Source organism: Megalops cyprinoides, chromosome 19, assembly GCF_013368585.1.
Source record: "Megalops cyprinoides isolate fMegCyp1 chromosome 19, fMegCyp1.pri, whole genome shotgun sequence".
Taxonomy (NCBI): Eukaryota; Metazoa; Chordata; class Actinopteri; order Elopiformes; family Megalopidae; genus Megalops; species Megalops cyprinoides.
In genome coordinates this window covers 21992556-22133491 of record NC_050601.1, presented here as the reverse complement: position 1 = coordinate 22133491, position 140936 = coordinate 21992556, and the positions used below count along the sequence as shown (strand labels likewise).

Here is a 140936-nt window from a genome sequence, read left to right as displayed (position 1 = left end):
GGCTAGGAAATTACTTTCACAGTGGTTTGCTTGCTCCAAAGGATATGTTCTTCAAACAAATCCATGTGTCGAAAGTGGAGTAATAAAAAAGCACAGTTCTTTGAGAAAACAAATCCCAGGGAAAGAGTTTGGTTGGACGTAGGAGGCATCTGCGAATGTAGCCTGTAAGCGGTCCATGATGAGTATTCTGGTCCTCTGTGACGTAAGGTCACATTGTGAAAAGGGTGTTCCAGTCAGTGGGGTTGGAGCATGGTGATGGTTCAGTTGCAGATTCCTTTCACCTCCTCAGGGATGTCTGTCCAGAGATCACACCCAGCTGATGGCCTGGCCTTACAGAGCTGATTATCGCATCTCTCTAATGGTTCTGCACGTATGCCACGAGTCAGAAATGCTCTGCAGTTATACTTTTCACCACCAGGACATGGCTTTGTAGTGATGAATGAAGATAGACATAAATACTGTCTCTAAAAGGGGTTCTTCTCACACGTTTGGTCAAGTGAGAAGCCAGTCAAGAACTCTTTTTTGCTTTGCAAATTAAAATGGCCCTACATAGACAAACATTGTTCCAAAAGTTTAACACAATAATGTATGGACACTGCGGCTAATATGTAAGTTATTTACATTTTTTTTTAATAAAAAAAATAATCATTTAATAATAATAATAAGTATCATTTTAAATAATCATTAATCCAAGGAAAGTGCTTGATGGGATACTTGCACACACCCAATAAATGCCTTGTACAAGACTTATTTATTGCTGCTTGGTATTAACTAAACACTGTCCCTGAGTTTACTTTTTCTGGAGACCAACTGCCAATGGCACTGAAATAGTACAATGATCTAACCATCATATATGACCACGTTCTGTGTTAGATACAAGGGATAGATCCATTTGGGCCCACTTGTACTTCAGATCTTCAAGGAAAGTGGAAGCCATTTTAATTGGATATGAACTGACATTACACACTTTATCTACAGAGTACATAATGCATGAGATATTCTTGACACAACACATTTTATGAATTGTCATTATGCAGGGTTATTATGAACCATTATGAATATGTAAATGCTCATATCAAACATAAAGCATCACAAGTCATTCATGGTAGGTTATGAATACTTTATTAAGAGAGATAATGCCTTGTAATCACAGGGTTTGAGGAAAGTGTACTCAGTATGTGCAGTGGTACAGGAGATAATGTCTGTGTGCGGAGTCCATGTGAAAGGGTTGTTTTGTGGTGGCCACTGTGTGAGAGAATAGGCTGTTCTGGTGCAGTAAGAGCAGTTGGTCACAAATCTCCGGGCGTGTTGGACACTCTGAGTCACAGAATCAGGACCTGAAAGCCAGCGAGACACTAATCTCATCACATCATAGTTCTTATCCCTGTTCCTCGCTGCTCTCATTATCTTGCCTGAGAGGAGGCCCGGCTGGATTGAAGGCTCAGGAAATTGGAGTTCTTTATCGCCAGGGCTTTCCTGTGGGGCCGATGTGGCTGAGGCTAACTCTCTCACACTCTCTGTCTCTCTCACACACACACACAGAAACACACGACTACACAGACACACACAGGGATACAGAAGCAGACACAAACATACATACAGACACACAGAGAAACACACAATTCACATGCAATTTCACACACACACACACACACACTCATGCACACATACGCACAAACACACTCTTAGAGAGGCTCACGCGACAGACTCATACTCTCTCTGTCAGTACTTCGGCCCCCTAGCTGTTTTTTGGTGTTTCTCCCTGTCTGTCAGTGTTGTCCATGTGCTTTTGTTTACAGTTCCCTTGTGCTCCTGCCCTGCCCCACTCTCCGCCCTGTCCCCGCCCACCTGATTTCCTGATCGCCTCCACCTGCCTGCCTGCCCACCTGCATCCCATCTCCTTGTCAGTGCAGCCCTTTATATTCCCTGCTTGTCTCTGTCTTGTTGCCAGTTCATCTCAGCGTTTCCTCTGTTATGTTCCCGCCTTGTTACTTGTGTTGCTGATCCCGTACTGACTTCTGCCTGACTTGCTACCTCGTCTCCGCCTGCCGTCCTGCCTTGGTTTCCTGATCTGCCTGCCTTCCCGGTTCTGACCCTGCCTGCACTGCCACCACGAACATTCCCTGTGATTCGAATAAAGCCGCTTGGAATCTGAATACGCCTGGTCTGCATTTGATTCCGTGCCTGTGCCCTGACACTCTCACGCAGACACACATTCTGATAGACATGCATACAAACACCCACACACGCACACAGAAACACACACACATTATCATGAACACATGCAGGCACACTACATTGCACTACACTTACATCTTTCCCTCTCTCGTTATTAACTTGAAAATTCAAAGGTTCCTAGGGCCACAGGATCAGGAACAATGATAATAGCATTGACCACTGGTGAGTGGAATGCACCGATGTGTACATTTTTGGGTAGAGGAAATTTTCACTATGATTTGTGTAATGTAAATCTTGTGGGCTTCTTTTGTGTCAACAGCTGCCGGACCAGCAACAGGAAGAGCCTCATCCTGACAAGCACCTCCCCCACACTGCCACGCCCACATTCACCCCTCCCTGGCCACATTGGTGGGTATATGGTGATGCCCTTACATTTGTTCCCTTGGTAACTATACGCTCATCTTACTTGTGTATCTGCACCTCTCTGGTTTTGTAGGGAGCAGCCCCCTGGACAGCCCTCGCACCCCAGCGCACTTCTCCTTCGCCTCCTCAAGAAGGTAACACTCTCATTGGTTGGTACAGAAAGACTCCGCCTACTCCATTCACACTGTTCATTCATTCTGCTCTGGTGGCTTACAGTGTTTACTGATTGGCTCCGAGACCAATTCATGCAAATTTCCATCCAATCCATTCCTCCAAGTAAGTAGTTAATGCCTGTACTGGCATGAAAACCAGAAGCTTGTCCTTCTCTGGTGGACACTGTGCCAGTGTGCTACTCTTTTAAACTGTATCTAGCATCTAGTGAACTTGGATGTCTACTACCTGTAATGCTGCTTGTGTCCTGAATAATCCCAGTGCTGAGATTGTTTGAAGTACTTCCTGGTTTCTTACACTGTATTAAGTATATTGGTGAATTTACACTTTGTTATGCTAATCTGAGAAAGATCATTTATGATGCTTCAGTGCTGTATAATTGATCCCTTTCACCAATCTTTGCTATATGCCATATCCAGTTATTCACAAGTGGTTCTTCATTTTCTCTTGGTGCTGTTTTGTGAAGCATCATTATGTTTATAGCCCTATTGTTTTGCAGGGTTTTTGTGTCAGCTTGATAATACAAGAATCGGGAGAACGTCTCTACTGGATGCTGCTGTTGAGGTTGTGAGTGTTCCTCCTGCCCACCGGGGGTGCTGTTTCGGGGTTAACCCTCTGTCATCTCTCCTCTGCAGGGCGGATGGGAGGCGATGGTCTCTGGCCTCACTGCCCTCTTCAGGATATGGAACCAACACTCCCAGCTCAACGGTATGCAGGGGTGAGAGGGTGATTAAGGGCAGCTTTGAAAGGTTTTGAGCGTCTGCTAAATAAATAAATGTAAATGTAAATGTAAATGTAAATGTTTACCAGTCAGAGGGGGGAGCAAAACTAGGAACAACAAAAGAAGGTCTTCTGCAATGAAGAAAAAAAAATCAACAGACAAAAAATAATGTAAAATTCAGGACAGGTAAGAAAAATAAAGGTCAACAGATTCTAGTCAAAAAACAATTGTTAGAGGGGGGTTTGAGGTTTGGAGGGTGAGGGGAGTGTTCGGGGATGCTCCTTCCACTCCCACTTATCCATGGCCTCTGTCTCTGCTTTGCCTCTGCTTTGACTATCCTACCCTAAATATGTGTCCTTCCTCCCCTGTCATGTGGTTCTCCTTCTCCTCCCTCTAACCCTTACCTTTTTCTATCCCTCTGTTGGCCACACCTTCCATTCTTCCTCTCTTCCCTGCCTGTCTGCTTCCCCTTGCCCCCCCCCCCCCCCCCCCTTTCTCTGTTGGCTCCTCCCCCACCACCCTTGAACCCCGCCCCCAGTCTTCTAGCTCCTCCCAGGAGCAGCTGCCCTTCCAGCCCACCATGGATGAGCTGCACTTCCTGTCCAAGCATTTCGGCAGCACAGAGAGCATCACCGACGACGATGGGGGGCGCCGATCCCCCTACGTCCGGCCACGCTCCCGTAGCCTCAGGTTAGTGTGGGACGAGGCTGGATGGGGCGGGGGGGGAGAGGGGGGGTACATGAGTTCAGATATCTCCCCACTGTCCTGCCTGCTCTCCTGCCCACACTGTTAAAAATTATTCTCGTGTGACAGGGCAGTGAGCGCTTGGACATTACAGCAGAACAGCAGGGGGGTTTTAGACAAGATGAAGTGAACGGGTAACTGCAGGGATGTTGGGGCTGAACAAATCATCCCTCAGGTCCTCTAATGCTCTCTCATGCCCCTCAGCCCAGGACGATCACCCTCCTGCTATGACAACGAGATCGTCATGATGAACCATGTGTACAAGGAACGCTTCCCAAAGGTCAGACTCCGGAACTGACCAAATTCTCCTGACACACACAAACATGCACACATACACCCAGTGCACAGTGACGTCTCCTTTGTTGTATCTGACTCTGTTTGTGCAGAGATTGTATGTTGGTGTATAGTGATTGTAACATTTGATTAGTTGTGTCTTTCTGTTTTATGTGATAGTTAGTTGCATAGTTCCATCCGTCTGTGTGTATAGTGACTGTAAGGTTTTATTAACTGTATCCACCTCTATCTCAAAAAGCGGTTATGACATTTGATTAGCTGTGCCTGCCATGATGCGTACAGATTGTGACATTTGAACAGTTGTGTCTGCCATCATGTGCAGGGACTGTGACGTTTGATTAGTTGTGTCTGACATCGTGAGTAGGGATTACGATATTTGATTAGTTGTGTCTGTCATTGTGTGCAGGGATTGTGACGTTTGCCTCTGCTACCTCTTCCCAGGCCACAGCGCAGATGGAGGTGCGGCTGGTGGAGTTCATCGAGCAATACTCCCCGGAGAACGTGCTCCCGCTGGCCGACGGGGTCCTCAGCTTCATCCACCACCAGATCACAGAGCTGTCCCGTGACTGCCTGACCAAAGCCCGCGAGGGGCTCATCACCTCCGTCTACTTCCTGGATCTGCAGCAGAACCTGGAGAGACTCCTGCATGATGTGAGTCTTCGCTTAGTCAGGGCTGATCCCAGACACACTGCACCTCACTGCTCCAAATTGATTGAGCTGGTCTGGGTCAGCTAGACGTCTGTTTCTGTTTTTTGTTTTTTTTTTTTTTTGAGAACTTACCTGACGTAAGTTTCATTTACATGACATCTAGTCCAAAATGTCGGTCTGACTGAGCGTTGCTGGTGTGAATTGATGTGGATATTAATGAGTCTCATTTGACTGCGTCATGTGAGGTGCTGTCATAGACCCAAAAACTGAGCTACAGCAGCTCAATGTGATGAGCATCATAGCGGTATGATTTCAACAGAGATGAAGATTAATGGTGTGAGCGCATGAGAGGAAATTATGCAGATGTGTAAGGGCAGATAATGGCTGTAAAAGAACCAAAGTGTTTTTTTTTTTATTCATGCCCTGGTTTGATTAAGCCTGTCTGATTGAGCGTGCCTGACTTGATTAAGTCTGCCTGATTGTATCTGCTTTGTCCGCATCATTTCTTACCTTCAGGGCCTCCCTTTCCAAAAGCTTCCACACATCTCTCTCTCTCTGATTCTCTTTCTTTCTATAATGGTGCTGGAGTTTTACCCCAGATTCATGTTAACATGCACCTTTCTCTCTATTTTGCAATGTATCTCTGTCTGTCTCAAATTCAAAAATGCTTTATTTGCACTCCAAATTGACCTGTGTTGCAAAAGTAGTCATCTCTCTCAGTTCCTAATATTGTATTTATTGACGCTCCATACAAAAGTTTTGGAGAAGAGTTTTCAGACAATCCCAAACCAAATCTAGATAAACCTGTTTTATCTTCAAGCACAAAAATCCTACTCACCACTTCCTGTCCATATCAGCTATTCACAGCATCTTTCCTCCACCCTGAATGTCAGTGACATTGTCCTAATGGTTGAGTACTATCCCTTCATTGGATTTCATTGGATTTCAAGCCAAAGATCAATATTCCTGATGTCAAACAGCTCAACTCTTTACTCTTCAAGAGATACATTTGCCTTGTCTGGAAATATATCTGCTGTATTGCATGACCTTGTGTCTTAGCACTCCTTCTTTCTTTCTGCCTCTCCCTCTCTGTCAGGCGTTTGAGCGATCCGAGAGCTCGGAAGTGGCCTTCGTCACAGAGCTTGTGAAAAAACTGCTCATCATCATCTCCCGTCCCGCCAGGCTCCTGGAGTGTCTGGTGAGGTGACATACAGCGTGCTCCCATGCCCTCCGTGCGTCTGGTCCACAGCGAACGTGCTTTTCTCCCACATTCCACGACAGAGTCATTATTGTCCAATATCCCAAACTAATTTGCGAGCCTATATAGAAAATTCAGAAAGTTTGAGGCCAAAGTTTTTCTTCCTTTGAAGTGAACGAATAGCAATTTGCCAGTCTGTTGGCTACGTTTGCATTTAGATTGAAGTTTCCTACCATACGGCAAACGTTAACGTTTTTTTCCCTTCATTCATTAGTCATTCCCTCTCCCCCTCAGTCAGTCTGGCAAGCGCTTGCCTTCATGACCGGTTCAGACTTTGGACGTGTCCAAGGCTGACAATGCCCCCCACTCTGAGTGAAAAAGCTGGACCTGTATCGACGTGCCATTTTTGTGACTGACAGCTGGAGTCAGGGTCATACAGAGGCGAATCATAGATACTGTATTTACTGAACAGATACTCAGCTCCGTGTGCTTTGCACTGGCAGTTGTGTCTTGCTGAAAGTTGTTATGATTTGTTGCCTCATTATGAATATTCATGACAGGACTTCAAAGACAGAACATCCATATCTAGCACAGCAACACAGACAGTACTGGATCCTCCTGTTACCAGCCAGAACCTCCTATATGGAGAGCAAAAGGAATGCTGAGCTGTTTCTTGTTATGCTTGAAGCACGCAGAGCCAAATACCTGCTTAGTGAGTATAATGTCATTGTTGTCCCTTCGCTCATGCCTGTGAGTGTGTCATGGTGAATTTGTTCCTCCCGGTAGGAGTTTAACCCAGAGGAGTTCTACCACCTTCTGGAAGAGGCGGAGGACCACGCAAAGGAAGGACACCTGATGAAGACAGACATCCCACGCTACATCATCAACCAGCTGGGTCTCACCCGACAGCCCCTGGAGGGTGAGACACTCCGCTGTCGAAATGTAGTTTATGTGTCAAAGTGGTAAAAGATTTCATCAAAAAATTTTGATTTCATTCTTAATCACAGTCAAAAATAAAGAATACCGGCTGACAATGAAGGCATTGCTGCTTAAATGTGTCCATGATTTTTTACTGCTGTGGCTAAAAACTAAAATAAATCTGTGCATCTCTGAGAGGGAGAGGTACTGTATGTATGTGTGTGTGTGTGTGTGTGTGTGTGTCAGTGTTATCACTATATACCAATTCCTCCACAGTCCAGAATGGGACCTTGATTGCCTGTCTGTGTTTGTGTCTCTCCAGAAATGGTTAATCTTGAGAGTTACGACAGTGAGGGACCCCACACCCCAGAGACAGATGATTCAGCAGAGGTGAGACCTCTCCCCCTTGCCTACCAGGGTGAGCCTGAACCCCCAAGACCAGAGTACCATAACCCTTCAGGTCTCCTCAAGATCTCTGAATCCTTTCTCTAAAACCAACCTGGCACAACTGCCAGCTAATTCACATCCATCAGCCCTGCAGGACAGGAATAGGCCACATTAAAATATTTGTCTGTTCTAACCAAAGTCCAAGTGAATCAATAGAGCAAGAGGAAGAAATGTGCACCGCTAAAAACACCTCAAAATAGCCTTGCCTTGCAATTTATTGCATGGATTTAAAACCCAGTTACCCAATCTAGGCTGTTTGCTCTTTCCTGTTTATTTCATCAGGGCAAAATGAGAGCCATAAAGACGCCTGGGGAAGGTGATTTTCAGACCATCAAGCTGATTAGCAACGGGGCATATGGGTGAGTGCAGACCTGTGGGGTTGATGCAAAAATTACACCCATCTCACCCTTCTGGGGCACACTGAATTCACACTGCAGCATGAAATGCTCGGCATGGGGCTAAAGGGATTTGAAGTCCAGAGCTTGCTCAGCATAATCCACAACCCTAAACTCTGGACTCCATCTCCCATCATGCCCTCACTGAATCACGCTGTGGCCCTCTGGCCTTCACACCACGATCTCCATATATCTCTGCGCCAGCGCGGTGTACCTGGTCCGGCACCTGGAGACCCGGCAGCGCTTCGCAATGAAGAAGATCAACAAGCAGAACCTGATCCTGAGGAACCAGATCCAGCAGGCCTTCGTGGAGCGGGACATCCTCACCTTCGCTGAGAACCCCTTTGTGGTCAGCATGTTCTGCTCCTTCGAGACGCGCCGGCACCTCTGCATGGTCATGGAGTACGTGGAGGGTAAGAGACAGCATGCGGGGGAGTCGCAAACGGTGGAACTCTCCATGGCCTCTGTGAGCACGGAACTGGATCCACTTCACCACGCAAGCTGCAAGCTGCACTGTGTAGTTAATTATATATTAGTTAGTTATATTAGTTAAGACATAAAAATAAACTGGTAGAAATATACAAAGAGATTGAAAAGAAAGATAAAGATGTCCAGATATCCTGAAGCATGTCCACAATGACTATATCCCATGTGTGTTTGTCTTTAGGTGGAGACTGTGCCACTCTGCTGAAGAACATCGGGGCGCTGCCTGTCGAGATGGCGCGCATGTACTTTGCTGAGACTGTGCTGGCCCTGGAGTACATACACAACTATGGCATCGTTCACCGTGACCTCAAGCCTGACAAGTAAGAGCTGTCTCCCCCTGCTGGCTGGAGGTATGCAGTGCAGCAAACACATACTTGACAGAGCTGCCTACTGTAAATGAGTTCAACCCTTGGCAAAAGCACTCAAATGACACAGACTATAGCTGTATAGCACATGAATGTTGCATATTAATATATGGTCATATGACTTATAAATTTGAAATGTAACATCTCTCTCCTGTCCACAGTCTGCTGATCACCTCCATGGGTCACATCAAGCTCACGGACTTCGGCTTGTCCAAGATAGGGCTGATGAGTCTGACCACAAACCTGTATGAGGGGCACATCGAGAAGGACACCCGCGAGTTCCTGGACAAACAGGTACACCTCTTCTGCTGCAGAGCTGGAACCAGGCTGGCTCATTATACCCCTTTCCCACTGTTGAGCTGGAACTAGGCTGGCCCATTATACTCCTTTTCACTAAAGAGCTGGAACCAGTCTGGCTGTCTTAGCTCAGATTTGGGGAGGTTTCCTTTAGCATTTCCAGACCCATTTCAGCCCAGCCCCCTACCATTCCTGGCGCTGGCCCACTTTCACAAAGCTGTTGCTATAGTCAGCATGGTGCACAATTACAGTACATTTCTGCTGTTTATATTGGTGCTGAAGGGAGGACTCAGAAGGAAGACAGGAGTATGTCACAACTGTGTCACAGCAAGACTGTGGTGTGGCATAGTGGGAAGGAGCAGGGCTTGTAACCAAATGGTTGTTAGTTTAATTCCCCACTGGGATACTGTTGTTGTTCCTTTGTAATATAAATATCATGTAATATAAAGGCTATATAGAGTTTAGTTTTTGTTTATTTGTTAATTATAGATGTGTTACTGATAGAATTGTCTGAAGAAGATTAATGGTCACTATACATAATGTGTTGGTGTTATTTTTAATAACACTGTCATTACATACTTAGAGCTGTTGTAATTATGGAGACTAGCTCTCAATGATGGAAATACAGAAAAACCTTGTAGCAAGGTTTCCCCTTGCAATAGTTTTTTAAAGAAGGACTATGCTGTTGTTACTTAGTGAGGCCCTTGCTTTTCAACAGCTTATTGGGAGCTGACTGCTTTGTAGCTTTGTTGTCATCCAACAAAATCATTATTAGGAAATACACAGAGATTAACCGTTATGATTAATGAGCCTCAATCCGGCATCGGTAGCGCTCCGTTTTTGGCATCCCTTGTTGGTTTTTGTGCTATTTATTAAAGTCAAAACTATTTTTGGCCAGTTTACCCCCAGCCTTGCAATGGGCATCCATGGACATAATGACTGCACAGGAAAATAAATTAGGAGCCATGTTTCATTACATAAGGGTAAACTATTTTCCACCTCAGTTATCACAGTGTCACCTAAGTTCAAGTACACAGATCCACGTATAGAAACTGATGTGGATTTGGAGTCACTGTGTCCCATTTATTACAAAAAGCTAATATCCAAACAAATCCAAAATTTTAGGAATATAATACAATTGGAGGCATTCAAAAAGCAAAAATTATTTTGTCTTCAAAAATCTGATGTAAATACTGTGTTCATCAATAAACACCATTTAAATGTTTCTTTACAGGTAACAGGCAACTAATGCCACTCATCTAACCTGTGACTAATGTCACTAATGTCTAAAGTGTATTCTCTGCACAAGTAAATACTGTAAATAACAACACAAGGCCTTGCATTTGGGATGGTAGAACGAAGCTTCACAAACCCCACAAATAGTTGGAGCTGCTGTGTGCTGCCTAGCAATGACCTATACCAACCAATCAAGTTATTGAGCACAGCACTGTGATTGGCTCAGACCACTGAGCCTGTGACGATGGCGCCGCCCACCCCGTGGCTTCACGGGGACCTCGTTCTCCCCTCTCCCAGGTGTGCGGCACTCCGGAGTACATCGCCCCGGAGGTGATCCTGCGCCAGGGCTACGGCAAGCCGGTGGACTGGTGGGCCATGGGCATCATCCTGTTCGAGTTCCTGGTGGGCTGCGTGCCCTTCTTCGGGGACACGCCCGAGGAGCTCTTCGGACAGGTCATCACAGGTGAGGCACGGGGAGGGGAGGAAGAGGAGGAGCATGGCTGTGATGAAGATGAGAAGGGTGATGCGTGGGGACTTGTGCGTGCCTAGCATGGGTCCATGTGCTTGCCTTTGTGTTTCACTGGCTCTCTCTCTTTTTCTCTATTTCTTGCACCACCTGTGTGTCTTTCTGTCCCTGTTTCTTCTTATCTTTTTTCTAACATATGCTTTCGGAACCACTGTTTCCAATATCTGTACATTAGTCCCTTGACAGCTGTGGTTATGTTTTTGAGTTTAGCTGCAATTGATGAATCTGTGCTTTGGCTGGGGTTAGGGGAGTGCTCCTTGAGAAGCAAGTCCAACAACATCCTGTAAGATGCACATCAAGGTTAAAAGTAAACATGACAAACTTACTTACACCATACAGCTGGACTACAAAAGTATAAAGAGGTACCAAACTGCACAGACAGTAAGCAATAGCAATGTTAACCAGAGGTGGGACAAAGTCACTGTTTGGCAAGTAACAAGTAAGTGTCAAGTCCTAATGCATGAAGTCCGAGTCAAGTCCCAAGTCAAGACAGAGAGGTCTCAAGTAAGTCCGAGTCCAAGTCCTTATTTTTTTTCCAAGTCCTAAACAAGTCACAGTTGCATTAATATGCAACAGCATATTAATATGCAACTAATCAACATATAAATTTAATCAATACTTTCAATATAGCCTTCTAATCAATATGTCATATGTTAAAACTGTAGTCTTACAGAGAAAAAATGTTTACTGGTTTTCAATTCAATGAGTACTGATTGGCAATACTATGTCCCAACAGGTACGCCAATAAAGCAACTTTAATTGAGTAAGGGGTGAGGTGCACATGTGAGGTGTGTGTGAGTGAAGTGTGTATGGGTGACTGTGTGGATGGGTGAGTGAGTTGCTTTCACAGTGTGTCACAATGTTTCCATTCATCACATTGACTTTTTATTTCAATAAAAAACAGTGTTTGAATTTGCAATGGCAAACTAGAATACAGTACAAACAACAAAAAATGAGCAGGGATAAGAGTAACAGAGGAGCTGCCATTTTAAATTGCCCATCATGGAGATGAAAAGTGAACAATAATCCTTCCTGCTCTGAACTTATACATAAGACGCTGTCTAAAAATTGAAAACAAACAGTATGTGTGTGCTCTTCAAATCTGTGTGAAATAAACGTGCTTACATTGATACTTACATTTCATATGCAATCACACAATCATATGCAAATACTCTTACACGAGGCCTACAAATATGCAGATGAAGGAAAACAATGTTTAGCCTACATGGAAAATAGAGTTCAAACATTCTAAAAGGTGCCCAAGTCAATTTTATAGAGGGTTAACATTAAAATGGTAAATAAAAATGTAATATTACACGGCTTTAATTTACCCCATTAGGCTGATAACAGGTTCTGAATTTGCCAACCGTTGTCAGCTAAGTATGAGTATGTCTAACACATGCTAAGCAACCTGGGTCCAAAATTAACTTTACTTATACAGAAAGCAGATTTTCAACACGTGTAACAATTTTAAGACTATGCTACCACACAGAATGGGTAAGAGCTCATTGTTTTCAAATTCACAGTCTAAATCTAAAGTTAGGTCTGTGATACACGCTCTTATCTTGCTAGCTAAGCCATGCGTTACCAAGGATTGCTACAGACAATTATACGTAACTTACCTGTCTTTATGCAACCTTAAGTGGTGAACAAAGTTGGAGGTTGTTGATTCTCCATCAGAAATTTTTGCTCCACATGTTTTGCATGTAGCTAGACGTTATCTGTTTTCGACAGTGCAGTCTTTGAAAGCAAATGAAATTATGCGTGGTATCATATCGCTTCTACGCCATCAACTCTGCCATTCCAGTGTAACTCTTTTTCGTTCATTCCACTTGCATACGTTGTGATTTGAAACAAGCACCTCTAGTGGATATATAGGAAAGCAGTTGAACGTGGACCATCGTATTGATTTACATAAACATTCACACTGCGCTTTTAAGGGATTCCAACCTACATGTTACTCATGTCCTACTAGCCTACAGATAGCCTACATGTCATGCAGTGCATTATAGTTATCTACTTCCACTAGATGGATAAACATGCCCCCACAGGAGTTGCAATAGCCTACAGACAAATAACCACGCTGCCATCCTACGCATTCCGACATAGGCTACGTGTTTTATGTCACCAGGGCCTTACTCAACACCAGGAGAATAAACCATTTGATGACCTTGACATTTCTTGCTATTTATTTTGCAAAACACAATGCTGGAGATGATATGGGTGTTAATGCAATGCAATCAGTCACTGATAAAGATTCCGTGATGTGTTCGGGTTGGCTCCCGTGGAGCAAAATTGTTTAGGAACGAACAACATGAAAGATCCCGATCCATTTAGTCAGACAACAGTATGTTGGAGAGACGAATGGGAACATATTCAGTGTGTGATTATCCCATTTCATTTCTCATAGCTAAGAGCATTCCATGCAAAATAATGCTGCGTTGCATGTGTAACGTTAGGTCAGCTTAAGGATGCTGAAGATGTATGGACAGGAAATAACTAGCCTATATTTTGATCAGGTATAAATACATTTAATTTTACCCATGCCATATGTCAAGTCATTACAAGTCAAAGAGGCGAAGTCCGAGTCAAGTCTCGAGTCAATAGCATGAAAGTCCAAGTCGAGCTGCAAGTCATTTATAATTTTGTCAAGTCAAGTCTGAAGTCACCAAAATCATGACTCGAGTCCATGTCATGTGACTTGAGTCCACACCTCTGATGTTAATACTGTCAAAAAAGTTTCATTGTCAAGCAATTAATAATTAGTGTTTAAAACACTTAACATTCCAAGTATGAATTCACATTAAGCGAGTCTTGGCTACCTCAGCAAGAGTTCTCACACTGCCAACAACCCTGTTAGTCAGCCCTCAGCGAACACTGAATGAAACTTGTTGTAGTGTTTCACCAGACATGCTGGAAAGCATCTTGCTCATGACAGCTGCTTCCACACACCAGTAAGTGGGAGCAAACAGTGGACACAAGGTAGATGCGTGCCAAGAACAGGAAATTAGCATGCAGATTTGGACCAGTTAGATGCATGTCAACTGTAGATAATTGAGCTGCAATTAATGCACAAATTGTGTAAAATCAAAACAATAAAAAGGCAGCCTCTAATGAGGGGTTGGCCTTGAGCCCAGGCAAATCAGTCCAAAGCCCTGTTTATTCTGTAAAACACTGTAGCCAGAAACGTCTTATTCCTGGCAGAGTAGAGTCATCATGTTCACGTACCATCCATAGTTAACGGTAAAAAAAAGTCTTTCACCCTTTGTGCTGATGACCACACCTGTATGCAATCAGTATCAGTCCCTGAGATTATTTCACAGTCATCTGTCCAAAACAGGAATAACAAAAGCACAGCTATCAGGATTCCTTCCTCCATCAGACAGTAGCAATCTGGTCCATTTATTCAGAAGGGTGTAAAAAGGTGAACTCTAAAGACCTCACATGATCAGTGACACTTCATCGGTTGCTAAATCTCGATCGGTCGTAGTATCAGCTACGATACTGTGAGTCACAACAGCTCAGGTAAGATGAAGCTGGATCAGTGGAGATACAACGCTTCTCTGCACATCCCATTCTTCTTGTTCTCTCTTTCTGCCATCTTCTCTCTCTCTGTTCTCTATCTATCTGTTTCCATACTTACCCACGAGCCCCTCTGTCTCCACAGATGACATCACCTGGCCCGAGGGTGATGAGATGCTTCCTGCCGATGCCCAGAGCTTAATCTCTGCCCTCCTGCAGACCAATCCTCTGCTGCGATTGGGCACGGGTAAGGCCATTCCAGGGGGAGAGGGGCGGAGCTCCACTGCATGTAATAACAATAATGGCCCTACTCTACGTTAAGGGCCCCTAACACCTGTGTGTTTAAACTGTGCACTCAGGTACTGCTGTAGTCAAACAGTTCTTGTTAAATCTGTTTTTGGCTTGTATAATTACACTTGTAGCACAACCAAAATGTGAGAGTGCAACTTAATTATGTGGGTATAGTGTAACTTGAGTATATTTACAAGCATTTAGCCCACTTAATGTGACTCACCTCCACAAACAGTGCATAGCATCCACATGGTAAAATTTGTGACGGCCATTTTGCAGCAGAACGCTCATCACACATGAGCTGAGGTAGAGTGGGAGGGATTATTAAATGATTAATTATTAAACTGCCAGGCTGAGACAGTAACACTAGTGATTTGGCTAGGATCCCACTAGTATTTGGTAAGTGCAATGGGAATACTACAGTGAGCCAAGACCTCATTTTTATCATCTCGTCCAGAAGATTCCGTCTCCTACAGTGCAGTGTCCCTGCTCGGCGCTCTGCGGTGTTGGTTGGGTGCATTTCCTATCACTCAGGATATAAGGCATATTTACTGAGAGCCGTATTGCCAATCCCACAGACACAAAAATCCTGAATCACACTCAACAGTCTTTTGATTTTGGGTGTGAAACATAACCTAGAATTTGTGACTGTATATGTTTTGACATAAATAATGCTTCTCTTTCATTTACTTCAAGATATATTTTCCCTGCTCCATTTCCAACCTCCTTCTCTGCAGTGTACTTGCATCTGCACATATCGGCGCATATCAGGTGTCTGAGCGTTCATAAGTTTATGTTACGTGCAGCTCGGGGTGAGAGCAGAAAGGGGTGGCCGGTTGTGCTGTCCTTAAGTGCCCAGACAGCCACCGAAACGGACGTATTCACTGGTCAGTCTGACCTCTATCAGATTAGTTAATTTCCTAGGCACTTAGTGCCCGCTTGGGCTGCCAGCTGAATTCGCACAGCACTGTTTTGAGCAGGTCAATGTGAGCGCAGCTGAGCAAAGTTCAGTGGGTTCCTCACGCTGAGCTGCACATTACAGCACATTAAATTCAATTATGCCCAGCGCTTTCGGTGAGCCGCTAATTCTGAGTGCTCACACAGCTCGCCTAACCCATCAACACACACATAATTATGGCAGTTTTTTTTTTTTGGCTGCTGCGCCTCCTCTGTGATTTGCTCCGAGTTCATGCATTTGTAGTACGTGATGAGTTCAGCTAGCTTGAAAAAAGAGGAAGGAAAGCTTCAGAGCGACATTGGTGGACTGTGGGGGGCAACCCTTCCTCAAACTGGCTTTCGTCTTACCTGCCATCAGGTGGCGCCTTTGAGGTGAAGCAGCACCCGTTCTTCACCGAACTGGACTGGAACAGCCTGCTGAGACAGAAGGCCGAGTTCATTCCTCACCTCGAGTCGGAGGAGGACACCAGCTACTTTGACAGTGAGTCTCAAGGAGTGTGACTGCAGCCCCATACGTTTATGTTTTTAGTAATATCACAGATGCTGTATGTCTGATGGTTCTCAGTCTGATATTTGTGCCAGTTAATCCAGATACTGTGCCTGCAATGGCTGCTTCAGGATCAGCATTCCCAACCCTTATCTCAACCACAACTATTCTGTTGAAAAAGATGGAACTGATCCAGGATCAGTTGTACCACAGATTATCTGTGTGCCTGATTTGTCCTATACAAAACACAGTTTTTTCTGATCCTGTTGCCCTCATTTTCACTCGGTCTTGTGTTCTCTCTCTTCTCTCCCTCTCTTTCCTCTCCTACACAGCACGCTCCGAGCGCTACCACCACATCAACTCGTACGATGAGGACGACACTAACGAGGACGAGCCGGTGGAGATCCGAAAGTTCTCCTCCTGCTCCCCGCGCTTCAGCAAGGTCAGCCCACGCAAGGCTCGCTCGGTGCAACCGCAATGCCTGCGAAACCCGCTCAGGGTTTCCACCTCCACGCTTATTAATATCAGACCGATCGATGAAGCTGTGTTCAAGCAGAAATGGTCACAGCAGTCATTTCCTGTCAGAATCCTACATTTGTACATCCTGTCTTAAGACAGTGTGCTGTATTTAGAGATTGTCTGTGTACCCAGGGCACCCATTTCAAAGGCCTTAAGGTGTCTCAGTCTTATCAGGCACTGAAGCTGTCCTCAGAAGTCCAGTACAGCTTCGTGTGTCACACTGTTCCATTGTGCCAGAACATTGTCTTAATCCTTCATTTGATGATGTTGTCAAGGCTGGCTGTGCTGCAGTGAAACTCACTGTGTTCTGAATGAGGTTGAGACTTTAGTGAACGCGACCCCAGTATCTGAACACCACTGTCCTTCAGCTGGGTGTCACGAGTATTCCCTCCATTTTCTTCCCACGTCTGTTCTTAAGTAGAATGTCCCCCAACTCAGTAAAGCACTTTCAAGTTCAACTTCATGCTTGCTGGCTCTGAAATATAAAGCATGAAACAGAATATCTTTATCTAATTTATGACATGGAAGACCAACTCAAAATAGGACGACCCTTTCTGGACAGAGAAGTAACTATCCTAAACTATGCGTCTGTCTGCTGGGCAGGCTCTTTCAGTCATGAACAGTATTTTATTTATTCTTTATTTATTTATTTTTTTTCCACTTTGCAGAGGCTCCTATCCAGGACTGCTCTGACTGTACTCATTGTCCATTTATACCACTGGATTTTTACCAAAACATTTAAGATCAAGTACCTTTCCCTTTCACAAGGGCACAACAGCAGCGTCCTGCCCAGGAATTGACCCTGTAACCTTCTGGTTGATGTTTCGGGGGCCTCCCGTCTCTTCTGCAGGTGTACAGCAGCATGGAGCACCTGTCCCACCTGGAGCAGAAGCCTCCGTCCTTAAGCAGGCGGGATCCCAAGGGCCAGAGGGAGGACAAGGTGACCAAGCGGGAGAGCCTGGGCAGCCTGACGCTGCGTGAGAAGAGCTGGAGGAGCGGCTCTCCTGAGATGTGAGTGCGGGACCCGTCCTTCCACGCTCGCCGCATCCTCCAAAATATTTCCGTCTGTAAAATTAGAGAAAAGCCAAAGTGGAAATTGGCCAGATATCCGTAATACCATTGTCTTTAAAAAAAGAAAAGGGTGGGGTCCAGAGGGGCTCAGTCAGCAAGGCGTTCACTTTGAGCACAGGCTGGGCCCTGCGTCCCCAGGTTTGAAAGCAGCCATGTCATCTGCTGACGGTGACCAGGATCTCACAAGGCCAAAGCAAATTGGCCAATGAGGATAGTGTTGGGTAGGTCAGCCCGGGCTTCCTCCTCTCACCGCCACTCTCAGGCACCCTGCCATTTGTCAGACACCAGCACGTTTTTCAGATGACATGAATGGAGTAGCGCCCATCCTCCAATGAGGGCCTGTTTCACTGTAGTGCACTTGTGTGAAAAAGTGTGAAAAATGGCCATTGGTTGCATATGAGCGTATTGGAGGATTGCATTCTTCTCTCTTCAATGCACAAGGGCAAAGGATATCACAGTGAGAGAAGCCTAAAGTACAAATGGCAAAAAGCAGAGCTGCATAAGGGAACCATGCATAAAAAAGAAAATTATGGAAAATTGCCCACATTACCTAAAATTGGCCAAAAAAGGTATCATTATTCTTTATTTTACAGCAAATGGAAAACATCCATCTTTATAACTAACTTGATACTTTGAGGTCATTTTCTGTCAAATTTAGGAATGTTTGTTGCTTTGATGTTGGTAAATGCCTCTAGTAGCTCACTGTCTGCTATCCACTGCCAAATACATCAAAAGCGTGTCAGGGGACACACAGACCAACAGAAAATGTTTTCAAAATAAGGAATCAAATGTTGATATAAGCTGGAAATAATTATGTCTTTATATTTCATATTATTTTGAAAGGACATAAGTCTGAATGAAATGGTGAAATTCACTGGACACACCAACTGAACACGATGTCACTGCTCTCCCTGGTCTCTGCAGGAAGCGCCTGTCCTGCTCTGAGTCCTTCTACACGGAGAGCGAGTCGAGCCCTCACTTGGGAGCCCGCCGGCGATTCTCCGCTCTGATGGACACGCACCGCTTCGCCTCCCCACTAGAGGGCGAAGCCGAGCCGCCTAGCCGGCAGCCCCTGGCCAAAGCCAGAGGAAGATCAGTGGAGGGCCCAACCGCCGCTCCCATGGGGCAGGTGGAGCAGAGGGCTTCCCCGCAGGAGGGTAACGGAGTGACCACCGGAGGTGAGGGGGGAGCAGGGGAGAGGGGGGAGGGAGAGAGGGAAGGCAAGGGGTGATGAGGAGATGAGGAAGGACAAGGAATATGTACCAGTAGAAATGTGGTAGTGGTAAAGGAAAGGAATGTGTCCTATAGTAAGCACAAGAAGCAAAACACAAAGATTGACTATGTCATTTATTTACATTGATGTGAGTTTTATTTATTTGACAGACACTATTATTCAAAGCAATTTACCAGAAGTGCATTCATCAGGGTCAGGCAATAAGCTGCTCAGACACTGTGCCATTATTCTTACTCTTGAAATGTAATGGAAGTAATTGCTGTCATAGTGCGTACAGCCTTAAGCCTCCAAATATCAACCTCCAGACTTGCGTCGCCATAAGTTTGTGCTGCCACAGATCTGTGCAATTACAATAAGTAGCAAGGCGATTTGGAGAGGGTGGAGTTACATTCTCAAATTGAGAGAATTTGAGGGAGAGAATTTGAAAGAATGAGGGGAGAGAGGAGAGTTTTAGACAAATGTCGGTGGTGTTACTGTAAAAAAATACCTCACTGGACTAGCTAATCAGCTATAATAAGTCCACTTTATTGTAGGACTTACAATTCATCTCATGCTGTATTGACTTCAAAGCTACTCTTACAAGATGGTTGGAGAATTTGTAGATCATTTCTACCATGATCTCAGCATTACATGAATATAATTCTCATCACAGACAAGCTGCATCGACCTGCTGAGATATTAGGGGAAACAACAATGGCCCCTGCTAGTACCGTCACAGGGGCGTCTACAACCACAGGGGCCACCGACCCTGTAGGGCCCCGGGCCACCAATGATCTGGTCCTGCGTCGGGCACGACACCAACAGCTGTCGGGAGACGGAGAGAAGCTGGGGTCACGGCCGGGGACAAAAGTCATCAAGTCCGCCTCTGCAACCGCGCTGTCTGTCATCATCCCTGCAGGTATGGCCTATCACCACAAGAGGGAGACAGAGAGACAGTTCAGTTTTTGCACGTCGTTGTGGGGTTCTCTCCCTCAGTATCTATTGTCCTTTAGAAACAGCTGACTCTACCTCCTTCTGTCTTTTTCTCCCCCTCCCTCTCTCCCTCCTTCTCTCTCTCTCTGTCTCTCCGCAGTGGAGCAGCATGGAAGCTCCCCATTGGCCAGCCCCATGTCCCCCCGCTCTCTCTCCTCTAACCCCTCATCGCGGGACTCCTCCCCCAGCCGTGACTACAGCCCCGCGGTCAGCCAGCTGCGCTCTCCGATCACCATCCACCGCTCGGGCAAGACGTACGGCTTCACTCTGCGTGCCATCCGCGTCTACATGGGCGACAGCGACGTCTACAGCGTGCACCACATCGTCTGGGTGAGCAAGCAAAGAGCACGGCCATTTAATGCACTCAGCTCTCACTGTAAGAGGGACTGCACATATAGACATGCAAAGCCCATTAGAAGGAGGAAGCAATATAGGAAGGGCTGTATCGAATGCCATTTTTTGCCGTTCGAATTTTAGCCAACCTTTTTTGAACGAAGCTTCGAATGTCTGTGACGTGATGTCATCGTTTTGGCCTGTTGTTTCGGCATTTCTAAGTGACCAAATGAATGTAACAAAAAGTTCAACCAGCGTTTGCTTTAGTGTACGGAATTATTCCTGTGCGATTTCGTGACACATAATTCATTCCGTAAACTGCCGACTCACGAAACGTATTGGACCAAAGCCCTTTCGTGCACATCATACCTTCAGTAATATAGCCTATGAACGCAATTAATTTTGTTGTTAAGCAAAACACTGATGTCTACTAAAGTTCAAGCAGCCTTTGCTTTCGTGGACAGAATGCCTTCGGTAACTGCGGAGTCTTGGAATATATTGTGCTAAATCCCTTTCGTGCAGATCATACTTTCAGTAATATAGCAAAACAGTTAAGTGGACAAAATGAACATTCGATGGCACGGAATGATGATAGTATAGCGCATTCTGCATTTCGTGCCACAAAAGCATAAATGCAGGCCCAGGACATCTGTTACGTAGATAGAATTACTTTTTTCTACAAAATTTTTTGTCCTCAAAAAGAAAAGCACAACGGTCAATTCAGTGCACTACAGGAATCATCCATTTTGTTTTCTGTGCACGAAAGTATTATGCTCTCTTCAATATTTCGTGGACACAATGCTAACGCGTTTGTGTTTTTCGTGACGGTGTTACATGGTTCCGTAATGAATGTATGCGTTTTGTAGCAGAGAAGGCATTCTGTCTACGAAAAAAGGTCACACTGTTACACTTGCCGCCCCACATTTTATTGGCTAAATTTCTTGTATTACAGTAGTAATAACATTAAACTGCAACTGAGCACCCATCCTAATAATCGAATGCTTAATTTCACAATCGAATGCCAGTTAAATGAACGAAGCTTCGAATTTTTCAGTACAGCCCTAAATATAGGCCATTGAGCATTTTCATGAACCTCTGTCCAATGGCTGCCATATCTGTGTGTTTGACATTGTCGATGCCCAATGGCAGCACGTGGAGGATGGAGGCCCCGCCCATGAAGCAGGACTCTATGCTGGTGACCTCATCACCCATGTTAATGGGGAGTCTGTCCATGGATTGGTCCACACAGAAGTGGTGGAACTCATTGTGAAGGTGAGGGAAGGGGGGGGGGTACAACTTACCCCCAGAAAACGATGAAACAGACCTTTATGATGTTCTCTACTGCTGTGACCGGCCCTGTGAGTACTGACGAATATCGTTGTGTCCCCAATCAGAGTGGCAATAAGGTGACGGTGACCACCACACCCTTTGAGAACACCTCCATCAAGGTTGGTCCTGCACGCAAATCCAGCTACAAGTCCAAGATGGCTCGACGCAACAAGAAGACAGCCGCAAAAGAGGGACAAGAGAGGTGGACATGCACTTTCTCTCTGGATGTTACAAAGCCGTGTTAGGATATGATAATTACCATATGATATCATGTGATAATGATATGACATGACATCATAAAACAGCTGTTATATGATAATGCTTCAGATACAGACACACACACACACAAAATTCCTATATACCATATAAACATATTGTATATTGTATAGGTAATGATAAAAACAAGGCCACATGGGATTTGTAGTTCTGTGTTGAAGCTTTACAGCACAACATTGACTACTGTCAATACCATACACTGTTTCTCTTGCAATGGTACTGTGCACTGTCCTCACTGTGACCCTCAGAATCTAAATTCACTTGTGATTAGATGGCCCAATGAACACATTTTATGCAACTGACTATTTATGTAGTTCATATAATTAACTTGTCTATCATTTACTGTTACATTTATTTGTTTCTTCTGGTTATACATTAATTGGTTGAAATGTACGTGTGCTATTTAGTTGTCATTTGCATGTTATGTGTGCCTCGGGGGGTGATGTACAGTCCCATACTGAGCCCTGTCTCTGTCCGTCTCTCTCCCCGCAGTAAGAAGCGCAGCTCTCTGTTCCGGAAGATCACCAAGCAGTCCAACCTGCTGCACACCAGCCACAGCCTCTCCTCTCTGACGCGCTCCCTCTCCTCCAGTGACAGCCTCCCCGGCTCCCCCACCCAGAGCTACCGCTCCTCCCCGGACTCCTCCTACCTCGGTGAGCCGGTGCCCCCCGGACGGTCCGCGGCAGCCATTACGAGTCTTACGAGCGTACAGTTTTTACATGTCATCCATTCCTAGAGCTGCACGTTTACCAGGGTTAAGTACCTTGCTAAGGGTTACAACAGCAGTGTCCCAGCTGGAAAGTGAAGCACCCTTTGGGCTACAAGCCCTGCACATTTACCGGCTCAACACAATGCTGCCCAGCAAATCCAATCCTCAAGTCATGCATAAATGCTATATAAAACTTAAAAACTTAAAAACTCATAACTTTATTGAACTTATAAACTTCTTACAATTCTAACCAAAACAGGTGGCCATAAACTGTGTCTTAAACAGTTCCAGTTTAGAATGGGCCATGTGAAGGTAAAATGAAACCCAGCTGCATTGTGGTGGGTCAGTCACACAGAGCAGAGCATAAAGAAAGCAAGGTTATGGCTGTGATTGTTCTATTTATCTTAGCCTGTCCCATTTTTCATCAAAATAATCAATCTCCCCTCAGTAAGCTGGGTGCTCCCAGGAATTACAGTGCAATCTTCTGAAGCACTGCTGTGCTTTGGTGTGGAAGGTATACTAATCAAATTTGCTGTTAGAGAGCTGCTTTTAAACAGGTCATTCACCTTGCGCTGGGGGCACTGAAGGACGATGTTGCTGTTTCTTGTTTTCCCCACCAGGGGCGCTGTCCCAGAGCGGCGCTTTAGCCCCGGGTGGCCCGGACTCCGCCACGGCGCCCCAGCACATGCGCCCCAGCTCCCTGCACGGCCTGTCCCCCAAGCTGCACCGCCAGTACCGCTCCGCCCGCTGCAAGAGTGCTGGAAACATCCCGCTGTCCCCGCTGGCACACACGCCCTCCCCCGTCACCTCATCGTCGTCCCCTCCCCCGCCCCCGGCCCCCTGCGGCCACACGGTGGGCAGCTCCAACACCACGCAGGCCTTCCCCGCCAAGCTGCACCCCTCCCCCCCGGCGGCGCGGCCCCGCCCCAAGAGCGCCGAGCCACCGCGCTCGCCGCTGCTGAAGCGCGTGCAGTCGGCCGAGCGGCTGGCCCCGCCCCTCCCCGCCTCCCAGGACAAGAAGGGGGCGGGGCCGGTGGGGGGAGGGGCCGGGCGCAAGCACAGCGCGGAGGCCCTGCACGGCGAGTACCGCCGGGACTCCTTCCACTGCGACACGGGCCTCCAGAGCCTGGTGGAGATGGAGGGGGAGAACGCCTCCCTGCCCGCCCCCGAGCCCCCCTCCCTCCCCCCCGCGGCCAGTGACGCCGGCGCCCTGAGGCCGGGGAGGAAGCTGGGCCGGCAGGAGTCACCCCTCGGCCGGGATGCGCTGGCGGTGGCAAGCGAGAGACATCCGCAAATGCTAGAAGGGGGCAGCACCAGGGCGGGGCCGCTCCTGGAGACCACGCCCTCCCAGGTGAGGAGCGTGGAAGGAGCTCGGATGGAGCGCGTGGCTTCGAAATCCACCCCTGCGGAGGCCCCGGCAGGGGCACAGCCTCCAACGGCAGCAGATATCCAGATCACTCTGACCTCAGTCACCCTGCCGTCGGGGACGGCTTCTGCTCCCGCGGCTGCATCCCTGGAGCTGCGCATGCCAGCCACAGAGACAGCAAGTGTGGGCTGCGCTCCTAAACCCACAGAGAAGACCCCTGCCCTGGCAGAGGCAAAGGTCCTGACCCCCCAGGACCAGAAGCAGCAGGGCATGCAAACGGAAGCTGGGTCGCCCGGCAGGGCCCAGGAGATAAAGGGGCGGGAGTCAAGCGTGAAGGCAGGGCCACCCAGGGACGTCCCACAGGGGCAGGTGCCAGAGCAGGGGAGTGTGAGCCGAGGCACGGTCACAGCGGAGGCCCCCAAGGCAGGTAAAGGAACAGAGGTGGGCAAGAGAGAGGCGGGGCCAGGCTGGGAGGACCGAACTACTGAAACCAAGGGGAAAAGCAGCACCCCTGCAGCCCCAACCCCAGCCCCAGCCCCAACCCCAGCCCCAGCCCCAACTCCAGCCCTAGCCCCAGCTAAACCCACACCAAGCAAGGACTCAGCCCCGGCACACAGCTGCAGAGTGACAGACAAGGGTCTCCCACAGGTGGCGGAGGAACACACCCCCAGCCCCTCCCCTACCGCTGTCTCCCCCAGCATCGCTAAGCTCCCCGCAGAGAAGGCCAGCTTTGTGACGCAGCTCGCCAGTGTGGCCAAGAATGTGCTGGGGCCTGGCAAAACGGGGCCTCAGGAGGGACCCAAGGGAAAAGACAGCCCCAAGGTAGTGGAGGAGAAGCGGGGTAGCTCGGCAGGAAAGTCTGAGGCTTTGTCCGGGAGTCAGCAGGTCACCCCGGCGACGTCACCATCCATCGCCGGCTCTGCTCAGCCGGATAAGACAAATCTCCAAACTACTTCCAAATCCCACTCATGAACCTGGCGCAGTGAAATGGGCTGGAAAGCCTGGAGCACTTTTTGGGAGTTCCAGAACAATGTACAATTTAAATGGAAAAATCCGTCCATAAAGAAAACACTAAAACACTCCAATTAAAATATAAATAGATATAGATCAAAGTAAGATTAAGAATTATGACTGTAAAGGTGCTTCAAATGCTGTTTTCTGTTTTGCACGTTTATGTGAGTGTGTATGTGTGTATGTAAATATGTATGTATTTACTTGATGCGCGCGTGTGTGTGTGTGAATGCATGCTGGAATATCTGTATATAATCTGTATATAAGAGTTTTAAGAGAATGAAAAAAGGGGGTGGAGTGGCTTTACTGAGATCACAATACTAAATACTCTGGGCATCAAATCGGCACTTTCAGGTTAAAATGCGAAATGTCTATCAGCAGCTGGCTCTCTGTTGCTCCTTTTAGTCACAGCAGAAAGGATATGAGATATTGTAGCATGCCTAAGTCGTACCAAAGCAGTGCTATCTATCCAATACAAATCATGCATAACTTGAGGATTTTGGGGTTCGCTTTTTCACCCCCACAAACTCAGGGGTACCGGGTTTAAGAGGGGAATGCATGGGAGTCTTGAGGGGAACTGTTTTTGGGCGTAGGAGGAGCTTGACATTTTAGACCAAGGCAGGCTGGCATTGGCTTCATACTCAGAGTCAGCGAAAGTATTCAGCATTCATCTGGTTAAAAACTGGTCTGATGCGACTAGGTTGGTATGGCGATATTGTTACTTCCCAATCACACACACACATATATATGAGGAGGAGCCACCAATCACAGCCCTAAAGAGCAGCTGTGGCATCATCTCTCAGAATCCCAGCAGCTGAGGCTTAGGGTAAATATGATAGAAACCTGGTGACACTGCAATGCCTAGTACATTGCGCTTAACTGAACTTGCTCAGAGTGTGAGCCTCACTACACAAAAATAAAGAGAATAGGTGTGCTATAATAATAGTGGTATTGGAGCTGACAGTGGAATCGGAGCCGAAAGGCCTACCTCTGGCTCATGTCACAGTCAAGGTGTCACTGTGAGGCAGAGCTGGCGGTGTCTTTGCTGGGGAACAAACAGCAGCTGTCTGGGCCTCGCACTGTGCCGGGCATGCCACTGCAGGTGGTCCGTCAGTGCACTGTAGTTTCCAGCCCTAGACCCAGCCAGCCAGTCATTCTAACCACATGGTGCCACCGGTGCTATCCGTCAGTGGATACACAATGTAATATATGTCATTGCACAATGGTTGTGGAACAGCCGTGGAATGGCCCGGTTGCACCTTACAGGCAGAAATGGAGCGATGCTTTAGCCACACGCTGGGTGCAGCAGGGTTTTAGAGGGATAACCTTGATGTGGTGAAACATGTCAGGCATTATGGGGACCCTGTGGGCCCAGGGAGAGGGGACATCTCAGGCTTTATGCCAATGAGGACCCATGGATGTCCTGACCAAATGCCCCCGTGTCCCACGTGACAAACTTACCTCTCAAACTCTGCTTGTGCTCTTAGGCTCGAGGTTTAATACTGAAATAGGGAACTATTTCTCAGCCCCCCTTTCCAAAAGCCTGTGAAAGTTTACGGCACGGAAAGCCACAGAACTGTAGGGAGATTAACATGGAACCATGCAATTCGACACTGGTGCTCGCGGTGCCTTTGGAATTACATCCATCTTTTAAACGTGTGTCTTGCGGAAACTTGGGCCGTTTGGGGGGGGTGTGGTTTTAAGTGCAATCTGTGGCTGTGAATACAGGTGGGGTAGTAAACGTTTGTCATTGCATGGAGACCAGGGGTGTTACACAGTCGTCCTGCTTGTGGAAGGTGCGTCACAGCCTCTAACTGTGGCATTACTCTTGCAAAGACCCTTTCAAACATTTTGTCAAGCACAGGGCAGTCAGAGAGTGGGTGCTAGTCGTTTGGATGTTTTGTTGTGTAACACAACACCAACATGTATGGTGAAACAGTATAGCATTTAAAATCACCACGGCACAGTAGCCTTGTTTCCAAAGGAGGAATCTGTATGTATTTGTGTATGTGCAAAAGGATTGGTAACAAATGAATCCACAAGAGGAATTGAACTGGATCCTTGATGATGATTAAAAAAAAATGGGGGGAGGGGGTATGTTTACTTGGACTTTCTCTGTGCACTGTGTTAATCTTGTATTCTGGCAGGATGGGCTTAAACTGTTATTCTTTCTCTCTCTCTCTTGCTCTATCCATTGCTCTCTTTCTAATGTATGCAAAGACAGCTTTGTCAACTGTGATGTCTGAGGGTTAGACGTGTTGGTGACTGAATGTAATTAGGTGTTGTGAACCTTTTGCAGGTGGAAATGCAAATTCTGTCGAATGAGCACCCGTCCGACATGTGTATGTGCATGTTTGTTCGGGAGTTCTGCTGGATCACTGTTGGTCTTTTTCCACTTGCGTTACTATTCAGAATAAAGGGGCCGCATTTTCATTTTCCCACTGATGCCGAAGTCATTTTAGCGTCTTTGCACATGGGCATGTTGGGTGGGCGGTCATGTTCAGTAATCCCACATTTCATAATTTTGCTCTACTGTAAATTTTCAATTTAATGGGGTTCTTCACCTACCTTTTCTACTTCCTACCAGCAGATATCCATTTTAAACAGCTCTTCATTTGTCTTAGTATCTACAAAACCAAGCAAATTTTAAGTCCTTATGTGGTTTTAACCTACTTACGGCTTGCTAACCCTCGTGTAAAGTCCATTATGCACTGTTCCACCTCTTTTTCTGTGTATTGTAGCAAATCACATGTACAAAGCGTGTTGTTGTTACCCATTCTTTAAAAGATGTTTCAAATTACTAACATGCAGCAATACAGACTTCAAGTGATTGCCCAAGGTGTAGATAGTCTGGTCTTTGTACATTGACTTGGTTTGTGTCTTGCTGTACGAATTGTAGCTGTTGTAGCAGTGGGGTTGGTCTCGTGCTAGCAGGCAGAAGGGGCGTGACTAGCATCACAGTGCATTCTGGGGACTGGAGTATTTACGGTTTCAGCTAACATGTTATGACATGTCAACGTTTCAATAAAAAATAAATGGCTTAATCACTGTTTAACGGCATTATTACATTTTTGTCAAATGTGTTTTTGTGACAAAAAAAAAAACGCTTCGTGCACAATTCGGTTATCGGATTCCCCATTCGCAACCCTCTTCCCACATGACGAGAGGCTCTTGTAATTTTTCACCATGTGTGGCGGCGCTTATTAGCCCAACGGGCTTTAGCATGGAGGGCTAATTGAGTCTCACATTGGGCCAAACATAAAGGCCTGCAGTTTTGAAATTGCAGACCTACTTCTCCTACACGTGCAACTCCCAAGATAGGTTATTATACTGCTCACCTCAAAAAAAGCACCCTGAGGCGTCAACCTCAGGTGCTCCATAGGTGGAGATGCGCCGGCTTTTCTGATTCTGTCCTGCGCCACACTGCGCTCTAGTGGTAAAGAAGAAGCAGAAGCATCATCTGCTGTTTGAATGGAGAGAAGTCTACTTTAGAACAACAGCATGCTCTGTAAATGACGGGTCAACATTGTATTCAACATATACTAGTTTCACATAAACCAAACCTCTCGATTCCACAGAAACAAATTAGCGTAATTTCACTTTGTGCATCAGTACACATAATAGTTCAACGTCATTCATCCATATTTTCAAACAAAGTTAACCGAACACAAAATAAATGTCCGGCCGTCTCAATGTTTGACTTGTATCGTCTGAAGTTATATATAATACTGATTCACTGTGAAAATAACGATATTATTATTGTACGTTGTGTTCAACTCGCAGACAAGGTTTGTGACCGGGAAGTTGAAGATATTTCAGATATCAAATAATTTACGGGGCACTGCTTGTGTGGCCTTGAGGCAAATATCCTGCTGTGTAGATTTGTCACACTTTAAACGTAAATCAGACTATGGTGTCGATTATGTAAATTAATCACAATCATGTAATCTTCCTCGCTGCAAGTCCCTCCATCCCTCAGAACGGCAGTGGAATACAGCGATTGAAGTATCGGGGCTAATATGCCTTGAACAGAACGCTAATGCAGATACGAAAAGTTATACCGCATGCAAATTGAAACCCTTCGACACAGCTGAACACAACATTTTAACAGTTAAATTCTGACGCAACCGTGGCCGCGACGGTAAACCGGTCCAGTCAGACGTGTTGAGTAACACGATAAACTCCAATCCCGAGTGCGAGTTGTTCTGTTTGTTCCTGAGCCAAAATACCCATGTGTGTGACACCGACACATGCAAGCACCATTTCAGGTTGCCGTGGCGATGAAAGAAACCAGAGCAGATGTTCGGCTGTTCACCCCATGCTGCTAAGAACTTGGTGTCTCCCAGGACGGCGCAGGAGCTGAGACGGGCCCCTGATCTCAGAAGCAAGCGCCAACAAGGGGCTGGAGCAGCAACCGTACGTTGGTGTACGGCATTGAAACCTATTCACACGGCTAAACACCCCGTTCACACTCGCATGCGTCATGCAGAACAGTATGCCACGGGATTGGCCGGGTGTAGGTGTGATCGCTAATGTAATTAGCATGCCGTCGTATTTCGAAACGGCGGGAAGGTCGTCCCTTGTCCCCGGGGAGGGAACTGCAAATGGTTGTCCTTCGCTGTCCGTTTCCTGACTGTGAAGCGTAGTAAAAATATTACGCATAAAAATACCATCACTGTCCGCACGTTCCCATAAACCTCCAGTTGTCCTTTTTGCCACGGGTTGTAAGCTTACTAGGCTACCTTGGTTGCTACCTAGCAACTTATCAAAGCAGTAACAGATGAACAATTTAGGAAATGAAAAGATGTGGATAAATTTATTTATGATATTTACTTAGTTTCTCAAGATAGATTCAAATTTCAGGTTTCAGTCTCCAGAAACAATGCTTTGTAACACAAATGGAAGTGACTGTGGTTAGTGAGCAAAAGCAATAAACTTCGAGACAAACCACGGATGGCGCTCTGTGGATTTGTTCAAAATTGATGGCAGCAGTATGGGATTAGCTCATCACAACAGGAAGCTGTTAGCTAGCTGTTTAGACATGGATCAGAAACCATACACTGAAAATACTGAGTTTGCGTAGTGGCCATACACAAAAATGGTTGCATCAGATACGGAAAACCAGGCCACAATTCAACTGCATGACCGCAGGATCTGTTTCAGCCGTGACATTACAGATCTGCCGTCGATCAGATGTGCAGCCGATAGGACCTCCGGTAATCTGCAAATCTATGACTGAAGCGTCTCAAATATATCTGTGTCCTAGAATTTTGTAGATATGTATTGTCATGCCCCTGCCTAATAATAGTTTTAAAAAAGAGTACACTGCTGATTCATGCATAATAAATGTCTGTCTTTACCCAGGAGTCAACTGCAAGCGTTGCCTACCAAAAGCTAACAAACCTTCCGTCGTTATTCGAGTCCCGTTGCTAATTCACATAAACCCAGCGAGTTAAACCTGACTAGACAGGGCAGTGTTGCGAGTCATGTGGCAGGATGTCAGGGAGTCGTGAAATATGTGGATGCCTCAGATCATGTGATGTGGATAGCGGCTTCCTGTAGTGAAATTCTTCGCCAGGCACGCCGCTTTAAGCCTTTCAGCGTGTTTTCTGTGGTACTATTCACAAATCCGGCCCCCGGCCAAGGAGGTCCCCTGCAGGATTTTACTATCATGCTGATGTAATAAGTGTGTAGTAAATTGTATGAATGAACAGGCTTAATTCCAGTAACAATACGCCCCTTGGATCTGCAGTGACTGTGTGTTTTCCTCATATTTCATAAATGTAGAAAGTTAACTGACCTTGCCTGCTTATTTATTTTAAAAGGAAGATGCCACATCTATGGCATGAAAATTGACAAGATTTCTAAAATGCGTTTAATATCAGAAGTACAATCTTACATTTAAGAACATTCTTGTGAACTCAAATGGCTTATTTTTTTGCGATATCTGGCCAGAAACATTGCTAAGGGGTGCTTTTTACATCACTTTTATGACTATTATTGTGATTATCTATGCTTTCTCTGATTTGCATTCTGAGTTAGGTGCAGGAGGATTAACCCAACAAGCATCCAAAGGCATCTTCAATGCTGTATATGTCTGGTGCAGTTTAGTCTGTTGGGACAGCCCTCATATCATGCCCATACTGCTGGAAGTACAAGTAGGAGTGGTATTGGAGTTCAGGCAGTACTAGCCGAACACAGATGCCCTGCTCCTCTTCTGTCAGGTTTCCCCACAGTTCATACCCCAGGATAGTAGCTGTGTTGGACTGCAGGGGCCTGATCAGGTCTCCCAGCTCTCTGGGAGCCACGCCCTCCCTGGCCAGACACCGCCTCCTCACGCGCTCCGCCACATCCCTCAGGTGAGCCGCCTCTCTCTGGAGCCGCTCAAGCCCGAAGCGCTCCGCCCTTTCCCAGAACACCTGCAGGAAGAAGTCGTAGAGCAGCACGTCCAGGCTGTTCCAGGCACGGATCCTGGCGCTGGTCTCTTCGTCCAGGGGGGCGACGTCCCCGGCCGCCCGGGTGTTGAGGCGCACGTAGGCCAGGTCCTCCGGCTGCAGGCGCAGCAGCTCCTTCAGGAGGACGAGGGACTCGTCGAAGTGCTCGGCGATCATCACCAGCTGGAAGGCCTCCTCCAGGCGCGCCAGGCTCTCGGGCCAGGAGTCGCTCCACTCCCGGCTGTCCAGGCCCAAGTCGAAGCTCATGGGGTTCCTCGCCAGGCAGTTCCCTGCCTCGCTGGGGTCCCAGAAGGTCTCGGGCGCTTCCAGGAAAACGGAGAGCGCCGACTTCCCTTCTGAAGGGGCGCCCCCTCGAGCGGCTTTTTGGGCGAGGAAGAAGGCGGGCACGTTGGAGGCATAGCAGCCGAAAACAGATTCAAAGGTTCGCACGGGGTCGCGCAGCAGGGTCACGTAGACTGCATTTCGGGGCATCAGCCTCCTCAGCTGGCCCACGTCCAGGCGCAGCTGGCTGCAGAGCACGTCGAACTGTGAGGAACCTGCCGGAAGCTCCTCCACAAACTCAGCCCGGAATCTGGAGCAATCACGAGGGAGAGGAGAAGGAAATGTCACTCTGAGGGCAGGTTAAATGGCTCAGGAGGCCCTCGCCATTTCCCAGCATTTTGCATGAAGGCCTTCCAATTTACAACTCAGTATCACACAAACATGCATAACACCACCTTGGTTATGCAGTCAAATAAACAGATCAATCTCTTGTTTGTTATGTCATTATACTGTTTTCTATATGGAGTTTTTATGTATGCGTCTATTGTACTTGCATTTAAGAGTCTTAAAATACATAGCACGAGTACATGGGACAAGTGATTTCATTCAGTGGCTTTCCGACTACAGATATTTGATGAATACTAACTACTGCTCCAGATCTCTACCAAGTTCCCAGTTTTAGCTTAAAGCTATGCTAAACAAAATGTTTTCCCTCATTATGACTTCAAAGCAGATTTGCTGTAGAGGTTCTAAGAAAGGAAATTGCTTTTATACCCCATCAAAATCTGCCAAAACCCAAGATGCACAGATGCAAAGACTGATCTGAGACTTTTTGTTTATGCCTGCAGCTATAACAACCAGAACAACAGCAATTATGATGTCAACACGAGCAACCCAGCTGAACCTGAAGTGAGGAGATCCAGCTTGCTAACGTGACATTAGATAACTTGTTGAAAAGTTCTGTGTTGTGTCAGGAACTGAAGATGAGAGGTTAAGGCTGAATGAAAGAGGTGTTCAGTAACACTCTTCTGGTTTATTGTCAAACTAAATACAGCTGAGACAGTGAAGCTGCTAATTAGGTAATTGCTAACTATCTAAATGCCATCTAGCGGTAAAATGTTTTCACATACAAACAAAGCTTCGAATGGAGCATCACGTTGCAGTGTAATTTGGTATTTGTGATCAATGCTACATATACCCACACTTTTTATATTAATAATCTATTTTTTGTATAAGGTTCAGAAATTCCCAATTGGTCTACCTCAAATAAACCTCAGCCTTCCCCAAAAATGTGTGAAAACATTTTACTGCTGCAAAAGTTATACCTGCCTGAGCTCTTTTTTTTTTTGCTAGTGAAACACCCTTATCTAGAGAAACTAACAAAATGATTCATGCATTTAGAACTGAGTATGTACTGAATCGGTTTGGGTGAAGTACCTTGCAGCGGTGCCCCACCTGGCACTTACACTGGCAGCCTCTATGTTACGAGACTTCTTCCTTTACCACCACCCTACACAGCGTTACCCCATACCTCTCCGGGTAGCCGAATTGGTAAGTGTAGCGCGGGAAGGCGAAAGTGGCGCTCTCTCTCTCCCCAAGCCGGAACAGAAGGTTCTGCACGGTGCTGCTGCCAGTCTTGTGCGTCTTGAGGAAGACTATGGGTGGAAGGCCCCTCCTCTTCCTCCCTGCAGGACGCCCTTGGCGGATGCTAGGAGATGGTAGCCTGGGTGTGTGCCCCTCTCGGGCCTTGCTAGCTGCAGGGGTGATGGCATGGGATGCACCATGTTCGTTGTGAACTTTAGGGGCTGGCTTCCTCCACCAGCTGTCTGCTACCAGATTTGTACTTCTGTTTCTGTGCCCAAGAGAAAAAAGATGCTTTAGAAGGACTTCAGCTGAACCAACTAACTGCCAGGGTAAACTGAGGAGCCTCTAGGGTAAGGTGGGAAAAGGAAGCTTTAAAAATCAAGTGGGAGATTTGTGTCTGTGGATACTACAGTCTCATGTAGTTGCTTCACGCTGTACATCTGTGCCTACAGTATCCCCAGCTACGATCGAGGAGGCCAAACAATCTGTTCTGCAAGCATTAATCTCTAATAGTAAAGAAAAAATCATCTCTAATTTTTCAAATGTACCATGAAGAATAAAGAGATTCAGAATAAGTTATATTGGTTAGTCTTCGGCACCCACTCATTATCTTTCAAGTGAAGCCATGGACACTGGAAGTGTAGATGCAGAGCAATACCAACAAAATAACACTAAAACTGGTAGTCTAAGCAGAAGACATGATGCAGGATAAAGGGCAAGGAGCATTGATCCAAGAGGGCTGTCTCTTACCGCTGCAGAGAGTGCGTGGCCAATAGCATGAGCAGTAAGGTGATCGCCAGGGCGACCAGCAGCACTGTCACTCTGTGTTTCCAAATTTGAGCGGGCAACCTGTGGAAGGTCATTTCCCTCAGCACCCTCCCGGCGCGCTTCCTCCACCTCAGCCTGCGCTCCTGCCGACTCGGTCGGGATGGGACCTGTGCATTCGGAGTTGAGGGGAGGTCCCAGGCCTTTAAGACCTCAGCAGACCTCAGCTCACCTCCCTAAGCTGGCTCAGTGTGATCCAGGCAGCCCGCAGCCAAGAGGACTGCGAAACACCGCTCCAGAGGAGAGGTTGGGGGTTACGCCTCTCGGCACTCTGGGTAGGGCTTCTCTTGGCATATCATTGGGGTTCATATGAAGCAGGTTTCCTCTCAACACATCTTTATTCATTGAATTCAAAGTTAATATCCAGTGGGTCAAAGGACAGTTTGTGGATGCTGGCCACAGTGTGAGGCTCTTTTGGCAGTTCCTCTTTAAGAGGTTTATACCAGCTTGGAGCAACATGTGTCAGCTGGTGCAATGGTCAAAACTTCTCTGACATTCTCTTTTTCCCATTCGTATGTAATAAAGAGCAGTATGTTCACAAAATAGCCTTTCTGAACCCAAGCTCACTGTGCAGCATATAACATAGCGGGCAAATGAATAAATAAAATTGCAGATGCACAATATTAAACCAAATGATGTGTAAGGAAAAAATATGAAATTAAAAAGCAGTACCTTCACCTATAGAGCTGACAGAAAGGCTGACAGGCTTGGATTCAATAGTGTTAATATTGCTTGATTCTAGAATGTGCTTGGGGAAAGAATTCCAATGTTTTGAAGCAGAAAAACAAAGGCTGATCCCCTGTAGATAGATGTTATTATTCGGGAAATGAAAAGTGGGCAGTATCAGCAGGGCAGAATGTACCAGCCTTCCGAACACTGACCCAGTGGAGGCAGGAGGGTGCATGGCCATTTCATGCCTTTTGAGTCAGCAAGAGAACTTGATGCAAAAGGCTTAGTGTAATGTGTTGTCATGGTGAGAAATGAAAGACCCAATCAAATAAACTCTGAAATTATAGTGGCTTGTACCACTAATACTGGTTCCCCTCATGGCAATAATATTTTCATTGTTTTTTAACACCACTTTTCACCGTAATTCCTGTTTACTGTCATTCACTCTATACTTTATGAATATTATAGTTGTTTTATTTTTTTCTGTATTTGTAGTTAATGATATGTATTTTATGTGTCCTACCTTTCTGTCCTTTGAAGAGGTCCTTTGTCCTGGACCTCACTGTACCTTTTCCATCCTGGGAGGATGAGGTTTTGGCACTAGCATTGGTGGGCCAACAGAAGGCAGCCCTCCATCTGGATGAAGCAGAAAACCAGGCCTCAGTGCAGATACAGGGACATTGTGCTATAGGAGGCATCCTATTTCAGATAAGACTCTAAATCAAGGTGCTGATTCACTGTGGTCTTTAAAGATCACATGGCACCCATGGCAAAAAGTCAGATTTTCTCAGCCTGGCCATCGAGTCATCCTCTAATTTAAGTGTCTAAATAAATCCCTCCCTCTCCACCTAAGCAGATTTCTGGTGAGTGTTCTGGCTCAAAAGGCTGCTATGGTTGAAAGGAGCAAAGTGCTTTCAAATCCATGATACATGAAAGGTGCTATGCAAGTACAATCCATGATTAAAATCAATTGTTATTACTGATATTATAGTTAATATCATATAATTTATTGTTATTATTGTTTTTGTTCATTTGCTGTAATCATTATTACTAAGTAAGACGTATTGAAAATTGGACTTATTGTCTCGTGTATGTCTTTTAAATATTTAATCAGCTCACGCACACTTTATAGCAATGCTTTGGAGACTGCAGAATCATTAATTGATTGCACTGCACCCTGGTGGAGATCTCTTTTACCTCTACAGGTTAGACACTGACATCAGCGATAATCAAAGGAAACGCGTTTAACAAAAGTCTGACACATGTCATTCAACCTCTGTTAGGGGGCTGTATAGAGTGTTGTTGCGCGCAGTCAACAGACGAGTAGGGCTGTTTAACTCGCCGATAAGTCCGTGATCTCTTCACTGATTGGCCCCCGCGCAACACTCTGGATTACTAGTGGCCCAGCGGCGACAGCGTTGAATTATTTGTTGAGTAAACGAACAACCACCCACGAGAGAAAAAAGAGGAAGTGAGGTTAGGAAAATGTGACAAACCCAAGGTCTCTGGCTAGTGACGCAAACCTTTATGTAGTTCTTTGGCCACAACTGTGTCACTTAACTATATTTCGTGACCACTGTTGCATATAATCTAAAATACATTTAATCTTGCAATAATTGTTGAAATAAAAATGGGTGTGATTCCTGTATAATAAATGCAAGTAACTAGCTATCTGCCATTTTTATGGAAACTGAACTGCTATGTAGCCCTGGTTAGCCGGTACAGCAGAAGACAACACGCTACATTTGTGATTTCGAAATATTCTCCGTGTTAAAAGCAAATGTCTCAAAACACACGTTATTAAAGAAGTTGCAACAACTGTGCACACACGACGCGCTCGAAAAAGATTTGCTTTTTTCATAAATCCTGGTTCAAGTGTAACGCTGTGTTTAACTGGCGCACCCATCCCCCACATTAGCACTTCGACCGCATTCCTCCCTGCAGTGGCGCTTCGACTGAGCATGCGCCGTGACTTGCCGGTCGGTCGTTCGAGGGGGGGCCGAAGGTGTTGAAGGGGGGCGCTGGAGCTTTTCTGTTGCTGTAGTCTATGGTGCGTCAAGGCAGCTCCTTAGCGATACAATCAGACGAGAGAAGGGGGGTGAGAGGGAAAAAAACGCGAGCTGGCTGAGTCGCCCTTTGTTTCTAGCTAGCTAGCTGCTGATAGAAAACGAGGGGAAGATACCGGCGAAACCAAAATTTCCTGTCGGTAAGTTACCCGCGATACAGTTGTTTTGCTTCGATTCCATTATCCGAAAATTGGTTATTCAAACATTTATTCGACTGTATTTTTATGGTATTTTATTTATCTTTTTTCTCGTTCGCCGTGCGGCAGCGGATCGAGCCGACATTACAGTCAGTTCTCCCTCTGCGGCGGCGGCTGGGCGCAATGAATGAATTATTCTTTTTGGAAATGTAGCGAGAGCGGGGGACTGAGCCAAGGGTACGGGAGGCGGGTTGGATCAATCAACTTAAAGAAGAAAATGATACTTTTGCTTTTTTACTGTTCACTCCTCGCAGTGAAAACTCAACATGGGTTAGATCTCGCTCTCAGCCATGGTGGAGAACATAGCATGGCCGGCAGGCTACATAAGCTAGTCTTTGTGCGCTTTCTTTTTATGTCTTTGCTTTCAATCAGAGATAACAAATTTCGTTTATCTTTAGTATAAAACTGTATTTTTCCGTAATGGTGAGATGTGTGTTTCTCCCATCATGTTTCCCAAAAATAAAAAACTAGTTATTTTGTTTAAAATGACCTAGCTAGCTCGCTAAATTGAAGGGAAGCTGATTATGGGGTTGTATTGTTTGTTAGCTTAGAAGCGAGCTAGCATAGCCAAAATCAATACTATATGAAATGTTGAAATCGCTGTCAGACTCTGATTTTTCAAGAAATTGTATAATGGCTAGCAGGCTGAGATGGCCTGCTAGAGGAAAACATAGCTAGTTGCATAGCTTACAGTCATCCTTTGCTGTCTATATAATTAGCTAGCGAACGAGCTAATGAAGTTAGCTAGCCAGCTATTGCATCAAGCGTTTTGATGCTAGCCAGCTAGTTAGCTGCTAGTAAGCTACAGTTGTTGCTGGATAATAATGTAAATGCGGTTGTGTTACTTTTATGTAAAACTTGTCTGAATTGTTTCAGGAAAACCCAGACAGTTAAAGAATGTATGTTGGTCTAGTCCCTGTCTAACCCTTTTTGCTATTAGTGCATTTATAGTAGAATTGCCAATCGTTAACAGGCTAGCTATCAAAAGTTACTGCTAGATCGCTCCTAGCCTAGGTTTTGAGCATCTATATAGCATACGGTTCAGTTTACCTGGAGTACTGTTGTGACAATATTTATTATTCTCAGATTGAACCTGGGCAGTTATTTCCATCCTGCGTAGTGCTTCGGTAGATTATTCCATTGTGCGGAATCCCTCTGGCGCTCCGTTAATTGCAGTTTGAGAGGAACTTCATGGGTGAGCTGCAGTTGCACTGCTGTGACCTCTCCTACTTCATCATTTTGGCTATCCAGCTGAATGGGGGGTGTCTGTCTTTTTTTTCCCCTCATAACTCCAGGCAACAGTCTCTGCGTCCTCGCATCAGACTAGAATGGTAGCGATCAGGGTGTTCCCACTCACTCTGATTTCTTTGGATGCTGCCCTGACACTCATAAAACCCCTCTTACAGACCCAGTGGCAGCTGGTCGTCGTATAACGGCGCCTTTCTGTAAAAAGTTGTGATGTAGAAAATATTTCCCCCTTATATTCTCTTAAATTAATTTACTCCTGCATCTTATGAGCTTTGGTGGAACGCCTCCCTCTGCACCGTTACATTGCACTCTGAAAGGGACATAAAGGCAATACCAGGGAATATTTCAGGGAATACCTGAGGGCTTTGGACACCTACCACTAAACAGTAATTTTGTCTAAGGTCTACGAGAATGATCAGACCTCACAGTTTACGTGGGATGCAGATGTCCATCCTTGTATTGAACTGGTGTGGGCTTCTGTCTGGAAACGTAGTGTGATGGAAATTCTGTATGCATTTGGAGAGTACTAAAATCTTTTAAGAATAGCCCAATGACCACATGACACCTAATTACGTTACATTATTGTAATTTAGCAGATGCTCTTATCCAGAGCAACTTACATAGGTTACAGTTTTATCCATTTATACAGCTGTATATTGAGGCAATTGTGGGTTAAGTACCTTGCTCAAGGGTACAGCAGCAGCACCCCAGTGGGGAATTGAACCATCAACCTTTAGGTTACAAGTCCTGCTCCTTAACCACTATGCTATACTGCTGCCCTGGAAGTAAGGAGCAGGACATTTTTAGTTAAAGTCCTGCTCCTTACCATTATGCCACACTGCAACACCTAATATGACCCATCCCGGTTGGGTAAGACGTGTAAGACGTATTGTATTTACATGTTAGCAAGCTGGGTTTGCAACCCAATGGGTTGCAAGTTTGATTCCCAGGCAGCTCAAAGGGGTTTGCACCCTGTAGCAAGGAACTTAACTCGCATGGCTTCCGGAAACATCCACCTGTCTGAATATGCGATATACACAAGCATCACACTGGATAGGGTTGCCTGTTAGGCATACGAATAATGGAAGTAGGAAATGGGACCGCAGCATCGGGTATGTAGGCTAATCCCTGAACGCCCTTTCACGCCAGTGTAGGCTAAACTGGTATAACCTGTAACCGCTGCACCAGCCTTCCCCCTGCATCTGCTGTGTTTACTGTTTGTCTCTGTGCAGGTGAGCTGTTTCTTTCACCTGTGTTTCTGTACACCTACAGCTCAGCTGCTCCAGTAAGAGGCTCTGTCTCTCACTCCCTCTGAGTCTGTGCCCTATCTAATCTCCCCCGGCGCCGATGTTCATCAGGGTTCTCCACTATTGATGGTGAAGTCCCAGTTGACACTTGGGTGAACCGAAGCCCTGTAGCAGATAGCATGAAGCACATATTTTCCCTTTTGTCTTCCCTGCGTCTGCCTGTCACGGCCATGTAGACACTGATGTTTTGCTGACTGCAAGACCTCTGCCTCCATCTTCCTAGGTAGCTTTCAAAAGGCTGGTGCCTTTAGTTTTCTGAATCTGTAATGTCTCTAACTTGGCCGATTAGAGGTGTGAAGTTCTGGTCGTCTGTCCTGGTCGTTTTCTTTCTTCCAGAGCAGCTTGTGTGTTTCGCCATTTGAATTGTAAATGATTCAAATGGTTGACTAGTTATGAACACTGGAGGGTGCAGTCGTGTACACGCACACAGGCGCACCACAACACACACACATCTCAGCTCCCCGGTTTCAGTCTGTACTGGAGGCGGTCAGTGAGGAGTGGAGGTTGTGCCATACTTCGATTTGCGCACTGATTTTGCTGTAGCTGCTGTAATATTGGTTGGCAAATGATAATTGAAATGCTTTTCAAAAGGCTTAGAGCCTTGGAATTCACATTGTGCAAAGTCTCAGAGGAGTCTTTCAAGTTACTTCTGCCAATTTGAGAAGCACTTTTTTATATTTAACAATGCCCCTGGACTAACCTGCAGTTAAAAAGTTATGTCTTAGCTCCCGGGTGGCTCAGCTGACAAATGTTCTCAAACTAAGCACAGGCTGTGTCACTAGGTGACCGTTGCCAGGAATCCACTGTGGCACTACATGATTGGCTGCATCATGCTGGTTTTGGGTAAGTTAATTCGGGCAGGGTTTTTTGGGTTGCCACTGTCTTGGTGACTAACTAGGGGTCTGTAGGTTACTGGGTGTTGTTCACAAGATTTACCATGCCCCCTGTTGGTGCAAGGTCTCATGTAGCGCGCTGTGTGACTTGTAGTGTGAAAGACGCCCACAATGCCAGCAGCTGTCGGCGGAGTGTGTGTTGTGCAGGAGGTGTGCATGAGGTACATCTGAGAATTGCAGGCGACGGGGGCCGGTCATATTCAAAACAAAGGAGATCAAAAACAAGATTATTAAAATAAGTTATGTTTTGGATCTTGGTGAGGCAAGATATATAAAATTAAAAAAAATGCTCACCTTTCAGTGTCTCTCTGTCTGTCTCTCTGCAGGACGGTGATTGCTGGGTTCTCACGTGCAGGATTGGCTGAGACATGTCCACTCCGGACCCCCCTATTGGAGGGACGCCTCGCCCGGGCCCCTCCCCTGGCCCGGGCCCCTCCCCTGGAGCCATGTTGGGACCCTCCCCTGGACCCTCCCCAGGCTCCACCCACAGCATGATGGGACCCAGCCCAGGGCCCCCCTCAGCGGGACACCCCCTGCCCCCCCAGGGGCCCTCCGGGTACCCCCAGGAAAACATGCACCCCATGCACAAAGTAAGGGGCCGTAACAGCCGGACTTCAGTGTGTTTGGTGCTACAAGTGTGGGGCTTGAAATGTTCACTGAGAGCACCCAGCCACAAAATAAAACCTAGGAAAAGTGGTTACACGTGCCCCAAGCATTTTAAAATCTTCTGACTTGGCGCTGGCTTCTCCAACCAACATTTTGCCTGGGGCTTAATTCTGAAATACTTTTAGGCTGTTCCTGGAAAACAAAATAATCTCAAAATTGATTTATTTCATCATCTGTAGTAATGTAATGGGTGAACAGTGATTTTCCGCAGAACATTGTCAGTACCCTTCTGATGCGTATGACGACGCATTCTTTGTTACTTGTACGTAAAATAGGGGAATATTGATGTATAAATGACACATACCATGAATTCCACTTTGTTCCTTTGAGCAGCTTGGAAGATTGGTTGTCTTTATATCCCCGTTTCTTCTTGAGCCTTTGAAATGTTTGCTTTCTGTATGAGATCAATAGGTTTCTTCTTTGAAGTTGAATTTGGAGCAGGCTTCATGCACTCACTGATTTGAATCAGTTGTGCTGTTTTGCTGTTGAGAGCAGAGTCTCTCCTATTGGTTCAGCTAAGTTGATTGACAGTACTTACTAGCTCCACCCATAATGGGGAAGGAAGCCTTACTCTCCCATCACCAAACTGTAATCTTCAGAGGGCGGGCGTACTGTGCACTGAAACAACTAATTGTGTTTTCTGTGTGTGTGTGTGTTTGTGTGTGTGTGTGTTTGTGTGTGTGTGTGTGTGTGTGTGTGTGTGTGTGTGTGTGTGTGCACGTGCTTGGCCTCCTCTCACAGCCCATGGAGGGTATGCATGAGAAGGGCATGGCTGACGACCCCCGCTACGGGCAGATGAAGGGCATGGGCATGAGGCCTGGGGGGCACAGTGGAATGGGACCCCCTCCCAGCCCCATGGACCAGCACTCCCAAGGTACGAAGGAGGGGTTGGGCATCAAAACAGGGCGGGGTTCAGAGCAGCAACTATGTTCTACTGGAGCCGTTTGGTGTTGTTTCTGTGTAGGCTGTTGGTGGAGATGGCACTGACAGCAGCTGAATATCAGAGACTCATGGGAATGCACACTGGCACCACTGATGAATGACTTCAGTTAATTCAGGCCTTTGTCGTAGAAGAATGTGGTAATACCCAAGTTTTTTTATTCTGGCCAGCTTGATTGCAGAAGTTGCATTCTTGTAAATGCCAAGCAGGTTTTGAAGGATTCTCTCTCATTGTATCTGAAGGACATGCCATATTTGTGGTTAGTTCAGGTGAAAGTTCAAATACAAATGTTGTGTTAGGAGTCCTATTGAATACTTCTGTGTGTCGCTTAATGGTATTGAGGTCACTTGCAGTTGTCACAGTGTACTGCCCCTTCAACTGGGGGAAAAAGCCCTATAACACTGCACGTTTTCCACATCAGAGGATTAATAAAAATCATTTGCAACAATTATTTGCAATAATAATTATACTTTGCTCTTGAAATGGCCATCCTGTGCTATGAACCATGGGCCTTTTAACCATAGCTGAAAGTCTTTGTAGGGCAGATGAGACACACAAAGCAGTGAATGGCTTTGCCGCGTGAACTGGCCGGTGTATTCACCGGGTAGGCTGGGACACAGTTTTGAACTGCGCGCGCTCACATACACACAGCTGAAGGAAACGAGTGCAGAGAGCGGACTGGCGAACGGTTTTTCTCACAGCACAGCAACAGTTCCTCTGCTCTCTCTCTCTCTCTCTCTCTCTCTCTCTCTCTCTCTCTCTCTCTCTCTCTCTCTCTCTCTCTCTCCTGCGGATGGAACAGCTGTCCCAGCTTCCTCTTTTGAGAAGCATGAACGAATGCAGGTGTTAGAAGACCCCGCTCTGGGGCGTAGAGGCAGTGGTAGATTGTTGGAGGAGGTCTGAAATTAGGCAGTGGTGGTTGAGGGGTGGGGGTGGGGGTGGGGGGGTGCACTGGTGGCGTGAGTGCGATTCTCCCTTGAGTCATCCTCCATGTTTCTGGTTTGACGAAACGGATCGTACTTATTCCTAAGAGTCCCTACACCAGCGGTGAATGATTTGATTGATCAGATATTGCTTCATTGGGAGCCACATCACCCATCACCCTCTGTCTCTACCTCTGACATTTATATAAAGTGGATCTTGTGTATGTTAGCTGCTGCAGAACGTGTGTGCCTATTCGTTTTTGTGTTTTAGGGTGCTTTTGTTTCTGACCCTGTACCCTACACCCACTTGGTTGCGCTCCACTCACCTGTCCCCTGGCTCCCTCTCCAGGTTACCCCTCTCCATTGGGGGGCTCCGAGCACGCGCCCAGCCCCGTCCCGGCGAACGGCCCCCCCTCTGGTCCCATGATGCCCTCCGGCCCCGGCGGGGTGCCCATGGACGGCGGGGACCCCCAGCAGAACCGGGCCGGGGTCCAGAGCGGAGCCGGGGCTCCCGGGGGCGCTGGCGGGCCCACGCCCTTCAACCAGAACCAGCTGCACCAGCTGAGGGCCCAGATCATGGCCTACAAGATGCTGGCGCGCGGGCAGCCGCTGCCCGACCACCTGCAGATGGCTGTGCAGGGCAAGAGGCCCATGCCCGGCATGCAGCAGCCCATGGCCAACATGCCCCCGTCTACCGGCCCCGGGGCTGGGCCTGGGTCAGGCCCCGGACCTGCACCCTCCAACTACAACAGACCTCATGGTAAGGAGGAGACCCATGTGACAGAGTGCAAGAATGTTCTGCTTAGAGGAGCGCAAGCGCTAGAACGTGATACCTATACAGCCTTATACCTAAAGTAGTAATAGTAATACAGCTTTGAACTTATATCTACAATAGCAGAAGAACATACCTGTATTTAGACATCACTAATGGACAGTGCACAGCAGTTATTTTTTTAATAACAAATGAATCAAATGAGGTCCATTTTTATTCTTTCACGTCACACTTTGTGGTGGAGAGCCTAAGAGCCCTGCACCAAACACCAGATAATTTTGCTTGATGTTTCCCTGCCTAAAAGTGTGTGTGAAGGGTAGTTTTACAGTAGCATGAGTTGCAAACAGCTGCTGTTTCACACAGCAGGGAGGGAGCAGAGCGGGATTAGTGACTACAGGATTGTGGGAGCTGTGGAATATTTCAAAATTCAAAATTAGAGGAAATGCATGCGCCTATTTTAATGCAAGAGCACGCCCAAATGCTGGAGCAGGAGGCTCTGACAGCAGTGTATGTCTTTTGCTTTGATTACACAGAGCCAGGGGGACAAATTGATTCGAACCCACCTGCAGTCTCTTTCTTGAGACTGGGAAATGAAATGAATTTGTTCCGTTAATGAACATCCGATTAGCTCGATGAGGTGATTATAATGACGTGTGGAGCTGTTCGTCTGCCGTGCAATTATCGCGTGCGCAAAGACGTTGTAGCCCCTGACCTCATTATCTTCGCTAGCTGTTTGAAGTGAGCCCCTGCAACGATGTATGGGTTCTTTATATACCGTATACTTTGTTTTTTGGGTTATTACTGTTATGTGGAGATGGATGGTCATCACAGACGCTTCATCACAGATGTTTTGATGTGTACAATGCCGCCATGTCATATTTCTTATTGAACTGAGAAGCAATAGAGTACATGTCTCGATCTTCCTCTGACAGGAATGGTGGGACCAAACATGCCACCTCCCGGACCGTCCGGTGTTCCCCCGGGAATGCCGGGACAGCCCCCCAACGGACCTCCGAAAACATGGCCTGAAGGTGAGAGGGGGACACGACTGGGAACAGGGGAAGCAAGGGGAGTTCTGGGAGTAGCGGAAATTCCTGTGGACGTTCGCTGGGTCTCCTTTATTGATCACCTTGCACGCCAGTCCCTTTAGTGATAAAGCATTATTATTGCAAGAGCCATTTTTATGGACTCCTCTGTAGCGCTTGGAAAGTGAAGCTTCAAAAACTCCACGTTGGGTGAAGCTACCATGTTCTGTCAGCCATTGACTTACATTTACATTTACATTTATTTATTTAGCTGACGCTTTTATCCAAAGCGACTTACAAAAGACTTCTATGAACCAATGAAGACCTTGCTGTCCACTGCAATAGACCATGATTGGTTCAAAGCAGAGTCATTGGTAGTGCATCACAGTCTCACCCTGGTTGTGGTTTTTGAAAGCCTCTGCTTTCACTACCTTTCACCCCTAGTGGTAGTGGTAGTGGTAGCCAGGAGAGGCCATTATTGAGGCAAAGCAGCACACTGCTACCAGCTCTTCCTCTAGTTATAGCCAAAAGTATGTTCCCCTGCCACTGGTCAAAGTGAGTTCAGCTGTATGAGGAAGAGCTGCCAGTTCATTATTGGCTGACTCTGTGCTGAACTTGTGAATGTTGCGAAATGCAGGCATCAGCATTCTCGCTGCAGGAGGAGAACCTCCACTGCTACCATTTCATCCTGGTTTCGATTCTCACCCCCCCCACGTCTGTCTCAAAGGGCCAATGGTGAACGCAGCCGCCCCGTCCAGCACTCCCCAGAAGCTGATCCCCCCGCAGCCGACGGGCCGCCCCTCGCCCGCGCCCCCCTCCGTGCCCCCTGCCGCCTCCCCGGTCATGCCGCCCCAGACCCAGTCGCCGGGGCAACCGTCACAGCCCGCGCCCATGGTGCTGCACCAGAAGCAGAACCGCATCACGCCCATCCAGAAGCCCCGCGGGCTGGACCCGGTCGAGATCCTGCAGGAGCGCGAGTACAGGTGAGGCCGCCGGCGTTCAACTCACTCTACCTGCTCAAAGATACTCTGTCTGCCCACTCAACAAACACTCTACCTGCACAAAGATACTCTGTCTGCCCACTCAACAAACACTCTACCTGCACAAAGATACTCTGTCTGCCCACTCAACAGACACTCTACCTGCACAGGGATAATCTACCTGCTTGCTCAGCAGACACTCTACCTGCACAAAGATACTCTGCCTGCCCACTCAACAAACACTCTACCTGCTCAAAGATACTCTACTTGCTCATTTAACAGACACTGTACCTGCACAGGGATACTCTACCTGCCCGCTCAACAGACACTCGACCTGCACAAAGATACTCTACCTGCTTGCTCAACAGACACTCTACCTGCACAAAGATACTCTACTTGCTCACTCAACAGACACTCTACCTGCACAGGGATACTCTACTTGCTCACTCAACAGACACTCTACCTGCACAAAGATACTCTACTTGCTCACTCAACAGACACTCTACCTGCACAAGGATACTCTACCTGCTTGCTCAGCAGAACCCTCTACCTGCAGAAAAATATTCTCCCTGTTCACTCAGCAGAACCCCCCTATCCTTCCTTTCCCTGGGCTTCTGTGCTGGGGGAGTGACATGGTTCTGATGCTGTCTGCTCTGCTGTGCTATCCTCTTCATGAATATTTGTAATGAGTCAGAATAAGCGGCAATGACAGAGGCTGACGTTTTCACTAACACTGAAGACTTAAGTGTTAACCACATGGGGCTGAATAGCTGTGGTCTGACCTTTGAGAAGCCCCTGCCCTCCACAGATGTTGGCACAGGAAGCTGTGGTTAATACAGGGAGTAGCTATTAGCACAGGAAGTTGGTTTTAGCACAGGGAGTAGCTATTAGTACAGCCAACTGGTCAACACAGGGCGCATATATGATTACATGAGCTACTTAGTGGGGGCACTTATCCAGAGTAATGTATAGCTATGAGTGTTATCCATTCATAAAGCTGGATATTTACTGAGAGAATTTGGGTTACGCACATTTCCCAAGGGATACCATAGCACTGCCTCACCAGTGTCAGACTAGCATCCTTTAGCTACAAGCTTTGTTCCTTATCCCAACGCAGCACTGCTGCTTGTGATGTGAAACCCTCAGAGGGTCGTGAGTTCGAATCCCAGTACACTGAGCAAAACACTTTAGGTCAGTTACTCCGAGATGCGTCAGTCTGAGGCGTGTTGCGGCAGCGTGTAATGATTGCGCCCCGTCTCGGGGGTGTCCCTGTGTGGTGGCCCGTGTCTGACCCTGTCCTCTGTGTCCCCCCCCCCCGCTCTCCGCAGACTGCAGGCGCGCATCGCTCACCGCATCCAGGAGCTGGAGAACCTGCCCGGCTCGCTGGCCGGAGACCTACGGACCAAAGCCAACATTGAGCTCAAAGCGCTGAGGCTGCTCAACTTCCAGAGACAGGTACGGAGGGCCTGGGACCCGCCGCCCCGGGGTGAACCAAAGCCTGACGACATAGTCTCTCACCATCTCTCTTGCGTCCTTTCCCTCTCTGTCTCTCTCACTCTCAGCCTTTCTCACTGTCTCTCTGTCTGGTTCACACTCTTTTTCTCAGTCACACTCAAATTTAGATACAAATGGAGCTTCCATGGCAATGCATTTAGCTAGATGTATGTCAGCATAAATAGCAGCAATTATATATGCATATGCATGTGTTTTTTTTCCTCTTGTTCTCTCTCTCTCTCTCTCTCTCTCTCTCTCTCTCTCTCTCTCTCTCTCTCTGAAAGCTTCTTTTGCTATCTTGTCTGTGGAGGCCTTTGAGTAGGTTGGTTGGTGGAGGAAGGGTTAAAACTGAAAGTCAGGCTGAAGTGTAGTATGCACTGCGCAGTATCGGCTGCGTCCGTCCTGTACTAAATCCTCACATGGCCGCTGTTCACCGCCAAGGCAAAGTCGCACCTAAAGCTGGAGCCCCTCCCCCCCTTCTCCGCAGCTGCGCCAGGAGGTGGTGGTGTGCATGCGGCGCGACACCGCCCTGGAGACGGCGCTCAACGCCAAGGCCTACAAGCGCAGCAAGCGGCAGTCCCTGCGCGAGGCCCGCATCACCGAGAAGCTGGAGAAGCAGCAGAAGATCGAGCAGGAGCGCAAGCGGCGCCAGAAGCACCAGGTACTCCCCTTAGCAGCTGATCCTGGATCAGAATTAAACATCTCGCACTAAATGGCTAGGGTCAGGGTTGGGGGTGGACAAGCTGATCTTGGATCTGTTGTTAAAGGAAGAAGCTCGCTGGAGCATGTATAGAAGGGCCTAATTGTTGGGCAGAGCTGGAAAATGCGCTTCTCAGAAATGATGATGTCGGAGATGGTGTCAGAATTGGCCCTTTTAAAGCGTCACCAGGATTTAGTTCAAGCACTAGCACACAATTGTGTTCTTTGTTTATTTTCCCTTGTTTACTTTTTGTACTTGTTGCTGAAGCCACTATAAAAACGGGAAAACGAGTCTAGCCATTTAGTGTGATTTAGTACCGGCTCTTGCACTTTGACCGTAGCGCGACCTCTGACCCCTTGCTTTTGTTATTCTCCCTTGCGAAGGAGTACCTCAACAGCATCCTCCAGCACGCCAAGGACTTCAAGGAGTACCACCGCTCCGTCACCGGCAAGATCCAGAAGCTGACCAAAGCCGTGGCCACCTACCACACCAACACGGAGCGCGAGCAGAAGAAGGAGAACGAGCGCATCGAGAAGGAGAGAATGAGGAGGCTGATGGTACGGAGAGAGGGAGGCTCCACCCGCACGCGCGTGTACACGCATCTTACACAAACAAGCACGTGTATGCACCCGCATGCGCACGTCGTGCGCAAACACGCACATCCTGCGTGAACGTGCATGTATTCCACACACACACACACACACACTCGCTCACGCCTGCGTGTGTCTCCCCCAGGCCGAGGACGAGGAGGGCTACAGGAAGCTGATCGACCAGAAGAAGGACAAGCGCCTGGCCTACCTGCTGCAGCAGACGGACGAGTACGTGGCCAACCTGACCGAGCTGGTGCGCGCCCACAAAGCTGTCCAGGCCCTCAAGGAGAAGAAGAAGAAGAAGAAAAAGAAGAAGGTAGTGAGAGAGAGAGAGAGAGACACTCCACCTCATCACATTTTACGTCCCTCTACCTTAGCCAGGCACACAAGTCTAGCAGGTCTGTGTGTGTATGCTTTCGGATGGTGAAGGTGTGGATGGGACTGTATTGTTTCACAGGTTTAGTGGGAGAGTTGGGGGTGGGGAGAGTCCAGGGTAAAGTGAAGCTTCGGGGGTTGGGGGGGGTGCAGCAGATCTCTGCCGAGGTGTCACCTGTGCATGACAAGGTCTCTTCTCAGAAGCAGGAGAACGCCGAGGGCCAGAACCCTGCCCTGGGGCCGGATGGAGAGGTGAGCTCCACTCAGCACCCGCCCTCCCGCTGCTGCTGCTACAGAGGCTTTGTGCCATATCCTGCACATGCTAAACCACACACTCGCCGCAAATACAAAACATTTTAACATATTAGCAATTTGTTTGCTACACACAAGAACTGAGGTTGTGTTTCTTCAACATAAGTGATAAAAAAAACTTTCTTCAGAGTTACTTCACTGTATAGGTTTTGCTGTCCCACTAATGACTTCAGTGCAGTTGCCTAGCCAGTTTGCCTTTGTAGCTCTGTTCTGTAATGCACTCTTCAGAAGGGTGTGCTTAATAAGAGACCCGAGACATTAAGTAAAAGGGCACCTAAGGTTGCTCTTCTGCATGAGGAACTAAAGCCCAAAGGAAAGTGGTTGGACATACCAAGCATTTCTAAATCGGCTGCATAAGGGACCTCAGTTGGATATGTTCTTTACATTACATTACAATGTAATGTAATGTATGTTCTTGGTGCATCCAACTAGATCCTTTTATCTGTTTCTTGTCAGATGAACAGTTATTTACTGTAAGATTATCACCATTGCGCTAGGATTCTTTAATCAGTGCTGTTTTTAACACATAGGAGGTTGAAAACTGGAAGCCGTAAGCTCTAGCCAGTAGAGCAGGGAAACAGGGGTGTCATGAACCCTGTAATGGGTGGAGTCATCGCATGCTGTGAATCACAGATGTGTATTAACTGATCAAAAGACTTTTTTTCATTTACTTTAACATCCAAATAAAAAGGTCCTTATTGGTTAAAATCACTGATGGCTCATGGACTGGCCCTGTCCATTATGCTTTTAGTCACTGACTTGCGTGGACCAATCGGAATGCTCTTTTGTTATATTCGCCCGCAGCCCCTGGATGAGACCAGCCAGATGAGTGATCTGCCCGTCAAGCTGATCCACGTGGACAGCGGCAAGATCCTGACTGGGGTCGACGCCCCCAAGGCGGGGCAGCTGGAGGCCTGGCTGGAGATGAACCCAGGGTGAGCGACCGCACTCGTGGTCAAGTGGTCAGGTGTGGTTGGCCGTAACCATTGTCCTCTGGCATAGATCGTAAACCAGCCCTGTGGTTTACAGGACACCCAGTGTGGGTGTCTGACTCACGGTTTAGCTCACATTCATTCCTAAGCAGTGAACAGGACCTTGAAATATATGCATCTTTTAAAAGAAAACAGAATAGAATCCTGGGGAAGGTGTTTTGTTGGTTGTTACAAACACGCCAAGATAGTGGGGTATCACAAAACTGGCGCTTCCAAACCAACACTTTCTCTGGGTTCTGTTCGCTGACCTTTCACGCAAGTAGGCTGTTTTTGACAAACGGTAATGGAAAAAATCCGCTGGGTTCCACCTGGAGGGTCCTTACCGTCTTCATCGCTGTGGCCGCACAGCCTCATCCCGTCTGTGTGGTCGTTGCAGCCTCAGTCTTTTAGCTTGCCGATTCCCACCTTTTCAGATTAAGAGTCCTTTTGGTAGCTTCTCAGACTCGTGTGGGCTGTGAGATTCAGCTAACAAGCATGCAGCCTCGTAGGCGAGCTGTTGTTAGGGCGAGAGTGTGTGTAGAGCTCCTTTTAAAGGGTAAAACTTTACAGGGTAGGTTCTGGCATGTTCATTCTTAAAGCATTCAGCTCCTGAGGCGACGCTGTGGGTTTTGGGTGTCGGTGACACGGCTCTTTGTCGCCCCCCACTCAGGTATGAAGTGGCCCCCCGGTCCGACAGCGAGGACAGTGGGTCTGAGGAGGAGGAGGTATGTGAGTCATTCCATATTGACTCGGTAAGACACCACTGCGCCAGCCCCGCCTCCCTCCACCTCTCCTCTCTCTCCTTTCTCTGTCGTCTTCTCCCCCTCCACCTTTTTCCCTTTCAGTTTATTTTCTCCGTTTCCTTTGCCACCACCATGGGGCGCCACACCCCCCCCCCACCGGGGCAGGTCCTATGAGATCAGCCGTTTTCAAGGACAGCCTGGTGGGAGATTTACAACAAGCAGCGTGCGGCAAACCGTCGCACGTCCAGCGCCGCCCGCCGCTCTGACACCGCCTTGGACGGGGGGAGTGTGTGGGCGGGTGGATGGCTTCTGTTTTGACAATGTGTGTTCAGAGAAGCGTAATGCGCTACCCTTCAGCCATCAGAAAGTAGGCCATTGTTGTATTAAACTGATAGTAACCCCTGCCGTCTCCCATCGGCCGGGAATCTAATTTCTCTATTTTTAATGTCCTCAAATGCGACGCTTCTCAGTGTGGCTTTAGTGCGGAAGTAGGGCAGTCCATCACTTTGCTGTGAAATAAACAGATTTTTGTGCTTGTTCTGAAGGGATGGTCAATCATGTATCACATCCTCAATACCTGGGACACTCAGGTTTAGTAAGGGTCATGAAATGGATAGATTGACCGGCAGTTTATTTATGGTACAGACATGTTAGCGTTTTGGCTGTACCTGCGCAGGGTGTCTTTGAACAGAGATGGCGTTATGTTGGAATGAAATTCTGTGTTGGGGGACTTGCATGTGTCGGGTTTACACTGTGTGTAATGTGGTGGTTAACGCCCCTCCCCCTTCCCCCTCCCAGGATGAGGAGGAGGACCCCCAGCCATCTCAGGCCCCGGTGGAGGACAAGAAGAAGATCCCCGACCCAGACAGCGAGGACGTGTCGGAGGTGGACGCCCGCCACATCATCGAGTGAGTGTCTCTCCCTCGAGCTGGGCGGGGCCTAGGGTGGGGGCGGGGCCAGTGTGCCCTCCCACCTCAGGCTAGCCTGCTCCACCAGCATAACTGATGAGTCTTTTAACTCAGGCTCTGCCTTGTAGGATCTGAGTCACAGACAGGTGCTCTCAAAATTCAGCAGGTTACCTTACAAGGGATCATTATATAATATGTCTTATATTAAGGTTTTATTTCCTGGGGAAAAGTTTACAATCTTTTGAATAAAACTCCGGTAGAAGTGTATTGTAGGGCATAACAGTCATTAATAGGTCCTGCAGAGTTGATTCAGAAGTGCTTGGCACGTCCAGTCTTGCGTATCACCTGGGTTTCACTTTCTTCTAGTGCAAATTCAGGTGGTGCTCGGCGCCTCTCTGGCACCTCTCTCAAACCTGAAAAACATGTAGCAGTGAACACGTTTAATCTCAAAGTGACTTCTGGGTTTGAACTGAAAGCAGTGGCTACCAGGAAAGGCACGGCTGTGCTTTGGCTTGTTTTTGCCCTGTTCAGCTCCTGTTGAGGCAGACGGAAGAGCAGCCAGCACTGATGCCCTCTCTCGCCGTTTCTCACCCCACAGACACGCCAAGCAGGACGTGGATGACGAGTACGGGAGCGCGGCCTTCGCCCGCGGCCTGCAGTCCTACTACGCCGTGGCCCACGCCGTCACCGAGAAGGTGGATCGCCAGTCCTCTCTGCTGGTCAACGGACAGCTCAAACAGTACCAGGTACTGCTGCTGCCACGCGGTGACCCTGCCCACCTGGCAACCACATTGACTCGACCATCGAGTAAACCTTTTGAATCAAATCACGTTACGCTCAGTCTCACTGAATCATCCTCTTGCCCTAGGGATCACTGGCTGGGTTTCTTTTACACTCAGTCTTACTGTATTAAGTATCACTTACAAAGCTCATTCATTTTGAATTCTTTGCATTTTGAACTGATTCAAATTATCTTAGATTTGAAGGCAGACTATATTCAATGCAGACTATATTGATACATCTCCAATATACACATTGGGTATGAAAGATAACCAGAATGCTGACTATATACACTGGTTACACAAGGTGTATGTGTGTGTTGGTTTGTGCCGGTAATGGCAGCCAGGCTGGTTGAACTGGGGGCTGGTTGAGCTGAGGGTAACACTTATGTCTGCAAATGCTGTCCATCAGTGCTGTCCAGAGTCCAGGGTCAGTCATCAGCCTCTTACTGTCTTTCTTTTCCTTTCTTTCTTGCTTTCCCTCCTTTTGTTTGTTCTTTCTCTCTCTCTCGCTCCCCCTGCCTCCCAGATCAAAGGCCTGGAGTGGCTGGTGTCCCTGTACAACAACAACCTCAACGGGATCCTGGCGGACGAGATGGGCCTGGGCAAAACCATCCAGACCATCGCCCTCATCACGTACCTCATGGAGTACAAGCGCATCAACGGCCCCTTCCTCATCATTGTGCCCCTCTCGTGAGTCTGACCTGCCCACCGACACTCCTTGTACCCCACACATGCTCAACTCTGATTCGCTGACTCGTTATGAGTATCCTTGGGGGACGTGGCTAAAGATGGAATAGCTGCTATAGCAGGACGGACAACAGTGGAACTTCCCAGACATGGGAGTATGGAGGACAGATGGAATGCAGAGTTGAACATCTTATATGAATGTATTCTACTGGATAAATAAAATATCTGTGCTCCTTTCTCTTTTCCAGAAATAATGCCATGTGATACAGCTGTAAATATGATTGTGAAGCTGCAGGAAAAATACTGGGGGGGAAACAAAAATCTGTTAATGCACATTAGCACCCTGACCACTGGGGGGCAGTGCAGACCCATCTTGACAAATGTGATCGACACAGCTGAAATTTTTCTTCTCTGTTCCCTGTTTGCAGAACTCTCTCCAACTGGGTGTACGAATTTGACAAGTGGGCTCCATCTGTGGTGAAGGTGTCTTACAAGGTGAGCAGTGAGAATGTTCTGGCGGTCGAGTGTGGTTTTAATCTGTGAGATGACAGCGTTCTGCAGTGTGGTTTTAAGCGGACTGTGTGGGCGTTATGCAAGGCGTTAACCCTCTATGGTTACATTACATTATGTCATTTAGCAGACACTTTCACCCAGAGCGACTTCCAAATACGTGCATCGCTATGGTATGGTTTTAAATATGACTGTCTAGCTGTAATGTAAGATATAAGATCCCTGCAGTGTGGTTATAATCTGACTGTGTGACCACATTGTGAAACGTTAACCCTCTACACTGTGTTTGTAATTGGACTTCTCGACTGTAAATGTTAACACTCTGTGTGGTTATAGTCAGTGTGACTGTAATATAAAGTATGTGCTCTATAACGTGGTTGTCATTGGAGTTTTTGAGCCTAAACATTAACCCTCTATAGCATGGATAGACTCAGGCTGTTTGACTGTATTGTGAACCGTTATCCCTTTTATAGTGCTGTTCTAATTACACTTTTTGACCGTAAACATTAACCCCCTATAGTGTGGTTGAATCAGTTTGACTATAATGCGAGACGTTAACCCTGTTATTGTCCTCTCTCTGCTCAGGGATCCCCTGCTGCTAGACGGGCTTTCGTTCCTCAGCTGCGCAGCGGGAAGTTCAACGTGCTGCTCACCACCTACGAGTACATCATCAAGGATAAGCAAGTGCTGGCCAAGGTAGGGCCACCAGTACCTCACACACTGCCGCCACAAACCCCTGTGCTTAAACACTAAATCACGCCAAATCATACGTACATCATACACTCCAATTCAAGAACAAACACCCAGCCATACATTCACGCCACACACGCATGCCAGACAGGGATACGCATCTGGCTTTTCCACTGCAGAGCTGGAACCAGGCTGGCTTGCTAAGGTTGCATTCCAGGGCCTTTATTTTTGAGCAGGGCAGTAATAATAAAGCGTTTACAAATTATGTTTTAAATCTTTATACAGTCATTTTTTTCTTGTGCTTATGAGTCAAAGAAAGCATATCTCCGCCCCCCATCCTGTTTCAGTGTGAAGCATTACAGCCCTGACCGAACTATAGAAAAACATGGCTTGACTCTGCACAATGTTTTTTCCAATCCCATTTGGGTCATGGAGGGTAGCCGGAATGGGTCTTTTCCACACGAATGCCACCGGTTTAGTGACTACCTGCTGTCTCCTCGCAGATCCGCTGGAAGTACATGATCGTGGACGAGGGCCACCGCATGAAGAACCACCACTGCAAGCTGACGCAGGTGCTGAACACGCACTACCTGGCCCCGCGGAGGCTGCTGCTGACCGGCACGCCGCTGCAGAACAAGCTGCCCGAGCTCTGGGCCCTGCTCAACTTCCTGCTGCCCACCATCTTCAAGAGCTGCAGCACCTTCGAGCAGTGGTTCAACGCCCCCTTCGCCATGACCGGAGAGAAGGTACGGGGGCACCGCGGGAGTGGGGTGGTCGATCGCAGTGTTCGTCTGCTTTTGTGTTAAGGGTTGGTGTATTGAAATTGAACACTTGTCCAACCTCCTCTCTGTCCCTCCCTCCCTCTCCCCCTCCCTCCTCCCTTCCCTCCCTCTAGGTGGATCTGAATGAGGAGGAGACCATCCTAATTATTAGGCGTCTGCATAAGGTTCTGAGGCCCTTCCTGCTGCGGCGACTCAAAAAGGAGGTGGAGGCGCAGCTTCCTGAGAAGGTGTGCCCTCACCCTCACCCCTGCCCTATCACACACACACACACACACACACACACACACTTTCAGACATGCAGGCTCATTCTGACTTGTTCTCTGCTGCCCACTGTCACATGTTCAGGCTAACGCTGGAGAGAGCACTTAAATCACACGGCTCTGTGTTGCACTGCGGCGTGTTTGATGTAGCTAACGAGTTGTTTCTCCCGTTGGCCTGACGCAGGTGGAGTACGTGATCAAGTGCGACATGTCGGCCCTGCAGAGGGTGCTGTACCGACACATGCAGGCCAAGGGCGTCCTGCTGACCGACGGCTCCGAGAAAGACAAGAAGGTGAGGAGGGGAGACTCCTCCACCAGCCAGCGGGACCTGTGTGTGTGTGTGTGTGTGTGTGTGTGTGTGTGTGTGTGTGTGTGTGTGTGTTCGTGTTCCTTTCCCAGGGCTGAGCACTCTGTGTGTGTTGTTGCAGGGTAAGGGCGGTACCAAGACCCTGATGAACACCATCATGCAGCTGAGGAAGATCTGCAACCACCCCTACATGTTCCAGCACATCGAGGTGCCGCAGCCCAGCCTGCACTGAATACACTGTTGTGCTGCTATCCCACTGCACCACACTCTGAACGCCCCAACGCAGCTAAAACTCTGCTGTCCCACTGCACCACACTCTGAACGCCCCAACGCAGCTAAAACTCTGCTGTCCCACTGCACCACACTCTGAACGCACCAACGCAGCTAAAACTCTGCTGTCCCACTGCACCACACTCTGAACGCACCAACGCAGCTAAAACTCTGCTGTCCCACTGCACCACACTCTGAACGCACCAACGCAGCTAAAACTCTGCTGTCCCACTACACTACATACTGAACGCACTAATGCAGCTAAAACACTGCTGTCCCATTGTGAACAGAAAATCTTTATATTTGACCACCACCAGACACTAGACGAATCGCTGTTCTTTTTCTCACACTTCCCTTTTTTCCATTCTCAGGAGTCCTTCTCCGAGCACTTAGGATTCAGTGGCGGGATAGTGCAAGGGTGAGTACGGCTCGAAACCACGCCTTCTGTCCCTCGCCCAGTCCCCTCCCAATCGCCACCCCCCCACCCCCAGCCGCTGCTGCTTTCCACAGGGTTTAAAAAGTAAATAAATAAAAGAACAAAGGCTGCATTCCTTTACAGTTAATGGGGTCTTCCACACTGCCTCCAAATGAGTTGTTCCCTCCAATGGGATGCCCAAGCTTTCTGTGGTCCCTGTCACTTGCTTGTTTGGCTGGGAATCCATTCAGTAGCCTGGTAGACCAACCCATTGACCCAGTCCATAATTGCATGTATGGTGTGGCGTTGGATGCTGTCATAAAGAAGCGGCCTCGTAGACAAGTGATAAATAAGCGGTGTGTCCTCTGCCCCCCTAAGACCCGACCTGTACCGTGCCTCCGGGAAGTTCGAGCTGCTAGACCGCATCCTGCCCAAGCTGCGTGCCACCAACCACAAGGTGCTGCTCTTCTGCCAGATGACCTCGCTCATGACCATCATGGAGGACTACTTCGCCTACCGCAACTTCAAGTACCTGCGTCTGGACGGTGAGACGCGGCGGGGGCGGGGGCGGCCGAAGCCTTTTCATTGGGGGAAGGGGAGGCTCGATGTGAAGCCTCAATCAGTCAGCAGGGATTTAACTCACATGAATCGACTTGGATTCATTTAAAGTTAGTTGACTGGGATTTACTAGATAATTAACCAGATAACTAACAGGGATTCATTTGTATTACAAACCAATTGGTGTGCTTTGTTGTCCCCTCGCATATATTGTTGTCGTGGTGTGTAAATTGTTTCTGAATTGCTTTGTCGTGACATCACATTATTTCAGATGGTTAGTAGAGACCCTTAAATGGGTTGGCTTGCACTAACGTTCTAGACAGCCTGTGCATTCGTGCAGCTAGATACTGAGTGAAAGCAGTTGGAGTTAAGCATATCTTTCTCCTCCAGGCACTACGAAGGCGGAGGACCGCGGCATGCTGCTGAAGACCTTCAACGACCCGGCCTCCCAGTACTTCATCTTCCTCCTGAGCACTAGGGCCGGGGGGCTGGGCCTCAACCTGCAGTCGGCCGACACCGTCATCATCTTCGACAGCGACTGGAACCCCCACCAGGTAAGCCCCGCCCGCTCTGCCCCTCTGCCTGTCCCAGGCACGGTGTAGGGGGGAACGTACTGTGCCCTTAAGTTTAAACACCTAATGCGTCCTAGATGTGTGGGAGCGCTTGGGTGGCTCGGCATTTAGTTATTTACTTGATGTCGCTGTTAGGTAATCTGCCCCACTTCATACGCGATGGATCTGCATTCCCAGTTCCACTCCCGGTCTAACAGACGGTGCAGAGTTGCCTCCCGTTGTCCCCGTTCGATCTCTGTCACCTGCGCCTCTGTTCACTTCCTCTTCACAAATGTGACCGCTGCACCCCACAGTCCTCGCGCTGTCTCCCTGACCGGGGCGCTAACCCCTCAGCGTTAACCGCTAACCCCTCTGCTGACCGCAGGACCTGCAAGCCCAGGACCGCGCCCACCGCATCGGGCAGCAGAACGAGGTGCGTGTGCTGCGCCTCTGCACCGTCAACAGCGTGGAGGAGAAGATCCTGGCCGCCGCCAAGTACAAGCTCAACGTGGACCAGAAGGTCATCCAGGCTGGCATGTTCGACCAGAAGTCGTCCAGCCACGAGCGGCGGGCCTTCCTGCAGGCCATCCTGGAGCACGAGGAGCAGGACGAGGTGAGGGGGTGGGGGGCTGTTCTCCCTGCTCCTCCTCTCTTCTTATTTCTCTTCATATTTATTAGGTTGGCTCTCAGCATCATTAATAAAAATCAGCTCATTTACCATTGGTGTAAATCTCTGAACTAAATCTACATCACAATAGCCTACGTAACTAATCCTGACTACTTAATTCACACCTTTTCCCTTGTGACATCGTGGGCCATTATCAATAGGTGTGTTCAGGTGAGCTCAGAATGTAGTTTAGCATCAGCTGCTTGTCACATTTATGAAACGGCTTATTTTGATCGGTTTGACAGAGTTAACTGCTGTCCTTGCGACTTCACATATACCCAAGTTGAGTTATAACTTGTTTTCTCCAGCCGCTTCTTATCAAGGTTTGTATAAGGCCATTTGCTTATTTTTTGACTTGTGTGGGTTTGTCACGGCAGAAGAGGTTAAAAGTTGTAATATTAATCAGTAGAAAGATGAAAACACTGAAGACTGGGATCAGCCCCTGTGTGTAGCCCTCTGTGCTGAGATCTGTTGAGTGAGGATGCATGATGGCTCTGTCAGGTGCCACTGCTGTGCCCTCATGCTCTGGCCTGACCCTCTCTCGCCCCCCCCCCCCCCCCCCCCCCCATCACTGTCTCTAGGAGGAGGATGAGGTGCCTGACGATGAGACGGTGAACCAGATGATTGCCCGCAGCGAGGAGGAGTTTGACCACTTCATGGTCAGTACCAGTTTCCTGTGCTCACCTGTGACCGCTTGCGGCCATTCGGCTGATCAACGCTGTAATTATGACCACATGCGGGGGTGTGTGTGTGTGTGTATGTGTGTGTGTGTATGTGTGTGTGTGTGTGTGTGTGTGTGTGTGTGTGTCTGTCTGTGCGTGCACTGACAAATGGATCTCCTGTCTCTCCCATTTTCCCTTTTGCTCTCGCTCTGATTTTCCCTCCTGTCCCTTGTTCTCTGCCTTTTGCCATTCCTCTCTCTCTTCCTCTCCTTATTCTGTTATTGTTTTCCCCCTCTGCATTTTCCCCTTTTCTCTCCCTCTTTCTATCCCCCATCTTATCCCCTCCCTCCTCCTCCCTCCTCACTGTTTCCTCTCTCCTCCTCTCCTCCCTCTTCCTCTGCTCCCCTCTCTCTCCCCTCGTTTCCCCTCTCCCCTCGTCCTCCTCTCACCCCCCCCCCCGTTCCCCTCCCTCTCTGCAGAGGATGGATCTGGACCGGCGCCGGGAGGAGGCCCGCAACCCGAAGCGGAAGCCGAGGCTGATGGAGGAGGACGAGCTGCCCACCTGGATCATGAAGGACGACGCCGAGGTGGAGCGGCTCACCTGCGAAGAGGAGGAGGAGAAGATGTTCGGCCGCGGCTCCCGCCAGCGCAAGGAAGTGGACTACAGCGACTCGCTCACCGAGAAGCAGTGGCTCAAGGTCAGGGGGCGGTGGATCTGGGGACATTTTAGTGTGGCTGTGAGTTCAGCCACTGATATTCTATTTACTGACCAGATATTTAGCTCTGTGTTCCTTCCTTCCTCCATGCCTTGGAGGTCCCAGTTGGTAACGGGAGGTTCTGACGCTGTCATTGTTACCGTGTTACTTATGGATGTCCTGTCATTTCCCACACACCTTCATGAATTTTCATAAAGAGTCCGCAGATCAGAACAGTTTTAACATCAAATGACAGATTTGCAGTGTTTAGCTACATATCTGTACAGTCAATAGAACATTTGTGGTTTGTGGTTTGCTTTATGAATTGTTTGCGATTTCAATTAACTGAATTGGGGGGGGGGGATTGTGTGAAGTGGAAGGGTTGTGGTTTTTCTCCCCCGTTCACTGGGAGGTGCCCCTAATGTGAAGGGAGCAGTGAATCGCGTGTTGAATTGCCACGTTGGCACAGAGGGAGTCTTGCTTTGCATTGTGGGATTTTCCTGGCTCCGGCCCTGTCGCCCACGGTCCCGCTGTGCCGCTGTCCCTGCCCAGGCGATCGAGGAGGGTACGCTGGAGGAGATCGAGGAGGAGGTGCGGCACAAGAAGACGACGCGCAAGCGCAAGCGGGACCGCGACATGGACCTGCCGGGCCCGGCCACGCCCGGCGCCAGCGGGGCCCGCGGCCGCGACAAGGACGACGACATCAAGAAGCAGAAGAAGCGCGGCCGCCCCCCCGCCGAGAAGCTCTCGCCCAACCCCCCCGCCCTCACCAAGAAGATGAAGAAGATCGTGGACGCCGTCATCAAGTACAAGGACAGGTGAGGCACCGGGGCCACCGCGTCTCTGCCCAGCATCCTTATGGAATTATCTTAACTCATTATCTAACAACACAGCCTATCATCACGACAGAATATCATATCAGTTCTCTCAGATTTCTGTAGTCCCTGTCTCTTTCTGGTTTGGCTGGGAATCCATTCAATAGCCTGGCAGACCAACCCATGGACCCACTTATATAATGTCATGCTTTGTCATGCCTCCATTAGACTAGCTGCAGCGTGATGACAAAATGACATACCCTGGAACATGCTTGCGTTGTGATGTCATAATCTAGTGATTTAAACTAATTGTGACATAATCCATCAATGTAAATGAAGTGAGACGCCATTACCTAGTAAAGTTTGAGTGTGACATCATTACCTAGTGATGTAGGCTAGCAGCAGTGGTGTAGGCTGACTGCAGCTTGACGTCATGGCTTGGTGATACAGTAGCGTTGCGACAGTCTCGGGTGGCTCAGGCTAATGGCCAGACCTCTTCCTGTTCCACAGCAGCAGCGGGCGGCAGCTGAGCGAGGTCTTCATTCAGCTGCCCTCTCGCAAAGAGCTCCCGGAATACTACGAGCTCATCCGCAAGCCCGTGGACTTCAGGAAGATCAAGGTACGGCCTCAGACAGTCGGGTGAAGCGGTCTCGCTTAGCAGCTCCTCCTTACTGCTGTTTAAATCCAAGCAGGTGTGGTTGTTCCTAGCCCACATGCAGTCATGCCAGTTAAAACCTGGAAGTAAGTCTTGCTGCCAATGAATATGACCCAGGAGAAAAGAAACATTACTCACCAGAGAAAACGCTGTGATTGGCTCAAAGGAATGAGCTGTTGAGAGCACGCCATAGCTCCACCCACTTCAAGGATCGCAGAGCTTCACTCTCCTGTTAGCTGCCGGAGGTTGACTTTGTGATGCGCCCCTCATGCCACGCCCCCTTTTTCCTCCCCCCTGCCCCCTGCAGGAACGAATCCGGAGCCACAAATACCGCAGCCTGAACGACCTGGAGAAGGACGTGATGCTGCTGTGCCAGAACGCCCAGACCTTCAACCTGGAGGGCTCGCTGGTGAGAGCCTCCCCGCGCACTCAGACCACTCTGTGCTGTACCACCGTGTCTGAGTGACAAGGCCTTGAGAAGCCGCAGAATTCTGAGAGATCTCTCTCTCCCTCTCTCACTCCCGCCCTCTCTCTCCCCCCGTTGGGGCGTGCAGATCTACGAGGACTCCATCGTGCTGCAGTCGGTTTTCACCAGCGTGCGGCAGAAGATCGAGAAGGAGGAGGACAGCGAGGGTGAGGAGAGCGAGGAAGAGGAGGAGGACGCGGACGAAGGCTCCGAGTCTGAGTGTGAGTATTGCCCCCACCCCCCCAGTCCCTCTCTGTGCCCTAATCTCCCTTCATACCCAAGTCCCTGTTCACCCCCAAAATCCCTATTCGCACCCCAATCTCTCTATGACCTAATCCCACTCCAAGTCTTAATCCCGCTCTATACCCTGATCACTCAAACTCCTAATCCCCCTCAACACCCTAATCCCACTCCTCGGCCCTGTCAGCAGGGGCAGTCAGTCAGCTATGTGTGCAGTGCCTCGAGTTATAACCCTCAGACAGTCTCGAGGTGTTTTCTCACTGCTGCTGGTTACTTATCTGAGGCTAATCCCACAGCCTTGTTTACCAGCCCTGTCTCAAATCTGGAATCATCCAGAGTCTAAACTCAGATTATACATGCACAGACACAGAGCGGGTGATTCAGCCGCTCATTCAGCATCAGAGAGGTGCTTATGCTACATTGTAGCGTGGAGGTCACGATCTCGGAAGTCTTCCCAGAAAGTCGAAGCTAAATAAGACGAGTGGAAGATGAGTACCTATCACAAGTGACCATTTACCGATTTGTTTATTTAATGCTTTAAACAGTGCAGCTGTTTAGAGCAGATGATGGAAAACATTCAAGTGAGACTTAACTTGTGTTATACGAGAAATTCTTTCTCGTATCATACAAGAAAGTCCACACTCTTGCTCAGTTCATCATAAAAACATGGGCCCAGAGTCGTCCGTATGGACGACTGTAAACTGTAAACGGACTGTAAACTTTTGGCATTACGAGCCCGGGGCAGTTTGCTTTAGTTTGTTGCACATGCGTTGTGCCGTGAGGCAAGCGTGTGCGCTTGAGTATGATCTCCGTCGGCGTTTGACCGCCTGCCTCTCTCTGCGCCCCGCAGCCCGCTCGGTGAAGGTGAAGATCAAACTGGGCCGGAAGGAGAAGGGTCTGGAGCGCGGGAAGGGCCGGCGCCGGATGGGCCGCGGCTCCAGGGCCAAGCCCGTGGTGAGCGACGACGACAGCGAGGAGGAGCAGGAGGAGGTGAGCCACCGGGGGGCGCTGTTTCACTCTGTCTCACACACACACACACACAGCTTGAGTGACGAGGCCCGGGTCGAAAGCCAGGCTTGAGCCGAAGACACTCCACGTCTGTGTGATGCTGAATCAGGCCCGGTCATTAGCAGTGATGTGAGCTGTGAGAAAATGCAACCCAGGGAAAGTGTTGTGTTGGACATACAATGCCATTATACAATAGCCTTATGAGGTCTGTTGAAGTCATGTAGGCTAAACATTTTATATTTTATTTATATATCTGGCATTTTTTAAATTAGTTTCCGTTCTATCCGTTCTATTCTAAACACTTAGGATGGGGTTAATCAATAAATAAATATATATAGGTATATAAAATGTTTTATATATAAAGATTTTTCCCCAGAAAACTTTACTGCAAGTGCCCATTAGAAGTACATGAGAAGCGATTATTGTCAGGTAAACTAATTTTAATTTGATAATTTTAATTTCTCCAAGTGCCCTCCAAGGACTCGCTGCTTTTCCTGAGGCATTCTCTAATGTGCAAGAGCCCAGGGCAAGGCTGGCAAAGGCTCAAAATTTTACGGAGCAGTCCCAAGCCATTCTGTATGATGTGCGTGGTACATACTTGTGATTCAGATTGCGAAAACGAATTATACGGGAGGGCAAGAATGTGCAGCATTACCGATGTGAGCAAGGTCAGATCACCTAATGTGCCTGAAAGTTGTGACGCACCTTTTTAAAGTGCAATCAGAGGCTGCACACCGTGACGTGCTCTGGTGCTAGTCAGGTGACCCCTGTTCCCTGTGTGTTTCAGGAGCGTTCAGCCAGCGGAAGCGAAGAAGACTGAGAGCCACACCCCCCCACCCCACCCCCTCCCCTAAAGGACCAATCCCCACAATGCCTCTTTCCAGGAAATTATATATTTTATTTAGCAAAATCAACAGTGGAATACATGTAAGGGCGGGGTATGAGTGGGGTAGCTGTACTTAGATGAGCTGATTTTTTTAGCGCACAGTGTATGAAATGATTAAATAAACCTAAAATAAAAACCAACAAAAAAAATCATAAAATTTAAAATTAAATACTTCCACATCCATATTTAAACAGCAACCCCCGGTATAATTTGTAGAGCTGTCTACGTGTTTTTTTTTTTTTTTTTTTTTTCCTCGTTTGTGTTTTTTTTTTTTTCTTAATTTTAAGTTTGAAAGGGCTTTGCAGACCATTCGAGGACCACAGGGCGAATTTACTTGACTTTTTAAAGTTGAATTTATTTTGTCTTGAGTGTGTGAGGACATTGGAGCCGATGGTGTGTTCGCCAGACCCAGGAATGCGTGTTGTGTGTCTGTACAACTGCATTCTGTTTGCCCTCTTCTGTTCCCCTCTGTATGTTAATTTAAGGAAACGAATGGGGTCACGGTACGACTCTCTCGCCCTCTTCTCCCCCACGACACACCCCGGCCACGGGGAAGGGACGGGGGAGGGGGTGGGAGGGGACTGTGTTTCGTGTCGGTGTCACTGGATTTCAAAACTACAATAAAGTCATCTCACTAAACAGTTTTGTGTCCCCGTGTGTTGTGCTGACCTGAAATGGCCTCCCCACTTCGCCTCTTTCTTGTGCATCTCAGTTTCATCTCGGCAATGTTAAACCCAGGTTTGTCATCTTTAGTGGACTGTGAGCGGTGTTTTGTGAAAGTGCTTGTGGGAAGTGTAGTCTGTTGGAATGTGACGCATTATACAAGGGGTCATCCACGTCGACATAACCGGTGCCTCACACTTTGTTCTCCGATTCACTTTATTCAGTCAATCATTGAGGCTCTGCTCTATGCCGTTTTATGTTGTAACTCTACCTATGCCAAATCAAGACAAGATTTTGTCTGTCTGTGTTTTTCTATATATTTAGCTTCATGTATTAAGATCCAGGTAGTCTGCCTACATGTGGTTTTGTTTTAATTGAACATGTCCAGAAATTTTATTTTCTCATTTCAGGGGGCGTCCCTCCGTAATTACTAGACATTGGGCCTCTGTCGATGTTAGCTGCCAAAACAGGCTCTTACCTATGTTATTTCCTGAGATGTTGGGACCTCAAAGTAAAGCAATAAATGAAAGCTGGAATTTTTGAGCTGATATAGTTCTCAATAAATACTTGTAGTGCAGAGGCTAAACTGCAGGTTTGTTGTTATGAAATGACAGCAGAATATTTGCTAACAGAAGTTCATATCAGACTAAAATCTGTAAGGCCCTTACAAATAATGGATGATTTTTAGATGGACTGACCCACAATCTCTGGATGTCACCTCATATCAGTACTTCTAAAGTGTGCTTTTCTTGCTTTTTGAGCTAATACTTGCTGACAGGAATGACCACTAAAACACATAATAGGGTGATATTTCTCTATGTCAACACTAGATGGTGACGTTGCCCACACTAAACCTGAAGTTTTGCTTAAGGAAAGCTGGGAGGGTTGCACCTCACAAATGTAAAGGCAAAAGGTTAAAAGGCACACACACAGCAATTAATGCTGAGGGAAAATCCACTCTAGATCAGATGTGGTAGAAGTGGTCAAAAAGTACCAATAAAAACTAGCGGATTATTTTCCACCAACTTTTGACTGACTGTTTCTCCCATAGTGTTCAGAGGGAAATGGCTTGGACCAAATCCAGTTATATGTTCCTGTTATGGATTATCCCTTTGGTTTCCAAGAAACAGAGTGGAAGGGTGAGCTGAAATCATGTGAAATACAGCGAAAACATGGAGGTCCTTTGAAATAAAGTCAAAATTCATGTGTCTCCATTGGTGACTTTAATCTTGGTGGTCTATGCCCTCTGTCTCATAAGCACATTAACTCAAAACTTGAATGGAAGTCCTTGCTCAATTTAACACAGAGCTGTGGGTGGGAAAAGGTTTCCATTTTCACCTGAGGAGTCAGAACTACGGTGAGCAAAATGATTTCAAGGTAACCACTAAAATATAGTCACCGGTAATTAGAGGGAGGTCAAAGTAGCTAATTTAATCAATTGTTGCATAATGAAACCATTAGGAGACCACAGTGGAAACAGGATTTGTGCGGCTTATTCCCTAAAAGGCCTGGTTAAGGTGATCTAAGCTGCTGAAAACCTGGTCAGTGTTTAACTACTCACCGGTACAGTGGGGTACTGTGTGGAAAGATGAACTCTGTGTTATATTGCTAAATATCTAATCTAACAAACATCTAATTTGTGGCCTAAGCAGCACCCTGTCTGTCGTTGCTTAATAACATTTACCTTCACATATTTTCTCTTTAGCAGACTCCCCCGTCCAGAGTGAGCAGTAAGTACAGGACATGACAGACCACAGGCACCAGCCCCTCACTCAGTGCTGTAATAATTAGCTCTGTCAGCTCTATCGTAAATACGCAAGTGCTGCAATAAACACATAAGCATATGTATATAATACAACACACCCCATGGTAAGGAGGGCTACACAGCTTGGGAAGAGATCTATCTGAGTTCTGCACAAGGCACAGTGCTGGAATTCCTGCTCTCACGCAGTATTGCGATCCCCGTTTTTGGACACCTTTGCACATTTGTCCCCCATCAACTGTTGACGCCTCCTGGCTGAATTCCTACAGCTCGTGTGAGATTCACACATGCCTTACGGGGCTCCCGTTTTGCGCTGGTGCGCCAATCTTTAAATCATCTGGATGGCTCACCCTGCTCCCTAAGGGCACTGTATCAGCCAATCCGCATGCTGAGACGAGCAGGAATCTGTGTAGTGGCGATTCAGAGGGGGGAGGGAGCTGCCTGTGGGCAGCACTGGACCACTGTTCCTTCTCTAAAGCTGGCTCTGTGACTGCACCCTGCAGCTCGGGTCCCGTCGTGCCCTCACTTGACACCACTGTCAGCGGTGGAGTGCAGAGCAGCTGCGTGAAAAATGACAAGTGTTACTGAATAGCATGACCGCGCAGAGCCTCGACCAGACTAACAGCCCTGCAGGTCGGCAGGCATTTCTGGTGCACGGCCGTGAACACAGCGGGCATTTCTTGTACACTGCACTCTGTGCCATTTTTTTTTTTTTCACCCAACTTTTTGCTAATCGCTAATTGTGCTGCTCGGGCTCGTCTGGCTGTGACGGCCTCTGCGATTATGTATGGGTGAAGGGCGAGGAGCATGCAATGTTACAATGCATCTGCACCTCTGTCCCACGTGGCTCTGGGGCCTTGTTGGTGGGTGCCACACCCCATTTCAAGCCAAGCCTGCACGCAAGCACCTCGCTGACTGACCAATTCGGAAGTCCCCCCTAAAAAAGATGACTCTCTGGCAGCTCTGTGACAGGACAGTCTGAGTAACCCGCTAGGATTGTTCCCGCAAAACAGTACGCTCAGACATGAGGAAAGCCCACAGGAAGTTGGGAAAGACTTTGCTGTACTATCCCGTTCCCTGGGCCGGAAGGAAGTGACTGAATGTGCACGGGCCACCGTGATTGGGGGAGGGGGTGTCAGAGGGAGAGGGGGAGGATGTCGGGACAATGCGGTGTGCAGCGCGGGAGGAAATGCCTCTCTGCTCTCCCCGCTGGTTTGTTTGCTCAGCCCGACGTTCGACCCGGCAGGCACGTTTCCCGCATTTTCCTTCGAGGCGCTCCCCGATCCCTCCCCCTAAAGCCTTTCTCCATCTTCTCTGCACCACTGTAGGTGAAACCTAAAGCGGATTCGCGCCTCACTGAAGCTGAGAGCACTTCCTGCTCCTCCAGCCCTCCGCGGTAATGGCTGTAATAGCTGTAATGACTGTAATTTTATCTGCCGCTGAGTGCTGTCATTACCCCTCGATGGTATTGCTGTTGCTGCTACAGCTCCAAGGCTGCCCAGGCTCCGGTTATCAGGCAGCTCCACCAGCCGCCCCGTTCCTTGTGTCTCGGAGGGAAGCCTCTTATCAGGACGGGTGGCCTTGAGCATCGGACAGCACAAGAGGGCCCCTCCATTCATTCACTCTGCCCCTCCCCCTTGGGGGCAACGCGGAGGGGGTTTCGTGTGCCGTCAGCACGCCCTCTCGACTGCCTCCCTCAAGGCCAAGGACAATCCTCCTTGCTACACAAACGTCGTCACTCGACTCAGCCGGCAGGAAGAGTTACCTCACTGAGATGATCCTGCCGCTAATCCCCATTAGCCAGTGATGAGGATCACAGCTGGCAGGGACGAACTACATCAGATGCAGGCTGCTCCCAGCTGCAGGCCTTTATGTAAAACCCAAGACTGGACCACACACCGAATAGTTTATACCAGTAAAGTTCCTTGAGGAACACAGAAGAATCCATACTGATTCTATTGATTTACTTTGCCAGGGGTCACTTGTTAAACAGGCACGAGCACAGCTGGGAGAAGCTGAACAGGATCCAAACTGGCCCTACCAGAGCTGACCTGCAACATATTAGCAGCCCTATCTCGGGTTCCTTTGTGCGTGTTTTGAAAAGCGCTGCAGTCTGGAGACATGTGAAAAGACCTTGGAACAGCAGGAAACCGGAAGCTCGAGAATTATATTTACATTGGCTGGGAGTGGGTGGGGCTACGTGTGGCGAGATGTTGGGGGGGGAGGGGTGTGCAGCGGGCAGCCCGGGGGCGGGGCTGACTGAGTTGTGGAAGTGGTAAGTGGTGGGACCGGCGTTACCTGCCCTCCTGTCTCTGCTTTGCTCACTCTGTGTTTACAGTGCATACGAGGGCAGCTATCTGAGGAATGCATCTCTGCCATGCTGCCCGTCCGCTATTTCGACATTCTCCCCACGCCCACTCCACGGGATGCATGGAAAGTTGTAGTGGGGGGCGGGATTCAAATTGCCCGATACTCTCCTGGCCTTAGGCAAGGCCTATCTGATTCGTTTTGGTCTGTGTATTTTTTTTTTCAGGAAACTTTCACACAGCACCCCAGTGATGCTGTCACCCCCTACCACAGAGTCCAAGGTTGGGCCACCTGGCTCGGAGGGCTTACAAACAGGCTTTCTGTACTTTGGTACGTTTGGGTTGCTGAGGCTGCAAACATTTGAGAAACAGAAAATGAACTACTACCGAAAATCTCACTGACCATGAGCTTGTACAGTGGATCAAATCATGATGAGGTCATTAGCAAACCCACTTTTAGCTGTGCTCAGAGATTTGAACATTCATAGTCAGCGATCACAATCAGGATTAGAAATGATAAACCTCTCTGTGTCCTTTTCTAAAATTCCAGGAATTTCCTCACCAAACCCCATACTCTGATGTATACTATATTAAATAGGTGCTCATGACTCCAAAGTGTTTCCATTAAACGAAGTCTGTGAAATGAACACTGAAATGTGAAGGTATCTCACAGCAGTGAATGCTGAACATCACCACAAGAGAGCCAAGTTAGCTAACGCAGCCGGATCCCAAAATGCACCTTTTGCACCACCAGGACCCTGATCATTTTCATTTCTGTGCTCCTCCTTAATTTAGTGTCTTGCTCTGCAGATTGATAGCCTTTTTTTCAGTTGGTTGATCCTCCAGCTAACAGCAAATCACAAAATCAATACTGGCCGCGGTCTGCCCGCGGGGTCATCCCAGCAGCCCTGACCAGCTGGAAGTGAGCCCTTCTCTGCCACTAGCGGAGATGTGTTAACATCTTCATGCTCTCCTCTTCCTGTGAAGCACTGCATTCAGCCACTGAACACTGAACACACACTCTGTTGTTCTCACGACCGTGGACACACAGGCATTGTGCTCCGGCCTCATGTTTAAGAGGGTGTGTGTTTTATGCAGGCTGTCAGCATGGCTTTTACTGAAGCGGCTATAAAGACGTGGGCATGTGAAAAGACCCAGTTTTTCTGGGCAGAGGTGCTCAGCCTCAGGGCTTGCCACTGGAGCGGTTGCAGACCGCCCCTCAGTCAGGCACAAAGGCTGTTGTGATGGTACTTACAGTCACACATGTGTCACATGGTTGACCCCTCTTTCAAGGCATTGCCTACTGGCATGGCTTTGGATTCTGGAGTGGCTTTTAGGAGAGGTCATGTGACACCAACATGCCTGAGATTCAAGCCAAGCCAATATACGTGCTGTTAGGTACAGAACTGTACAGTTCAGCCACGCTAATGGCGCTAACATCAGTAGTGTTTCCTGTCAGAGAGAAAAAAGAAGACAAGATGAAATAACTGATGACAGTCTAATTAGTCTAGATGGCATAAAATCTAAAGGCTTGGCTTTATAGGGTGAAAGTAAAAACAAAACCGCTCTTATGAAGGAATGAGATACATTATGCATCTTTCGATCTTCATCCAAGCCATGCCATCGCCCTCCATACCAAATCCCTACCAGGCAATACAAACTAAAAGCTTTTTCATGGGGCAGTTTGAACTTACAATGCGCTTGCTGGAACAGATTGTGGTGTAATATTATGTTGCACTGCTTTCTTTCAGTTTGAGGAGTGGATTTCTGCTTACAGGAACAACATTGAAACAGTACAGTTGAGTAATGTTTCTTACAACAAATATCGCTGTCCTCGTGCAAAAGTACACTGTATCACCATGACGTTTGTGCTAAAAACTGGTACAAGGCTGTCGGTCTGTGCTGCATATCATCCATTCTCTCAGGTTCTCACATGCGCACGGTGGGGTTTGTAGGCTCTGAACATATTTGATAATACCCTTAGAGTAAATTTCCTCATGCTATGTGGCCTAACTGGAGGAAAAGTAGACTTTCCAGCTAAAAATGAAACTTTATAAAAATCTACTACATATTTAAGCATGTAGTCCAAATGCATGAAAATGTGTATACAACAGTGGTAATGATTGATATTCCATTTACACACATGCAGTCTGTTTTCACATGTATTAAAACATGTATTCCTTGGGATCACATACTTAACTATGTGTAGCGAGGTATACTGTTTTCCAATTTCAATGGGTAAGCCTTCATCAAAACGTCAAAACATGAGGAGGAGGGTTGCAAATCTACAACCTACATTTTATGAACAGGGAACAATATACTGAGATTTTTTTTGTTAACTAACATAAAGCTCGTAACTGTAGATGGCCTATCTAATCTTAAGACATCTTGTTATCAACTCCATTGATGGATTCAAGGTCTTTGTTAATTATGCACGTGTGACTAAAAGTTCGTTGCAAAGGTCGTTGCTGGTTTTTATTTGCTCTGAACTAAAAGGAGACAAATTTTTGCTAACATCACAATAACCTCTCCATCCACGCATCAATGGGTACAGCAAATCTTGGATGCAAGAAAGCAGTTCAGCAGCCGCAGTCCAAAACTTTAAATGGCACTAATTACAGCTCGCGTTTATATGTATTAGATAGTGAGATGAGTGCTTGAACTGTAGGCCTTCGACAAACATGCTAAAAACTACAAATCTTCGATCCATTACACAGATAACTACAATAAATTTTCCAGTATCTTCCGTAAGCACGCACAGTGTTACAGGTAGGCTAGCTGCGTCGCCGAGTGTATGTGTCAGTCAAGACAGCTATTTTAACCCAGTTAGCCAATGTGGCACCCACGTTGTACGAATATGGCAAGCATGGAAAGGGCGTCGTGGTTACTGGTAGCTCCGCCCTCTCCTCACATTCTTCAGTGTGTGACTGTATAGCTTTCTCTATGGAAACCGTAGAGAGGAATTTAGTTAAGGAATTTACACAGGCTATGTGCAAGCCATAAATGAAGGACGTGGAAACAGTGAATGATTCCGGTTGGAGTTGGTTGATACCTCCTGTCATCATCCAAATTATTATTATCAAAGGTGTTTCCTTAGTGACCGTTGGGTTTGTAGTCGAAAGAGTCGAAAGGGTTAACCGGTAGGCCAACTTACGCGTATGGTGCGCTGCTGAATCCCGCCCCTTTCAAATGATGTAGCACATTTCAAACATCACACCACTTTGTGAGCCCGCCCACCCTCTGACCACATTGAAATTGGTCAGATTGTGTTGCCAAATACTAAATTAGACATCTGCATCCCCGCAAGTCGACCTCAGAGCACCCCATGTATAACTTCAGAAGAGTCAGAGCAGAGAGCGGGGTCTGAACTATAGTTGCACACGTATAACTTTTAAAACATTTTCCATTCTTTTGCGAACACTATATCTGTGAACTGCACTACTGACAACCTCATTTAACCACTTTTCTGAAGTCAAGCCTGTCACTGAGCGGAGATGCTGTCGGCGGCGGTTCGTTTGCATTATATGGGACTGGCATTATACGTGGTGGTCTTCATCAGCTGCTTTATCCGGACGCGTAAGTTATTGTTGAACAGTTTCTTGTTTTTTCAACACATGTTATATATAATGCATTATACATATATATTTAAAGTTAGTCCTTAAAATTACGTTCATTTTGTGATGAAATGGAAATGAAACGATCTCGAACCCAAGCTAGTTAGCTGTTAATTAAGAGTAGGCTATGAGCTATACCTAAGCATGTTGCATTAATTTATTATATCGCAGCTAATATAATCATAAACCGTGGTTTATTTCTGTTTAAATGTGTTGAGCTCTGACATTATCAGTAAATTTGAATTGTAATATCCCACTGTCAGTGTTCTTAGATGTTGTTTGCCCATGATATTTTACACATTATATAGGTACTTTTTAAATTTGGTTTCCTGTCATTTGGTTAATCAAGTTACTGAGCTAGGTAAAATTCCCAAAAGTTACCGGAGGGATGACAAAGCGTGTCAAGTGATTATGACTAAGGGAATAACAGAATGTGGCCTTCGTCACTATTACTTCTTGATTTGTGATTTTTTCGTGATTTTATTACGTGACATCGTTTCAATTATAGCCGTTTAGCGTGGGGGTGCTGCCTACGTCCCATAGTATGCTGTGTTTATTTTACCGGCATTTGTATGAATGGGCCTTACCTTCGGGTCTCTGATTCGTTGTCTGCGGAATAACGTGAGATTCGTTAGCCAATCAGAATGAGGAATGTGGACCTCCAACAGCAACCAGTAGTAAGATGTCAAACGAGGACGCCGGAAAAGCCGGTTGTTAGCTGGAATAGGGCGTGGTAGAGAGTGGACATTCATTGTGATGTTAATATTACTCTCGGTTCTGGACATCAAGGTCGATCATATCTGCAATTTAACTATCTGTTGTGTTTTTGTTATGCTATAGTTGTCTAGTCTGGTATTGTTATGCGACAATATAAACATTATGCGCTTATTTCCGATAACAACGTAGCTTAATTTGCCGCTTTGGGTAATGTTTCTTTTAGCCTATTTAACGTCACATTTATTAAATTTACTGAAAGAATTCTGTCTCAGCACTGAATGTGTGCTGTGCGTTAGAAAAGTATAACGTTAATGTTGGCTGAACCTCCGAAATGTACTATAGGTCCTAGTTTCTCGGGCATTTTTTTTCCTCATGGTAACTGTTCCAACGTTAATTTAAGGGCGTGTCATGGCCAGATAAGGCGGTTTCCATATTTATTCATGTCTTTAGTAAAGTGCAGTGCGCTGCTCTCAAACCACTCCTGCGAGAGTCGAGTTCGTATGTGTGTATTTATATTCGGTTTAGTGCACAATTGCGAGAAGGTTATGTTTTCCGATAATTGCTAGTTCTCCGGTTCTTGCACATCACTTCAAAGACTTCACAAATGCGGAAGTATTTTTTTACACAATTTAGCTGTTGAGTCTGAGGGTCCAAACAATTGAAGGAGGAACCAGACAGGAACTTGTATTCCCATGTGCAGTTTCCCCGTTTGACACTGTTCTGTGAAAATGGAGTACTTTATCTCTCGAGGTTATTAGAAGACTGAGTTAAGAAAAAGGAGCTGTCTCCTTTATCTGTTTATCTGTTTTGAGTAAACAAATAGGCCTACCCTCACCATCCTCCCATTTCCACATCTTGTTTTTTTAAAATGGTTGTGTTTGGTTTTGGTCATCCCTTTGGATGACCATCCAGAAAAATGTATCACGGCATAGTCAGAAGTGTCAAGATTTCCATGGTGTTCTATGAAATCCAATCCATCAAGATTTTCCTTCTTAAGGTTTTCCCAACTGAGCGCTTGCCTGAGTCTTTAGGAATTTAAAGTGGCTTATGGTTATCTGATTACAGCGTAAGGGTTTACTTTCCCTCAGACTGAGAGAAGCTGGAAGTCGGCATTGAGCACAAATGCTGCTGAACTGCTCTTCAAAGTGGCTGCAACCTGATTGTGCCACCAATGATACATTACAATCCCCAGTCCAGATTCTGAACAATGGGGATTAAGCAACAGACTTTTGACCACTTATTCCAGTCATACTGCAGCTATCTGCAGGGAGGAAACCCCACTATTAGCTGTGGGCTGCATGTCCATTAGCTGGTGGCTCGTGGTAGGCTTTTGCTGTTAGCTAAGTGGCGATTTGACGTGGTTAATGAGACTCCTAGCTGGGTTTCATCAGCGCTCCAGGGAACCCTGCCATAAAAATGGCTGTTGCGCAGCACGTTAGGGAAATCGGCTCTCCTTCTAGAACCATCTCCTCAACATGCGGGAGGCGTGTTGCCAAGGTGGGAGTGACCTTATCTCTGCAGGCCTTTACGACCAGCAGGGCACCGTAAACAGCATATGAGTGGGCGGGGTGGAGATTCACGGGAACGGCGCGGTGTGACACCCAGCACGAGACAGTGTTCACGTGTGTCCCTCATCACTCATTAACTAGTCGTTAACGAAAGCCAAGCCCTGAAGCCCCGAGAAGGTGAACAGTAAATGGACGCTCGTTCATGTCCTGTTCAACGTGACATGAAATCCAGTAACTTGGCCTCACGGCTGAAGTGAATTTTCCACGTGCTTTGTGACCCCTCAACATCAGGGTTCTGATCCCTGTAGATGAAATTACATTCAAACATAAATGTAATCAGTGGATGATACAGACCAGCTTTCAACAAATGTATTATATTGTATGTTGTATGATGATGAAGTTACTGTTGGATTCCAGTGAAGCAGAAATTTTGCCAGATCTCCCAGAGGCAGCGATGTTTTTCTTCCCTTCCAGTGGCAGAAATGTCACATCTAAGTTGGCTTTATATTTGCATCATCCCATATCTGCATAGCTGATGCCCTTATATGCAACTTTCATCTCTTCATATTTACATATTACCCATTTATACAGCAGGATATCTACTGAGGCAAATTGGGCTAACAAAAAGACAGCAGAAGGGTGCAATGTAAACATCTTTAAACCTGCAAGCTCCTGGTCATATGTGCAATGAACCTGTGCTGTACAGGTATCTGTATCTAATCAAGCAACCCTCCCTACTCTTGGCTGTAATACTGCTGTAATACTAGTGAGGAGGGCTTGACAGTGCGGACCAGGTTCGTGTTACCTTTCACTCAGTACTGCTTAACTGCTGAGCGGCCCGCTTTGTTACAGAGCGAAACTGACTCCTCACGCTGTTTGCTGTTGACCCGGAACAGCCCCAGACTTTCGTTGTGGTTACCGTCTTAGCTGAACTTAGCAGCTCAGGTTTTGAGAGGCCCTTGTGTTTGTGGCCACTAGAAAGTCCCCACCCCTCGTCCTGTTTCCATTTCACCTCGCGCCAATGGGAAACCTGTGGTGTGATTCTGCGGCTCCTCCCCTCACCTTGCTGTCAGGAACAGGTGACTCTTTTCTCTGTTCAGATGCCTGAGGACACAAAAAAATTTCCCAGGGCTGTTTTGCGTTCTCCCCAGCTGTCTCAGTTGATGATTCATGGGACCATGGTGTCCCATGTCGTTTGATGTGGCACCTTTGGGACGAATGAAGGAGATGGGGGTATACTGAGAGCGCCACAAGTGTTTAAGCCACTAACGGGCCCCACACAGAAGGTGATCGTGTCATTGGAAAAAACTTCGTCACACACTCCGGTGAGACACAACAGCCTAGTCTGATACTCTTTCAGCCCCAAATCTCAGTCTTAATTTTCCCACCTTCCCTTGACAAATCTTTGTCCCACAGCCAGATTTTAATACAGGGAGATGGAGTACAGTGTGGCAAAGGGCTCGCAAGGTTGAGGCCCATGCAGGAGGAGAAATGGCCAGGCAGCGCCTACGCCCAATTTTCATGTAGACGAATGGACCGGTTGAAAAGATGCTCAGCACCAGGTTATGTTCGCTTATTTAGATTGTTGAGTGGTCCACTTCTTTGCACCTCAGCAGAGGATAAGCACTTGACTGGTCAGTTGTTTTCGTGTAACCGTCCATCACGTTATGAGTTCTTTGGCTCACCGTGCGGGTGTCTGTGTGTGAGTGTGCGCGGGTTAAAAACCGTCAGTTCCTGTCCCCTCCCCCTCTCCTTTGTCATTGTGTGACCTGTGTGACCAAGGCTGGCCCCCTCCCCCACAGAGCAGCCCTGCTGCATTATTGATTTGAATAGACAGCCATATCAGTCTTACCAGCAGAAAATCCTGCTGAGGACACAGGTCTTTTTATGTTGCTTATCTCATGAAGTTTCATAAAAACAGAAAGGTTTCAATTACAGTTTCTGCTTTCTGCTGGAAATTCCTCACGTGGGTTTATGCGGAAAGTCAAGTGAAAATGCATTTGACAGCACAGCTATTTCTTTAACCTTTGCAGCTTTTGCAGTTTTTTGTCCAGCGTTGTGTCAGGTAACGCACCTAGCTGCACTGGGTAGTGTAGGGTGTGGTCAGTTTCTGTCCGCCTGGTGTTCTGGTTGCCTGGTGACATTCTTTTTTCCTGCGTATCTGAGTGTGTCTGTTGATGATTAGACAAATATCCCCCTTGCTGCTTAATCGGTTGACTCGCTCAAACACAGTCACTGTGACATTTCTCCCGCCAAGTGAAAGAAAGTACTGTCTCAGCTGTCATAGCCCACATCCTGTTTTGTTATCTGTAGCAGTACAGTACAGTAGTAGAGTAATTGCAGGGCCGCTGGTGTCTGAGGGTGTGTCTGAGCAGTAATAAATGGCTGCTGCATTGATATTTATTTTACAGCAGTCAATATTAATGGGTTAAACGTTAACGTATCTAAGGAAGTCGAAACCGCATGACGCGGCAGGGTTTATTTTTCGGGTGGGTGCGGACGTCACGTGGCCATGAAAGCGGGGCTGCAGCGCCCCCGTCGTCGGGTCGGCCGTGAGGCCGTGTGAGGAAACGGGGTCCGTAATCGCGTGCCTCCTGTTCCACAGATGCGGCGACGTGCGGAGCGAGGCAGTTCCAGTGCGGCAACGGGAAGTGCATCACCAACAAATGGGTGTGCGACAACACGGACGACTGCGGGGACGGCACCGACGAGCTGCCCGCCGCGTGCGGTGAGAGCCGCGCGCACACACGCACACACACACACACACACTTTTCTCTTTCCTTCCTCATTCCTGTACAAAGCACAACTAATTCCAAACTGTCACAACTGCGAAAATAGAGTGAGGCAGCTGGTGCCATCTCTGCTTCCTAACTTGCAGTGAATTCACCTTCCTTCACAGGCTCTCACTTGCTAAGGATGTCATAATAGTAAGAAATTAAAAAGTAATAATAACGTATTGCATTTGTATATCATTTATATAGCACCTTTCCAGGGTATTTTACAGTGGAAGTGCCTCAACCACTACCAGTGTGTAGCCGCCAGTGGAAATGCTACTGTTTCCAGTCTGTTCCTGTTTAGACTGTGTTGTTTGTTTCATCATGTCTGCTGTGTCCCTCCAACAGAGGCCAAAACCTGTGGACCCACCGAGTTCAGCTGCGGAGGGAGACTAAACCAGTGTGTGCCCGGTTCCTGGCGCTGCGACGGGAAGGCGGACTGTGACAACCAGGCTGACGAGACCAACTGTGGTGAGTAGGCCCTCGTCTGTCCGGCCCCGCCCTAACACCTCAGAAGGCCCCGCCTTTCTCTCTCTCTCGCTCTGTATTGTTTGTCGGCTCACTCCGCCCCTCCCCCTCACTCCCCCCCAGTGCCCAGGAACTGCACGGACGACGAGTTCCGCTGCCGCAGCGGCCAGTGCGTGTCGGTGTCCTTCGTGTGCGACGAGGAGGCCGACTGCGAGGACGGCAGCGACGAGGACAGCTGCCCGCCGGCCACCTGCAGCGCCGCCTCCTTCCAGTGCAACAACACCGTGTGCGTGCCGCGCCTCTGGGCCTGCGACGGCGACAAGGACTGCGCCGACGGCTCCGACGAGTGGCCCCAGAACTGCGGCGGGCGGGAGCCCACCGGCCCCGCCACGCCCTGCTCCTCGCTGGAGTTCCACTGCGGCAGCGGCGAGTGCATCCACAGCAGCTGGAGGTGCGATGGGGGCGTGGACTGTGTCGACCACTCCGACGAGGCGAACTGCAGTGAGTGTCGGCTAGGACCGCTAACTCTGACCGCAACTGCTTGCTACACCCCATTGCCACTGCCTTTTATATAGCAAACTCTGTGCTGAATTCAGTGCTGTTCTCCACCAGTATATGCTATAATATACTATGAAGTTATATCTTTTGCTGTACTGTTTGCTACACCCTGACTGCACCATTTTCTCTACCCTTCACCACAGCATACCCTACACTGTTCTTATTAACAATCTACTACACTGCGTAGTACATAGTGTACTTCTACCATAGATGATACTGCTGTACTGTAACCTGATCTGTAGCATTAACTATACAACATTGTCTTATTGTGTTATCATTCTCTGTATTTTGTATTATAGTATAGCCTACGCTGGGTCCTCTCTTGATTGTACTATGCTACTAATGCTACTATAGTCGAGTATCACATTTACCATAATATATCCTGTACTGTGTCCTCTGACCTCAAGAGATTTTCTTTAGCTTTGACTACAGTACACCACAGCCTTGAACACCCAGTACTGTGCGCTCTATTGTTTGATATTCCTTACTATTCCAATATACCACAATATACCCTGCACTCTGACCTCTTACCTCTCTCTCTCTCTCTCTCTCTCTCTCTCTCTCTCTCCGCCTCACTCTTAGGCCGCCCCGCCTGCCGGCCGGATGAGTTCCAGTGCAATGACGGCACGTGTATCCACGGCAGCCGGCAGTGCGACCGCGAGTACGACTGCAAGGACCTCAGCGACGAGCAGGGCTGCGTCAACGGTGAGCTCCCGCCGTCACCCGCCGCGCCGCTCTGAACGTGGCGTAGCACCAGGCCCGCGATATACAGTATACAAGTCCTGCCCTGGCGGTGATTCCAGCCCCCATGCGATCAGCTGCTCCCATTAAGCGATTAGCCCCTAAGGTGGGGTACAGGCCAGACCCCGGGGGGTTGGGGCTGTATCTGGCAGCACGCACAGCTGTGAACTTTTAAACCTGGAAGCTGGTCTAACCATACATGGTGCCTCTCTGCTCCCTCCTCTAACAAGGCGCTTAGCCTAAATAACTTCACTGCATGCTCACAAGTACAACTGGGTAATAGAACTGTAATAACACGTAATCTTATTTAAGTCGCGCCGTATAAGACAGCGTACCTAAGTATGTAGTTGTATGTAATGTAATGTAAAGCCATACGTTGGCCTATGGCCCAAGTATGTGCCTCAGGTAGCATTGGCCTTAATCTCACTCTGGCTCTCGCTGCACAGTGACCACGTGTGACAGCCCCACGAGGTTCAAATGCCGCAGCGGAGAGTGCATCAGCATGGACAAGGTGTGCAACAAGCAGCGGGACTGCAGGGACTGGAGCGACGAGCCCATCAAGGAGTGCGGTGAGTGGGAAGCCTTGCCCTCCAGCGCCCCCACCCCGAAAACAATCTGCAACCTGGGAAACCGAGCACAGGGGTCAAAACTGTAGGAAGCAGGCGGCCATTTTGGTTCCATTGGCAGCTTGTGAACCAAAGCTGTGCTCCATAGCAGCTTTGTGGGGCAGGGTCTCACTTTTCTCCCCTCCCTTTGCAGGTACCAATGAGTGCATTTACAACAATGGCGGCTGCTCCCACATCTGCAACGACCTGACACTCGGGTACGAGTGCCGGTGCCCCTCCGGCTTCCGGCTGGTGGACAAGAAACGCTGCGAAGGTAAGACCTCTCATCATTGGCCTCTCTGGGCCAATCAGAACACGGGGAATCCCCAGGGGGGTCACTGGGGTGTCTGATACACGTAATGTTCGCCATGCATGTGATATTTACCGCATCCTCTGCCGGGCGGACGAACAACCTGACTCTGTCAGCGCCGTCCGGACTTCAGCCAGCAGGGCCCTCTGCCCGGCCGCCTTGTTTGTTTTATCAGGATCACCGCTCTGTGTGACATTGATCGGCGGGCGCAGGGATGCCAGCCAGTGCCCTGTGTTAGCCCTCCCCTTTTGACCCACCATGATTCAGCAGTGTTAAAAAGTTCCCCCACGCCGTTTCAGCCGTGCCTGTGAACCCCAGTGCAGGACCCGGTCACGCGGATCTAACCGTGACCCCTGTCTTGTGAACCCCCAGACATAAATGAGTGTGAAAACCCCGACACCTGCAGCCAGATCTGCGTCAACCTGGAGGGCAGCTACAAGTGCGAGTGCGAGGAGGGCTACCAGATCGAACCGGGGACCAAAGCCTGCAAGGCCATCGGTATGTTTGCTGCTCAGGGACAAACAGACACACCTCCCGAGCCTTGCTGGCTGAGGCAAGGAGACAGGAGGTTAATGTCAAACTCGCAGGAGACTGTTCTGTAAAATGCACTATGTGAGTGTTTTAAACAGGGTACTGGTGAAGTACAATTGTTACAGTTTTACTGAAAGCAGTAAAATCTAAAATTTTGTGTCAACTGAAAGCAACAGTTCCAGCTCTTTACTTTAGTATTTTGAAGAGCAGAACCGTTCAGCTTGAATAGGAAGGAAGGAATGCAGGGTGTGTTACCTTCTGTACAGTAAACATTCTCTGGTAAAAGCTGTTTGACTGCTCTAGAATTGCTTTTTATCCTTTCACAAACTCACTCTGACTCACAGAGCAGCTCCCCCAATGTAGCGAAAGTATCTTACTCTAACCACAAGGTAGTGAAAAGGAATTCCTTTTCTTATTTTCATCTTACCAGAAAGTCCTGTTGAGGTCTAGAATCTGAGGAGGACTGACAAAGAGGGCCATTTCAAAAAATCATTCTGGGCAACTTTTAGTGCAGGTCATCCTCCTCTTGTCAGAAAATGGTCAAAACCTCTCACTTCACTAGTCCTCAAACAAGCAAACAATGCAAAATTAAATCATGTATCACTTGAGGCACTAGACGTGTGATTACTTTCCATCTGAATCTGTCAGTGTAATGTTAATTGTCAATTGCGTACGCTTTGGGTTAATTGAAGTACCAAGTGATAATTACATACCTGCATTCAGTTGGTTGTTGTTATGAGCTAAGGAATAGTGTAAAGCTGATGACTCTTTAGAATGAAGAGAACAGATTTTTGCATGCTGACAAAGGCAAAAGACAAATTCTGCCACACAGAAGTATATGCACTCCTTTAGCATGAAACGGTGAATTATGACCATGAAAAGGGAAATCCACCATAGCAATCGCAACATCCTGCCTTCCTCTGGTCTTGCTTAGAATTTTACAAGTTGATCGTTAATTAGCGAGCTGTTTGATGTGGTGGTCCACGCTAACGAATTACCTCCTTGGCCTTCCCAGGCACGGTGGCCTACCTGTTCTTCACCAACCGCCACGAGGTGCGGAAGATGACCCTGGACCGCAGCGAGTACACGCGCTTCATCCCTCGCCTCAAGAACGTGGTGGCCCTCGACATGGACATCCCCACCCGCAAGATCTACTGGTCCGACCTCTCCCAGAAGAAGATCTACAGGTGAGCAGAGCCCGCAGCCTCCGCTCCTCCTTCATATAGCCAGACTAAGCTTGCCTCTCTTCCCCACACCCTGAGTGTGGTTTGAGACAGCGCTATCTCACTTTCACAGATCACTGTTATTTGCTGTGTGAACACTGTTGCACTAGATGATGATCTCTGTCTCCTTCGCCCAATCAGCACGCACATGGACACGGCCGGCAACTCCTCTCACCACAACACTGTGATCGAGAGCGGCATCGAGGCGCCCGAGGGCATCGCCGTCGACTGGATCCACGGCAACATCTACTGGACCGACAGCGTGTACGGCAGCATCTCCGTGGCAACGGCGGACGGGACCCGCCGCAAGACTCTCATCAAGCAGGACCTGACCAAGCCTCGCGCCATCGTGGTCGACCCCGCCCACAAGTAGGTCCCGCCCCCAAATGGTTGAAGTTGTGCCACATTACATTGATTCATAGGAGTTGATCCTAGTGTATTTTTTGATTGAGTCATTGTTCACATACTCACTCAGGCTGGTCCTGTTTTTTGCAGCTTTATGTACTGGACAGACTGGGGCACTCCAGCTAAGATCGAGAAGGGGGGTCTGAATGGAGTTGACCGCATCCCTCTGGTGACGGAAGACATCGAGTGGCCCAACGGCATCACCCTTGGTGAGCACACTCGTCCTTGACTGTTGGATATGACCTTTGACCCCGCCAGGCGTCTGCCAGTGTCCAAGTCTAGGATCTACAGTGTCAGACACACCATGAGCTAATCTGTGAGAGGTGTCGGTTGTCGCCCGAACCTGATTGGCCTGTTCTAACCCGCTCCTCCCTCTCGCACAGACATGCTGAACCAGCGGCTGTACTGGGTTGACTCCAAGCTGCACACCCTCTCCAGCATCGACGTCCAGGGGGGTGGACGCCGAACACTGATCCTGGACCAGCACAAGCTGGCCCACCCGCTCTCCCTGACCGTCTTCGAGGTGAGCCTGTGAGGGAGTTTTGGCATTCCTCTCCTCCACCATTCTGAGCAAAGTAACAGAGATTTGGTCCGACGGGAGGAATGTTGGCCGGGGAACTCGTGAGGCCCAGGGACTCCAGACTGCAGGGGCTTTGGGGAGCGCTAAGAGGGTTATGTTCTCACGTGCTGGCTGCTTACTGCTGCTGAAGCTTTGGCTGCTTTACCCAAGCTAGGCCGTGACCCCGATCAGGCGTGCAACGAGAACCATCCACAGCTGATCCATCTTGTGATTTAGAGGTTTAGACCCAAAGCTCAATCCAGTGAATGTGCAAGCTTTGTTTTTTTTGTGCAGCAACATGTATTTATGTTTGAATATTGTTTTTTTTATTATTTCCTTCAGATGTACATGCATGGGTCTGGTGTTTGAAAGTTGACCTATTTTTTGATTGTTTGCTTTTGCAGGAGAGGGTGTTCTGGACCGACACGGAAAACAATGCCATCCTGAGTGCCAATCGTGTGACAGGAGGGGACATCACAGCGGTGGCTGAAAACCTGGCTTCCCCTGAGGACATCGTCCTGTACCACAACCTGAAGCAGCCTGCTGGTAAGGAATACCTTTGTCACGCATGGACACCTGATCCTCACAATAATAATGCATTCAATCACAAAGCACCTTTCACAAACCCGAAGTGCTGAACTGCAATAAACAGCAGAAGAACAGTACCGAACACATGACATTTATAGTGCTGATCTGCAATAAATTGCAATAAAGCAGTTGGAGCAGTGTACATACACTGTACTGTGTTGGGGAATATGCAGCTGTAAAAATGTATTATATGAGAAATATAAACATGTATGAATTACATATGGAATATGTGCATTAATGGATTATATATGAAATATATACACGTTCAGCCCGCAGAATAGGATAAGGTTCGACACAGCGTGCTACAGCAGATTAGAGTGCTGTGAGAACATCAGACTGGACAGGCAGGGGGGAGAAAAGCACGTTTTTAGGGCGCTAACCCTGCCTTTTTCTTTGCCAGGTGTAAACTGGTGTGAGAGGAGCAACATCCCCAACGGGGGCTGTGAGTTCCTATGCCTTCCGGCCCCCCAGATCAACACACACTCCCCCAAATACACCTGCGCCTGCCCCGACCACATGGTGCTGGGTCCAGACATGAGGAAGTGTGTGCCAGGTGAGTCACTCCCGCCTTCAAGTACTGATCCCAGACCAGTGCCCGCCTTTTACATCAAAGTTTTTGGGGTGAGGTGGGTTTTAGAAGAGAGAAAGCTGCTGTTAGAGACAAACAGTACCCACAGCATGTCCATCAAAAGCCCAAACTCACACATTCTCTCTCTCCACAAACGAAAGGCCTTTAATGTCCAGTGAATGGACGGTTCTCTGACCCCCTTCACCATTTCACCTTTAAAACAGCTGGAGAGACGCCCAAAATCCCCAACCAGCCAGCCCGTCCCTCCACCACTACCGCTGCACCTGTGCCTCGGACCCATCCTGCCAACCCAGGCAGGGGCAAGTTCGCCCAGACCACCACGGAGCCCAAGGTCACTGGACTGGAAGGTAGAGAACGGAGCGCACGTGCATTTCCAAAAATTCTTCTTTTACGGTGCCTCAGAGCTCTTCGTTAGTAGGAACAGCCATACATCTTCTGCTTATTGCACAGGAGCACCTGTTCAACCTCAAACACGACACTATGCATGAGAGACTCTGTGGGGGGGGGGCTGCAACCTTGAGTGAGATGCCAACATGTTCTGTGTCTGTTTTTCAGAGAACCCAAATGGATATGCTGCTATGCCAAAGACGGACCAATCCACTCCCACTGCTCTGTACATCGTGCTGCCCATTGGTCAGTACCACTTACACAACCTGACTCTTGTAGGCTTTCGCTAAAAAAAAATAGTAGGAAGAACCATCCGCTTATCTTCATAAGTAGTCTCTGTGCTATAGACTTCAGGGTTTATAGATACTCCTGTCAACCAGCTGTTGACCCCTGGAACATTGGGTTGATCCAAGTTCACATGCATTCCATAATCCTAATTAAGTAACCCGCGGTTGGAGAAAGACCAAGAAGCTGGTGCATCTCCAGTGGGCATCCCCTCAAGATTCATGTGTGATTTCCTGCCTGTCTGTGTTTCTCGCTTGCTGACCTGCTTGCTCCCTTGTCCCTCTGCAGCTCTCCTGTGCCTGCTGGCCTTCGGCGCTGTGCTGCTGTGGAGGAACTGGAAGCTGAGGAACACCATCAGCATCAACTTCGACAACCCTGTCTACCAGAAGACCACGGAGGACGAGGTGCACATCTGCAGGAGCAGCAGCCAGGAGGGCTACACCTACCCATCTGTAAGAGCCCTACATGCACGCGCGCACACACACACACACACACACACACACACTGCAGACACAGCACACTATAGCACACTGCCTTCTATAGATCTCAGTATCACTTATTCTGTAAATGCACTGATATCCGTGGAACACTTTCACAGCACAGAACAGGACCTTTTGAACAGGAGCTCTCTGTATTTGAATACACAAACCTTCAATGCAAACTTGCCAGCCATGAGTGTGGTGCTATAACATTACTGAGGCCCCCCTGAAAGAGTCAAAAGTATCAACACTGCAGTATTAAATGTAGTATAAAAAAGTTATATATAAACGTATAACATTTGTGAAATACAGTGTTAAATATAAAGAAATACTTCAAATGTTAGAATATATGGAATATATAAAAATATGTATCAGTTTCTAAAAAGTATATCCTTCTAAATCCTTTTTGCATGTAGCTGAATGTATTTTTCAAGTGTTGGTCATTTTAATGGACATTCAATGGCAACGGTTTTTTTTTCACATATATGCAGTATATTTTGATTTTGGGGATGTCACATTTCAAAATTTATGATGGGTTCTATTTTTGCTCTTTTTTTTTGCTTCTCTTGCAGCGGCAGATGGTGAGCCTGGATGAACAGGAAGACATGGCATGATGTCTCACCAGAAAAAGAAAAGATTGAGAAAGTGGAACCGCAGAGGAGAGTGAAGGTCATATTTATATGCTGCTCGGGGATCCTGTCTCTTTTGTTCTGACAACTCAAGCGCAGCCAGACTGCTCTTTGTGACACTGTGGCTTGACATTACTACGACATCCCGCTGGGGGACAAAAGAGAAACTCCAGAAGGAAGTGAAACTTCTATAAAAAGGCCGTCCGTCCGGGTCATCCCCAACTTCTATGTTCACACATGACGTGAGGGGACCGAAACCAAAAAAAAAACCCACCAACAATGTACACCTCTTAGTTTTTTTCCTTTCTCTTTATTCCTGCAAAGTTTTTATGAATGAAGGAGCGCTAACCCAAAGCGGAAGTACCAGATGAACCCAATATAAGAATGCGGTTTAAAACATGTTCTCAGTTTTATTTTCTGTTTTTAGCAGAGTGGACAGTTAGTAACTGATGTGAAAATGTGACCTCAACGAATGACTGCAACTATTGAACACCACTTGAAGTCTTACTTTGTTACATGCTGTTCCCTTTAGAGGTTTTTGTAAATAACGCAGCTGTGTATTGTGCTTGTCACAAAGTTGTATGGCCAATATCTAAATATTGTACACATCATACCTTGCACTATTTTAGTTTAATTTTATTTTTTCTTTATTATTTTAAACCAACACAGAAATCATGTAATTTAGATCCAAGGGCTTTTTTCGTGCCATACCTAGTCACAAATCTGCAGTGACCTTTGCACCGCATGAACCCGTTTACAGTGAAAATGAGGAGAAATGAGCTATGAGATGAATGTCATTTTGTGCAGCGCTAAGTGGTGAACGTTTAACCATTGTGACCTCGAAAGTTGAATCATGTGACAGGAATACGCACGATAAGTAATTCTTTAGCAAGATTCGATATTGCCTCACATTTTGTGGATTTTCCAAAGGGACTTTAAACCGTTGTGGTGCAGCACAGTTTTTGAGGGGGTTAGCCCTTTCAGCTTGTGTCTTAATTTCTTAGTGCCTTGACAATTCAGGTCGTGTGAATACCCCAACTCCCTTTGGTGAGGCACGAAATCAAATTTGGAAACATAATCATCAAACAATGTATTGGAATATTTCAGTGATCAGAGAGGCGAGAATTGCGTCCAAGACCAAGCTCATTTTGTAATTGCTTTATCACTTTTCCCATGCAAAGAGTGATCTGTGTACACGTGTCAGTGCATGCTCGAATTTATTGCGTAGTGCTCTGTAGTGCTAAGACCTAGGAACGTGGCATTCATATGTGTTTATAGATAAAAATTCCTTCCATTTTTCTAAAAATAGTGCTTGATTACATGCTGTCTTCAAAAAATGTTCTTTCTTTTGACTTCAGTGTGACTCCCCAACTAAAACCGACAAGCCTTGAGAAATACCAATTTGCTTGTAGAATCCACTAGTCTTCACCCCAGAAGGAAAAACTAGTGGCCCTCTTTTAGATTTCATTTTATTTCATCTTTGGGAAGTATCCCTTCTTCTTCAGCTCAGCCTTCCAGCCATATCAGCGAAATCCTCAGATTTGGTAGATGTGACATCACCTGAGATACCACTTAACTACATGGCATTTTTTTTTTTTTACCTGTGACCAGACGGAGGTAAATATACAAATATTAAAATAAGAACATTCAACTTATCATTGAGCTGCTGTTGGTTAACTGGTCAATTAGAACAGTTAGTAAGTGTGAAGTAAATCAGTTTACAGCTAAGGTCTCTGATGTAGAACTTGAAAAGTATCTATGCACTACAATAGAGGAGGAGTCCAATAGAGGACCAGTGCCTTTCTTGTCTTTGCAATTCTGTAATGTAAGTCGCACATTTGAATGGCATGTGTTGATAATCTGTGGTCCTCCGAACATGAAGGAGCCATCAATAACACTGTCTGTTATTGGTTAGAGTGGGTTGTAGGAAGGGAATTCATTTGAAGTAAGCCATGTTGAAAACAATGTACATACATCTGCTTCCTGATCTGAGCAACACAGCTAATTGTGAATGTGTACATATTTTGTTCATATGTAAATAGCCATCTTTGCACATCTCTTATTTTGGCTTATTTTGTCTGTACATTTTTTAAACTGTTTCAGCTGCTGTACATAAGTGCTTTTATTTATTTCAGAAAATCTACATGCCTTGGACTGTTTGTTCCATTTCACTCTATTTATACCTTGTGTTTGTGTCAGGCTTGTGTTTTGTGTGATTTTGCCCATAAGTCTGTAATTTGTAAATGTCAATATGATGGTTACTATTGTCATGATTTTAATCATACATCATGAGTGATCACTACTGTAGTAGCCCACAAACAATGTTTTTTTTTTTCTCCCCCCTTGAAAGAATATCTGTTACCTGTCATCAACAAAACTTGTATTGTTTTGAGAGATCATAGTCTTCAATTTAATGTTCTTTAATGCTAATTCCTTTGTAATATGAAGAAAAATGTTGGTATTTTAATGCTATTTTAAATTAATGTAATGATTCCTAAGAGATATCATCAGTGAAGTACACAGTATCCTGGAAGACTTGTGGAGATACTCAGGGGTTCAAAGTGCTTTCAGGTTTACCTAGAGAGAGAGCCATTATGCCATTATTGCCTGTTGAGAAATAATGCCTTGAAACAAGGAGCAACCTCATTGTTCTATGCATTTATAGGTGGGTGACAAGCCTACCTGCAGAGTTCAGGTAACTATCACCATGTGGTGCAATTGCTAGAGATAGACTGCTGTGTTCTAGTGCTGGTGGCGAGATATTAGATTCTCTGAGAAAGCCAGGCTCAGTGCTGGGTTTAACTTGCTCTCCCCTCTGCAGACTGAAAATGTAACAACTGATTTAAAGACAAAAACAGATATTTTACCCCACTGAATTGCCCCGCCTGTATAGAACATCTAGTTTACCGCAGTCCAAAATGTCTGACATGACACATGTCCCATTGAAAAACAGCAGGTTGTGTCATTTTGATATCTTTAATGGTACCAATGTTCACCAGTTGCCTTGCTTGCAGTTTGCAGTCTATCCTGTATTTAATTCAGTAAGCACAAGTCTTGTTTTGGCATGTAAACAGGAACAAATATCTTCTAGGTTCCTATCCTATGTAAACGTTGACAAGAAGTTTTAAAAGATGTAATGTATTTATTTATCAAATTGAATAACTGATGTTGTAAATATGGAAATCTCACAGCTGTTTTATATTTGCAAGCTAAGTTGATTTATTGTATTTAAATATATTAACTTAGACCACTGAACTATTGTGTGAATTGTGTTTATTGCTCTTTCAGTAACACTCTTAGTATTAGGATGTTTAGAAAAATCCACTATGGTTGTTATGGGAGAAAGACCAGCAGTCTGGGGAATAGTATAAGGCCATTGCAACCAGGTGGCTATAGGGTGGAATCCTGGTGGGAGGGCTGGGGGGGGGGGGGCATTGCTTTTGCACTAAGGCACTAAGGTACTGTATTTGCCCTGAACCACTGCTGTTGACATCCTGCAATCAACACAATTTGTGAAATGAAAGCTACCAGGGTGTCTGCTAAAACAGGAAGGTACATTGTCATTTGTCTAATTGTATTTCTGCATTTTCATGCAAGAGAAGACAATAGGGTACTGTATACATACATCTATTTTAGTTATCTTGATACTTAAACGCATGCGCGCGTGCACACACACACACACGCACATATATATGTAACAACGTCTGACTTGTTGGCAGGCCGCACCTGAAACCACATGTACATTTTACGGGCAGTTTTCTCTTCTTGTCAGATTCATACTCACAGCTGTTATAACTGGAGTGTGCTCAGTGTCCCCGGCAACAGCACACTTGGTGAAGTGCATAAGTGCGGTAAAAGAGGAGTAGATGACACCCAACACAGTTGCTTGAGAAGACAACAGCTCCTTGAAGCACCTCTGCAATGTCAAAACAGACATTGGCTTCAGAGAAAAAAAAAGGCTGTATCAGCTCCTAACTGGCCAATGCTACAGCTGTACAGAAAAAGGCTGCCCTGCCTGCCAAGCAAAACAGACACGGCTCCAGATTACACAATTTAGCATGCGAACATCTGCACCCATGGTGGGGATGGGGGAGTGTGGGGGGCAGACCAGGTTAGTGAGACCAGGGGAGACAACCTGGAAGGTCTGTCCCTTAAATAAAATGATCTTTCCTTTTTTTTAACTCCCCAACTTTCTTCTCACTATTTTTAATACCTTTTGCTTTTTGCACTTTTTACCTTTTCTCTTCAGTTCATTGTAAGTAGGTTTATATATCTATCCCTACCTATCTATATCTCTTTCTTTAACCATATTGGCAAACCCTGTCAACCTTTTTACTTTAATATCTATTTACAATATAAAGCTGTATTCTCTTTGGTAAAATTAGCAGAAAAAGTACCCAATGTCTGCATTGTTTTCACCTCTCTGAGCGCTGCGGTTGTATGCAATTTCCTGGAACTAATACTAGACCAGAGGTGAGCGACTGCGAAAATGAGCGACTGCTAAATGAGCATATGTATTTGAAACCCCCCCGGGGTCTGAAAAACAACCCACTCCTGTACCACGCAGACCTGTTCCGGTGCATCACGTGACACGAGACGTAGTGTGGTGTGCCACGCTGGGCGGGTCTGTTTCTGACGCCTCAGGTGTGCCGTGTGAAACCCTGCACCTGAAACGTGATGGCCTTAGGTGCAGCTTTATGACACCAAAAAGAAAAATGCAAACGAATTAGCATGTTTCCAGGCAATGTAAAAGCTGGCCAGAGTGTTAAGCAGAGCGCTTTTTGTTAAAAAAGCAACAATGCAAGCAGAGAGAAAATATCACCCCCCTCAAAATGCAGACATGCAGAAGGCTTCTTCACACACCTGCGAACCCTACTCTTCTGTTCCAGTTTGGTTCACTTCCTGCTTTATGAAAGTGAAAGGCAGAGGCCAGAAACAGGAAGTGACAGGAGTTGTCTTTGGTGCCGTGGCCTTTCACAGCATGGCACAAACACAAGGGCGGCTCTTAAGGCTTGGTGTTTCATGGAAGCAAATAAGTGAGATGGTGGGGGTGGGGGTGGGGGGGGCTGTCGTTGGATCCATCGCAGCCGTCCATAAACCAAAACTCCACCCACAGTGGATGGTGAGATGAGGGTCATTGAGGCTGAGGTGGACTTAATCTGGTTGATGTGTCTGCACTATCAGTTTTTCCTTTTTTGTGTGGATCGTTGTTGGGTTTTTGGTCTTTTCCTAAGATGGTCGGATCAGGGCTGACTGGTTTTCATAGAGATTGCAGAGATTCACGGAGAACTCCAGTACTGTAGCGTAGGCAATCATATGTGACCTCTTGCCCCAGTCTGCTCACAGAGTTATCATATAGGCTGATCTTATTTGGACATCGCTCAGGAATTATGATAGGATAGAATTACAGTAGAATTTTTCCCTCTTCCAATGAGTACATGCAGGCCTCTTTGGGCCTGTATTTGCAAAACGGGCTGGTCGGTTAACTTAAAATTATCATCAAACTTAAAGGTCTTACTGGAGCCTGAATTTAATTTGATACATTTATTGTTATATTGATTGTTTATATTATAATTATTTTGGTTATATTATTTTTTTCAATACTAGTTTTTGCAAAAGCTCTTTTTAGGGAAGGAACTCTAGAGGATGTGTTAAATTGGATGTACCAAGAACACATCAAAAAAATGTGTAACCTTTTGTTCCAAACAAACCATTTCCCTGGGATGTACTGTCTCGTAGAGCCATCAAATTAACCTTTTGGGCAGAGATTGTCATTGTTGCTAGCTTAGTTGTGAGGTAAAGTCTGATAGTGCTCGAAAGAATTTCGTCAGCAAGCTCTATATTTGTATCAAACCTGGTGGAAACTAACTGTGAGAGACAGTATCACCATTCCATTGAGCAAAGGTAACAGGTACTCTGACATTCTTCACATAGTGTACTGTACTCTGTGTTTTTTGGCTAGAGCCAGAGAGACACGCTGAATTGCACAGAGTGTATTCATGTGGGCAGATAATAGTGATATAATTTATTAACTTTGCCAGTGTTGGACTGTGACAATCATTAGGGTCTAATTCTTTGCCTTACGTTTTGTAAAAGCAGTTTTCAATGGAAAAGCTATCAATGCGGTTTCCACTCACGGCATGAGGTGTGGTGACATTATTGTGACATCACGGTGACTTTAATTTGGAGTATGTGAAAGGTGTTGGAAGTCAGATGATTCAAGTGGATAGAGCAGTAGAATAATCAGTTTTTATGTATGTGTCATCAAATATGGTTGCAATAGGGTTACCAATTCAGCCTTTTTCATTGTTTTCTGCTTTTACATTTATTTCTTGGACTGGATACATTCAAAAACTTTAACCCTGTAATTGCTAGTCAAAATGACAATTATGAAACTTTGTTACGGTTTTTGATAACAGTGATTTGAACTATTCTAGCAAATAATTATTGACAATGGTATGGCTTTTCCAGTAGCTGGTAGAAGGTCATAGCTCTGAGTTATTGACGTCACTAGAAAAAGTTTTTTGGATTGTTCTTAAAATTGTGTATATACCAAATTACTGTCATGAATTTATTTGTCATCTAACATAATACGCCCCCTTCTATAGAGGTGGCAGCACTTGAATTAGTCTCAGCACTGACTGCAAATGCCTGTTATGAAATGTGCACAAAATTGAACACAGTTAATCATCATAGCATAGCCCACAGCACTCTGTGAACATACTGAGAATGCACCTGAAGGATGATTTAAATGTGTGTGTTCACCCCCCCCCCCCCCCCCCCCCCCACACACACACACACACACACACAGGCTGCAAATACATGCAAATCATTCCGTGTTCGGCATCCCAGTGAGGTGGGCCCCCAGCACCCTTCGCTCAGAACATTCACCTACCAAGATATCACACACTGCTGCTGAAAATCCTGACCTTTCCACATACAGACTCGCCCACTCCATTTCCTTGTTTTGATTCTGAAATTTCTCATTGGCTAAGGTGGTAGCCAAGGGGCGGTGCTAATTTGTCACACCATTCTGCTTACATGGGGAAAGGGGCAGGGCTAAGGAAACTACACAGTTCTGTAAGAAGGGAAGCTTGACAGAGGGCAGGCCTGTATGTGTAAAGACAGGGCGATGACAGCCCTGATACCGAGAGATGAAAACAAAGGTGCACCAGACTGCCTAAGTAAAGCCAAGCCCTCTGAGATAGTGCTGGGGAGTGAATGCAGTCTGACACATACAGCTGACCTGAACCGGATGCTTCTGCAGACAAAACACGCCTTCCACAAATACTTTCAAGACAATACACTGCTCAGATTCTGTGACAACTGCACCACCTTTCAGTATTCTTAATACATATTTAACTTAATTCATATGGCAATAGTCTCCTAAGGTTTAGAAACACTGGGTGGTCTTAATGGTATTTCAAAAAGAGGTATATGTCAATATCTGGTAAACATATGAAATACAATTTAACAGACATATTTTAATTCTTGTTAAAATATATCTAACATATACAAAAAAAAATTAATTTATTGTGGAAGACATTTTTAAATGTTATAGAATCTTTTTAATACACACATGAAACTACACAGAGTTGCAATAATGGATACAGTTTCGAACATACGCAGTAAACTTAGGCCTATATTTGAAGGCATTTATATCTGGGTTCTGACTGTGGCTGCATTGGTGCAGCAGTGGGATGTTCAGTTAGGGGATCAGAAGCCGGATTGTATGGTGTGGAGCAGACAGAGAGACTGAGAGACTGAATAAACCGCAGAGCAGCGGTTCAAAAACTGGGCCAACAACCAGGAGGTTGCCGGTTTGAACCCTTGGTGCGATCCGGCTGTCAGACAGCCAAGTAGAGCTCTCAACTTGAAATACTGACCATCTGACTGCATGAATGAATGTGCTGTATGTTTGATACAGCATACCAATGGGTACAGGCCTCTCCTAAGCGAGTAAATGATGTAATAATGGATGCTGCCTGGCCTCAGCTACAGAGCAGGCACGCTCCTTCCGCAGAGTCACAGATCTGCCTTGGAACAAAATCAGCCACACGTGCGTCGAACGGTGCGGTCGAAATCAGCGAGGAAGAAGAGGCTTTTGCTCGGAGGACCCTGCACCGTGACTGCATCCTGAAGTCGCCTGTTGATTCTGAACGTCTGCCAGGCCTGTACGTGGGGGCCGGGGGGTTACTTGGCTCCCTCTGGTATCCGGGGGAGCGCAGCGTGGGGGCGAAGCAGGGCCGAGGGTCGCGGGAGGACAGGGTTCGCTCCCCCCCCGGCTGCGTTCTGCTTCCCGCAGATGTGCATGCTAGCTCTTTCGCTGCCAAGGTTACGGCAAGATCAAAGAACTTTTAAATGTGCTCTTTTAAAGAGTCAGACAGACTCTGTAGTGTGAAATAATTAATGTGCACACTTTATTAACGTGTGTCCTGTTAAATGCAGTCGGTATAACTGTGTCAGCAGTGACCGTTTGATCAAAATTTTGCACACTGTCCAGTGTTTTTTTGCTTTGTCTCGCTTGTGTAAAGCTCCCACAGCTGGCACAACTAATTCCCTTGATATACAAATCTCTTGAACAATGGCTACTATGCAGTAGTACACACAAGCATCTCCATGCTCACCTTTGTCTTTGCATTGGCATTGGAGAATACAGCCAGTCTTGGTACTGAGGGACTTTCCCTATAATCTATTTTATGACATTTTATAGCTTAGGGAAGCAGGTAGCATCAAAGAATCTATGCCAGTCGCATTTAAGAGGAAGCTGTCAGTGCAAAGAGTCTTCACCTGCCCCCAGAACTACTGATAACAAAATTTCAGCAACATGTTAATTATATTTTAAACCGTCAAATGTTTGCATATGTTAAACTGAGGATCCTCTCTGTTAATGTGTACCATCTTTCCAAATAATAGATCTTATTGAGCCAGCTTCATCCAAACCTGGATAATTGTAATTCTGTGTGTCTGGTAGCCAGCCATCAGCTAACAAGCCCCACCTCCCCAGCTGAAGGCTTAGTAAAGTGGTTGGCTGGAGAGCAGGTGTCACTCTCTAGCAGTTGGTGTGGTTGTGGCTCTGCTCAAGCCAGGTCCTGTGTTTCACAGTTTAGCAAACATTTTTCCCTCTGCTATTTTATGTGTGGTGTGTCTGTCAGCACCAAAACATTGACACAAACTGCATCACTCACCCCAGTCCCCTGTTAACTTGTGCTGGGGTGTGAAACGTTTTTGACAGAGACTTTCTACTCAACACTGTAAAAACAGCATGTAAACCAGCCATGCCAGTCTTGATCAGAGAGACCAGGAAGGACAAAACAGTATGTGAAGGAGATTGAAAAAAAATATTAATCAAGATATGGAATTCTGTAGTAAACATAAAAGTATAAATAAATGATGGTTGCTTTTCCTATCATCATGTTATCCAGGGGGATCTGAAGATAATGTATAGGGGAAGGTTATTCCTTTCAACTTATGAAAGTTCAAGGGCAAAATCGGCCTGCTCAACCTGGCTTAGGTTTGCACCAACAGTTTGATTCCAAAAATACTACTTTTTATATCTCTGATGGTCAGAATTGCTCTGCTGGTTTGGGGAATAACATTTTGTGATATTGTGTCTTGGGTTAATACAAAACTGAAAAATTATCCTTATCGTTAAAATATACATCAACCATTGAAATGTATCACTAAAAATTTATCATTAAAATATACATTACTGCACTAGTTAAGCGAATTACGTTTTGGGGTATTATGTCTTGGGTTAATACAAAACCAAAAATGATTCTTATCATTAAAATACACATGGATACAGCCTCAAACATCCTCAGCCAATATGTTTAGCGTGCTCACCTCAAAAGAGTTCATCTGGACCTTTGGCTGTCTGCATTTATCTGATTATCTCTGTAGTTATACCCCACAGTTAAACTGTATATGTGTGATTCGATTTTGAACTGCTTTCCCACCACTGAATATAAGCCTTTCTGTCTCGTGTTTATTTATGATAGCTTCTGAGAATCGCTGAGATATGTTTTAGAGGATCTACCTGAAATTGAATAGATTAATCAAAGCTGCTCTGATGTAAAAAAAAATCTCTATATTTATATGTGCTTGAACTGTACATTATAAAACGGAAGAGCGTATGACCAACGCACCCACAACGCACAAGGTCAAAATACACACCGATAAATTAACCTATCGCGCCCCCGCGTGGCGACATTGCGACACTGACACCATAATTTAAGGGCGTAGTACGTTTTCTTGTTTTTACCAACATTTCGATTAATTCGGTTCTGGACGTGCTGCATTGCAAGTAATTATACTAATTCTGAAGTATGGATGTTAAGTCAGTCATAATAACACACGCTAAAATAACCGAGGAAATAAGGCAAACAACCGTTTATAAAAATCCACCGTTCGAATACATCTGCTGCCAATCTAATAAAGCATGTTCGTTGGCAACAAACAAAATATTTGTTTCACCAATCACCGTGATGTATTTTTGTGTTACTGAATTTGGTATACTGTTAACTTTAAAATAAAATCATATATCTGCCTCTTGCGATGTGCGTCGGCTACCTTCAACGCTTTTTCCCGTGGCCCAGGTGAGTGCAGAGGCAGAAATGAATGTTTTACCTGCACCCCGATGACGTTGGCACACCACCGCTCCGGAACAAGGAAACAACGGAATACATGGGCACATTAAACAATTAAACTTTCAACAGCTTTGTGAGGAAATGATACATATCTGAAAACTTAAGTGTTTTTACTGTATGTGACAAAGTTTTAACTGACTCCTTTTTATTACTACTGACCATGTCTGCCTCGGCCGTGTTCGTGCTCGATGTGAAAGGAAAGGTAAGGACAGTGTTTATACGTGTTGCCAAATTGATATGGGTACGCGTTTCGCCTACACCACTTCAGCCTGAGCTTTCCATTCTGCTTTTTAAACCACAGTCATGAATTAGTTATTTTGTCCTTAGCGGGGGTGCGTGTCTGTTTCTTGACAGCTGAAATTCAACGATTCGATTGTATGTGGTCCAAAGGCAAATACAGAACCTGCAGAGCAAGTTCCAAGGGCTCTCCTTTAGAACCTGTGGAACCAGTTCCAAATACCGACCACTGTGGACACACGACATCTGATACATCGATTTTATTGGATTATTTCCCCTTTTAGTTATGTGTTGTATCTCATGTACCTTTTCGCATTGTAATTGTTTGTTGTTGACGAAAAAACCCGAATCACGGGGGTTCTAAAACACAGTGATTCTGGGTGCGTGAGGGGAATTACCTGTGTGATGGAAATTCATCTTAAACAAAGTAGCCATGATATCCTTGTATGAAGAGCCCTGACAACACCCAGGTCCACGACACTAAAGAGACCATGGAGCTATTACGCCCTTGACAATGGCAAACATTTGAAATTGGGTGTGGCAGGTGAATCAATACCACTTAGATTATGAGCAGATTCACACACTTCTGGATAGTTCCTTCAGTTAGTTCCTTCAGTTGATATTCAGAGTGCACTACACCAGTGCTATGCCCACTCTATAGCATGTACAGAGAACAGAGAATCTCTGCAGAGTCTGTTTGGCATTGATACTCCTGAAAAACAAGCCTGTTATTAATTTCATTATCGGATACCCTCATGGTTGCATGTCCAGTTCCCTGACCATTTTACTCCACATCTGTGCGAAAGGTGTCAGTTTCAGATGGCAGTGGAGCTGACTAAAGATGTGGGGGAGCTTAGAATTTCAACCCAATTTCCAGTCTTGAAGACCTTAGTTCCTCTGCTGTATTTGAGTTAGTTCTCTGGATTTGGTCCAAGTTGTTGGGGCCGAGGGACAGTGGTAGACCAACACTCCTGTTGCTTCTCAGTGTCCAGTGCCTGGATATCCCCAAATGAGCCCCAGACTACGTTAGAGTGCCTGGTTTCCACCTCTGCCCCCTCTCCCCATCCCCCCAGTCTTCACTGAACTCCCCCTCTCCCTTTTCCCAAATCCACAGGTGCTGATCTGTCGCAACTACAAGGGGGATGTAGACATGACGGAGATCGACCATTTCCTGCCCCTTCTCTTGCAACAGGAAGAGGAGGGGCTTCTCTGTCCTGTCATCACTCATGGAAATGTTCACTTCCTCTGGATAAAGCACAGCAATCTCTACTGTATCCTTTTGTTTGTCTTTTTCCTACTGTTCATATAATAAATACTGGTATAATAATATAAAGTAATCAACAAGAAGTCCTGTATGAAAATGTTTCAAAGCTGCATTCGTGTTAGTAAAACAGCAATGTTTTTCTGTCAACAGTTTTAGCTAATAGCTGCCCCTTAACCAAATTTTGAGCAGCTGTTTCAGTGGCACTCAATTCGTTTTTCTGGGCCTTAAAAAAGTTCACTGAACAACTATTTAACGTTACTCAATGAAGCTGACTATATTGTATGTAATATAGGACAGAGTAATTTATCAACAATTTAAGGTTCACACCTGAACAGAGGTAATGGTAAGACCTACCTTTACTGGTACCCTCCCAACTTGCACTTTTGCTTCAAAAGGGACGAACAGCAGATACCTATCCAGGGATGTCAAATCTACATCAGTATTCAGTTAAAAGGTCAATCAAAGTCAAGTAAAGATCACCTTAGCTGGAGTGATACCTACATATGCAGAGATGCCCAGAAGCAGGGCTAGGAAACATGGGTTTGGGACACTTGCAGAATTGTGTGGCAGGTTGGAACTGTAGTCTCGGTAGGGTGTTGTAGCAGAGTTACCTTTGATCTTATTGACCACAGTGTTATAATGGATAAATAAACCTTGCAGTGCTATTTAAGGACAACCTTAGGAGGTCAACAGGGTGACCAAATGGTTTTGACTGGCTGTCTGGCGCAACAGATTTGAAGTCTCTTTGTGAACCTTGACATAGCCCACAATGCAGTGGTGGCCACAACTAATAAGAATGCCAACGCTTCTTTAATCTACGCCTTCCTGTACAAACTGGTGGAGGTGAGTCATGGGTACCAAATATGTTATCCCCTCTTTTTTAGAATGTTCATTAATGCTAAGATGTGTCCTATTTAATTTAGATTAATAATGCAGCAATAGCACTTCAGTCATTAGTGCATGGTTTCTGATTGTCTGAGTAAGTTGATGAATTCTGATGTATTATTCTCAAAAGCATTATGGAAAGTACACAGTGTGACTGGTCGTTGCAAATGTCTTTGAGTTCATAAGCTAGTTGCACTAGGCTGAGCAATATGATTAAGGCTAATAGTGGGTCATTCAACAAGTTCATGCAGGTCAAAGTTTATGGAAGCTTACATTTGACCTTTGTTTTTTGTTACGGTATGAATGAAATATTAGACTCTAAAAGACAGTGTAATCACCTGATCTTCTTTAGGTGTTTTATCTATGTTAGCCTTGTTTTCTGATGGAAGAGTGAGAAATAGTTGTATAATCCATGTGGTTTGGTGTTTTATGGGTGTCTGTGTGGACGTGTGTGTGCGTGCCTACACATGTGTATGTGTGTGTATGTGCCTGCATTTGCCTGTACATGTGTGTGCATATAAAATCACACATTTGTCTCTTCTTGTCCTTCTTGTGCCTCATTTTTGCCTTATCTTTGATAAATGTAATCTGTGAATGTTGCTCTGTTGTTGTTACTGTATGTAAGCCTAACGCTAAATGAATTTTTATGCAAATGGACAATATAGATGTTATTCCTTATATTCTTGTGTGTGCGTGCCTGTTTGTTTATGTGTGCATATGTGTGTATGTTTCTGTGTGTGTGTGTGTGTGTGTCTGTGCATGTATGTATGCCTGATTGTATGAATGTGTGTATTGTGTATTCCTGTTTGTGTGCACGTATATGGGTGTGTGTCCATGTGTGTGTTCACATGTGTGTGCATGTGTGCATGCATGTATGTATGTGTGTATTCATGTGTGTGTGCATGGCAGGTGTTCACAGAGTACTTCAAAGAGCTGGAGGAGGAGAGCATTCAGGATAACTTTGTCATCATCTACGAGCTGCTGGACGAGCTGATGGACTTCGGCTTCCCCCAGACCACCGACAGCAAGATCCTGCAGGAGTGAGTCCAGACTCCTCAGCCTATACGAACACACACACACACACCACGCAACGCGCAGTACGCAGAAACCACAGGCGTGTTGTGAGGAACACAGGTGTGCTTTGCTAGGCAGTGGTGTACTGTATGCCTCAGAATGTTTACTGTGAATGACGGACTGGGCCACACTGCAGGTACATCACCCAGGAGGGCAACAAGCTGGAGGTGGCCAAGAGCAAGGTGCCCACCACGGTTACCAACGCAGTGTCCTGGAGGTCAGAGGGCATCAAGTACAAGAAGAATGAGGTCTTCATTGATGTCATTGAATCCATTAACGTGCTGGTGAGTTTAAGGGGTACAGAAATCCATGAGTAAATAAAAAATCACTGTTGAAAGTGTACACTTTTTAATTAACTAGTTGAGATTACCTTGTTGATCTGGGTGTGTTAGTTCTTGTGTCATGAACTAATCTGTGAATCGGTGAATATTGTCACCATTTCAGCTGAAAACGGGAAAACACTCGTGCCTGAATCGGTTGAACTTTGCTTACCTGTGAACAGGTAAACGCCAATGGAAATGTGATGAGCAGCGACATTGTGGGCAGCATCAAGCTGAAGACCATGCTGTCCGGGATGCCAGAGCTGCGTCTGGGACTCAACGACCGCGTGCTGTTCTCTCTCACTGGCCGTAAGTGTCCCTCCAACGCGGCAACCACGTCTCTCTAAGACTCCTATGTCTCTACCATCTCCTCTTTCCTTGTCAGAGCTGTTCAGTGTACCACACTCAGACTTTGTATTAAAAGGTTAAAAGCAAGGGTGCTATTGCATGTACTTTTCATATACACACACTGCCTTTGTGTTTTTGGAATACGATTCACTGTGAACATTAAGACTTTACTCTGTGTATTGCTATGAAGATCAACATAAAGCATTTTGAACATTTTTCTTTAGCAGGGAAACAGTTCCAATACTTGCATGCTTACATTATGTTTATTGTTCCTGTTTAACAAGGAGTATGAATAGAGGGTATTGTATGCAAGACATTTTGATGCGTTGTTCCTCCCTGGCGATTTTTCTGTTGTTTGATCTCTGTGTGTGTGTGTGTGTGTGTGTGTGTGTGTGTGTGTGTGTGTGTGTGTGTCCAGGGGACAGGGGGAAGTCGGTGATGATGGAGGACGTCAAGTTCCACCAGTGCGTGCGCCTGTCCCGGTTCGAGAACGACCGCACCATCTCCTTCATCCCACCCGACGGGGAGTCGGAGCTCATGTCCTACCGCATCAACACTCACGTGAGCCAGACCTCCCCCCTCCCGCCTGCCCACGCAGCCAGTCCCACGCATCCATGTTACCGTGCCACTCAAATGACTGTTTACTCCTGTGACCCTGTCAACGGGTTCTGTGCTGTCGTTGCAGGTGAAGCCCCTGATCTGGATCGAGTCGGTCATTGAGAGGTTCTCTCACAGTCGAGTGGAGATCATGGTAAAGGTAGGAAATGCTTGGGCTGTCTGGGCCTCACTGCTTTTACAACACATTCTTTATTTTACAGTTATTATCGTTATTGAATGTATGAGCTGGAAAGAGCACAGTTTTACATTACATTATTGTCATTTAGCACATGCTCTTATCCAGCACAACTTACATAGGTTACAGTTTATACAGCTGGATATTTACTGAGGAAATTGGGGTGCAATTAATGAGGCAGTGCCCCAGAGGGGAACTGAAGCAGCAACCTCTATGTTATAGGTCCTACTACCACTTCAACAATCAACCATAAGCAAACGTTATGCTTTGTGACACCTGACATTTAAAATGGAACATGTTTAATATACATGGATTCATTGCGTCACACATTGTAAAGGTCTGCAGGTGTTTCTGACCAATTTATAAAGTAGCAATGCTGTGCTCATAAAGGGGCTATACATGCTTTGTGAAGATTTGTGTGGTAATATAAGGTGTGACACAGTTCATTAAAGCCCACTTGATTCCAGGCAAAAGGAAATCGAGGAGCTAGGGACACATAGTGTAAATCTGTCCATGAGGGTAACTTCGATATTCACTTGCTTGCAGGCAAGGGGCCAGTTCAAAAAGCAGTCCGTGGCCAATAACGTAGAGATTAATGTGCCAGTGCCCAGCGATGCAGACTCCCCCAAATTCAAGACCAGCACGGGCCACGCCAAATATGTTCCAGAGAAGAACCTGGTGGTGTGGACCATCAAGTCTTTCCCAGTAAGTGCACAGGTTCACACAACCACACTGCCAGTGTTTTGTGTGGGGACTCTGAAATAAGGTAGAGTTTTGTGAGGTAATCATCATGAGGGCAGTTTGCATGCCCACGATCCCCGAGAGCCTGCAGTAAAATATGTGGTGGTATCAGATGCTGAAGGGCTGAAACAGAGCTGTTCATTGCTAAAACCAGACAAGGGTCGATAATGCTCGGATGCACCTATTCGCTGTGAGCGTTGTGTTTTTCCAATGGTACAATCTTTAGAATCTGTGTTGCTTCCATTGTGAAAAAACAGGTTGTGTTACATCACAAGAGGTTCGAAGTGGGCTTGTTTTTTGTGTGATAGCTGCTATTTGTCTCTGTTTTAATGCTCTTTGCCAAACTGAGTATTGAGTTTCTCCTTTTGGCTGAGCCTGGAGGAGGTGGCCGTGGAAAAGCAGTGTCCCTCACTGACTGATCCAGACAACCGTGGTGGAGATGCGCCTATCCTACATACAGCATTCACTCTGCTGTGTATCAGAGGCCTGCATTCATCTCATTTCAGCATTCCTGCATGGCCACAACAGGTGTTGCAGGGAGTCAAACTTCATGTAACATAATTGGTGATTCCAGACTGGGCAAAATGGGAGAAAGTGTAAAGAAAATCCTCAAAAAAGTCTCCACCTCCAAACAGTGCTTGTTCAGTCTGTGTTCAGTTTTATTTCGGACCATTCCTGCTTTGCCATGTGGTTCTCTTTTTTGTTATTTTTCTCTGCTGCCCTCTGGTCTCACTCTCCCTCCCTGACACATATACAGACAGACATCACATCTCTTCCTCTCTTCAGGGGGGGAAGGAGTACCTCATGCGCGCCCACTTTGGGCTTCCCAGCGTGGAGAACGAGGAGGCTGAGGGGAAGCCACCCATCACTGTCAACTTCGAGATCCCCTACTTTACTGTGTCTGGGATACAGGTGTGTGTGTGTGTGTGTGTGTGTGTGTGTGTGTGTGTGTGTGTGTGTGTGTGTGTATGCATGTGTGTTTGTGTACGTTCGTAGCTGAGTGGTAACTCATTAAAAGTGAAAGCACATTTTACTGGGACTAAATAGTTATTAATCTCACCAGTCTAATGAAAAAAGAAAAAAATGTTTCCTGTGGTTCAGAATGCAATAGAATTTGCACAAACAGTCCACTTGAATGACTGACCACAACTTTTTTTTTTTTCAAGGTGCGCTATATGAAAATTATAGAGAAGAGTGGCTACCAGGCCTTGCCCTGGGTCAGGTACATCACAAAGAGTGGAGGTATGGCATTTCTTACCATATGTTTCCGTTACTCTCTCTTCTAAACTACAATCAATCCCAAATGCATGAGTGAAACATCAGCTCTGATTATGACATTGTACAGCAAGTCTGGCCAACAAAATCAGTGAAAAAAAAATATTTTTGTCACTCTGTGAGAGAAACAGATAAAACAAAACAATAATGAGACTATACAATTATAAGCAAGTATAGTTTTTGAACTCGCCCAATTTTCAGACTGTTAAATAGAACTCATTCTCAACCTTGCCATCATCGTTATTTTCCTTCCTCGTTTCATTCAGATTACCAGCTGCGGACCAACACCTAGATCTGCTGCCTGCCTAATCCCAGACCTCTTCTCCTCAGTCACCAAACACAGAAGTGATTGAGAAATTTCTGCACCAGTCAGCTGGCTCCAGTCTGAATTGCCTTGGTTCTCACTTAGTCACAGCAGGGAAATGTCAAAGCACTATTCTGCAAATTATCCCCTATTCTAATTTCTAGAATGCAAATGAGTTTTAAGATATTTGATAAATTTAGGCTACTTATATTTCCATATAAATTATTTTTGCAAACACTTGTTATGTGGAAGTTGTCTTTTAAAAAAACAGGGCCTTGTTTTTATTCAGTGCTGTACTTAAGGCAGTCCTATTTTACATATTGGAAGCTCCTATGGGTTATGCAAGGTTGGAATCTTCACTACTGTTTTACATAAAAGCTGACTCTTTAAAATAGCTTTTATGGTACACTTTTTAAATAAGTCATACTATTTTATCATCTATTTTCTCTGTTCTGAAGCAAAGGAACTCGAGCTTTAAATACTTTTTGTTTCCAATTTTTTTTTTTTTTTCCAAAAAGCTGAAAAGAATGAATAAATTATTTCATTGTATCCTCTAACTATCTACCTTTTCGGGTGCCGGGTATGACATTGTGCAATCGAGCTAACTGTCAATTTAACTATGACACTGTAACCCGCCTTTTTTGCATACATTTGACGTTTACTACTACTACAGCGGAGGAGAATGAATGAAAATGAACTCAAAATACAACTATCGTCGAATAGCCCGCCTTCTACGGCATACTTCTCATTGGTGGAGTATGGGCGTTACCACGGTGACACTGTAGCAACCTAGGAATCCCTCCACCCCTTTTACCAAATATGGAGTTGCAATACCCGTTCGGTGGATTCCGATTGGTTCAGTGGTGTCTCTCGAGTGTTCCTCAGATTGTGGTTGGGTTTAACCCCTAGCTGGTATCTCAGCGCGCAAATTAAAAGTCTTCAACAACCGGCTCTGCAATTGAAGTCTGCTAAATATTTTGGTTTGTGGTTTATTTGAAATGTTGTTTACTCGGACTGAGAAACCAAAAGGGAGAGGAAAAAATAACGGCCGAGGTACAACGAACAAAGCTGGTAAAATATAGTTCGCTAGATAAATGGCAGTCGATCTATTTCCATGTTTTTGAAAAAGTATTTCCTAGTTAGTCTCGAGATAGCGAACTGAAATAACAGAAGCGCGTTTCATTTAAGCTGAGTAGGGAGCTATCGATTGAATGCAAGCGAACAAACAAAATTGACAAAGCTGAATTAAACGAAGTCTGGACATCTGTGGATAAATGTCCGGTTGACGAACAGTGAGACGAAGACAACTACATTAATCTTTTGAATTATTGAAAAAGGAGAACTCGAATCGATTTAGACAAACAAATCCACAGCTATGGTTCTGAGCGAAAGGGATGCCGGCAAGAATTTGAGCACAGCCGCAGCGAGAGGAAAGGTGCAGGAGGTACGGAGGATGCTGGAGGAACATCGCGTACATCCTGACACAGTGAACGAATTCGGCAAGACCGCTCTTCAGGTACGTCAGTGTTAGAATTCCGCCCCAATTTATACGTCCTTGTAAATAATCGAGAAAGACGATTGGTTGTCCCCGTTCGTATGTGGCTTTCATTGCTTGCAGTTTAATATAATAGTTCGCTAGCTGCAATTGTCAGTAGCCTCCATATTATATTTATAGATATTGGTATTATACCAGCTAAAATGTTGTAGCTAACTAGCTTGTAGACGTGCCTTCCAGCGCGGACTTAAGCATTAAGGTAGGCTACACGTCCCTCTAGTTGGCTACAATGTTTCATAGGAGCTCGTGCCGTAGGGAGGTGTCCATCCAGGTGAAACTATTTAAGTTTTCAGTGACAGTGTATTGTGGAAATAACTGAACAATTGCGTAGATAGCTGGCTATATCCTACAAAGCAGCATTCGTGGTGGTGAATCAATTCATGCAATAAACAACCTAATGACTTAACTGCGACAGCTGTTACTGCGTGTGCTTCGGTTTGCAGCATTTATTGGTAGTTCTAGGGTGAAAACAAACAGGATACAGTGATCGTGCGTTCTTCCTCTAAATCCAGGTGATGATGATGGGCAGCACCAACGTCGCGTGTCTACTGCTGGAGCATGGCGCCAATGCAAACGTGCAGGACCGCCACGGTGTCACGCCAGCACACGACGCAGCTCGGACCGGATTCGTGGACACGCTGCGAGTTCTGGTGGAGTTCGGAGCGTCCGTCAACACGCCAGACAACGCCGGAGCTCTGCCCATCCACATAGCCATCCGAGAGGGCCACACCGACGTGGTGGAGTTTCTGGCGCCCCGTTCCAACCTGAGTCACCAAGACACGAGTGGGGACACGGCTTTGGACGTCGCCCGCGCCGCGCGAATTCCCCACGTAGTGGAACTGCTTGAACGCCAGATGGAGTCCAGCCTTAAGTTTCAGGCTTAGACGCCCTCAGTCTTTGAGACAGTCACCCGGATATTATTACTATCCTCTTCTGGCCTAATGTTTCATGCTACGAAAGAATATTAAGTATTCATAGTCCTAAAGTTGTGTAAGATTTAAATTAATTTATGTTTCAGAGGAAGCATCCTTAAACATATGAATTTAACTTTTTCTCTTTTTTTTTGCACAGAAGTTAACACTTTTCTTAGGGCCTACGTAATGCAATTTATCTTGATATTAAGACCATTTTGTGTATGCTAGGGATGAATTTCTAGTTCTTGTTACCAGGGAGTTTGCAAGCCATGCTTATGATTACGAAAATTCTTTATACATTTTTTTAAACATTACTCACATTTTCGGAAGGCTTTGTGCATTTGATGTCTTGCATTTTTAAACCTTTATGAAATTCCGTCAATGAGAGTATTCAAGAAGCGTAACTTGCACCCTCACAGCTGTGCTCCAAAAGAAATATGATTCAGGCAAACCACAAATTTGGTCAGGTTAACATTCCAGCAATGTACATGTACATTCCATGTTCATTTGAACGATCAGGAAATGTTTCTGTGTTTAAACAGTACTGCCATCCACCTCGAAGGTTCATGACAGGAGCATGTCCCATACATGCTCTTAAAGTGACAGCTGACCTGACAGTGTTTCCATATTTTGCTAATGAAGCTAGAGGCATAGTGGAAATGTTAACCTGACCAAATATAGTTACAATAAATCCGTTTTCTTTTGGAGTATAATAGTCTTATCATTTTTAGTTTGTGTGATGTTGGTGAAACCATTTGCAAAGTAACATTGGGTTGTGTATATATATATATATATATATATATATATTCTGCCTCTTTGGTTTATGTTTATGAATGGACATGATCTGTGGTTAATTAAAATAATCCATGTCTGTGATGTAGGTACATAGTTTGTTGAGAATTATATTCTTTATTAATTGTATATAATGTTTTAAAAATCTATTATTTATTAAGATATTGTCATGAATTATACATATGTTGAAGTACACTATATTTAAAATGTTATTTGGTTAAAAAAAAAACAAGAAAAATGTATAGGCATCACTGTATAGGATTTCACTTGAATATTTATTGTTTGAAGGACAAATAAACCGTTAGACTCCACTAAACTCTGTATCCTGTTTAAGGTTTGAATAACAAACTTGGTTTTGCTCTTTGACCTTTTTCTCTTTTGAATGGAACATAGGACTCCAAAGGTCTTTCCCATTTCCACTACAATCTTCAAATCTTAGTGGTACTGTTACGTTATATACACAGACCACAGTGCCCCAACATACAAATCTCACAACTGAAGTCACAATGAAGAAACTTTGACAGTATGAGCTCAGGCGCTATATACAACACTGTATAAAATGCTCTTGGTTCACATCACTAAGCCTCTACTCAGCTGAACACCTGAGTGCTTTGTTTTGAATTTTGAATAACAAATTTAAGCAAGTACTGTCTTACATTTTTATGGTTACATTGTGGTCTTATTCAGCAGTGCTCATCAATCAAAAAGAGGTCGTGACCGATTTCTATGATATTTCATCAATAATCCTGATGGCAGGTCACTTGGAAAAGATGCTACTTTATGAAAATAACTTATATGCTGTTGGTATCTAAAAATCACAAGGGAAGGGACACCAGTGTTCACACTTCCCATTGTTTTAGAAGCTTTTAGCTCGCAAAAATTTTAACTTGAGGATAATTTACATTATGCAACAACTTCTGTTACGATAGTCTTTCTTAACCAAAGTTTCATAAACATCGTTTGGTTTGAGCGGGCACAGCCCTCTGTAGTTACGGTAGCGCCATCTTGTGGCAATATGGGCTCATTGTCTTACTGCGCTTCAGCTCAGCGGCGGCCAAGAACCCGTTTTAGGTGGCCGAAATGAAGGCCTAACTAAAAATACATTAAATACGATAACGTTCTACATAAAAACTGATTACGTGTGTATTAACTACCTTGTTTAAAACAACGAAATCAAATTACATATAATTAAATTTGTTTTGAACTGAGCTTGTTTTGAATTTTTGTTTCATTAAGTAGATATTTTGACAAGCTTTTATTTGGATTCCTCAGTACGTCAAAGGCGGGTTTAGGAAGGCAGGTTTGAATTTTCCAAACGAGACTTTCTGTTTTGAGTTGGAAAAGCAACTTTATTAGCAGGCCTTGGGTAAGTTATGCTCCCTGGAGCTAATTTATTTATTGTGAAATGAAGCTAGGTGTTTCGCATTGTATCAATAGTTACCGATATCGCTACCATATAACAATAAGCTGCGTAACGTTGTATTAGCGGGCGTGTTGACAATGGGACAGCTACACTAGCTAGCCAACTGTGTGTGCCTAGTCGACCTGCCGGACTACCGTTTGTAGAGCTTGTATTTTTAAGCAAGCTTTGTGTAAAATTTCACAATACCTCTCTCGATCGGCGTTTTAAATCAACGACATGACATCTTGCTTGCTGTTTTGTAACTAGCATGCTGGCTTTTCTTATAGCTAACTTTAAAACTAACTAGGTACCTAGCGACTAGCCGGCTTGTTAGCTATCTTCATATCACTACATCGTTAATGCTGGTATTTGTCTGTGATAAACAGTTGACTAAATCATTGCTTATCTTCGCACAGAACGTCCACAAATTCTTGTCTCCGGGTGTTGCGTTTGCGGCAGACAGGACTATGGTGTCACTGGACAAGGGATTCCAGGACCTGGAGGAGACGGGGGAGGCGTTGGTCCAGCTGATCAAAAGCAGCAAAGCCGAGCATGACTTGCGAGCAATAAGAGAGGAGCACCTACTCCTGTTCGACCGCCACATCAACACAAAGAAAACCACCACTCAGCTTTTAAGCGGTAAAATTGACATTCTTTAATTGTTAACATTCACCAACGCCTTAGCAGGTGCACCCTTACCAGAGCATTTTGAAAACATCAGCGCGACGTCAGTTACCTACTCTAGCTTGACCTTGTGAAGTTTGTTGGTCAGGTGAGCGTTTCACCAGATAGCTTCCCCCCCTGTCTCTTCAGATCTGATGCATGCAGAGGAGAAGGTGGGTCAGAAGCTGCTGACCTTGGAAGGACAGAAGAGTGAGGCGGCGAGGGAGCTGGAGAGTATGGAGCAGGACCTGCAGCACAGCGTGGCCAGGAGCCAGACCATGGACGCAGAACTGCAGTATCCTTCCCCGACCGTCACCCCCGGCTTGGCTGGGGCTCTGTGGGGCCGACACCTGCCACTCATTACATTACATTATTGTCATTTAGCGGATGCTCTTATCCAGAGCGACTTACATAGGTTACAGTTTTTGCATGTTATCCGTTTATACAGCTGGGTATTTACTGAGGCAATTCTGGGTTAAGTGCCTTGCCCAAAGGTACAGCAGCAGTGCCTGAGTGGGGAATCAAACCAGCAACCTTTCAGCTACAAACCCTGCTCCTTAGCACTGCGCCACACTGCTACCCGTCAGTCGAGGCTAAAATGCCTGAATTGCCTTGAAGATGAACAGGAATCTGACAGTTTCTCATATTTTGTACAGCTGTCCTGGTGTTTATATTCATCATTAGATTTTTGGTAATGTTATAAAGAAGTTGAGGCAGGGCAGTCTGAGCGTGTTATTCAGTAAGTATTTGAAAAAAAGTTCATAGAAGACATTGTATCATTTCTGAAATCATGCCTTTTAACAAGGCCTGTCATCAAACTGTTTTAACAAGGCCTTCATTTTCCTGGGTGCTGGCACAGATCAGGGCTTATTACATAGCGAAGCTCTCCTGGCCATGAATTGAAAATGAAAGGGTATTTTGAAGTTGGAATTGAACCAAACTTTTTGAACTGAGCTGATTATATTGTCAGTTCTTGATGGGGCCCTGTGTTGTGTTTTGTAAATGGATATCACCACGCCTGAACCTGTAGTATGAGCTGTCCTTTCAAGTGTTGGAGCACTTAACGCATGCGCCAGGTTCCTGCAGAGGGAGCTAGAGAGTTTGAGAGACTCAGAACGGGAGATCCAGACCCTGCAGGAGGAAGTGGACGAAGACACAACGGAGATCATCCCTTCTGCCATGTATGGAGACAACAGTGCACTTGCCTTGCGATCAGTGCACCTATACCATGCGCTAGCAATACTACACTCAGTGTTCCAACCACACTACGCTAAATGCACCAACTGAATTACAGTCTCTAAACACACCATCATTTTTACATCACTTTACATTGTCATTTAGCAGACACAATTTACATAGGTTGCAATTACAAGTATCCATGTATACAGCTGGATATTTACTGAGGCAACTCTAGGTTAAGTACCTTGCCCAAGGGTACAGCAGCAGCGCCCCAGCGGAGAATCCACCCAGCAACCTTTCAGTTACAAGCCCTGCTCCTTACCACCATGCTACACTGCCCCCCTAAGAAACATGTGTAAGCATGTTTAAACCCCCCCCCCCGTCTTGATAGCACTGCTGCCATCCAGCACATAACTCCGCTGACGCACTAACACCTGCCTAGCACATAAAAAAAGTGCTGTACTGTGATGCTGCCATTGCTTGCATTAGAGCTGAATATCCGCAATAATGAAGTTAAACTGTCCCCATATTGTTGTGTGTTACACTGATTTTACATCTTATTGCTTCACACCAGTCAGAACGTGGCAGTATTTTAACATGGAATGCATTTACAGTCTTTGAATGTGTTGCTTGCTGATTCCTGTTTTAATGTTGATATACAGTATATATATGTAATGTGTGTGTGTACATGTGCACCTTATTATATACAGAGAATGTTCTATAATTTGTAAAGCACTCTGGATAAGCGTGTCTGAAATGACAAATTAAAAATCTAGAGCATGGAAAAGTGTAATAAGGATGACAACCGATGAAAGACTGAATAATAGTAATAAAGTGCTGGAGGGTTAGTGTAACACATTGGTTGTGTTTTGCTATTTTGTTTTTGCAGATACCTGGCTCAGCTCTACTACAAGGTGACTAAGATTAAGTGGGAACATGACAGTGAACCGGGCATTCTGAAAGGAGGTATGCTCTGCTCTCTGGCCACCCTATCCAAACACCGCTTTATTAGCAAGAGCATGTTGGTTAATTCATTATATTATCATTAATTATTATTATAAACACGTACAGCACCTTTCATACAACAAAATGCAGCCCATATTGTTTACCTATCTGTGAAGCAGTAAGAAAGATGTCAAAATTAAATAATAAAGCTGAGAAAACAATGAACTAAGTATGCTGATAGTCTGAAAAAAAATGAATAAAACGGTACACAAGCATTAGTAATAAAAAATGCATGCATTGTATAAAACAAGATCAATAAGAGACATTTGCACTGGAGCACCTGTTCAGCACGTTTTAACTGTCATTGAAAAGGGAGGGGTTTGGCAAAGGTGAATTCAACTGCCAAGCACTAATCCTGGATGACAGCTTTATTCATCTGTTCAACGGACACCCGGCTCCAGGGTTACTGAGTCTCACACATTGTTCATTGAAACAGCTGGACCATTCTGTGCAGCGTTTTGGGTTCAGCCTGTTGCTCAAGGACACAACAGCTGTTTGTCAGTACCAACCAGGAATCAAACCTGGTCAGGGAACGTCTTCTGTGGTCATTTTGTGAAGGTTTTAGTTCAGAACCCTTTTTTACTATACAGAGTGGTCGGGGTTGTGATTAAGCGTTGGTAAGCTGATCCTGGATCTGTCAGTGTGGGGGTCGGAGGCTTTAATTTTTGCATTTCCCACAGTGCACTACGGAGAGGACCTCACCACTCCCATCAATGTCGACACCTCCACGCAGTCCAAGTGCGCCGTTAGCGACTACCTCTGGAGCTTCGTCAGCACAGAGTGGTAGAGCAGGGGAGGGGGTGGGGAGAGTGTTACGTTGTCTGTCAGCTGTCCGTGTCTGTTCTCTTCTGTTGTATTATTGTTTTTGTAAGGAGGAATAAATTCTTTCAATGTGTGGGTGTGTGAGGGCCTGTGTGCAGTTTCAGTCTCAGTATGATGTTGGTTTTGGTTATAGATGCTTTGGGCTTGGGAAAAGATGGGCTGTTTACAAGAAAATACGAATATACAATTCATTTTTTCATTCCTGCTCTGCCTGATACAACTGATCAAGTAGTGAGTTTTTCTGTAAACCATATCATTTAATTTGGCCACTAGGTGTCCCCATAAACCAAATGTTTCTTGGTCTTGCTTGAACTCTAACTCATCATACACACCTATAACAAATGCTTTCTCTCATTCCTGCAACCAGAATTACATTAGTCACAACTTTCATAGGGCTCTCCTGCCTATGTTGCTGTAATATGTAAATTACCAAATAATTTTATTTTTCCTCCAAATGAGCCTGCTGTATGGTGATGGGCACATAAAATACAATAAAGAAACACAAAAACAGGAAGTACATAAAGTGTGGTGTAAAGCCTTTTCCAGTATGAGCAGTGTACAAAAAACGTGCAGCAGTGTAAAACCTAGGTCAGACTTCACTGGCTTTGTAAGACTGCAGAAATAGATTTACAGGCAAGGGTAAAACAGGAAGATTTAGTTAGATGTATTAAAATTAAGGTCAGTCAGCTGCAGTGATTGTATGCATAACGCTACAGGCCCAAAGCTTAATGCGCTCCCCACTCCACGGTCCAATTCAGTGCCAAAAAGGGAAGCTTAAGAATTTTATTTGAGATTATTTATGATTGTGATCTGTTCTTCAAAAATTAAACTTTTGTGCCATCCCCTTTCTTTAAAAAGTGGAAATGTACAGTTCCCTCCATATTTATTAATGTCCCTGAATGTCAAAACATGTACATATTGGATTGTTCCAGTTAAAGTGAGAGGGCCTTCCCTTTGGAGGGGAGGGGAGGGGGGGGGGATTTTGCCCTCTGGCAAAATTGCAGTAGGTCCTTGAAGTCTTTTTGTTTTCATCTGTTAATTGCTTTTTGGAGAGTCATGATTATTTGAGTGTGTTGATGTCTGGAGATTCAGAAAACCAGTTGGAAACATTTATTTCTTGCTCAGTTAATCATTTGGGTGACTGCCTTGGATCATTGTTATACAGGAATGTCCATCATTCACTCATGTTTGCACTTCTTGGCAGAGGAAACCTGGTTTTTGGTTTTCCTGGTACATGCTGGAGTTCATAAGTCCATCTATCTTAACAAGGTCTCCAGGACCCATAGATGCAAGGCAACCCCCAAACATGATAATCTCCCCATATTTTACTGTGGGTGTTTTTTTTTTTCTCAATGTAAGCCTTATCTTTTCACACCAAACATAAAGTTTATGAGCATGTCCAAAAAGCTCAGTTTTTTCTTTAATCTGCTACTTAGGCACGCTTCCATGGGTGATCCTTTACAGCCATATTCCAACTTGCAGAACTTAATGAGCATTTATCTACAGTCTTCAGAGACCTCTCTGACCTTAGTCATGATAGCGAACATGACTAATGAAGCTCTTCCATTAAAATGTCCAATAAACAGATTATTGGTGTGGATTTGTTTTCAGAATGAATTGGCTGCTGGAAATTTGTAATCTGCACTGTAGGCAGTGACATGTAGTGATAAGGGGCAGGGCTTGTGACAAAAGTTGCCTGTTTGTTTCCAAATTATAAGTGGGTGACATGTAAACATTGCAATTGATGCAAGTTGCTTTGGATAAAAGCGTCTGCTAAGCAAATGAAATTTAGTAAGAGATAATAGTTTATAGACATTTCCTGTGATAGCCACATCTAGACATATTTGCGTTTCTTGAGCCGATGATGAGGACCAAAACAACTTTGCATAGTCACATTCGCGTGTTTGTTTCTTTTTTTGGTTTTGCAAATGACTCATTTACCGGTACCACTGCACTTCACAGATTTTTTTGTTTGCCTCAGCCGCTGCGGGTTGTGGTGGGGAGCCTACGTCCTGCAGAGCGAGGGTATGTTTCACTTTAAAAGCCGAACCGATGCGGCCTTTCGGCTCGTGCGAGTTGGCGTGTCGCGTTTTTCCCGGATGCAGGGCGCGAGCCCCCCCTGTCCCGCGTGCTCTACATCTGTCGCCCATTGGGCGCGCGCGCCTGCCTCGCGGTCGCACGGTCGCAGCGCGTGTGGTGCGCTTCACGATCTTTTCCATCGCTTTGAATGCGCCGTGTGGTCGTGGTGTTGCATACCGGCAAATAGTGAAGCACGACAAGACATGCTTCTAATGCCTTATCACTGTTCTGTTAACCGCTGCCCTATTTCACCACGTCAGACTCATACAGTATCGTAATTTATGCATGTTTCAGAAGACGTCCTTTGAAAGGAAATAAGCTTGAGTTTAATATTAATTTAGTAAAAGAATCGACAGCACAAATGTGCATTTCAATGTAGCTGAAGAGGAGAATTTTATTGTCCGTATATTAAATTTGTTTGCAGCCACAATAGCATACTAATTCAAATGTACGTTGTTTTTTTATTATTACAGTTGTCCATGCTTTTCATTTAAAGTGTTTGCTACATCAGATTTGTGAAAGCTGTCATGGGTGGTTTCATTATGGTCGTCTTGGGATCTTGGAGCATAATACTTTGCCTCAGCGTCTCAGCAGGTTTTTGTTAATCAACATAACAAATTGACCTATTTTTCCTGTGAAATGAATTAACTATAAATATGTATTGGGTATGTCTTTCACGCAGGATAGCTCAGGTCATTTCTTGTCAATAATGAAAAATGTTAATCAGTTTCAAGTGACACGACAAACTGGTAAGCAAGAAGGCAAGAAGTCATAGTTTAAAAAGCTAACCTTTTCCTTGAAACAGTGTAATTATTATGCTTTCTATTATTATTATTATTATTAGTAGTAGTAGTAGTAGTAGTAGCTTCACAAAGGAAAACATTTTTCCCATCATTGGCTAATTTATTTTAAAGTCAGTATGGACATATTTACATTGCATTGTAGTCCCTTGGAGTGATTTCACTGTATCATCTGCCTGGAAGCAATAATACATATAACTGAAACCCTGCCAAGCCACAGAAAATGTAGATGGGCATTTCTGTTATTTTCCATACAGCTATTGAAGACATGCACAATTTGCTAGTCACTCTCAAGAATGTCGGTTTCACCAAAATATGTGGCCGCATCACCATCAAGTCACGATAACTTTGATAAGGACAAAGGGCACCATCAGCCCCTTACATAGTGGTGTGGTAATTAGCGTTTATATGTAAGTGCAATGCAACATCCCCTGCAGCTTCTGTGTTATACATTACATATGTTACAACCTCTGTTGATATATCTGACCCAGAAACTAGAGATTAAAAGAAAGAATTCACTAAATCTAGTACAACAGATCTAATGTGCACTTGGACAGAGGACAGATGCATACTGTAGTCTTGCAATTTAACGAAGCAGCACATGGGACTACTTAGATGGGAGGGTGGTGTTTTTTTTTTTTTTTTTGTAAAGGGAATGCTTTTACTCTGCCTTTTGTCACTGTAAAGTAAGTAGAGCAATGTCCTTAACTCATGTAAATGGAAGGTAGGCTTCCTGTCACAGTTCTGAAACCCCCCTACCACTTTCTCTGTGATCTCACTCTCTCCCCCTTGCATGCGCAAACAACCAAACACACACACACACACACACACACCACATGCAACTTCTTAGCAGATCAGAGGTGAGAACTGGGGAGAAACAGTGAGCCTAGTGCAATACATCTCGCCTAAATGAAAAAGTGGTCCGTTTGAAGATGATTAAGCTAGTGAAATGGAGAATTAATTGTTTTTAGGTATGTATTCAGGTATGTTTAAACCGTGTGTATTTCAGACTCTGGCAATTAAAACAGTGGACCACAACTTGCAGCTTCTTCAGCAACAGCAAATAAATGAAAATAGAGTACAGTTCAATGTTCCATTGAAAATCCAAAAATGCTTCATTGTATCCTTGTGGGATAGTGTCAAGTGTAAGCGACCAAACAGTGCTCTTTAAACAAAATTAATTTTATTCTTCCAAAAGGCATAAAAAAACATTTTGACCAAAGGCACATAACTTAACAAACATTTCAAACAACCATTCATCATGAAAATACATTTTGATAAGAACTTATAGACCATTTCTATGTACAAAATGTATAATAAAGATAAATATAACACTTTAAGATTATACATCTATATACATTTCTGTGAACACACCATGGATTCTGTGTTCCCAGATTCCATGGAAATGCACGATGACTCTTACCCCCACAATGGGAATTGTATTAAACACAAGAAACTTCCAAACTGCTAGCTTATTAGGGGGAAATATTTACTGTTTCCATTTAAGATTCTAGATTGTATTGTGTGGGAAAGGATTTACATCATGGGCTACGCACGGAAGGGGGCATAAATTTAACATCAGCTGCGTAAGAGTCTCAGCAGGTTGTAACATTGGGGGGGGGGGTTGGCTCTCTGCTCTCAGAAGAGAGGGCCTTTAGGGTCTTCAGTCACCTAACAGTTTTTATCACATCTGATAATGCACATGCATATACTACGGTTTAGACACCTTCCTTTCACAGACGCCCACACAGCCAGCCTGCATTACCTGCAGTTTGAAGCCGGTGTGTTCACACGATTGCTTGTGGTCAGAGAAGCTCTGCTCAAGGTACCGGTGCCCCAGCCCTCCAGCCCTCACAAGTCCAGTTCCACCTCGCCACTTCCCTGCCCGCAGAGACCCTGTAATGACCCCCAGCAGGTGTAAGGCAGGGTGACCAATTCCCCCCCCCGAAAGCCTTCGAGCTTCTGACCTTGGGGGGCCCAGCTGGTGGGCCACATGTCCTCTAGTCATGGGAAAGCTTGCGCTCTGCCCACAAACCCAGCGAGTCCAAACTTAGATGCCACAAAAAAAACCACACTGCATTTTCAGCTGGGTGTGTGCGTGTTCAGAATTTACCCTTTTAGAGGAGGCGTTGTCTTAATAAAGGTCTGAACTTTGTTTAATGTTGAAAACAAGCCAGAAGACAGGACTGAACGTGACTCTCCTGTTTGGGACTGTCTTCAGGAAGACAAAATGTCAGTTTTATTAGCCTGACAGACACTGTCAAGACTCACAAGTGCTTCACAGTATGGTTTATATCTGCGACTGGGAACTTCCACTGAGAGCTCCTACATTTTTCCCCATTACTCCCTCTGCATCTGTTTTACGGCTGCTTTACCCTGTGCTCTACAAAAAGGCAAGCGTCCACATAGTCTGGCCTTCAAAAGCAGCGTCCACTGTCTCCCTCATTCTCAGTAATTCTTGAATAAGATTCTCCCTTATTTGTCCTCAGACATTGATTTAAAGCAGACCCTCCACAGCCCACTTCTCTTCATGTCATACAGACATGCTTGTCTGATCAGTCTGTGACTTGGCATGGCAAGACGAGGGTGTCTGTGGCAGAATTTGCGAAGTGTGCCTCCTCGATGTGTTTGGAAACTGTGTTACATGTCGCACCGACAACATTCGAATCAGACAATCACTTCTCGTTACGCTCACAAATAGAATGAGGTGAAAATCCCGGCCTCCGCGTTAAGATGAGAATCCAAAGTCAGCCTTGTATTTTCATGTGTGAACATGTCCTCAGAAAACAGTGAATGACTTCTGGCGCAGCTGGTATTATAACTGATTTGACTGAAGCTTGTTTCTCTAGAAAGATGTTTCACAGCAATCTGAATTATGTGTTTGTTTTGTTTGTTTGTTAGATGAGCTTATGTCCTTGCTCAGAGTATCTGGTTCCAGATCGCTGATATTGTGTGGGGATGAGTTCAATGTAAAGGTTGCTCTTTGAAAGTACAGAAAGTGCTATAGCAAGGCTCTGTAAGAAGGAGAATTTTTCTTACTCTTACTTAAATGATCTAAGCAGGTCTGTCCTCCATTCCATAAAGCAGTTGAAAGATCGCCAACTTCTCAGAGTGAATTCTACAGAAAGATGGCCAACTTCTCAGAGTGAATTCTACAGAAAGATGGCCAACTTCTCAGAGTGAATTCTACAGAATTCTAGAGCTGAAAGTTCTGCAACAAACTCCTGAAACGGACGCATTCTAGATCTTGAAGGTTCTGGAAAATCACAAAGCGGGGCGCCCGCCAGACACCATGAAACATTGGAAAGTTCTGCAACCACAGAATTACTGTGTTGCACTTCTCTGCTTTTATTCCTGTGGCGAAGGCGCTCGTTTTGGGGGATCACCAGTAGCTTAGCGCAAAGCGTCAGACTGGTCTTCCTCAGGACCTCAACACCTTGGAGTAGAGGGCCTTGATGTGGGAAGGTGAGATGTTGCCGGTGGAGACGGTGATCTCCAGGGCCTCCAGCCGGTGGGACGGCATCTCCGTCTTGCTGGTGCTGCACTCCAGGAAGGGCACGCCGATCTTGCGCATGTGGCCGTCCTTGGTCACAAGGCAACGGCGGCACAGCAGCCGGATGATGGCCCGCCGCATGTCCTTGCTGGTGAGCGTGTAGATGATGGGGTTGAGGAGTGAGTTGATGATGGCCACGCCCAGGAAGTAGTCGGCCTTGAAGAGGATGCTGCACTCGCCGGCCTGGCAGCAGCCATCCAGGAGGAAGAGCGAGAAGATGGGCAGCCAGCAGGCGATGAAGACGCCCAGCACAATGGTGACGGTCTTCAGCAGGGCCAGGTACTTCTGCGACTTGCGAGCGACGCCCTTGCGGCCGGAGCCCAGCCGCTGCGTGTTGGACTTGACGATGCGGAAGATGCGGACGTAGAGCACCACGATGGTCAGCAGGATGGCTAGGAAGACAGAGACGCAGAACAGCACGTAGCTCTTGGCGTAGAGAGGCAGCACGGTGGAGCAGCCCTCCAGGCCGCCGATGCAGTTCCACCCCATGATGGGCAGAATCCCCAGCAGGGCGGCCACCACCCAGCTGGCGCCGATCAGGGCGAACATCCGGCAGCGCTTGGCACCCTGGTAGGGCTTCATCCTCACCATGGTGACATGGCGTTCGATGGCGATGGCCAGCAGGCTGATGATGGAGGCGGCCAGTGTGATGAAGGCCCCGCCCTCCCGCAGGAACCACAGCACCGGGGTGAGGCGCAGCGTGTTGGCCCCCGACGTCACGATGTTCACCATGTAGGTGAAGCCCGCCAGCAGGTCGGACAGCGTCAGGTTACCCAGCAGGTAGTACATGGGCAGGTGGAACTTCTTGTTCCTCCATATGGCGGCCAGCACCACGGCATTCTCCACCATGATGAGCAGGCAGATGACCAGGAACACGATGTCCACTGGCTTCAGGCCGTCCCTGTACTTGTTGGCTGTCAGCTTGCCCGTGTAGTTGTAATGCGCTACGATGACGGAGTTGTTCTGGTACTCACGGAACATGCGGAGCAGGTAGCCGGCGGCCGGTGTCACCACTGTCACCGTAGGGGCTGGTGCTGCGTAGGCCGCGTGGGAGCCTTCCATTTTATTTATTTATTTTTTTGGTTGCTCAAAAAATGTGGCTCTACAATTCTTGCTCGTTATCACATAGTCCTGATGCAAACCATAGTTCTGAAGTGTCTGAAAAATCAGACAGAGACAGGCAAGATAATATTAATATAATATATATTTAAAAAAGCTTTCACGTCTGGAATGGACGGTCAGTTCCGTTGGTTTAAGTCCCAGTGACAGGATTCGGATGGGTACAAGCACGATCTACTTTGACGCTTCTGCAGTCTGCTGAAATCACAGCTGCGCGCTTCTTCTTGTGTCCATTGGAGAGCGCTGCAGTGCGAGAAGACCTAAAAAAGAAGGCCCGAAGAGGAACGTTTTTCAACTATTCAAATAACTCCAGTAAACAAAAGAGCCAACGGATTAGACAAACATACTCTGGGCAACGAAAAATAATATTAATGGTAATAAGATAACATTTTTTTCACTAATATTTGAAAGTCACATTGATAGTTTTGCTAAATACATCTTAACATCTTAAGTTACACCTGAATCATGTTACATAGTGATCGTTTAAGTTGTATATAATCAGTAAAGAAAGCTTTAAGGTTCCGTTGGGCCATTATGAAATCTCTAAAAGAAGTGTTTTATTTAGTCCAAGGCATTTATGATAGAGTACTTTCTGAGACCTGAGTTTTTCATCATTGCTCGTCGATGTTAAAGTCTGCCTCCCGAACTTCCTAACCTGCGCTCACTTCGAAGTGTTAAATTAACTCTCCGAATAAAAGTCGGAGCATAGCAAGCCTATTATCTGTCAATAATTCTCGTGTAATTTTGCCAACATGTCAGTCACTGAAAACTGTCTTTCCAGTAGCCTGTGCTTTCAACATTTTTACCAAACCAGAATGTTTTAGTAAGCTGGTAGGGTCTCTGGAAGAAGACGTCGCACGTTCGACTCAGACTACAATCCGCAGCATACCTTTTTATATGATTTACTATGAAGTGTCTGTCTGACTGAAAGAAAGATCATGGTTAAGATACCGGGCGGAACACGATAAGACCAACTTTGATCCCTGTTAATTGTGTTGGTCAAAAACCATTAGCTACATTCCTTTCGGTGACTTCGAATCAGTAGAATTTATGTACCCTTTTCAACTTGGTGCAATGGATATTACAGTACAATATCGAAACTGTATTGACTCTGCATTGCAAAATGCACCAGTCAAAGCGACACATGTATATATTAAAAGAACAGAGACAAGAACTGACAGAGCAATAACAATCCTTTATATGATTTTGTTTCTGCACAGTAAGATCATGTATGTATGTTCCAGGGCGGGAGAGTTATAATAATTCTCGTCTGTAAACCTGGTTATCAAACTTTGTTGTCACTTATTAGTAAAACTGGTGCAAGACAGTTCTTCTACTCAACTTGTGCCATAGCCAATCTAGCCCCAATCAGTCGCAGCAGAAGTTACGGAGTATGAATGAGTTCATTTAAAACGTATTATTTACGTGATCTCCAAGTCTCAGGAGATAATTGGCATACATCGTGTTCAGAGACATGGAACAAAGTTGTTCTAAACAGAATCGACAGAAAGCCACAAGTATTCATTTTTAAACAAACCACACAACAAAAAAGCGCACGCCTAATTTCAAAGAAGGTTGGTAACCAAAATGTAACAGCACTTTAACAGCCTGCAAAACAGCCGATATTTTCACATGAAGTCTATTTCAGCATGCAATACCGTGTTATTTCAGAACAAAAACCTCATCCCAAAGCTATGACCGTTCTAAACTGATTTATACTTACTAGAGATCTTCTCAGTGTTGTTTAAATGCCACTGATATTCCCATAGCCTATACATTTAGCCAAAATTTGTGTGTAGTCGCACCGCAGCATTTCGACCCTGCATTACTCTGAGGAAAATGTGCTGTTGCAATAAAGAGAATAAAATGCGTACCTCAAACACTCTGTGAACTACACACAAATGTGTCTTACAGGGCTCCACCGGCGCTGTCGTTGAGAAAACGCTCGAGCAAGTACAGCATTGACAGGAGCTGAAGTGAGAAATTAGACATAGGGGCAGGACCAGACTTGAAGTGGGCAGGTCTTCACAGAAAAAAACTTTTCCTCTCACTCTCCAGGCCCGTTGGAAGCTGGCTTGTACGTGTCGAGTGACGCCTGCATCTGGTGCGCCTGTTGTAATTAAATTATGTCACTGTCATTTGCGGTTATAATTCAAACGTGTAGGGTGGGACACGCTTCCCTGTGGGAGTTAAGAATGAAGGTGCGATTTTAGCCAAGTCAGCTCTCAAGGTGATTCTTAGTGAATGTTTTGCAATGTCATGTAATGTGATACAAACAAGCATGGGGGTTCTGAGAATACCATAAAAAAATGATTACTCGAAGGTGGGTTGAATAGAGCATAACTTCAGTAACCCCAGGTGAAAATTAACAAGAGAGAAGCTGAGGCTGTTTACGTCATTGCACATTACCGATTTAGGCAGCATATTTATTAGTTAAATAAAGTTTATGCACAGCAGTATTTTGGGTGAACCAATCCTCGCCACTTGCAGCGATTCATTTTTGTTATGAAAACGCCGGTGACTACAAAGAAATTATAATAAAATGTAGAGTCTCTGAAGCCGTCTGCCTAGCCGAACAATTGTCATATTGTATATTTTTATGTATTGGCTTTTGGGGCCTTTTTAAGAGCAGAAAGTCTCTCCTACGGAGATAACAGCAGTACCACCCCCCACCCCGGCCCCAGATGCACTATATCCCCTCTGTAGACTTGTATCCCAGTGATTCTCCCCAGACGGGGGTGGGATGTAATATGACATAAGATCACATAACAGTGGGGACATTACGTAAGCGGGACCCTGAATTCCTCTCTGTTTTAAACAGGAAGCTGTGTCATTGTGCTTTGAAAGGTTAGGGATATCCTCGAGAAACACCTAAAAAGACGCCAGACGTGCCGGCCCCTGGACCGTTTGTTCCAGCGTGAGGACATACACGCGCTGTCCTGGAGCTCAGAGAGATCACAGCGGCCTCACGCTTCCCGACGGAAAAGTAACTGAAATAGACAAAAAAAAGCTGTCAATCACCGTCCATTCATGGTGGGAACCTACTCCTGTTACTAAAAGTATGAATCTCAGCGTCTCGAAAAATAGCAGCTTGGCGCTATAAATGTGCTACAATGTTTGTATAAAGAGAAGTCCTGGAACTCATTATTTGGGTTTCAGTTATGGAAAATTCTGTTTTGCCAAGACTTGGAGGGCAGCAACGTCCAGGCTTGTCCACACACTCGTCCTCAAAGCAAGTCCTTCACCCGGTTTCATTCTGTTAAGGATGAGGCACAATTATTATGATGGTTACTTTATTTTTTTTTTTACCATTTAGCAGATGCCCTGACCTAAAGCAAATTCCTATGCACAAGATGGTTGCAGTACAATAACAAACATCCAATTGAAAGAATACATGCATATATACTGAGAACATGTTATATATGATAAAAGAATAAAACAAAATAAATATAACAGGCAGGCATGGACCTTGTAACAGTTCACATTGAAAACCAGCTTAGCTGAGTTACACTGTGAAGCGCCTCTGGCAGGGTTTAATCTTGACCGTGTTTTGGAGGGTGGGAACGCTGTTCCCTTTTGCAGGAAGCGGTGGAGCTGGTTGCAGGCCCCGACACGCCTCGCTCTTCCCGTCTCACCTGTCTCTTGTTCCAAGGCCACTGCAGTGTCAGGCCTGAAGCAGACCCTTTGCGGAAAGCCTGCACGCTGGGCTTCCTCAGAAACATGCTGCCTCCCTGCCAGCAGGTGATAAGCACTTACATTCTGGTTCTCCCTCCTCCAACGGAGCACAGGACAGGTGTGGTCTGGCGGAGCCGCGATTCCACCGATGCAGCGTGTCTGCAGGTCAGGCAAAGCTGCGCCGGCTGAAGGCGTTTCCATGGCGAATTGGCCCTCACTCAAAGTATGCTGGCGAGCTAGGATGAGTTCAGGGGAAATTGGCATGTTTATTTAACGAAGTACCATGGAAAGAAAGTGCCTGTAGGACATCCTTGTAGTTCTGGCTTGAAAATCCTGAATCCATCCGCAGTGATATTATTGTTGTGGCCTCTTGGAAGCAGGACAAAAGCATACAGATCAGGAGTTCTTCCTCCATGGTATGCTTACGCTCAGGTATACTTTGGGGAGGGACCTGATTCATCTGTGTACTAAGAAATGAGGCATGGGCTCCTGCAGGCAATACCAAATTAGTTTAGCTCTGAAGATGTATGGGTGTCAGCAGCACTAGACCAAGTCAGCTTCACACCCTGAGATCTTTCCTAGTTATAATCTAGTGTGTAAAAACATCTATTTTCAATACGCCAGGAGTTTAAACAGGAAAGGACAATGAAATTCTATTGTCAGAGCAGAAGGTTTGCATTTTTTTCATTTATTCACAACTGAACCAAGTGTTTTTGCTATTGGTATGAGAAAGCAGGAGAGTTAAATGGTGCTAAAGGGAGGGAAGATTGGTATAATATGTTCATGTCCTAAAATGCTTTGGTGGTACTGGTCATGCCAATAAGGCCAGTCTGAATCCATGAAACCCTTGAATCATGAGCTCTGTGGCGTCAGTCACCGAGGCAGCAGCAGCGCAGGCTCTGAAGTCATTGTCTGATGGCACAGCCTAATTAAGAGCATGTTAAATAACAGTGCCCTCCAAATGAAAGCTTCGTTTTGCCACATCAGAGAGCCAGGGAAAGGGTGGATGTCAGAAGACAAGCAGTCTAACAGACAGATGGGTGTGACTGAACTTATGGGGGCGCATGTTCTCTGTGTCCCTCTTTGCCTCAGTCCTTCTCTGCTTCTCTGTCTCTCAGTTCATCCTTCCTCTTTCTTGTTTTCCCCCTCTTTTTCCATCAATTTCCCTCTGTCTCTATTTCTGGCTCCCTTTGCCGGACAGATGGTCACGTCAACCAGTTTACAGGTATTATGTTTACATTAAACGGCTGGTTCTGTGCATACAGAGGCTGGTCATTTTAAAGAATATATACAATGCCAGAATATTTCTGTCTGCATTCATCCCCCAGTCTCTTTGGTGGGGCCACACAAGCTCTGAGACGTTCAGCTGAATAAACATTCTTTTTTGCCGTCAGAGGTAACTTGACTTTGAGGATTTCCAGAAGAGTGGACAGAAAGATAAATGGAGCGGCCGAGAGAGTTATTATTTTTAGGTGGTTGAAGGACCTCCATGCTCTGGGTGGAGACAGGACGTGATGACACGGTGAAGTGAGGTCACACGATTTCCACCTCTCTGAAATGACAGGGGGGCTCTGACCGAGCCCATTTCTCTAAAAAAATATCTTTGGTTCATACCAAAAGAGTGAACCAAGGAGAGGCAGTGCCTGCGGGGAGAGATTTAGCTGGCGAGGACCACACGCAACTTAAAACGAGAGAGGGCTGCTCGCTCTTCACTTTCTTTCACTTCTTTACCATGACACCTCCGTTTTAATGCCCACACCTACTCTCTCCAGTTCTCGCTGTGTTTCTCAAAAAAAAAAAGTTTCTCCAAAATCTAAAACATTTAGCAAAAGGAGGCCATTTACAATAAATCAACACTGAACAGACAATCACATTTGATGGAAACTGGATTAACTTGATGTTGTTTTCAGTTATTGCAAAATGTACTTCGTTGTACAACCTAAAGCTGAAATATGATCACTTTCCATTGAGTTCTATCCCACTGGCTAAACACTGAATCCTTGTGTTACTGTGTGAGAGCCATAAGGTGATTGATCTCGCTGAGAAATATTTTTGGCCACTGTTCCGTACCAGTTCTACATGTAACTTATATATACAAGCATGTTGATCATTACACATTGTCGAAAAGGGCGAAAAAGAAAAAGTTTGACATCAGACTACAGACATCAGCCAAACAGTTCAGGTGGGGATGATTGTGGAATGACATCACTGTGGCCTCTTGGATGTGCTGCCTTTCAGCAGTTGCTTAGGGCTTTGCATACATCAAGCAAATTGCCTGACAAGTGACCCAGTAACCCCTTGGGCTTCCCGCACCTGACTGTTTAAGCCAGGGCTACTTATCACTGACCTTGGAGGACCAAAGTGTCTGTTGACGTTTGTCCAGCTGGCTATTTAACCATTTTACTAATCATTGCCCTAACAGAACCTAATTACCTTTACTTCCCCAATTCTGAGAGTGTAGTACCCCTTTTCCACTGTAGACATGTAACCAGCTTGGCCCATTATACCCCTTTTCCACTGTACAGCTGGAACCAGGCTCCTCTGGCCTGCAGGGCTGCGGAGGGCTACTGACGTGCAGACCGGGCATCTTGGTCTCACTGGGATTCTGGTGGGAATGTATGTCCTAAAGTGATTTTTTTTCCCCCACAGAATGTGTATAATTGAGATGACTGGGAAAAACATAAAGGATAACCATATTTTCATGCGTTTTTGGTTTTTCTGAGAACAACCACAGGTGCATTTGTTAAAGCATATCTCTTCAGAACTGGTGATTGTCATCTGTTTACTCCCCCATGTCAACCTGGCCATTAGTTTCACTCTGGGCAGTGGTGTTCAGTATGAAAATATTAGGGAAATTTCATGGAAATCACAATGCAAATCAATTAGTGAGCTCCACTTTTATCCCAAATGAGAAGGATGCTATGTATGTTTGTTAACTAGTCTTCTCTAGGTATCTAGAAGCGTTCTGTGAGGGAAAAAAAAGAGAGAGAAATGTTCCACTGGATGTACCAAACAGTTAAAAAACGACCTTGCAAAAGAAGTTGACTTAGGTGTGGGCTCGATGTGTTGTTTTTCTCTTTTTCTTATTTTCTTATGTTGTTATTCTTTCCCTCGAAAATCTCTAAATCAATTTCAAGCTTCAGTCAGATATACAGTACATGTTAAATGAATGAGAGGACAGCCGTAGCAGACGGCCTCTGAAGTACCCCATTGTTTTTGCTGTTATTTTGTAGAGCCGGGGTGTGGGTTTGCTGTTCTGGCCCTCTGTTTTTGTGTTTGAATATTTGAATCAAACAGGCACTGAGCATTACAACACAGACATTTACAGTTTTCCTTTGATTGCTGCACCAAAGTGATTTGCTTTAGTATTTTCTTTTGAGAAAACATATCTGTCAAACAGCAACAAGAGGCAAGAAGTAGAAGTTAAAAAAGTGAAGTAGAAATAGTTGTAGTCAGCAGGGTAATTTCTGTAATCTAATTATACACTGTATTTTATTTGCATATATAGAGTGTGCCATTACAATTTATTCATACTCCTGATTAAATGTGATATTTAAGCCTTTTCGGAAGGCGGAGAACAAAAAGGACAAAGAAGCTATTTTGATTTGCCAAGCTGCATCTGAAATTTGATGACATTTGTAAGCATATCTTATGGTGAAACAAGAAATCATCAAGCATTCTTTCAAATCTACAAATAAATGGTTGACCGAGGACCAAATAAATGTTCTCAACTGGCCATCACAGTCTCCTCAGTCCAAGAAAACTTTTGTGGTTTGAACTCACTCAAGCAGTTCACAGATGAAAAGTGAAAGGCCTGAAGGACCTAGAACAAATCTGCTTGGAGGAATGGTCAAAAAGGTCAAGTAAGTGCCAGATACACGTAAAACACTACAAGACGCGTCTTTCCAGTGTGATCCAAGCAAAAACGGCATTCATATACTCACAACTAATAACGTCGGGGGTGTGGACAACTGTGAGCCATATGTTTTCTAGAATAGAATTAAGTATTTTCAAACAATATCACTGAAATAGTATAAACATGAAATCATATATATACAGGTGTGTACAGAAGATCCCTCCATACCATGCTGATAATACTACTGTAGTGCCAGGTGACTTCACTTAGGAATATTGTATAGCTGCTTAAACTATTCAAAAGCATACTCTCAACCTGTGTCCCTCCCTACAACATCCTTTCTGGCAGTTTCAGTTCATCTATTTTTTATTTTTTCTTGCATAATTTAACCCCCCTCCCCACCCCACTTTTCTCTGGGGAATCAGTATACTTGTACGTAAAGATATCACATATGACCAGAAAGTGAAGAAAAAATAAATAAATAAGAACAATCATGGGAAATACACGGTGATTACCATTCATTGTGATAATGCCGCTTGCTCACTCTTGGACAAGTTATGAAAATCTCCTTCCCTCTTTTCTGAACAGTTTATCTGAAAACGAGGGGGTGGGGGGAAAGGTTGTTCCCACATTGGTTTATGGGAAGATGGGGAGGTAGGGGAGGGGTTAATGCTGCACGATTCACACGAGGGAGTCCGGTGTCAAAGGGAAATTCCACGCCTCGCAGTTTTGGAGATAAGACCCCAGAACTTGGAGAGAGACGCAACCTTTTTATTTCTTTCTCTCTGCAGTCAAATTCCTTCTTCAAACATCACCATATGCCCCTGCAAGGAGGAAGACGGTATTGTGTTGCATAGGATGGTGTCTCTCCTTTTCTGGCCATGGGAGATGCTGGCCTCTTGCTCCAGGGAGGTAGGGAGTGTTTTGGGGGGCCCCTTGCATGTCATTTTGTGTTTTTCCCCTGGATACGGATATTTGTGGAGGGGGGAGCTTGGGTTTGGGAGATGCTGCCTCCGCATTGGCAGGATCCGACCCTAATCAGATCCAGACTCTAATTCTTCAGGGGTTTCCACACAATTCGGGGGCTGTTTTTTACACACTTAACCCCTCACCACACCGTCATTCATCAATGAAGAGAGCTAAGCTAATGGGCTCCTTCCCCCGCTGTCTCCCAGGCGAGAGTAGGTCTCAGATGGTATAGGACCGGCAAATTGCAGCATTTATGGTCTGTTATATAATAAAACTTATCAGAATCTCCAAAATTGAGACAAATACAGACTGGCTCTTACTGCTGAGGTCTGTAAGGCTAATCCCACCACCCCCCCATGCCCACAGTGTAAATGAAAGCCAGGCCTCCCCATTTGGCCTTCAGAATGTGATTAAAAGGCCTGGCCGCCGATAAGGCGCGAACAGAACCGCAGACGCCCCGCCCTGAACTTTCTCTCTTTTTAAAAACTCTTTTCTTTGCCCTTTTCTTTCTTTTGTTTTTGGAAACGGATCGTTTGAAACGGTCTGGTTTCAAACATGCAATGTTATTGGGCTCGTTGTGGCCAAGTGGTCGCAGTAACATTGCGTGTCAAACAACGATCTTTAATGAGTCAAGCGTTCATTTCCTGCATGCATTTTTTTTCTTTTCAGAGCATTTTGACCAGGCTATCCGGTCTGAATCAGAGCATGGCTGCTTTCTCAGATTCTCATGCTTATGAAATCAGCTTGACTGTTGCAAAGATGTTTCTGTTAGCCAGCTCTCTGATGTTGCCATTTACTGTAGATGGAGGCTTTCATTTACAGTAAAAGGGATACATGTTCTGGTGACTGTGAGGGAGTATGTGCTAGTCAAAGAATTTCTTCCTAATGCGGTCCGGCAAATAAACAAAACATTAAATTCCTCTTCTTTTCCCACAGCTTAGACCCGCCAATGGTTTATTTAAATAAATGGCAGCTAAATGCTTTACTGAATGAAATTAATGAGTAGGCTGTTGCTCTGCCTTATTGATGTTATTAGATGCACTTTCATACCCTTGCTCTGTAAGTCACTCTGGCCACTCTGGCATCTGCAAAGTGCTCTTTGAACGTCCTATTTATAATTCAAAGAACGGATGTCAGATTTATTTCCTGGAGGATAACGTATACAACTTCCAACCAATCTTCCAACCAATTCCCCTAGCGTAATTTGTCTTATTGTTTATTTAGGCATATGGTTTTGCATTTATGTATTTCCCAAAATGCAACAAAGTGAGCTATTTTTGGATTATCTGATGCTAGCGCAATATTGACATGTAATTAATCAATTTTTTTGCCAAAACATTGGTAAAGTGACTGTAATTGTACTTATTTTGGGGGAAATAAAGTGACTAAGAACAGACACTGGGAGCAAAAACCAGGAACTGAGATTGAAATCCTTCCTGCAGAGCTTCAGCACTGTTATATAGCCAAACTACATTCCAGGATTGCAGCTGACAGCAACCCAGGCATGTGAGGTGTAAATTACAGACTGTAATTGGGAGTCAATGCTACTGCGTAGAAACACAATCAGAGGTATATTGCAATGCCTAAAACCTTTTAGCGTAAGTGGTGATGAAACTGCTAACCTCCAACCTCCTTTCATTTCCTGCCCCTCCCACCCTGATCACCACTGCCCTCCTACAGTATATGTTATATATGTGACATATACCGTACATATACATTGTTTCATTATGTTCTCCAAAACTGGAAAGCAACCCTTGAATTATGTCTGTGGTCTCTGAGCGCCAGCCAGCGCTGGAGAAAGCAGCCAGCTATTTGCTGTATCCAGCCAATCACAGAAACCTACAGCAAGCACACAGATGATATTGTACTTAACTGAAACCATAGCTATTGTTTTTTCTTTGTCTGCCGCCAGTTTCTGCAGCTCCATAAATGAGCGCTGCCCCTCTCTGACCTTTGTGTAATCTGCATCTGACTCGGCCTCAGCCACCCAGGCAGTGAGAACCAGCCCTGAGCCCACTGGCCGGGGCCTCCATCGGCCTGTTTCGCTTCAGTCTAGCGGATGTGGTTGGCAAGAGGTTCCCTGGAGCTCTGGTCAGCCGCTTACACGATTCAACAGGCGAGATGTGAAAAGCTGGAACAAGGAGGAGGAAAACCCCACCAAGCCCTTGAAAGGTAATTTGTTCCCAATTGAGCGCTGAGGCAGCTCTGTCGTTCCAGCTGCCGGAGGTGACACTGCAAAGTGAAGGAGGGGAATTACCCCGCCTTCCGTTGGCGGTGTTGTCATTGGCGGTGTTGTCGTTGGACGACGTTTAGCACGCTTACCATCTCTGGTCACTGTTCACAAAGTAAAGTGCTGTGCTTAGGGGCAAAATGCAGCAATCCAGACACAAATACACTGCATCTCAGTACGAAATCCTTCCCCATCCTAAACCATATAACCAACAAGAGCTGCCAACCTCCAGAGCACAGGCAACACAAGGGCTGCCATTGCTCCATGGCCCAGGATCAGTGCTTGGTGTGCTGTAAATCATCACAGAACAAATCATGACTGAATGCTATTACCTGCCTCTCTAGTGTTACCTCAAGGTACGTCCACATCTGGCTTTGGAAGACTTCCGTTGCACCAGAGGTTGTTTTTCAGTGAGTGCCCTGTGTTGAAACACAGAGCACTTGCTGTGCTAAAGCTGACCTTTGCTTCATTTTAATGCTTGACAACAGGCATCTAGTCTAGAACCACCCCCAACGTGATTCACTGCCCAGGGACACACCAGCCAATCAAATCCCTCCAAAAATAAAACTTGTTAATGAATAGGACATGGTAGTAATATAAATACAACTCACTGAACCTCAACGACACATAACCTTGCTTCGGCTAAAACCAAGTGTGGATGTTCTTTTGCACTGGAGAAGGATGCTTTCATTAATTGTGAACCAGGCCTCCTTGATGTTGTACTTGCCGTAAGGAAGTTGGGTTAGTTAAGCTGAGCATCACATATAGACTGTCGATCACAGCAGCAGAAAGGGAAAACTATCCCATAATTCCCTGTCCCAGATGGTGCAAGATCACAGCACTGAGCCAGAAGTTCCCTTTTTTGCACTGAGCACCTTTGTGATTGGTTAAAAAATCAGCTGAAGTTTTTCACACAGAAATGTCTCCAGGGGACACCAGAGCATCCTCTTTCCCATATCCCATGTCGCAGACGCCCCCACCATCCTCCCAGCTATTATTGAATATGATGAAGTTCAAGAAGGGGATGTAAAGTGAGACCCTCCCAACCCCCCAAGCAAATTCCCAAAATTTTTGCACCAACAAGTCCTCCGAAGAGCACACGATGGGCCGAAGCCTTGCAGAGCGTTGCGTCAGTTTTGTAATTACGCAACATTCACTTGCCGCCTCTGAGACTGGTCATCAGTGTTCTTAATGGACTTTTTCCTGTTTTCTGATGGGAGAGCCTTTGGGAGAGCAAAAGTTGTTGTTGTTAAATGTTTATTATTGAAGAATATTAGGGATAACCTCAGGGGAGGAAGTCAGGGTTTTAAGGCACCTGGGGGGGGGGGGGGGGGGTCTCAGGGAAAGAGGTTTATTGGACATACTAGAAGGTAATTAATCAGACTTAGAAGGGTCTCCTTCTTGTGTGGTTGGTAATGTTCCCTTGGAGCCCATTTTCAAAATGTGTACCTACTTTCAAGAGAACTCCTTGTGTATTTTAAGCTCCAATTAGAGGTACATGTTAAATAATGACTATAAAGTGTGTGATAATTTTTGGGGGAATAGCTTAGACATTGACTAGAGCTGCTTAACCCTGTTCCACCAGAGCCAGAATGTGGTGGGAACTGGACTGCAGATATGAAGTACAGAATGGCTATCTCAGTCTTGACAGAAATGCCTTCTTGCAGATTATTACCACCCCAAAACTATGACCGTAATGTGCCACCTTTTGGGCGTTGCTTACCTGTGAAAGGATGGCCTTTGTTAGCTATGGTCCAATCACAACAGTTAAAGTTCAGTTTTGTGTGTGACTGACAATACAATAACCAATTGGGCACCTTGTGTTGAATATACAGATGCATAGTGTCTAAATAAATCAATCAGCAAGACCCTTTCCAGTCAGAGGTCCTTTCCAGACCAAGACCAAGACCAAGTCACTTTTCAAAATGGCACGTGGCTATTACTTTCAGACATGGTTACAAACAGATTTTACCAGTCCATGGTTACCAGACATGTTACCATTTTCTTTATCTCTAAACTTGTTTTCCAGAGGCAAATGTCTGGTTTAAGTGTCCACACATCCAACCATCTGGATTCTTGTGTGATTCTCTTTAAGCTCTTTATTTGCCACGGAGTACATGACAGAAAATGAATGCCTTAATTGTCTCAGAATTGAAGCAACTGACTAGCGAGTCTTTAGATGAATATGGGACATTACCTCTAATGTAATGTAATGGTCTAATGTAATGAGATGGTCTCACACATTGTAGATGTCCAATGCAGATTGGTCAAAGCTCAATACACCTTTTGAACTGCAGTTACAATTTCAACAAAAGCCACGCAGAGGGAGGTCCCAGGACAGAGATTGGAACAGTCTGCATTTTATCTTAGCCTTTATCTTTGCCAGTGCCTCTTTGCTGGAGGTTTATTTTAAAGTGGATCAATCCATTAACACAACTCACTCTCCTTCAGAAAAAATGCTTCACCAGTTCGCTCTCAGCGCAGGAATACAGCACATGTGAAAGCGTTAGGGTGGCCATATTGTGGGGATGAAATGAATGAGCATGAGTGACACTGTACAATCAGTCTGACAGCACGTTCGCTGCAGAATCTTCATGTCAAAACTGGAGTATCTAAATTGGCATTGCCAGGCGTGGTATTATTCCTCCAAATTATTGTTCTGAATCCCCAATATTCAGTTCAATCCATTTCAAAACATGTTAGAACCTCCCCAAACTGTGCTTCACTTTAAAATCTACCCATGATCCATTTTATGTTTGTTTTTCAAAACACTACATTTAGGGGGGTTCTTCAGAACTTTGGCAACCCTGAACTGAATTTGCTGGAGGCAGTATTTCAAGCAATGACAGAACTACTGTTTATTTTAAAAGCTTTACTCCTATAATGTGCTTCCGCTCAACAGCTCAAATTCTTTTGGGTGGAATACCATTCAGCCTAAATCCCCTTGTTTTATCCAAATTCTTTGTCTTTTTTTTTTGCAAGGCACCAAAAGACCTTGCCCTGATTTTGAACCTTCTCTGAACCTGGGAGTGGCACAGCTAGTTTTCTTTTGTTCTTGCATAGAGCTTTAATGTTCGGAAGTATGACACAAGAAAATAGCTAGTTATCAGTGGCTTTGCTGTTCACTGCGGATATCGGCATGAGTCTAGAGAGGAAAGCAGAGCACATATGCTTCACCGCAAATGGTTTTTTCCCCCACAACACTTTTAGCATGTGTTTCCTCACCTCGGGCTAGTCGTTCCTTCCTACTGACATAATAACCATGCTGGAGCGTTTGACGTGCTGAGGGGAACTTTACCCCAAAAAACGGGAAGAAAAAAACCCAGAACTGACAGATACAAAATGTTGAAAAGCACTGCAATTAGGGATATGGCCCTTCGAAAGTGTCCTGAGAGAGACCTGAGACCATGGGAAGAGGAGGGAGGATGACAACACACCAATAAACAGTACTGAATGCCCGGCTGCAACCCCTCTCAACACCCCTCTCTCTGCATGCACACACACTGGGGATCTTGAGGGGGAGCAGATCCAGCCCTCGTAGGGGACCCCCAGCCTCGGACGAAGGGCTCGAGACACAATGTTTTTTTTTCTCCATATCTGTGGGCACCGTTGACTTGCATATTGTTGTTATATATAAGTTATTATATATAGCATCTTGCTATTTCCCCAGGGTTTGGATGCCATGGGTGCGATGTGTACAGGGGGATGGGGGATAGGGGCCACCTATTGGGATGGGCTCAGGAGATCGAGGGTCCGCTTACTGCGCCTCCTCATGAAGACTGAATAACTTAGTACAATTTAGTGGCACTATGTAACAGAATCTGAAGAGAGGAACTGCTCTGAGGGCTCTAATCTAACCACAAAGGCAATAATTAATTAGGCAGCCCAAAGTGTGCCACAGATAGGATGATATGAAAACCAGCACTGCAAACACAGACAAAGACCTGCAGTTTATAGCATCGTTACCCAGTGTGCTTTTAGGGGGGCAACTGGACTAGCCGGGGTTAAGGTAATGGCAATGATTAATCTTTGATGGCACTTATGGATTAGTAAGCGAGTGGGACTCCACTGGCAAAGGGCCGCAGAAACCCCTGCCAAAAAAAAAAAAACAGTTTCTGATCAAATTCTTTGCTTTCTCCATCTCGTCACTGAATGTTTGCACATTTTGCAGTGGGGCTGTAAAGTAAAGCTATTTAAGAGAACGTTTCCTTGAAAAGAAAAAAAAGCTGATGCTTTGCTTTCGTGGGCTGTTTCTCTCGGTGCCAGCAGGGGTGTGTGGGGGAATCCCTCGGTAATACGTTAGAACGGCCCACGCGCTCTGCCCCACCTCCGCCTTCCTTCCTGAGCTGCCCTCTCTCTGCTCGTTTGGGCCTGTTTTCGTGTGGCACACAAAGCATTGCTGCAGATCGCTTCCCCACTTTGCTCTCTCTCCATCTCTTCATTCTGAAAACCAAACCGCCATGTATGAAAAAAAACAGCACATCTGGGATTTCCTGTGGGCGGGAGATGCAGGACTGATTAAAAGTTCAAGGAAATGTTACCGTATTGGGACTTTGGGTGAAGTAAGAAGCCTTAAAATAAAAGAGACTGATAAGCAGCTGAATTTAGAAAATAAATGGAAGTGGATGAAACTATTTTAGAAATAAGCCCTAGGACCGATATCAACAACACATATATAACAGGAAAATAGTACCACAGGGTACAGGGGCACAGACACAGTTTAAGACAGGAAGGCTAAGAAGTTCCAGGATAATCTTTACTATTACACACACTGTATGCATGCACAGATGCGCCAGACTATGGCATCTTAATACAGAGTATCTTCCTGTCTATCTCATACACTCACACAAACACACACATTCACTAATTTACTCAAACATTCACTTACTCATGCGCTCTCACACACCTACACTCTCTCTGTGAGGGAGTTTGCTGATACTTCTCACAAGTTTTTGTTTAAAAATGCAAGAATGGAAATGCAGAAAATGCACAATTTATTATAAATGAACAAAATATGTTGGAATAGGCAAGTGTAAAAAGGGATAAAACTGTTAAAACAAAGACTAAAATGTCCTTGCTTAACCATTGTTTTCTTCAGTGGTTTTGATTTCTGCAATGGCTTTGATTAAACCAAGGAGTAGTTCTGTCCTTGCTTGTTTGCACAGAGCCTGTCGCCTTTATTATCTGGTGGGTGTGGCTAATCAGTTGAGCAATTAACCAATTAGCCAATGCCTTTACAGCTTTCATACACACATTATAATGCTTTGAAACAGACAAAATGAAACTCACGAGAAAAGCTTTTCCGTTGCAAAGTCAACGTATGAAAACAGGGTCCTGAACACATACAAAACACATTTATACACCAACATAAAAACATGAGGGAAAAATGTCCATGGTGAATATTGCATCTTCACAAAGTCACTCTCACACACACTCACATGTTCACTAATTTTGTCATTTACTTACTCACACATTTACACTCTCTTTGTCTCTCTTTCCCATATATACTCACACATACACCCATGCCTTTAAACGGTGTGCGAAATACCCGGTGGCAATTGGGGGGTCCCCCCTACCCATACCTACCAACATTTAGATTTCAAAATATTGGAGGTTTTTCGGCAGGGGGTGGGGGGGTGGATGGTGGGGGTTGGGGGTTGTGGACAGTAAATAAATAAGTAAATAAATAATTGTCTGTAGTGTGTAGATTGTGTTTCATAGACGATCTGGCAACTTGGGTAACGTCAGACAAACATACAAAACTTATGGATCAGTGTATGACAATTATTCATGATAGTTATTCAATTCAATTATTCAAGTTTGCCATGCAAATTACGGGAGTTTCCCGGGAGAAACAACAAAACGGGAGGGCGCTGGGAGATGGCCTTGAAATATGGGAGAAACCCAGGAAAACGGGAGTGTTGGCAGGTATGCCCCTACTTAGTGCTCCAGTGTTGTGCTGAAGTCTTAGACTCAATACGCAATATACAACATTTCATGGACGCAAGCCAAGGCAATCAACTAGGCTATACACGCTTTGCACACACATCACCAAGGCTTCGTTAACAATAAGGCCACTCACACAACTACACAACCACGCAACAACTGTGAAAATGGGTGAAGAAATTAGTAAAGATATTACCTTGCAGAAGTTTGATCTGTCTTCATAACGTGATTACTTGGGTATGTACAAATATGTGACTAGCATCATTAAGAAACTCCGGTTCCGCTCTTGTGATATGTGTTCCATGTGCAATGACAAGTTCATGAGTAATTCAAACAAGAGTAATGGGTGTGGAGATGGACACAGAGCTGTATGCAGATTGTAACTATGATTAAATCTGATGTAAATTCAAATTATTTTTCTCGCCAACACTTCATCTCATAGACAAGCAACTAGCATCATTAGCGATGAGAACTTTGTGAGCAATTCAACCAAGAAGAAGGGATGTGAATTTGGACGCAGGCTGCGGTCAGGCTTTAAGGGTTAAAAGACATTTTTAGTGACAACTGCAAGTGAGAAATAATTTTTTAAAGATTTTTCCAGAGACCCCCCCCCCCCCCCAAATTTTGCTGTTGAGGCAATGAAGGGGTCTCGGACCCCCCAAGACCCCCCATATTTTGCACCCTGCCCTTAAACACACTCGCTCAACATCTTTACTCATTCTCTCTCACACACATTCACTGACTCACTCACACGTTTACATTTTCTCTCTCACACTCATTTGTTCTCACTGCCACACACTCACACACACACACACACACACACACACACACAGACTAATAGTAATAGACTTCAGGAACTCTTTATTTTATCAGGACACTGTTGGTGCGTGTTATGTGGAAAAATGAGTTGTCCTTATTTGAATTGTTACTGTAAGAAAAACATTAAAACTATTCATTATTCATTCATAGTCCATGGAACAAAAGTGAAGTGACTCATTAGGGTCAAAACTAAGTCTTCTAAATGGCAAGAAGGTTGGTAGTTTTCTGCAGCAGGTCCCTGCTGATCAGGACAAAGGAGCGGGGCCGGGGGGGGGGCTGTGGGGAGTGTAAGCGGAGGGCCAGTTGGGGGGGGGGGGGGGGGGGTGATGGGAGGTGAGACTCAGATGCAGGGTCAGGTCAGGACAGTGAAATGTAAGGCCTTGGTCAGTTAAAACATTTTTTTGTTTAGCCTTGGGACTCGCCAGAATTTGAAACTTCACCAGGGGAATAGGCTTCTGACCCACAGATGGGTGAAGGACCTTGTGTGGACCTATCCAACAGGGTGCGAGGTTATTGCACTGGTGCACTGGATTGTTCATCATCACCGCTAAGTACTCAGCTCCATAAGGGGAAGTCTTCTGAAGTTTGTCATGGTACAGCTTCTGCTCTACATTTGCCCTTTCACTGAATTGGTGACTGTCATGGAAGTCTTTCTGTATTTTATATTTCAGAGGGGCAGTGTAATCTACAGGCATCCCCGCTGTATGTAAAGACACTGGATAAGAATCATGCAGTTAGCCATTTTAGCCTCCCAGGCATGAGCCGAGAACGGAGGCATGAAGCCTGTTTTTGCATGCATAGAGGTGTTGTGAGCTGTTTCAACCTGATGTAGGTCATCATCCCAAACTTTGTTTTTCTCATACAGTATCTTTGCCATTTCAGATTTCGTGCTCCAGTTGTAGCATTCTACAGCCTCATCCCATTGAGGGAGACAGGCCAAAGTATGCAGTTTATTTACTCAAACATAAGAGGAGCGCTCCATATTGAGGTCTGTGCCGAACTGGCTACTTTGGTTAGAATTCAGAGCCTGAAGGAATGTACTGTCTAATGTACTGTATTTAAATAGGCAACATACAGCAAACCCTGTAGTGTGGTACTCCACTCTTATATTACCAAGAGTATTGCCCAGGGCCTGAACCAGTGACAAGTCTTACCAATGGATTTTACTTCTCTTTGAAAGCGAATTTCTTGGAAAGTTTGTGATGTTAATAACTGGATTAAGCAGCAGGAGTCAACACAAACAGCTGCGGTCGGCAGTAAAAAAAAAAAAAAAAAAAAAAAAAAATCAACATGAGGTTAATATCTCCAAATAACTCCCATCTCTGCTGTTAGTCAAACTCCTTGTTCTTCTTACAACCAGTTCTGGCTGCACGTTTTCTTTCTTTTTTTCTACTTCTCAAATCTGTTGATTCGAGAGGTTTAGCGTCTGAGGAAGTGTGACGTCACACAGAGAATGAGGAAACCACTGAAAATTATGGGGGCTTGTGGTTTGCAAGGTGGAACGGCAGCTCGTTTGCCACCAAATGCAGCGTGAGCTGAATGCGATGAGTGCGTATACATGTGTTTGCTTGCAGAAAGCGAACAGCTCAAAGCTGCAACCAGCGCAGCTAGCAGTCCTCCAGCCCTCCGGTCGATCAATAAAGAAAATTGTGTCATTTTTAGGTGGCTATTTAAATCTTGCAGCTGGACACTGTGAAGTGCAGCGTCATTAAATAGTTCGGTGCGCTCAGCGAGGCGGCTGTGAGCATAACATTTAGCTTAGGGTGAGGTGCGATCCTTACCGACTAGCCTCTCGCTGCTTGGGGAACGATACATTTGGTCTGAAAAACCCTCATGTTTATTTGAGAGCGTACTGTAGTGGACCAAAACAAAAAACCCGTAATTCCTAGCGTGTTGTCAGTAGTGATGGGAATAACGGCTTTTAGAAGGGAGCCGGATCTTATGGCTCCGTTCCTTTCCGAGATCCGTTCAAAAGAGTCGTCAGACACTGAGAGACGAGGGTGAGAAGTGAAGCGTATACTTATATGTTATGTGAAAATAAGTTTGACTGGCCACGCCGAGGAACAGAGGCATTCCATGATGGTATCTGTGTGTAGTAATTAATAGTTTGTTTGCCTTTCTGCGCATTCGGTCTGCACATTCTTGTCTGTTTGTGCAACCCCGACTCTTGAAAACTGTTCAGCATACTTCTTTGAATTATTTTCATGACTTTGAGGGCAGCAGCACCATATGTTTACCACTGAGCTAACTGCATACTTAAGATAAGATAACGTATTCTGACGTCATTTCATGTATTCATATAAATAAGGTTTAAATTAACCAACAGAAATATCTGCGTGCTTAGCATCCAACTGTTTTTTTTTTTAAACTCAACAGCAATATGTTTCTAAAATTGCACGTCAATACCACAATCTACTTCATAATAGGGGTGGAGGAAAAGTCTGTTTGTTTTGTATAGTTGAATACATTAAAGCCTGACCTTCAACCCCAGAACACATGACAGTGACACTATCACTAAGCTGTCATTAAAAGCAAACAGGGAGCTACATCCTAAAATAAATCCACGTCTCAAGCTTTATTCTGGGAATAAAATTTTCCCCTTAATCAGCAGTCATGAGACAGAGGTCAGATTGTATCACCGCCGACCTGCGAATGTTAACACGGATGATTTCTGTACACCATTGTTATCAAGTCTGAACTTCCTGTCGAGCCTCTGATTTGTTGCATTTCCTGCTGTATCTGCCGCTGATTGTGTTGCCCCTGTCTTGTTTGGGCTCCTTCACATGCAAAGCCATTTCCTCTGGAGCAAATCAACGGCTGAGGATGGCGTTTGGCTGCAGCGTGTCTCCAGGAAAGTGCGGTCATGCCGATGTGTTTGGATGAGAGAGAGGGAGCTGCCTGACGATCTTGTTAAAGCAGTGCACACAGCCAGATGTATACAAGACAAAGGAAAGGTGGGATTTCGCAGGCAAGGATGTAGAAAATTATAAGGCACCTTTTGATCCGTAGTTGTAGCATGTGGAGACCAGATGGAATATACATGTACAAGGGGCAGCATTCATATCAAGACTCAGGAGTCGGGCTCCCGAGTGACTGAGTTAGCAAGAAGCTCCTCTTGAGCGTAGGTCTCACTGCTCCCCTGAGATTCGTCAGGGGACCGAGCAGCAATTATTCTCCATCCTGCAATGAGTGCCCACTTCACTGTGGTGAACTGCGTGATGGCAGTGCAAAAAAGGTGTTGCTGTGTGCAAGTGTATCGGAGGGCTGCACTCTCACTTCTGTTTCTGCAGTGCCGAGGTTGTCAGGGTGAGTTCAGCCTAATGTATGACTGGAGAGTCCAAAACAAGGTTGCGTAAATGGGGGGGAAAGACAAAAAGCACTCTCTGATCTAAGGACATGGGAGATGTGCTTTTACAAGAACCCGGCTGTTAGCACACAACAGAAATTGAAACAAAAAGGAACAAGATGCTTTGAGAGGTGAGACACAAACAAACAAAACCAACTGCATGATGGGAGAAAAAGCATAAACAAGGCTTAGGAGTCCATGAGGCTGAGACGTTAGACAAAACAGGCTGCCACAGTGCAAAAAAATATGTACAATCATGGAATATCAATAAAAGCTAAAATAAATACCTGAAAAAATATGACTCATGAAAATATGAACATGATTCATATCTGTTATCTGATATGTGGAAGTAAGAGGAATTAACAGTATTGGGAAAAGTGCTTCAGCCTCAATCATAAGGCTGGTTCATCAGCAACACACTCACCCTGGGTAAGAGCTGAAGGTAGCGTCTGGGGCACCAGACAGCAGCGACCCTCAGTGCGGAAAGAAGCAGACTGTGTCAAGCAGCTTGCTTCAGTGCCACACAAATTGTTCTTTGCCAAAGTGACTTTGAAGTGTTGGCTAAAGGGCAAGGTGTCTGAGGGGCTGTACTCAGTGGTTAAAGGATAGAGGTATGAGTTGAGACTGGATCTGACTCTATTTAAGAGGATGTGATTTAGAGGAAATAGTTTTAAAAAGCCTTAGTAT

At 45.8% G+C, this 140936-nt stretch overlaps 8 protein-coding genes across 14 annotated transcripts in view; 6 read left to right on the top strand and 2 right to left on the bottom strand.

The window, feature by feature from the left end:
* LOC118794359 (microtubule-associated serine/threonine-protein kinase 1-like) overlaps positions 1-25189 on the top strand; it is a 46262-nt gene extending 21073 nt beyond the window's left edge. For all 3 annotated transcript variants that reach the window (XM_036552596.1, XM_036552595.1, XM_036552599.1), the window contains 25 exons: positions 2498-2586; positions 2675-2735; positions 3408-3480; positions 4032-4183; positions 4442-4517; positions 4973-5182; positions 6276-6377; positions 7164-7296; positions 7618-7685; positions 8025-8101; positions 8342-8550; positions 8805-8943; positions 9150-9282; positions 10819-10984; positions 14715-14816; positions 16176-16298; positions 16637-16746; positions 17674-17834; positions 18819-19072; positions 19781-20026; positions 20201-20430; positions 21583-21705; positions 21828-21964; positions 22531-22691; positions 23368-25189. In XM_036552596.1, coding sequence (XP_036408489.1) covers positions 2498-2586; positions 2675-2735; positions 3408-3480; positions 4032-4183; positions 4442-4517; positions 4973-5182; positions 6276-6377; positions 7164-7296; positions 7618-7685; positions 8025-8101; positions 8342-8550; positions 8805-8943; positions 9150-9282; positions 10819-10984; positions 14715-14816; positions 16176-16298; positions 16637-16746; positions 17674-17834; positions 18819-19072; positions 19781-20026; positions 20201-20430; positions 21583-21705; positions 21828-21964; positions 22531-22691; positions 23368-25085 — 5053 coding nt within the window. In that variant the 3' untranslated portion in view covers positions 25086-25189. The remainder of the gene's footprint in view (positions 1-2497; positions 2587-2674; positions 2736-3407; positions 3481-4031; positions 4184-4441; positions 4518-4972; positions 5183-6275; positions 6378-7163; positions 7297-7617; positions 7686-8024; positions 8102-8341; positions 8551-8804; positions 8944-9149; positions 9283-10818; positions 10985-14714; positions 14817-16175; positions 16299-16636; positions 16747-17673; positions 17835-18818; positions 19073-19780; positions 20027-20200; positions 20431-21582; positions 21706-21827; positions 21965-22530; positions 22692-23367) is intronic.
* Positions 25190-31097: 5908 nt separating this feature from the next.
* Positions 31098-38598, bottom strand: LOC118794679 (galactose-3-O-sulfotransferase 2). The gene is made up of 5 exons (XM_036552927.1): positions 38232-38598; positions 35442-35554; positions 34175-34359; positions 33372-33692; positions 31098-32150 (listed from the first exon to the last, which is right to left on the bottom strand). Exons 3-5 carry the CDS (start codon positions 34285-34287, stop codon positions 31232-31234), a joined length of 1353 nt encoding a protein of 450 aa, XP_036408820.1. The 5' UTR covers positions 34288-34359; positions 35442-35554; positions 38232-38598; the 3' UTR covers positions 31098-31231.
* Positions 36902-64557, top strand: smarca4a (SWI/SNF related, matrix associated, actin dependent regulator of chromatin, subfamily a, member 4a). 4 transcript variants are annotated; one of them, XM_036552601.1, is made up of 34 exons: positions 36902-37124; positions 40956-41219; positions 42037-42169; positions 43508-43918; positions 44863-44961; positions 45683-45938; positions 47264-47390; positions 47917-48090; positions 48513-48686; positions 48865-49035; positions 49299-49346; positions 50211-50341; positions 51048-51129; positions 51919-52028; positions 52627-52774; positions 53337-53500; positions 53926-53992; positions 54593-54703; positions 55201-55443; positions 55593-55706; positions 55924-56031; positions 56168-56254; positions 56688-56734; positions 57110-57276; positions 57680-57843; positions 58226-58453; positions 59089-59166; positions 59649-59867; positions 60417-60682; positions 61193-61298; positions 61642-61743; positions 61889-62021; positions 62891-63030; positions 63836-64557. In XM_036552601.1, exons 2-34 carry the CDS (start codon positions 40998-41000, stop codon positions 63866-63868), a joined length of 4863 nt encoding a protein of 1620 aa, XP_036408494.1. In that variant the 5' UTR covers positions 36902-37124; positions 40956-40997; the 3' UTR covers positions 63869-64557. The 4 variants fall into 4 exon arrangements, with proteins under 4 accessions (XP_036408494.1, XP_036408493.1, XP_036408496.1 ...); XM_036552600.1 differs by having other exon boundaries at positions 49296-49346; XM_036552603.1 differs by lacking the exon at positions 36902-37124 and having other exon boundaries at positions 40998-41219; positions 51048-51102; positions 63836-63868.
* A 7403-nt stretch (positions 64558-71960) lies between these two features.
* Positions 71961-87214, top strand: ldlra (low density lipoprotein receptor a). The gene is made up of 18 exons (XM_036552296.1): positions 71961-72241; positions 77110-77232; positions 77627-77749; positions 77870-78247; positions 78887-79009; positions 79492-79614; positions 79805-79924; positions 80333-80458; positions 81507-81678; positions 81856-82083; positions 82210-82328; positions 82503-82642; positions 83083-83224; positions 83667-83819; positions 84059-84202; positions 84411-84488; positions 84816-84979; positions 85579-87214. Exons 1-18 carry the CDS (start codon positions 72160-72162, stop codon positions 85618-85620), a joined length of 2580 nt encoding a protein of 859 aa, XP_036408189.1. The 5' UTR covers positions 71961-72159; the 3' UTR covers positions 85621-87214.
* Positions 87215-96278: 9064 nt separating this feature from the next.
* Positions 96279-103842, top strand: LOC118794779 (AP-1 complex subunit mu-2). Its single transcript, XM_036553045.1, has 12 exons — positions 96279-96486; positions 97636-97792; positions 98561-98628; positions 99580-99710; positions 99881-100028; positions 100247-100373; positions 100831-100973; positions 101098-101169; positions 101752-101910; positions 102733-102858; positions 103113-103188; positions 103488-103842. The coding sequence occupies exons 1-12, from the start codon at positions 96445-96447 to the stop codon at positions 103511-103513; spliced, it is 1275 nt and encodes a 424-aa protein (XP_036408938.1). The 5' UTR covers positions 96279-96444; the 3' UTR covers positions 103514-103842.
* A 1058-nt stretch (positions 103843-104900) lies between these two features.
* On the top strand, positions 104901-105984 carry LOC118795095 (cyclin-dependent kinase 4 inhibitor D-like). The gene is made up of 2 exons (XM_036553454.1): positions 104901-105041; positions 105593-105984. Exons 1-2 carry the CDS (start codon positions 104901-104903, stop codon positions 105962-105964), a joined length of 513 nt encoding a protein of 170 aa, XP_036409347.1. The 3' UTR covers positions 105965-105984.
* Positions 105985-108081: 2097 nt separating this feature from the next.
* On the top strand, positions 108082-111822 carry spc24 (SPC24 component of NDC80 kinetochore complex). The gene is made up of 6 exons (XM_036553594.1): positions 108082-108152; positions 108648-108827; positions 109002-109146; positions 109928-110032; positions 110920-110996; positions 111716-111822. The coding sequence occupies exons 2-6, from the start codon at positions 108656-108658 to the stop codon at positions 111820-111822; spliced, it is 606 nt and encodes a 201-aa protein (XP_036409487.1). The 5' UTR covers positions 108082-108152; positions 108648-108655.
* A 4195-nt stretch (positions 111823-116017) lies between these two features.
* LOC118795169 (sphingosine 1-phosphate receptor 1-like) lies at positions 116018-121362 on the bottom strand. 2 transcript variants are annotated; one of them, XM_036553556.1, is made up of 2 exons: positions 121283-121362; positions 116018-119668 (listed from the first exon to the last, which is right to left on the bottom strand). In XM_036553556.1, the coding sequence occupies exon 2, from the start codon at positions 119349-119351 to the stop codon at positions 118158-118160; it is 1194 nt and encodes a 397-aa protein (XP_036409449.1). In that variant the 5' UTR covers positions 119352-119668; positions 121283-121362; the 3' UTR covers positions 116018-118157. The 2 variants fall into 2 exon arrangements, with proteins under 2 accessions (XP_036409449.1, XP_036409450.1); XM_036553557.1 differs by having other exon boundaries at positions 116018-119447.
* Positions 121363-140936: the final 19574 nt, after the last annotated feature.

Excerpts from the sequence above, each read along its gene's own strand:
- LOC118794779 (XM_036553045.1), top strand. The coding sequence starts at position 96,445 with ATGTCTGCCTCGGCCGTGTTCGTGCTCGATGTGAAAGGAAAG. Across the intron at positions 97,793-98,560 it reads AAAGCACAGCAATCTCTACT|TGGTGGCCACAACTAATAAG; the intron begins GTATCCTTTTGT and ends CCCACAATGCAG. Across the intron at positions 101,911-102,732 it reads GGACCATCAAGTCTTTCCCA|GGGGGGAAGGAGTACCTCAT; the intron begins GTAAGTGCACAG and ends TCCTCTCTTCAG.
- LOC118794679 (XM_036552927.1), bottom strand. The coding sequence starts at position 34,287 with ATGACCTTCCACAGGTTGCCCGCTCAAATTTGGAAACACAGAGTGACA. Across the intron at positions 33,693-34,174 it reads GCCACGCACTCTCTGCAGCG|AAACAGAAGTACAAATCTGG; the intron begins GTAAGAGACAGC and ends TCTTGGGCACAG. Across the intron at positions 32,151-33,371 it reads CAATTCGGCTACCCGGAGAG|ATTCCGGGCTGAGTTTGTGG; the intron begins GTATGGGGTAAC and ends TGATTGCTCCAG.
- LOC118795169 (XM_036553556.1), bottom strand. The coding sequence starts at position 119,351 with ATGGAAGGCTCCCACGCGGCCTACGCAGCACCAGCCCCTACGGTGACA.
- smarca4a (XM_036552600.1), top strand. The coding sequence starts at position 40,998 with ATGTCCACTCCGGACCCCCCTATTGGAGGGACGCCTCGCCCGGGCCCC. Across the intron at positions 48,091-48,512 it reads AGCGGCGCCAGAAGCACCAG|GAGTACCTCAACAGCATCCT; the intron begins GTACTCCCCTTA and ends TCCCTTGCGAAG. Across the intron at positions 49,036-49,295 it reads AGAAGAAGAAAAAGAAGAAG|AAGCAGGAGAACGCCGAGGG; the intron begins GTAGTGAGAGAG and ends GTCTCTTCTCAG.
- spc24 (XM_036553594.1), top strand. The coding sequence starts at position 108,656 with ATGGTGTCACTGGACAAGGGATTCCAGGACCTGGAGGAGACGGGGGAG. Across the intron at positions 108,828-109,001 it reads CACCACTCAGCTTTTAAGCG|ATCTGATGCATGCAGAGGAG; the intron begins GTAAAATTGACA and ends CTGTCTCTTCAG. Across the intron at positions 110,997-111,715 it reads ACCGGGCATTCTGAAAGGAG|TGCACTACGGAGAGGACCTC; the intron begins GTATGCTCTGCT and ends CATTTCCCACAG.
- ldlra (XM_036552296.1), top strand. The coding sequence starts at position 72,160 with ATGCTGTCGGCGGCGGTTCGTTTGCATTATATGGGACTGGCATTATAC. Across the intron at positions 72,242-77,109 it reads CAGCTGCTTTATCCGGACGC|ATGCGGCGACGTGCGGAGCG; the intron begins GTAAGTTATTGT and ends CCTGTTCCACAG. Across the intron at positions 81,679-81,855 it reads TCCCAGAAGAAGATCTACAG|CACGCACATGGACACGGCCG; the intron begins GTGAGCAGAGCC and ends TCGCCCAATCAG.
- LOC118795095 (XM_036553454.1), top strand. The coding sequence starts at position 104,901 with ATGGTTCTGAGCGAAAGGGATGCCGGCAAGAATTTGAGCACAGCCGCA. Across the intron at positions 105,042-105,592 it reads TCGGCAAGACCGCTCTTCAG|GTGATGATGATGGGCAGCAC; the intron begins GTACGTCAGTGT and ends CTCTAAATCCAG.